Source organism: Lissotriton helveticus, chromosome 2_1 (assembly GCF_964261635.1).
Source record: "Lissotriton helveticus chromosome 2_1, aLisHel1.1, whole genome shotgun sequence".
Taxonomy (NCBI): domain Eukaryota; kingdom Metazoa; phylum Chordata; class Amphibia; order Caudata; family Salamandridae; genus Lissotriton; species Lissotriton helveticus.
The window spans coordinates 510,612,417-510,756,595 of NC_136059.1; positions in this window are offsets into that span (position 1 = coordinate 510,612,417).

Here is a 144,179-nt window from a genome sequence, read left to right on the forward strand (position 1 = left end):
ACTTAATACTTGTGATTGCAATTGAAAATAAATTCCTTGTCCGGCTGGACATGGAAAAATATATAGTAGCCTATTGTGTTCTATATATCATCTACTTATATCTTTGAATGTACTCAGGACCTTTGTTTTCTTTATTGGCTCTCTACAGGAGCATGGCCAATGTACTTGTGTCTTTCAATGCTTGCGTTTTGAAAGCTATTTTTTTCTTTTAGGTGAAGCGCTCATGAGAGTGCTTCTTTTTGCAAGCTGCCTCTCGTGTCAGTGTCTGTTCCCACTCTCTGTGTCATTTTCTCTGACCTGTGTGCTTCTTTCCCCCACCCCAACTCTCTCCTGTGGAGCTTCTGTGCGTGATGCACGGCTCTCTTTCACATGTGTGCTTGTAACCCCCACCCATGCTCATGTTGCCCTCTCTCACCTGTGTGCTTCTGTGCACCGCCATGTTGCTCTCGCTTACCCATGTGCTTCGGAGCCCTCAGGCTCTCCTCCATGTTGCTCTCCACTACCACCCGCTGCTTCACCTTTCTGTCCTGCCTGACCCACTATCCACACGTAAAAAGAAAAGCGCAATTATCTGGCCTCTGGGCTGCGTCATTTTGTAAGTGTGCACATGCATGTTTAATGCATGCATGCTCCTACAAAATAATACAGGCCAGGGACTGCATCATTATGCTTATTTGTAATTGCTATTTGCAATCTTTCCTTTATGTTGTACAGCAGCCTCTTTGACGCTTTAAATCAGGGTTCTCCAAAGTCGGTCCTGGAGGGCCAGATCCATTGCAGAATTTTAGTACATCCCCAATTAGATGAATTCAGTTATCTTAAAAGTCTGGCCTGGATCCGGCCAACTTTGGAGAACACTGCTTTAAAGCTTGATGAAAAGATATTGCCAGAGCCAATAGCTCTCTAAGGCGAAACCTTTTGACTTTGCTAAAGGTTGTTTATATAGCTGTAAACGTGGGACCAGAAGCCTCAAACTCTGGGCCATTTCTAAATCAGTGATTCAGGTCCATACAATTTTGTTACATTTTGCACACTTATCACTGTTTTCTATCTCATTCTAGTATAGGCTATAGAGAACGCTTTGTAATCTATATCCTGGAAAACATTATCTTCAATGTAAATTTAGAATTATTTTGAATTGGTTGAGGCCAAATGGAGATCTGGTTGCCATTCCAGTTTCATCTTAGCTTAGTCACTTCTAACGATTTCTGTAAGTATTTTGTATACATTAGTGCTTTGTGCCCACCATGGGGAGACTTGCAGAGTAGTACATAAGCAGTCAATATTGATGTTTTAATATACAGCAAATCATTTCAAAATTGAAAATATTTAAATTACTTTTAAATTGAATTTCACAGTTTTCTTGCACATCTGAAAAACTGGTAAATCCTTTCTTATCCAGCAGCTGTTCTTAACCTCAAACCCCCTTGTCATGCCACCATTAGACTGCTCTTGTGAGTTCTTCAGGGAAAACTACATTTCTCCAGAGTGGCAGATATCCGGTTTCCCCTATTTTCCGTTCAGTCAATCATACCACATACCCTCTTCATGATATGGTCATGGTCTTTATTCAAACCTTTTAAAATATTTTAGACCATAGACTTTGGATGCAAATGTGTCAGTTCGTATTCCTGTGCTATGGTAGACAGAATGACAGTGAAGAAGGCCTTGAGAGTGTGGGATACTAATCCGCTAGAGGGGGAATACAAAAGCCATCAGATAGTAACATTCGATCTACGGGTGTCCACCCACCTTTCTGTAGCAATGTGGATCATTTCCTGCTGGCCAGCACAGATAAAAGAGAGAATCAAGTTGTTAAATGATCAAAAATGTTTTTTCCAATACACATGGGAGATAGTGAAATCGAAATAATCAATTACTCAATAAGTGTGTTTTGGTTAGGATATAACAACAAAAACTAAAGGAATTGGACTAATGATCCAACATCTAGGTTCAAGGATCAAGATTTCATGGACCTGATAGCCTCTTTAATTCTTTGCCAACATACATCCTGCCCCACACATAGCAATAATGCGAACTTTGAATCTGATAGGGACTTACAATGTTAACTTATTAAATTTAAACATCTCTCATTTCCAGCACTGCTCCTTGCATAATTCTTGCATCATTGTCCCTTATATTGTCACTGCATAGAGCCACAATATGCCAGTATACTAGGAGGGATATCTTTCCCGCACAGTGGGCATGTTCGTGGGCATACTACCCCACTAAACACTTAGAGAGGGGGAACAGGGAGCGTTTAAAGAAAAAGTAGGTCCAGTACCAATGGTCCCAAGAACTAATATGTACTCACTGGTTGGTAACTGTTCCTAAAAGAAAGAACTGTAACCTACTTGGTTACATGGGACATATGTAAGAAAATGGTCTCTATATGTGCTTCTAGTCTGATGAAGATGGGGGAATTTCTCTTTTAGAAAATAGTGCCCTCACACACTCTTGCAAGTGTCATGCTTCATTATCGAGCGTTGCTCCTCGTGGGGGTAGTGCTGCGGTCCTCCATGGGCCCCGCGAGAGAGCTCTTTATCGGAGATCTTTTAGGAGATGCAGCAGTTGTGCATGTGGGTGTGTGGGCCTAAAAGAGGGGTGTGCAGGTGTGTTAAAATAACCCTACCGGTATATAGTCCTATGGTACCTCTATTACCGGTAGTCTCCAAGCGGCTGGGTAGGCACAAAGCCATTGCTAAGGGGTGCATCCAGACCCCTCCTCAAAACCGCTGAGATTAGCCGTTGAGGCACTCCATTCATACGAAGTTGTAAATAACAGGAACACCACTGAGTGTTCTGATGAGTACTTAAACTCACGCAGAGCATTAATAGAGGTGCCATAGGACTATAGGGGGATCTTTCAATGCTCCTATTTTTATTAATATTTGAATGCACTAATTCATATCACAAGGTCCTGGCGAAGGGCACCGGGATCCATTAGGGACCCCTTTTCTAACGCGAAACATGTCGACCAGGCTTCACTTTCACAAACACACACGGGTACTGAGAGCAGCAGAGTAATACTTCGACCTTCTACCATATTTGTTAAAAATAGGAGGCCTATTTTCCCGAAAACTTGTCTTTTACTCTTACCCCATGGACTAACAAATAAAATAATCTCAAGGTACTGGTAGGGTAATTTTAACACACTTGCACCACACCACTCTTTTAGGCCCACACACCCACAAGCACAACTGCGGCGTCTCCTAAAAGATCTCCGATAAGGAGCAATTTTGCAGGGCCCATGGAGGACAGCTGCGCCTCCCACACCAGGAGCAACGCCTGACATTGAAGAATGACACTCGCAAGAGTGTGTGAGGGCCCTAATTTCTAAAGGAGAAATTCCTCCATCTTCATAAGACTAGAAGCACATATAGAGGTCATTTTCTGTTCCATGTAACCAAGAAGGTTACAGCTCTTTCTCTCAGGAACAGTTACCAACCAGTGAATACATACTATCTCACTCTCAGGTAAGTGTTAAAAAAAATTATATTGTATAGCGTGCTTGTGGATCTCCCAGGCATTGGGTCACTTACAATTTATAGCAGAAACAAATCTCTGGTGTCTAGTGGGCTTTCCCCCCTTAGCCACAGATCAACAGCAAAACACCTCTCAATATGTTTTCAACGAGAAGACATGCATCCACCACTCAGGTTAAGACTTTACCTCGCTAAGGACTCTTCTAAATACTGCCCAATTCACCCTAAACCAGCTTTATTTCTAAGACTAGATCCTCAATTCTGGTGCTGTACTGATGGGTCTTGCAAAAGCCATTGTATTCACATTGGTGCTTGGAGTTCATAGTATTCTTAATCACGTTAGCTTTGGTTCACCTCTTGTACCACCACTGCAACAGTTATCCCTGTTCAATCAAAGAGGCTGTGATGCAGCTCCCAGCTGGTTAGCACGCTTTACAAAAACAAAGAAATTAAAAATAGATAAATAAACTCTATTTTTTCTTGGACAAAATGTGGGGTGTTTACAACGGTGCAGATGTTTCATTTCATGAATGGCAGGTTACCAGTTCCAGGGTGAGTGACGACTAAATCGCCTGTGATCTCTTAAAATAGGTCTGGTCCACAAAACTATTTAATTATACTAATTCATCTGACATGTTCAAATGGCTCGATTTCAGAGTGCAAGGAATTGACAAAAGGTGGATTTGCACGTACTCATAAATCCATTTACTTATGCACATATTACCCCATGATAGAGGGCCATTACACATGAGTAAATCCTACCGCAAAAGCAAGGAGTGTGCTTTCCAAGGAAGCTCTTCCCTCACATCTCGAGAATATTTTTTAAAAGAAAGTCTTTCTGATCCGTGCACGAGTAGGAGTTTCTCTGCTTGTGTGGAGTACTAGATGCTCGCATCCTCTGCACTGTGGAGGAAATTCGGAGGACATGAATGTCTCATCCTCTGCAGCCAAGCAATTAACATGGAGTATTGTGTGCATGTGGTGGAGGTCTTTGCGGCATTACCCATGGATGAGGTGTCTTCCCTCTGTCTTAATATGGTGTGTCTTGTGAATGTGATGGCAGGCTTTGCATGGGTATTACCCATGGATATGGAGCATTCTCAAAGTGCCTCCTAAGCTTGTTGTGATATGCTTTTCATGTTACCATATATGTGGTGTGTGATGGTGTATCTTGTGCATGTAGTGGCAGACTTTAAATCATTTCCCATGTGTGAGTTCTGGTCTGAGAGATGTTTTAGATTTTGTAAATTTTAGATGCAATTGTTTTCATTGCTTCCTTTTGTGCGCTTTTGTGATGACAGTGTGTATCAATAGAAGATTTTTCCATGGTGACTATAATACAAGGATGAAAGTTGATATAGTCCTGATGAAATAAAGTGACTATTTCAGACCTGTTTCATTTGGAAATAATACTTCTGCATAACGGTTGTAGGCCAGGAGGGCTAATGCTTTCTGGTTCAGAAAGTTAACTATTCAGAGAACAAACTCTCCTATTACTCTAACACACTCCATGGAATGTGGATTCTCACCTTGGTGTGAATAAAATTGTTTATCACAAGTTCATAAACACATTTTTATGTGATGGAATAGTCTCCGTGAAGGTAGGCATTAAGGGTACCAATAACACCACAAAGGTGATGAAATCATTTATGATGAAGTTTACAACACCTTATTAGAAGCAGATGGCAGGAAAGATCTGTGCCTGTGATACCTACAGTGCAAAGAGTTAGCATGCTACCACCAAGCACATCAGGGGTGCAAGCTATAGAGACAGAAGGATCGGAATGGAAGGGGACCACCTAAAGGGTCGTGCAGGGGCTTGCATTACACCCCTGGAGGCCGGTATAGGGCCCGGACCCCCCAGGATGCTCCCCTGCCCGCCAATTCAAGTGATACATACATCCCACAATCAGTTCAACACTACCAGAAAGTGGGTGTAAAACGGACATGTTTATTTTTCAACATTCATAAACATGACTAAAAACAGTACATATTAAAATTGATGCAGTTAATATCACAATTTTAACATCAACATTTAAAAATCATCATAACCATCTATTATGACTAATTACTTTTCCCCTCAGCCCTAAGGGGCCCTCTGGCTCGCATCTCCAAATCTGAGAACCCACGCAAGGTGCAACCCACCTGCGCCCTTGAGTGGTGGGCCCCAGCCCTCTGGTCCTTGTCCGCCATATTCGGGGCCCACCCCTCTACCACCAGGCTGACCAGGAACCCAGGAGGCTCGTAGGGAATACCAAGGGGGGCGCTGCCCCCTGCCCTAATTCGTGACCTGGCGCCCTTGCCTCCCCAGCCGGTGGCCCCATTCTCCCAGCGGAGAGCTTACCGTCTCTCCCCTCAGTACTGGCCTAGGGAGTACGTAAGGAGGACTCCCGTTAACCTTGTAAACAAATGTCAATGTTCTGTGGCCTCTTTTCCGCCACAAGGGTGACCAGGGCCCATAGGCCTTTCACCCTCCCCACCACAGGACAAATTCTGCACGAAAGACCATGTTCCCCCGATCCAAATGTCTGTGCCAATGTCTGATAATGCAGGCAATCATGATGGAACATCACATCTCCCGTGATCCTCTGGTACGGCTCCTGACACCAGTGGCCCTTCACTGAGCGTAACTTGGCCAATGCCTAATAAATGCATACAAACCGGATGGAACAGCATACCTCCCATGATCCTCTATTGCGGAATATGGCACAAGGGGCCCTTCACTGATCACAACTTGGCCAATTCCCCATTGAGCCGCCTATCTGACACCGTCAAGGCTCGTGATCCTACTCGATACCCCATGTCCGCCGTGGGGCCCTGCAAGACCAAGCCATCCGGGGCGGTGCCAACGCGTGCCCCGACACCCATGCCACCATTGCAGGCATACTAATGGACAGGAAAGAAATGGAAAAGTTAGGCATCGTCATGTCCAAACTTGCTAGCAACTCTTCATAATAATTCCGGCCGTGTGTAGCGCTTAACATACTCTGCTTACAAGCGCCCCACCCTTTCACTGATTCAGCTGGCAAGTCTGTTCCCCCTGCAAAAAATCGCAGCCCTAATTCTAACAGAGTGCGAGGAATAGACAGCAGAATTGAATCCCAGCTTAGCCAATGCCATTCAAAAATTGCCCTGACTTGAAACCGTGACCCACGATCTCCTTGGTCATGTATGACCAGCGCCTTCCCCCACCCTACTTGGGGAATGGACACATATGCCCGCCTCAGAACTACTGAGCAGCACATTATCCCTGGTACAGGGCAAAGATGGATTGTTGTACCCTATCCCCACTGGACCGTTTCCGATTTCCTATGGGTCACTACTAAACACCCCTGGTACCAACTTGGGTGTCGCGAAATTGAAGGCCCCCCCAGCTGATGCGCTCTGGATGTCCCTAACACTTTGCCCAATCGGAAGGCCTCCTACAAAGGTCAGGGAAAAACACTGCATCTAATAATGTGCGATCAAAATGATGAGCAGCAAACCATATGTAGTAACCCCAGGTTGTCGCCCAATGTCTTAATCCCTAAAGGCCCCAGGTACGCTTTGGACAGTAAGTTCAGCCCCCAGTAGGCCAACATCAAGTGTTTTCCTAACCTCAAAACCTGTTTTCATGTAGCTCCTTGCCCATTATTTGCCTCCACTACTACCATGTTGTCAGCCCAAATTATCACTGACTTGTTCCCTAAGAATCCACCCATACGGTCACTGCCACTATGATTGGAAATAACTCTGAGAAGGCTATGCTTCTAGCCAAACCACCCTCATGCCCCTCCGCTGGCCAATTGCCCCTGTACCATTGAGGCCCCAAATAGCCCCTAAACCCATGCTGCCACCTGTGAGTGAGCAAGCCCCGGTCCGCACTGGACACCCGTGGCACGGGCCACACCATTTATCCTTGTCCACTGGCCATAAGCCTTCTCCCGGCCCAGCGCCAGAAAGGATGCGTCCGTTGCATACTTCTAGATTTGCAGCATTTACCACATAATCCATCATTGACTGCTTACCAGGAGATTAGAACAAACCAATTTAGCTTCAAGCTCATAGGATTCAAAAGTTTCTAACATTGTAGCGACACCTGTTGCTGTACAGTACAAGGCCCTTTGCACAGGTTGCGTATTGCTATATTTGGGTGCCCAACTGGTACTATTGAAGTGCAACCAATTCTCTGACAGTATTAGCAAGCTTAAAATTGACCAAATGGTTAAGTAATACGTCACAATATAGGACGCAATACACTGCATAATTTGCCCTATCTTGCCAAATAATTTACCTGCTAACCTAACTGTCGGACCTGTCTGGTAAAGCTAACTACTCTCTTATGCTCGTAGGCATTCTGAGAGTTACACACTGTGTGATAATATAACAGTCAGGTATGCCTGGAATCACCAGCTTTTCTCTTGCGCACATAGGCATTCTGGGAGTAACATACTGTATTTTAGCTCTAACACCTGCGCCAGTCTGCTATCACGAGAGCCTCTCTTGTGCACACATGCATTCTAGGGGTTACTCACTCTATGATACCTGGGCCTTTGGGGTATCACTCGGCCTTCTTTTGTGGACATACATGGGAACTACACACCGTGTGATAACCCAACAGGAGGTCCCTTCTGATATCACCAACTCTTCTCTTGTGTACAAAGACATTCTGAGACTTACACATGTGAGATAAACCAACCCCAAGGCCTGTCTGGTGTGGTCAACCATTCTCTTGTGCACGGAGACAGTCTGGGAGTTACACACTCAGTGATAACCTAACCTGGGCTTGTCTGGTATCACCCGGCATTCTTTTGTGCACCTAGGTGGTAGTTACAAATTTTTTGTGACAACCTAACCCTCAGGCATGGCCGGTACCACCAGGTTCGATCTCGTGCACATAGGCCATCTGGAAATTGCAAACTGGGCCATAACTTATCACTCAGGTGCGCTAACCTAAAACCAGGGCCCTTCTGCTACTACAAGAACATCTTCTGAGCACACACCATTCCAGGAGTTACACACTCCTAACACCTGCGCCTGTCTGGTATCACCAGGCCCTCTCTTGTGCACATAGGCCATCACCAATTATGTAACTCCTACCTAACAGTCGTGCCTGTCTGGCATCACCAACACTTCTCTTGTGCTCATGGACATTCCGGGAGCTACACCTGTGTGGCCGAACACTTAGGCCTGTCTGATCCACCAGCATATCTTTTGAGCACATAGACATTCTGAGAGTCACACACTCTGTCACAACCTAACATCTAGGCCTATCTGGTAGACCCCATACCTCTTCTAGTGCACCCAGACTCGACTTCCTTCATTCCTTATTTCTCTTTCTAACACACACACCGCACCCTTAGGGTGCTATAAACTCAGTCACCTCCTATATCCCAAGTGTCCGTGTGGTCTCCGGAGTCTAGCTCACACCTCTCTAGGGGAACATACTGAACTCTGTGAGCTACAAATTAGCAGCCTAAGGCCACAAAAGTATTGTCACCAGGGCAGTCTGGGAAGAGCACATACCCAGGGGAACACCGAGCCTGATTGCAACAGGACTCATTAAAGGGTCTTAAGAGTTATGAAAGGATAAGTCTGTCCTGGTGGGATTTCCACATGTGAAGTGCAAGTTGCAACACAAGTTACGCTGCACTGTTTAATAACAACCTGTATGAACGAGAGGGTGTAATAGATCGGCAAATAGGAATGGAAACGCATTTAGATGTTTTTAACTATTGCATTTTCCTAGACCGATGCATGTGTAATTTGCAAAGAAAATGAAAGCTTTTATTGTTCTTGTGTAGACCATTGCATGTGCAATGCATGCATCGTTAAGGGCCATGGTAACGGCAATATCATCTTATGCGTGAGGCTCACTTAAAATGACACACTGCACAGCGAACAGGCTAAACTTGAGCATGTCTGTAAACGTAGTGCCCACGTTGTGTAATTTTGCTCACTGACTCAGCTACAGCATCTAGTTGCCATTTTTGAAGTTGTTCTGCGGGCTATTCTCGTCTAGGGACATTTCTATGCTACCTCACGAGTTACACGAGGTTGTTCTGGCTCGTGCTGAACCCTGGTACTGTTTTACGGCAGGGTGTTTCCTGCCTTTGCTGCGACGTGGGCCTCTATTTGTAGCTCATCTAGAATGGAGCGGCCGCCCTGGGCCGCGTTACCTGATTAACTGCACAGCGAGCCCGGGATGATCTGGTACGCGGGCATTTAAACCCCTTCGAAGAGGCTGGTACCTAAGCGCCTGCCTAGCCCAGAGTTATTTAGGCTGTGCAAATAACAAATCCCCACCCGGCTACGGCTGCTTCTTAAGTCCTGAAAAGTGAAGAACAAGAACGGACTATTGCAGTTTGTAACAGGGCCCCAACCTTCATTCTGTTACCTTCTGATGACTATCCATGTACCCTCTTGTTTTAATGTATGATGTAAATGAGAGGGAACCCTCCCAAACTATCCGAGCAGACTTTACATTTGCTCTAATGTTTAAACCAGACATTTATTAAAATAGACTCACTAGACGACTTTGTAAAATGTTATAAACATTTTTGGCATTTTAATCGACAGTACTTTGTGTGCTGGGGGCTCCGAGTATTCAGGTTAGTTCCCATGTTATTCTAGGCCTTGTGCAGTGTCCGAAAAGTCGCCGTCGGATGCAGCTGTAATTGCTCTAAAAAGCCTCGCGCTTTTCTCAAATCTATTCCGCCAACAAAGGCATTTGGGGTACAATTATGGCAGTAAGATCCCCCCCGTTTAACATCAACCATTTGCCAGACTGACTTTAGAGTGTTGCGAGGCTCAAGGAGCACGCCACCAGCCGCTTTTGTCCCCTGAGCTCCGGGTCGAGAGCCAAAGTGCCGGAGCCCCCCTGCGTGCCCAAAAAACTTGCGGGACAACCCCTGGCAGCCGCGGGCGGTAGGAGGTGCCCTTGCCACTGCGGCCTACTTCCTTGCCCCTCCCCGCCTCCCCGCCTCCCACGGCTGCCCGAGGCCCCTAGGGACACCCGACACCTCACCTCCCGAGCCAGCCGCTCGGTTCAAAACTCGAACTTAACACCGGCCATCGCAGATCAAATCCGCGCCGGCTGCCCCGAATCTGCTGCAAGTTCCAGACTTCGCCGTGCCGTTCCCGCCATAGATCCAGGAGTTAAAAGGAGTTAAAAGACACGAGGCGCAGTCCAGGGGTCAATCCGGTGCAGGCGAGGAAAAATACCCAACCTGGGATTCCGGAGGCCTAAATAGGCCGGGGTCTCCGCCTCCTCCCACACCGGACATATGTCACTGCTGCCCCGGAAGGAATTCCTGCGGCCGTTCGCCCACTGGGCGAACTCGGCCGCCCATAGTTGCTGGGGCGTGGCGAGGAGCCGGAAGGCCGGGCCCTAATGGCGCGCTCCTCGAGCCTCACGCTTTCCATTAGCTGTGGAGAACTTAGAGATGTGTCCCCTTTGACTGAATACTGACTTAAAGGAATGACATTCTGGCCTTGGAGCCCCAAGAGTCAGGAATCTTGGGAGCTGCAGCCTGTTGTGGTGATCCGGTGCAAGTTTATAAAAATGGAAAGGCAAGATCCAAAAAGGACGCAAACATAAGAGAATGTTGGCGATTACATCGTTTCTCTTGCCTTTGAAAGCCAGTCAGCTAGTGTTGAAGGGATATCTGGGGTCTGTCCAAGAGCTGCCTGAAAACGCTTCAGATCCATCAATTGAAGGTTCATTTATCATGGGCTATTTCAGGTTAAAGAGACACCACTGCTGCTGCTGGAACCCTTCACTAAAGGTTCCTATAAAGTAAAATGTTTTGTAAATGCGGAACAACGGCAGATATGTCCAGGTCTATCAAACTGTAGTGTCGGGTCTCAGGCCCACATGATAGCAATAACTGACACAGACACCATGAGATGTGGTTCAGTAAACTGTCGCGAGCACGTGCACCCGGGCCCTTTTATTGTCGGGGCCACGTCACTCCTGACACCCGTGATGGATGGGTCGAAGTGCAAGTGTGCCCAGCCCTCAAGGGAGTGGCTGGGAATACCATAGCCTGCCAAACACTAGAACTGTCCTGCAGGACACTACACAAATATCCAATTAATGTTCAAATTGTGCACTGCAAATTAGTAAGATTGAAATCAACTTCCCTCAATTACCTTAGTTACAATGTGGAATCGATGCAGCGTCCTCGGCATGCGATTTGTAAAACATATCAGATGCAGAGATCTCATATTCGAGTGGTCAGCCTCGCTCTAGTTTCCGAGCTCGCGCGCCTGTCTGTTTATTAGGCCGTGTTGTGGTCGGGCATCTGGCTGCGCTTATCCTGTCTGCTTCACTGCCTCGATTCGGCCCTTCTGTGCTGTGAGAACGCCTGCGTGCCGCGTGCTGGGTCTCTCTACGGGTGGATAGAGAAGTCCAAAGGTTTGAAAAATGACGCTTAATCTATCAGGAAACCCTGCTCGAGGGCGCGTGGTGTCACTAACAATTTACACCTCATTGATTATGCAATGAGGCAGCGGCTCCCTCCCTTGCCAACGATAAAGTCCCCCGCTGAGGCCTTCTTGGCATCCGTATCCCTGCTCATTAGAGAAAGGGGGATTTAAGGAAAGGCCCCTACGAGTTTCCATATTTTCTGAATAGCAGCAAACGTAATTCACGTTTAGCTTCTTGCATCCAAAGTTAAAGAGTCGCAGCAGACTGCTAGTGACCGGTTCAGCTGTACTGAAGGCCTCGAATGTCACTCTCGGAGGGTTTAGAATAGTGTTCTCATGTTGAATTATTTAATGTTGGTAGAATTACTTAATTTTTTTCTGTATAATACAATCAAAATGAAAGCAAGATGTTTGGAAGCACAACGGGTAGTTTAAAGATAGTGTTACTTGCCTCCTTTCATTCGCTATTAACATCAATGTGTCCGAACAAAGGACTTTGGCCCACATGCATCATTGAGACATTTTGCACTTCTTAATTTGCGAAAAATAAGGAATCGCAAATTAAGAATTGCAAAATGCTATGCATCATTATTTTCGGTATTCTTTTGTGATTCGATAAAAATCGCAATTTTTACCGAATCCCAAATAAATACCGAATTCTTAAGTTAATTTTCGCAATTCCCATTGATTCCTATGGGCCAAAAGGCCCATAGGAGTCAATGGGAAGGCATTAGCAAATTGCGAGTGGCCCTTTGAAAATTTCATGGGTGCAGGGGGGGGTCCAAAGGACCCCCCCATGCACCTCTGAAATGTATTTTTCGCATCATGTTTCACACACACATGTCCTAAGGACATGTGTGTGTGAAACATGAATGTTGAAAAAAAAACATTTCCAGCATTTTAAACACTTTTTCCAAATTTACCGAGTTGTTCAATCACTCGGTAAATTTGACACCCTAATTGCGAATTTGCACTTTTAAAAGTAATGATGCATTGCTTTTAAGAAATCGCACATCTGCGACTTCTTAAAAGCAATCGCAATTTTAGAACTCGCAAAAATGTTACGAATTCTAAAATTGCTTCATGCATCCTAAAAAGCACTTTTGGAATCGCAAACGGCCGATTTGAAGGAATCGTACCGTTTGCGACTCCAAAAATGCTTGATGCATGTGGGCCTTTATGTCTTTATTTAGAATTTGCGGGCAGGATAGTCCATCAGAAACATGGTGGATACCGCAAGTGAATTATAGCCTGTGGCACTTGTCACACGGCAGACTAGACAGCTGCCAATTTTGACAGAGTATTCTGTCTGCCAAACTCCAAATATGGCCCATAGTATAAAAGGATAAGTAGTACTCTGAATGGAATGAGGAGGGGGAGCTACTTTCTCACTGAAGTGCAGGCCAGCAAGTGAACTCTTTTTCGAGGACTAACGCTATTGTGAGATGGAAACTATTTAATCGATTAATGCATAACGCATGCTATTTAAATACCACTGTACTAATAAACCACTAACTGTGATATTATTTTTCAGTTATAGAGTCTCCTCTGTTGGTTACTAACTTATTACAGTCGAGCAGTTTCTCCGTGTGCTGCGCTTCACACAAAAGAGCTGGCGGCCTCTGTCCCGCAGAAACTGTGAGAGAACAATCATTTGTAAAGCCAATAGGTCTCGCCTATTCAAGAGCTATTTCTTTGCCAATGTGTTTTTTTAGTCATGTTGTATATCAGAGTGGCTGCTGTTCAGCACTGCTAAAAATTTGTGACGTTGAGGAGCGTGACGTGGATTGCCATAGAATGGAGTGCTGTGGAGTGGCGTAGAGGGAGTGTTGGTCACAGTAGAGTAGTGGTGTGGTGTAGAGTGGAGTAGATAGTCATAGAGTGGAGGGGCAGAGAGTGAAGTAGAGTATCATATAATGGAGTAACAAAGAGTGTAGTGGAATGGCACAGAGTGTCGTGGAGTGTCATGGAGCAGCTTGGAGTGGTGTGGAGTGTTGTAAAAATGACACAGAGTGGAGTGCTGAAGAGTGTCATGGAGTGCCATGGAGTGTCATGGAGGGAGTAGATTGGAAGGGCGTAAGAGGAGGAGTGCTGAGTGGAGTGGAGTGTCATACAAAGTAGTGGCGTAGAGTGGTGTAGAGTGGAGTGGAGTAAAGTGGCATTGGGTAGAGTGGAGTAAAGTGGCGTGGAGTAGCATAGAGGGAGTTGTGTACAGTGGAGTAGATTGTCATAAAGTGACGTGGCAAAGATTGGAGTACAGTGTCATACAATGGAGTGGTATAGAGAATCATGGAGTGTCGTAAAGTGTCATAGAGGAAGTAGAGCATCATAAAGTCAAGTATAGTGGAGAGAAGTAGAGTGTAGGGGTGTAGAGTGAAGTAGAGTGTCATAAAGTGGAATAGAATGACATAGAGAGGAATGGTGTAGAGTGGAGCAGAGTGTCAAAGAGTGGAGTAGAGTAGAGTGGAGTGGTGTAGAGTAAGGTGCCTATGGGTGGCAGAGAGGGAGGTGCATAGAGTGATGCAGAGTGTTGTAGAGTAGAGTGGAATAGAGTGGAGTAGATTGTGTAGAGTGGAGTGGCATAGTGTGAAGGGACATAGAGTGTTGTGGAGTGGAATAGAATGTCGTAGAGAGCAGTAAGAACAACAAATGCCCCAAACGTTCTTCCCTAGACAGGCCAAAGAAGATGTAACTTCTCTAATTTAATTTGCTTAGTCACTTAAAGTGTCTTCATATGGTAATTACACATAGAGAAATAAACACTCTTAAGTACGCACCAGAGAAAAAGAAAAAACAACGACTGCATTCTTAGGTGAGAACTTTGTTTTTATATGGTCTCTTATTATGAAGGTGACAGAGATGACAGTATATCAAATAGGAGGTTACTCTAGGGGAAAAGTGCAAAGGAAAAGTGCTTATGTGTGAAGTGAATAAAAAGAAAGAATTCAAATAAAGGCAATTTTGGAAAAACAGTTTCACAATTTAAAATAATCATTGGCTGAAAAGATGTTAGGAAAAATACACCAGTGTGGGTAGGCCTGTAGTGTAGAATGGAGTGTCATAGAGTGGAGTGTCATAGAGGAAGGTGGATTAGAGTGTTATGTTATGTTATGTTAGGGATTATTTGTATAGCGCCTATCACCGCCGGTCTCTAAGCGCTTAACAGAGAAAACATAACACGCTGGTATCCAAGAACCCTCAGTTGTTTCGCCGCCTAAACTGTTATAAAGGCCTTTTTAAATAGATGGGTCTTCAGTTTTTTTCTGAAGGGTAGTAGCTGGAATTCCTCCTTCAGGATAGACGGGAGCTCATTCCAGAGTTGCGGGAGAAGCACAGACAGGGCCCTGCCTCCTCTGGTTTTTAGTTTGAACCTAGGTTGAGTCAGATTGGAGGTTGTTCCTGAGCGCAAGGATCTTCCAGGAATGTACCTCTTCAGACGTTGCTTAATGTACTCTGGGGCTTTCCCAAAGAGTGCCTTATGGGCCACACAGAGACATTTAAATTGGACTCGAAGTTTCACTGGAAGCCAGTGCAGCTTTTGAAGCAGGGGGGTTACATGCGAGTTTCTGGGCAGGGAGTGGATCAGCCTAGCTGCATCATTTTGAACCACCTGCAGCTTCCTCAACAGCTTACATGGCAAGCCAAGATATAAGGCATTGCCATAGTCGAGTCTCGAGATAACTGTGGCAGATACGATCAATTGCAGGGTGGAGGCAGATAGGATGGGAACTAGCTTTCGCAGTTGCCTCAACACCCCTATGCAAGATCCAACGACTGCTGAGACTTGGGGGGCCATTGAGAGATCCGCATCGATCCTTAAACCCAGGCTTTTTACCACAGTACCAGGAGAAGGAGTAGTTCCTAGCTCAGGAGGCCAATACAGGTCATTCCAGGGATCCTCTCTATTGCTGATTACCAGCACCTTCGTTTTATCAGCATTCACTTTCAACAGATTGTTAGTCATCCAGTTGACCGTGAAGCTGAGCAAACTCCTTACTGATTCCTGGGCCTCTCTAGTGTCATCCAGCTGGACCAATAGCTGGGTATCGTCAGCGTAATTGAAAACTTCACAGTTCATACGCATGAGCTCCTCTACCAACGGTTGTAGATAGATATTAAGTGGAGTGGAGTGGCACAGAGTGGAGTAGAGCTTTGTAGAGTTGAGTGGAGTGTCATAAAGTGGTGTGGCGCAGAGTGTCGTAGAGTGGAGTGGCATTGAATGGTGTGTCATAGAGTGGAGTGTTGTAGAGTGGAATGTCATATAGTAAAGTGGAGCAGAGTGGAGTGGCATCGAGTGGAGTAGAACTTTGTAGAGTGGAGTGGAGTAGAGTGTTGTAGGGTAGAGTGCCATAAAGTGTTGCAGAGTGGCATGGGATAGAGTGGTGTAGAGTGGGGTGCTGTAGAGTGGAGAAGTGTGTCATAGAGCACAGTGGAGTAAAGTGGCAAGGAGTGGCATAGAGGGAGTTGCGCAGATTGTCACAGATTGTCGTAGAGGGTTGTAGTGTGGCATAGAGTGGAGTAGACTGTCAGAGTGGAGGGGTGTAAAGTGGAAAAGAGTGGAGCAGAATGGAGTGGTAGAAAGTGGAATGGTGTAGAGTGGAGTGGCATAGAGTGGAGTATGGTGTCGTGGAGTAGAGTGGCGTGGCATAGAGTAGAGTAGAGTGGAATAGTATGCAGTAGAATGGTGTGTTGTAGAGTAGAGGAGAGTGGAGTGGAGTAGAGTGGCATGTCGTAGAGTGGAGTAGCGTGTGATAGAATGGTATAGAGTGGAGTGGCGTAGAGATGAGTGGAATGATTTGGAGTGTTGTAGAGTGGAGTGCAGTGCAGTGTCGTAGAGTGGAGTGGAGTGGCATGTCATATAGTATAGTGGAGCGTCATAGAACGGAGGGGTGCGTAGCAAAGTAGTGTAGAGTGCTGGGACATAGAGTAGATTAGAGTATTGTACAGTGGAGTGGTGTAGATTGAAGTGGTGTAGTGGGGAATAAGCATCGTGTAGTAGCACACTGCCATTACAGACAACAGATTTTCAATTGAAATGACATTACATTTGAACAGACACAGTTTTACTGATAAAAGTATGCAGTGCACAAATGACGATGTGTGGAAATGTCGTCACCTATTAATACCATCATTTGATTTGTTTTGAAGGTATTAAAACATTTGCTTCCACCACACTTCAGCATTACAAAAAATGTGCTCCAATTGTGCTTTCCTAATTCTGATATATTCTGCAATATCTACACAATCAATTTACAGACATTTAAATGTTGTTGTGTACTAGAAAAAAATATTTTCTTTCACAGCAAGGGTGTCAAATAAATACTTAACTTTGATGTCAAAGAGAGGAAAGTAAATACCAAGCTCCCTCAGAAGACAGAGCCTGACATTTGTCGTCCATCTTAAATGCACAGTAAATCTTATAAGATAAGAACAAGATTTAAAGGCCTGTTTACAGAAAACGAGCGCTTGTGGAATAATACAGTAAATAGGTTATGCTTCACAGGAAGGAAGAATTGAAAGCTGGACAGACTAAATTAAATGATGCCAGGAAATAGAAAGCAAGCAGACATGAGTTGCAGACCACAAAGTCAGTGGTAAGCAATGGGCAGAATGCATGCCCAGGAAAAACTTTCCAAATGTCCTCCAAGAAATCATTCGCAAACCAGACAGTGCTTCGACCGAAAATGGTGTGTGGTTGTCTGAAGACACTCTCTGCACCAGATGTATAAATGTAAACTCGTACTTCTTCTGGCGTAGAGCGATTACTGTCGAGACACTCTACAGCTTTTCATCCTCACAAATGATAAAGCGAGGGGGCACACTTCTACTACATGGCCCAGAAAAGAGAGATCACTTTACTCTCAAAGAAGAGTATGACAGAGTATTACAGACATCTCGTATGAGGAAACTATAGCCCATATATGTGTCCTAACCCGCTTAAACCATGGATAAAATATCTCCTCTGTTTTAAAGGCCTCACACAAAAACCCATAGGCAGTATTATGAAATGCTTGGCTGCAGTGGAACGTACCATGAAAACAGCATTGAAACAAAACAGTGAAACGAGAGATGACACAGAAGCCTCTTTTTGAATGTATCAGCACATATGTTTTAACGGTACGTAAATAATATTTAATCTATATTTTGTCTCATTTATATTTTGCCTAATATATTGTTTTATTATAGTCTGTTTTTATCAAACATACACACACAAATTTACCACTACCCACTCCTAAAGTCCCAACAGTTTTCAGCTCTTTCTAAAGATGTGGTATGATTTGGAGGATTTACCCCCTATGCACCAGGGAAGTAGAAAGCCCTCTGAGTGCCAGGGATAGTTAAAAAAAAATTGGGTGGGAGACAGTGCTTCTTTGCATCAGAATGCAGCCCCACCCCAAATTTCGACCAGTCTTTTAGCCTCCCTGGAGCCAAGAACATCTCCATCCATATGATAAGCAAGAGGATATTCAGATTTTTCATGTTCAATTTTGACATATATACCAACAGAGAGGGGTTAACCCCCCTTATTCTGCCTCTCCCTGTAGGCAGAGACTGTCTGGTTCCCTGGTGGAGGAGGATGCAATGCAGTGCCAGGATGGGAAAAATCAGCAGCCCGTGCTGTTTCTCACTTTTTTGCCTCATGGTCTGGTGAGCTTCCTGACACACCCCCCCCCACACCCTCATCCGACCACCCAGTGGGGCTAAAAAGCCAACCTACTACAAGTGGAAAAATCGGGGTGAGGTGCAGGACCATTTGTCACCAGTCCCCACTCCATAGCACCAGACAGTATGCCTGCTCCTAGGGGGTGGCACCATGGGGGATTTACCCACTCTCTGAAAGCCTGTATGTCACACCTGGGCCCAAAGAAATCATAATTGTCTCTCACTTCCTTTGGGAAATGGCTACATTATTCAGGCACTGGGTTAGTCTGCAGCCAGGAACCTCTACCAAACCTGGACATTTCAGAAACCTAGAGGCCCAGGGGAATCCAGGGTGGAGTGACATGCATAAATCCCACCATCTTATCTTATCCAGAAAGTCTTGCGCACATCAAAGTATAGGTAAAAGCAGGCTACTGTCCCATATTTATGTGACATAAATCTTGGCCAATTCCAGTCAATAGTCAAAATGTTACTACCCTGCATTCCCAAACCTCTCCTGATTAAACACTGTCTCCCATGTGTGGATGGATCTAATGCACATCATTGAAACCGTCACAATTATAACCATGTGAAGACCTCAATGACACCACGTTGACTCATGGTTCAAGTTTTCAAGATATGCCCAGCCACACAAGTGGGGCACTTTTTTTATTAGGAGAAGGGTGGGATCGCTGGGTGTAGGAATTTTGTACCTCCCCATTGATTGTGGAAATTTCCTTCACAGAAATCTGAGGTAAATTGGTGATTTCAGTAACAGTTTGATGTTTTCAGGGCATTGGGGGTAACCAAAATTAGTTAGATGATTGCAAGTCACCCCTGCTTAGACTAGCCTGGCTTTCTAGTGTTCAGAAAATCTGGGTTTGTAGGTTTCCCTGGGTGGTGGCTGAGTCCGGGCCCAAATACAAAAGAACAAATGAACAATGTTTGCTGAACAATGCAAACATTAAACACCAGTCACAAAGATCTCAGTTTTCTCAATTTATTTTTGTTCACCACGCCAACCCAGTTGAGCGCAGCCATTTGCAAATCAGCCTTGACCCTGCTACTCATGGAAACAGTTCAGCCCAAACTGCCAAGCCATGTCATCCCTAGACCGGAATCTAGCATCCTGGACCGGTTTCCACTTAGGGCAACAAAAGCGGAAAAGAACAAATGATGGCTGATTGCTAAACAATGCAAACATTCACCCCCAGTTACAAAGATCATGGTTTAATCCATAATTTGTTGCTCACCACACCACCCCTGTTTGAACCCAGCTATATAAAAATCCGTATTAACCCTGCTCTTTATGGGAACAGTCTATCCCGAAATTCCAAGTCATCTGGGATTGGAAATGCCAAGCCATCCTGGGATCGAAACATGCATCCTCGGATCGGTTTCAGGGTATCACCTATCATCAGCCAGGCTAGCTTGAATCCAGAGGTGCAGCGAGCATGGGACCTATGTCTGGGCATACCCTGAGCACTTAGGGCAGCAAATACAGCAGCTACCCACATCTCCAGAGTGAATACATTAGCAAGTCTCTGCATGGCCTTTCCTGTGGCAGGCAATATGTCTAACTACTCCACTGACTACCATTTTTATTGGGAGAAGTGTGGGAACACAGAATAATAGAATATTTGTTATTATTCCTTTCCATTTCTGCTTCAAAACATAAGCCAGTGTGCAAAAAAGAGCACTTTTTGCAAAATGCCTCTGACTCGCATGATAGTATGGATAAATCCAATTTCAGAATTGCACACCAACCACTATTAATCAGCTCAGTGTCTTGGCACTTTTAAAAAATACATACATTTCTTTCATGTCCATTTTTCATTAATTTAACCCTACCATACGAATCGATTATTTGTTGGTACACAATGTAAGAACATAATAATTTGCAGCGCAGTGGTCAGCTCTAGATATTACATGTTTTTATACACCAAACAAAACACTATATATCTCTGCAACCAGAAGGTTCTTACCGACAGAACAATATATTACTTTTGTAAATTGACTATCAAGGCAAATATTAGAGATTAAAAAGTTGTTGTCCATTTCTATTTTTTCTTACTTTTTTTATTAGTTTTTTATTTCAACAATTATTTCTTTGGAAGAGCCATAAACAATTTATACAAATGAATTTCAAATTGTGTCTACTTTTGAGAAATGTATGCCCTTCTGGATTTACCCATGGGTTTCACACCTATTTCCACCACAAACTGAAAGTAGGGCGAAACAAGGACAAATCAACTGCCCAGTTTGATAAATGCAAAAACTATAGTGCACAGTATTCTTTTACAACTCTCTGTGCCTGAAAGCTGGGAAGAGGGTGAAATTGGACAACAAACTGCTATTTTTGATAGAATATACATGCTTTCTTGCACAGTACTTTTTTGCATTTTTCCAAAAACGTTCCAAATTTGGCAACAGTTTGGCTATTTTTCTTCTTTCTCTCCAGTGGAATCCACAAATCCTTGGTACATGTAGAGTTCCCAGTATGTGGGAAAAAGAATGCGAAAAGTATCTGGATATCTTCTGTAGTAAAAAAAGGCCCAATGGCTGTAGCACAACGTGCCCCAAACATCAAACAAAAGGTTCGACATGGGTGTGGTTGTCCTCAGCAGTTATGGGGTTTAGGGCCAGATGTAGGAAGCCTAATTCCGGTCGGGTAACGGCCGAAATTACTGAATTTCGGCCGTTACCGACCGGAATTAGGCTTTTCATATGTAGGGGCCTAAACGAAGGATTCGGTAATTTACCGAATCGGTAATTTAAGGAATCGGTAAATTACCGAATTCTTGAATCCGATTCGGTAAATTACCGAATCCTGATATGTAGGGAGCACTCAAATGAGTGATTTTCCCATTTTAGGATTCGTAATTTAACACCAACTACAAGTTGTTGGTAAATTTCGAAAACCCTATAAAATGCAAATGCATGCAAATATTAACAGTGTCATGTGGCAGACATACATGCCCTTAGGGCATGTATGTGTGCCACATGTGCACCCATACACAATTCAGGGGTGCAAAAAAGTACAACCTCAGATTTGGACCTATATTCCTTTTAACATTGAATAAATCTCTAAAGTATTTAGAAGCGGATGCCAAAGAGAGAAACTTCACAGTGTTATGAAAACATATATATTTATTGATTTTTTAGAAAATTATTTCTTTAAAAAAAACTTTTTTGCATCTGTACAAATCATCATTTTATCGTCAGTAAGAAATACATCACTTTTGCAAAAAAGATGCAAAAAAGTTTTTTTTAAAGAAATAATTTTCTAAAAAATCAATAAATATATATGTTTTCATAACACTGTGAAGTTTCTCTCTTTGGCATCCGCTTCTAAATACTTTAGAGATTTATTCAATGTTAAAAGGAATATAGGTCCAAATCTGAGGTTGTACTTTTTTGCTTGGTTCTTTTCTCCCCCCTCTGGACCTCAAATTAACTGGGAGTACTCTTTCTTGTTACAATTCAGGGGTGCAACAGGGTGTCAAAGTGACACCGTGCCACCCTTCGATGTTTCCCCCATTTTACCGAATCGGTATTTACCGATTCGGTAATTCCCATTCATTCCTATGGGCCTTAAGGCCCATAGGAATGAATGGGGAATACCGAATCGGTAAATACCGATTTGGTATTTACTGAATTTTACAGATTCGGTCAAATTTACCGATTGGATACCTACATAGCATTTACCGATTCTAAAATACCGAATCGGTGTGATTTGGTATTTTAGAATCTGTAAATGCTGATTATCTACATCTGGCCCTTAGACTTCCGGAACACAACACAGCCACCAGTAACATTAAAAGCCTGCCATCATCTGTGCATAGTACACCATATTAAGACTTCAGAGAACACCACATCCATAAGTAACAATGCAAAGCCTGTCATCTCATGCACAAGATACGCCATCTTAAATCTTCAGGAAGACACCACCTCTATGTTTAATGATGTAAAGCCCATCACTCAATCTTAAAACCTCAGGCAGACACCATATGTAGGGGCCTAAATGAAGGATTCGGTAATTTACCGAATCGGTAATTTAAGGAATCGGTAAATTACCGAATTCTTGAATCCGATTCGGTAATTTACCGAATCCTGATATGTAGGGAGCACTCAAATGAGTGATTTTCCCATTTTAGGATTCGTAATTTACCACCAACTACAAGTTGTTGGTAAATTTCGAAAACCCTAAAAAATGCAAATGCATGCAAATAATAACAGTGTCATGTGGCAGACATACATGTCCTTAGGGCATGTATGTGTGCCACATGTGCACCCATACATAATTCAGGGGTGCAACAGGGTGTCAAAGTGACACCCTGCCACCCTTCGATGTTTCCCCCCTTTTACCGAATCGGTATTTACCGATTCGGTAATTCCCATTCATTCCTATGGGCCTTAAGGCCCATAGGAATGAATGGGGAATACCGAATCGGTAAATACCGATTCGGTATTTACTGAATTTTACAGATTCGGTCAAATTTACCGGTTGGATACCTACATAGCATTTACCGATTCTAAAATACCGAATCGGTGTGATTTGGTATTTTAGAATCTGTAAATGCTGATTATCTACATCTGGCCCTTAGTCTTCAGGAACACAACACAGCCACCAGTAACATTAAAAGCCTGCCATCATCTGTGCATAGTACACCATATTAAGACTTCAGAGAACACCACATCCATGAGTAACAATGCAAAGCTTGTCACCACATGCACAAGATACGCCATCTTAAATCTTCAGGAAGACACCAACTCTATTTTTAATGATGTAAAGCCCATCACTCAATGTTAAAACCTCAGGCAGACACCACATCTATGGGTAGCCATTCAAAGCCCCCACTACATGCACAAAATGCACCATGTTAAGGCTTCAGGAAGACACCATATCGAGAGGTACATTGGAAAGCCAGCCAATGCATAAAGAAGATGTTAGACATGCCAGCCTTAGGGTGGTCTTCCCCCAAACCTTTTTCCTGTTTCTCTCCATTTCTTTTGCTGAAATATGTTTTGTTGGCCTTAGGATTCTGTAAACTTTACCACTGCTAACTAGTGCTAAAGTGCTTGTGCTCACTCCTCTATACATGGAAAAATTGGTTTACTAATGATTGGCACATTGAATTTAATTAGACGTCCCCTGTAGCATGTATACTATATACCAAGGGCCAGTAAATTAAATGCTACTATTGTGCCTGCTGACATATTGCGCGACCAACTTGAATAGCCCCTTAAACCGTGTCCACGGTCTGCCATTGCAGCCTGAATACAGTTTTAAACTGCAAATTAGATCTTGACAATATAACCCGTTTGCCAAGCCTTAATCCCCATTTTATAACATATACATATAAGTAGAACTCCCAGTTTTATAATATTTATTTTTTTAACACTTCTGTCTGTTTTTATCCATATTCATTTTTTGCCATCTTATTGGTATTTATCCATATTTGTTTTGTGATTTGGTAACAGATAAGGTGATAACTCGTATATATGAATATATTCACTGGCTAAGCGAGCACTCATTGATGCACGTAATGTTTTAGCACATTACACAGCCAAAAATAATAAAATAATAACCTCACATTAAATAAATTATATAATAGCACATATCAAAGTTGAGATATGAGGTAATTTAAACACATCTGATTGGGCTTTGTAACTCCACATGCTGCCAACATGTACAGCTATTGGCAATGCTGCCAATATGTACAGCTAGTAGCCTGAAAGTTCTTAATCTCAGTATGGTGAGTCACTCAAAAAAAGCCAAATTATCTGTATTTTTCTGGTTTTCAAAATAAATACAGACAGGAAAGACAATGTTTTCTGTCTGTATTTATCTGTACAAATCAGCAAAAATGGAAAACAGGGAGCTTTACATATACGTCACTCCTATGGTAAGCCCTAGGTAGCCCATAGAGCAGGGTGCATACAATTAAAAGGTTGGACATGTACATTTAAGGTTTTCATGTCCAGGTAGTGAAAAACTCCTAATCTAGTTTTTCACTAGACTGAGACCTACCTGTCCAATAGGATAACATTTGGGTACCTTATTACATTTAGGGCCTAATTACAAGTTAGGCAGTGTGACCGCCCGAACACCTCGACTGCCAGGAGACCCCAGTGCCAGCTGTTTTCCAACCACCATATCGCAAGTTTACAGCAGTGTCCGCATTGTGGCTGCAGAGATTTTGCAGCAGTGGTGATTGCTTTTCCATATGTATTGATGCCTGTGTGAGCATTTCGACTGCATATATGTCAGATGCACATATATGCATGATACATGTGGATATATACCACATACCCATTGATGGAGTCTGGCCCTTATGTGGGCAATCCAGGCATTGGGTATATGGTACAAAAAGGACTTACAGCTACATTGCCACAAACAAGGTCATAATCTTTGAGGTGAAGATGCTGCTGTGAAGGGAGGATCTGAAGAAAGGAATCCACATTGAACTCTCACCCAAAGAACAAGAAAGGGGTGAGTATGCACCCCAAATCCTTTGTTTCTGCCGACTTGAAGCTGGTGGTCTCACCGCTGTGATCAGCTCTTGGAATTGCAAATTGGTTATACCGACGGCGGTGAAAGTCCCTTCTACCACTCTATGGCAACTGCTTTTCTCCAACCGTGACCCAGTGGTTCTGGAGTGTGGTGGCAGTGACAGCAGTTCAGCCATGGTCTTTCCAATTGTAATCCTCACATCTCATAACATGGCGGTCTGGCAGGAGAGCTTGCAGCTTTCGGACCGCAGGTACATCGGTTCACGGACTGCCAAACTCATAATAAGCCCCTTAGTAGGTGCTAACTTTTGATTGAGGATAGATAGGCATTTCATTTTTGGTATCTATGGAATTGTAATTACAAATCCTCTTTAATGATAAAGCTGGATTTTAAATTACAATTTTGAAAATGCCACCTTTTTGTCATGCACTAACCTGAGTGTGCCCGCAGGGATGAATTAAAGTCCAAGCTGCTATGTCCCAACTATGCCACTGTGTTTAACCCTCCTGAAAATGTACAAATTCCAGGGAAGACCAAACCCAATAGGGGAAAGGGGAGAGGGGTGAGAGAGAGAGAGGACCTCTTTGATATGGTTTATAGATTGCTACGTGTAGCAGGGTGGGTTCAGCTATATCTGTTTCAATGGCCACGTGCGGCTGAAATGGAGTGGGATGTATCCAAAAATTAAGAAATTGGGCCTCCGCACACAGTGCGAAAAGATTGAAGTCGGGAGCACCTAAGCCACCCCCAGACAGCGGGCGCATCAGCAGTTCCGAGCTCACTCGGGGCTGCCTACTGGCCCAAACCAGGGCAATCACAATAGAGCGAAAAGAATTAAAAAAGGCCTTGGTCAAGGGTATGGGTATATTAATGAACAGGTATACAAATGTAGAGAGCCCTATCATAGCTATTCTGCTAGCTAGTGACAGAGGAAGGGCAGCCCATAGTTTGGACCTACGATCCAAGCAGTCCAGTAACCAACCAAAGTTAATTCGCCATATTTTCTGCACGTCTCTACTTAACCACACCCCTAGGTACTTAACAGCTCCATCAGCCCATTTAAGCGTGAATTCTAGGTTAGAGTCCAGTGGGGCATCAGTCAGCAGTAAGATTGAGTATTTCGACAAGTTAATTTGTATGCCAGGCATCCCGCCATATCGAAGGACCTCTCGCAACACAGAGCTGAGGTTTTCATCTGGTTTGCGGATGTATAATGTTATGTCATCTGTATACATTGATATTATGAGACTCCTGTTAGTGAACCCTAGACCACGTGTGGTGTGGTGTTGTTAAATTCTGGCCGCTAGAGGCTCCATTGCCACTGTGAACAGCAGCGACATCCCTGCCTGGTCTGTGAGGTAGTATGGGCGTAAAATCCGTTTCGCGGGCAAATTTGCGGATTTTTGCCAATTTTGCGGTCCGCGAATCGCATAAATTTGCCCAAAAATCCGCAAATTCGCAAGCTGCGAATTATTTTGCTAGGTCGCGCTTGAAAAATACAATATCGCGCATGCGGCGGTGACTTACCGTGATTCTAAGTCCTCTGAGTTGTTTTTCTCCCGGTTTGCGTGTGCTGCGCCATTTTGTTTCTTGCTGCGTGATCGCGCGTGAGTTTTTCGACCGCAATTACGTCATCGCGGTCTGCCATCTTGCACAGCGAGAGTTTGACAACACGAGTATGTCATAAGGGCCCGCGATCACGCATCGCGGGAGTAAACAATGCCGAACACGTAGATGCGGCGCGCAGCTGACATCCGGCGGGGGATTTGAACAGCTCGCTTTCCCGAAATTGCAATTCTGCCCAAGAAATCCACTGCAGGCAGCATAAACCTTCTGAAAATCATGATTTTGATCAGAATAACTCCTCAGATTGAGATTTGGCTGCACTTTTTTGTGGAAGGAGTCCATTTTTGGGGGGGGGGGGAAGGAAGTGCCCCAGAGTCTCCAACTTCCTGTTCCTGTCCAGCAGGCTCCTCCCAGTGCTTTGTCCATCTCCTGGTCACTTTTCATTTTGGATCTGGAGCTGGAAGGATTACTTTTTGTGGCTGCTGCTGGATATTTGTATTTGAGGACTTTTTGGACTTTGGAGCTTTTGGATCACTTTTGGATTTGACATTTTACAAGTAAGTTGGTGTTGTTTGTTTGGGGCATTGCAGTTGCTGCAAATACAATTGTAAAACTTTTTCACAACTTTAAAAAAAATATATTGTGGGTAGCCACAGTATCCAGTAGGCCCAGGGTTAGTCATGGGTTAATGATACAACTGTTTCTGTGAGTTTTGTTGAACTTAAATCTCATTTATGTCATTGAATTTTAGCTCGCTATATGTGGATTTTTTTATTTTATTTTGGGGTGCCTGTAAAGCCACACTAGCCAGTAGGCCCAAGTATAGTGAGTGGTGCATGGACCAAGTCTTTCAGTCGGGTTTCTTGAATTTAAACATCATTGAGGGCATTGATGGCATTGGATTGTGGTGATTTGTGTCTGTTTTTCGACTTTTTGGGGGTGGTGTTGGGGCCTGGCCATGTGTATGGGGGCCATTTTGATGCCTGGGCCAGGCAGGGCCTGGCCATGTAGCTGGGGGTCAAGGGCCCATTTTGAAGGCAGGCAGTGTGCTCAGGCCTGCACCCAGTTTGCCTTGCTTTCTTCCATTAGGCCCAGGGGTACTCACTGGTGCATGGACCAAGTCTTTCTGTGGGGTGTCTTGAATTTAAACATCATTGAGGGCATGGATGGCATTGGATTGTGGTGATTTGTGTGTGTTTTTCGACTTTTTGGGGTGGTGTTGGGGCCTGGCCATGTGTGCGGGGGCCATATGAGGCCTGGTCCAGGCAGGGCCTGACCATGCGGTGGGGGTCAAGGGGCCATTTTGAAGCCAGGCAGTATGCTCAGGCCTGCACCCAGGTTGCCTTGCTTTCATCCATTAGGCCCAGGGGTACTCAGTGGTGCATGGACCAAGTCTTTCTGTGGGGTGTCTTGAATTTAAACATCATTGAGGGCATGGATGGCATTGGATTGTGGTGATTTGTGTGTGTTTTTGGACTTTTTGGGGTGGTGTTGGAGACTGGCCATGTGTGTGGGGGCCATTTTGAGGCCTGGTCCAGGCAGGGCCTGGCCATGTGGTGGGGGTCAAGGGGCCATTTTGAAGCCAGGCAGTGTGCTCAGGCCTGCACCCAGGTTGCCTTGCTTTCATCCATTAGGCCCAGGGGTACTCAGTGGTGCATGGACCAAGTCTTTCTGTGGGGTGTCTTGAATTTAAACATCATTGAGGGCATGGATGGCATTGGATTGTGGTGATTTGTTTGTGTTTTCCGACTTTTTGGGGTGGGATTGGGGCCTGGCCATGTGTGTGGGGGCCATTTTAAGGCCTAGTTCAGGCAGGGCCTGGCCATGTGGTGGGGGTCAAGGGGCCATTTTGAAGCCAGGCAGTGTGCTCAGGCCTGCACCCAGGTTGCCTTGCTTTCATCCATTAGGCCCAGGGGTACTCAGTGGTGCATGGACCAAGTTTTTCTGTGGGGTGTCTTGAATTTAAACATTATTGAGGGCATGGATGGCATTGGATTGTGGTGATTTTTATTTGTTTTTTGACTTTTTGGGGTGGTGTTGGGGCCTGGCCATGTGGGTTGGGGCCATTTTGAGGCCTGGTCCAGGCAGCCCCTGGCCATGTAGCTCGGGGGCAAGGGCCCATTTTTAAGCCAGGCAGTGTGCTCAGGCCTGCACCCAGTTTGCCTTGCTTTCATCCATTAGGCCCAGGGGTACTCAGTGGTGCATGGACCAAGTCTTTCTGTGGGGTGTCTTGAATTTAAACATCATTGAGGGCATGGATGGCATTGAATTGTGGTGATTTGTGTGTGTTTTTGACTTTTTGGGGTGGTGTTGTGGCCTGGCTATGTGTGTGGGGGCCATTTTGAGGCCTGGTCCAGGCAGGGCCTGGCCATGTGGTGGGGGTCAAGGGGCCACTTTGAAACCAGGCAGTGTGCTCAGGCCTGCACCCAGGTTGCCTTGCTTCCATCCATTAGGCCCAGGGGTACTCAGTGGTGCATGGACCAAGTCTTTCTGTGGGGTGTCTTGAATGTAAACATCATTGAGGGCATGGATGGCATTGGATTGTGGTGATTTGTTTGTGTTTTCCGACTTTTTGGGGTGGTGTTGGGGCCTGGCCATGTGTGTGGGGGCCATTTTAAGGCCTAGTCCAGGCAGGGCCTGGCCATGTGGTGGGGGTCAAGGGGCCATTTTGAAGCCAGGCAGTGTGCTCATGCCTGCACCCAGGTTGCCTTGCTTTCATCCATTAGGCCCAGGGGTACTCAGTGGTGCATGGACCAAGTCTTTCTGTGGGGTGTCTTGAATTTAAACATTATTGAGGGCATGGATGGCATTGGACTGTGGTGATTTTTATTTGTTTTTCGACTTTTTGGGGTGGTGTTGGGGCCTGGCCATGTTGGTGGGGGCCATTTTGAGGTCTGGTCCAGGCAGCGCCTGGCCATGTAGCTCGGGGGTAAGGGCCCATTTTGAAGCCAGGCAGTGTGCTCAGGCCTGCACCCAGTTTGCCTTGCTTTCATCCATTAGGCCCAGGGGTACTCAGTGGTGCATGGACCAAGTCTTTCTGTGGGGTGTCTTCAATTTAAACATCCTTGAGGGCATGGATGGCATTGGATTGTGGTGATTTGTGTGTGTTTTTTGACTTTTTGGGGTGGTGTTGGGGACTGGCCATGTGTGTGGGGGTCATTTTGAGGCCTGGTCAAGGCAGGGCCTGGCCATGTGGTGGGGGTCAAGGGGCCAATTTGAAGCCAGGCACTGTGCTCAGGCCTGCACCCAGGTTGCCTTGCTTTCATCCATTGGGCCCAGGGGTACTCAGTGGTGCATGGACCAAGTCTTTCTGTGGGGTGTCTTGAATGTAAACATCATTGAGGGCATGGATGGCAATGGATTGTGGTGATTTGTGTGTGTTTTTTGACTTTTTGGGGTGGTGTTGGGGCCTGGCCATGTGGGTGCGGGCCATTTTGAGGCCTGGTCCAGGCAGGGCCTGGCCATGTAGCTGGGGGTCAAGGGCCCATTTTGAAGGCAGGCAGTGTGCTCAGGCCTGCACCCAGTTTGCCTTGCTTTCTTCCATTATGCCCATGGGTACTCAGTGGTGCATGGACCAAGTCTTTCTGTAGGGTGCCTTGAATTTAAACATCATAGAGGGCATGGATGGCATTGGATTGTGGTGATTTTCGTGTGTTTTTCGACTTTTTGCGGTGGTATTGGGGCCTGGCCATGTGGGCGGGGGCCATTTTGAGGCCTGGTCCAGGCAGGGCCTGGCCATGTGGTGGGGGTCAAGGGGCCATTTTGAAGCCAGGCAGTGTGCTCAGGCCTGCACCCAGGTTGCCTTGCTTTCATCCATTAGGTACAGGTGTACTCAGTGGTGCATTGACCAAGTCTTTCTGTGGGGTGTCTTGAATTTAAACATCATTGAGGGCATGAATGGCATTGGATTGTCGTGATTTGTGTGTGTTTTTTGACTTTTTGGGGTGGTATTGGGGCCTGGCCATGTGTGTGGGGGCCATTTTGAGGCCTGGTCCAGGCAGGGCCTGGCCATGTGTTGTGGGTCAAGGGGCCATTTTGAAGCCAGGCAGTGTGCTCAGGCCTGCACCCAGGTTGCCTTGCTTTCATCCATTAGTCCCAGGGGTACTCAGTGGTGCATGGACCAAGTCTTTCTGTGGGGTGCCTTGAATTTAAACATCATTGAGGGCATGGATGGCATTGGATTGTGGTGATTTGTGTGTGTTTTTCGACTTTTTGGGGTGTTTAACTGATGTTCCTCTGGGTTCCATTGTTTTTAGGTGCACAAGACAACCACCAGTGCCAGGAAGAAGTCCTGCAGCGGTGTGTGTGGCCACAGACAAGACAACTCTGCAACTCATGCAATTGCGGCCTGCTGTTCTGACATCTGAAGAAGATGGGCCCAAAGAAAGGTGGCCGTAGCGCCTCAGCGAAAAAAGTTGCCAGTGCCACTGCCGGTAAGAAGGAGCTGAAGAAGCAAGTGGCACCACCTACCAAGGAGACTGGTGTGCCCACCGCTACCTTTTTTGAGAGAAAAGAAACTACGCCTGCAGCAGCAGCGGTGTCCGCGGGGGACCAAGCTGGAAGCAGCACCTCCGCCTCATTGGGCTCAGTGCCACCACGCCAAGTTAGGTCCAAGACCATGAGTGTTGCTCAGGCAGCCACTTTACTTTCTCAATCACCATCGACCAGTGATGTTGGCTCATCACAAGAAAGTACCATCCAATCAACGCCGGGTGTAACTCAGCTGGCGAGTGTTCAACAATCACAGACGCAACGACAACCACAAGTGCAACTAGTACAAGCGCAAGTCCATGGGCAAGGAGAGGCGCAAGTACATGGGCAAGGAGAGGTGCAAGTACATGGGCAAGGAGAGGCGCAAGTACATGGCAAGGAGAGGCGCAAGTACATGGGCAAAGAGAGGCGCAAGTACATGCACAAGGAGAGGCGCAAGTAGAGGTGCATGGAGAGGTGCAACTAGAGGTTCATGGAGCGGCACAACTGCCTACAACGCTTGTTCCTCCAGAAGTAGGGGCTCATCAGGAAATTGATATTCAAGTGGAGGTATCATCCGAGGAAGCCACTCCTCCTGAGGATGATCCATTGTCTTCCAGATCCCCAGCAAGAAAAAGGTCAAGGAGGGCTGCTACTACTACTACTACAAGTTCTTCATCAAGCCCCCTTCATTCTGATGACCTTGATCTTGATTGGAACCCAGCAATGCAGTCTGACAGTGAGGCACGCCATGAGCTGACAAAGGTAGCTATGCCTAAAAGGAAGGTTCCCGCAAGGCTTCGACTTATGGGTGATGACGACGAACAAGAAGTGGTGTCTTCTGCTGATGATGAACAGTCTGACGACGACCCAGTCATCACAGATGTCACTCCAGCCCCAGCGGGCATGCAGCAGACAGACATTTTCACCCTATCCCGAGTGGCTGCTGAGCGGGATGTGGGCGGCGTGGCACTGGTACCACCACCAACGCAGTTAACTACAACATCAACACGACCTACAGCTTCCATATTTTTTAGTCAGAAGGGCCGGCAGGGACCTCCATCCAGCTTGACCTCAATTACCTCAAGTAGTGGTCCTGTAAGTGAACAACAGAAACAAATTCAGCCACACCCATCCTCCACTTCATCTGGTATTGAAAGTCAAAGAAGCACCTCCACCACCAGCAGACATTTCCAGTCCCCAGTTTGGGACTTCTTTACTGTTAGCCAAAGGGCGGAAAACATGGTCGTTTGTTTGATTCGTAAAGTATTAGTTAGTCGGGGTAAGCTTGGTACTAACTATGGTACCGGAGGCCAGAGAGGTCATCTCCAAAAACACCACGCTATCCGGTGGGAGGCTAACCTAAGGAAGATCCGGGAAAACCAAAGTAGAACTGATCCAAATGTATCCATTCACATTGCATCTGATGCTGACGAGGGGCTGATTGTGCAGGGGGGAAGTCAAGAACTGACCGACATTTTTTCTGGTACACCCAGTACCCCTGGCAGCAGCACTGCAGTGGTAGTGCCCACACCCTCTACCCCTGCAACATGTATGAGGCACACTAAGAGTCTGGAACAGACAGCAATGCAAAAAACTAAATCAATGAGCGTAACTGGTGTGAAGTCTGCATGATCATCATCATCATCATCATCATCACGTAAAACAGTCCAGCCCACCATTAGCAGCATGTTTTGGTCAGATGCGCCATTTGAACGCAACCACCCAACGGTACATCTGTATAACGCAAAGCTGGCTAAAATGCTAGCGCCGGACCTTCTCCCTTTCTCTTTCGTGGAAGGGGTGGGTTTTCTTGAATTTGAGGCAACAGTCTGCCCTAAATGGAAGGTTCCTAGCCGGTCCTATTTTGCCAGGGTTGCTGTTCAAGCACTACATCATGATGTGCTGGAGGTGATTGGCGCAGCTATTCTGAAGAGTGCTGTTCACACTATCCACATGACTACAAACTTATGGACCAGTTGCCAAGCCCTTGATTACATGTGCATCACTGCACACTGGGTCTCTTTTGCAGGGGTCACACAACAGTTAAAACAAGCAGGTGTTGACAAGGACACAGTTTTTCAAGCTACTCGCAAACATGCAACAGTATGCATGTTTGCCATGGAGAAATCTCACACTGCAGCTAACCTTTTGGAGGAGTTTAACAGGAAGGTCAATAAATGGCTGCATCCAAGAAATAGCATAGTTGGTTATGTTTCCACGGATAATGGCAGTAATATAGTTAGGGCCATGATTGATGGTGAATATTTCAGAGTGCCGTGTTTGGCGCACAGTATTAACATCGTGGTGCAAGAATTCTTGAGAAATGAAGACCCAGTCATCAAATTACTGACCATGTGCCGAAGAATCTGCACACATTTCAGCCATTCTTTTAAGGCCCGAAAGCAGCTGAGGAGCATTGAACATGAACGTAAACTGCCAGTCAAAGGACTAATCCAGGAGGTGGCAACACTTTGGAACTCAACCTTTTACATGCTTGAGCGTCTGTCTGAGCAGTGGGAGGTAATAAATGAGTATGTCTATAAACTGGGTTCTACTCAGAAAGAGATGAGGCTAGAGTTGGAGTAATGGAAGCTAATTGCAAGCCTGACAGACTTGCTTCGTCCTTTTGAGATCTTCACGCGTAAAGTCAGCAGGGAGGACTGTTCTTTGGGCAAAGCTATCCCATTGTTGCGCATGCTAGAGCACCAACTGAAGGACGTGTCTTCAACATTCAGAGATGATGATAAAAAGCGAGAAGCATATGATTTGGCGGAGAAGTTATTAAGGCGCCTACTTCACAATGAAAGGCTTAAAAACATACATACACAACAACATTACGTTTGTGCCACTATTCTGGATCCACGGTACAAAAAGGCAGTAGCTAGCAAAGCATTCATTCCTTTTGATGTAGCAGATGTTTCAAAGTACAAATATTGGCTAGCTGTGTCGCCACTCCGTTAGAAAAAGAGCGGCAGAACCTACAAGGAGGCAGCACAAGTACAACTGAATCAGCAGGCCACCCGGCGTCAAGTTCCACTTCTGAATCCGTGGCCGAAGGGAGTCACTTTCCCTCACAGCCGTTAACGACACCAGCAACCGTATCATCATCCTCACCTGCACCAGGCCCCTAAAAAATATTGTCGGAAGCGGATTGGCTAACTCAGCAAGGGTTTGCTCGGTCCACTGCTGCAAAGGCCACAGATGGTATGCAAAGTGGAGCAACCCTGGAGAACCTTGAGTCGGTGGTGCAGGCCTATCTGGATGACCCAACAGAGGTCTTTCTTAATGTGGAACCATTGGTGTATTGGTATAGGAAAAGCTCTGTATGGCGACTGATCACCAACCTGGCTCTAAATTATTTCTCTTGCCCACTCGCAAGTGTGTCTTCTGAACATGTTTTCAGTGCTGCTGGTGCCATTGTAACTTCAAAAAGGACCCGCCTCTCGGCCAAAAATGTGGAGAGGTTAACAATAATTAAGATGAATCAGCACTTCATACCACCTGATTACAAAATACGTGAATGCATGCAGGAAGAAGAGGACACCGACTTAGGTGACGCCGACGGAAGTTCTTCTCTGTCACGTGACCTACTCCCGTCTCAATTCATAGACTTTGAGGATGAGCTCTACTTCCCTGACACTGAGGCCTGAAAAGGACTTCCTTTTTTTTCGTCCTTATTCACTTTTATTCCTGTGTGTCTTTCTTTGTTTTGCAACATTTACCACAACAAAACTCTAATTACCTAATCACAACAAGTCCATCATCAGCACTGTCTTCATCTTATTTTCCTTATTGAGTTGAAGGTGCCGCAGTCTGCATTCCTGATGTTCACAAGTTCACAACTCAATCATGCTCCTCTATCCTCCTCCTCCAGACTCCCCCTATCCATTTCCCTCAAGGCAGATGGATGGATTATGGAGAATAAATAAACTTTGTCTTCGTAGACGAATCCCCTCAAGTGGGACTGAAATTACTGACTGACTACATGCTTGCTGATTGTTGACAGACTTACTTCTTAAATTGACAGGAGAGGCTGCCCTGTGGTCCCTCACTTTCCGAAGAAGAAACGGACAAAATGTAGAACAGGTAATGAATAATGATTGCTGTTTGTTTTTTGTGTTTTTTGTGAACAGCGCAATTTGCCATGTTTTGAATATACCAGTATTGCAGGTTTTTGGGGGTTTCTTTGGGGGTGTTCTAGATTTGCGGTGCTGGGTCGGGGCGTCTTGGAGCACTGCTGGGAAGGTCTCATTTTGATTGCAAGTGGTTTGAAGAAAATCCATGGTGGAAAAGGGGGGTTATGGCCTAGCTACAGAGCGCGTTTGGACAGAATTGAAAGAAGGCCGAAAATATTGTAAGTATGAGATTTTCCATTTTTGCTTTTTGCCTGTTTGGGGGGGTTCTGCTTTTTTGTGGGTGGGTTGGCGGGTCTTGGGGCATTGCTGGGAAGGTCTAAAATCGGAATCAAGTGGTTTGGACAAAATCCATGGTGAATTTTTTTCAGTTTTTGCTCACGTGCCTGATTTTGGGGGGCTGTTTGGGGGGTTCCTGGTGTTTGGGGGTGAGTTTTGGGGTCTGGGAGCACTGCTGGCACAGTCTAATTTTGGTTGCATTTGTTTTTCAGAAAATCCATGGTGGAAAAGGGGAGTTATGGCCTAGCTGCAGAGCGCGCTTGGAGTGATTTTGGAATGAGGCCTAAATTTTTCTGTGTGTGAGTTTTTCCGGTTTTGTTTTTGTGCTGTTTGGGGGTGTTACACTTGTTTTCACCTTGGTTGACGGGTCTGGGGGCATTGCTGGGAAGGTCTAATACCGGATAAAAGTGTTTTGGAGAAAATCCATGGTGAAAAAGGATTTCACTTTTCAGAGTTTTTGCTCACTTTCGTGTTTTTGGGGGCCTGCTTGGGGGGGTTCCTGGTGTTTGGGGGAGGGTTGGGGGGTCTTGGAGCAATGCTGGGTATGGATAGTTTTGATTGCAAGTGGTTTGAAAAAAATCCATGGTGGCAAAGGGGAGTTAGGGCCTAGCTGCAGAGCGTGCATGGAGTGATTTTGGAACTGGGCCTAAATATTTCTAAGTCCCCTTTTTTGTATTTTTGCTTTTTGCCTGTTTGGGGGTCTTCTACTTTTTTGCGGGTGGGTTGGCAGGTCTTGGCGCATTGCTGGGAAGGTCTAATATCGGAATCCAGTGGTTTGGACTAAATCCATGGTGAAAAAGGGGGGTTAGGGCCTAGGGTTCTAAAATCGCAGTTTACACTTTACACCTAGCTTGAGGGGATAGATCCGCAAATTTCGCCCACACTTATTCATCCTTGAAAAGGAGACTCAGAGTACGCACTTTCGAAATGATGCTTGTATGTTTTGTAATACTGTTGACTCTGAAACTGAAAGTGTTATTTTTGCACCACACAGCGTACCTTATATTTTTTTAACTGGTTCACTTACTGTTTTTTCCCATCAAAAATTACACAACGGCTTTTACTATGTGCCATGGAACAAACGCTGAACAAAGACGCAATCCGCAATAACTCATCAGGCAGCCAGTGGACAGTGTGTCTGGTCACCAATATTCATTGACGGAGCGTAAGATGGAATGGAGGAGTATATCGCCAATAAGAGGAATGGCAGAATGCATGCAACTTCACCAATTCAACAGGACAACCACAGCATAAAGTTACAGTATTCTCTCTTAACTTCTCCTTATCTTTTAAATGTTATTGTTGTAAAAATGTTTAACTTCTACGAATGTGACTAGGTGCGTTTCTTTGTTCTCTGCTTCTCCAGCTATTTCATACATTTCTTTGCTATTTTTATGCAGTAGTGCACTACCTTTATGTCCCGTAAAATATTTATGGATATCTTTGAATCCAAAAATCTGTTTCTCTTCATTTGTTGTTTGTCCATGCAGTGTTTTTTTTCTTCTCTCCACAAAACATTTCCCAAAAAAACCCATTCCCATCCAATCTTCAAAAACCCTAACCCTCTTCCCCCGGGCTGTGTGATTTTTCATTGAGGTATGACTATCACAACAAGAAATTCCACACACTTTCAGGGGAGGATAAGGTCTAAGCATCACCAGAAACATGTTGGGAAATGGACTTTCATGTGCGACATTGTGAATTGAGCATCAAACATCATGCTCGTACACATGACGAATCAAATGATTAATTCTTATGTTTAAGTATCCTTTGCCTTCATAATATTTGTTATAGTAGCCATAGTCCACGAAGCTAGTAAAGTTATATTTAGAATACTTCAGCACTGCTGAGGCTACAATTTATGGCACTGTTCTGTAGCTTACTATCTATCGTACTGTTTCTAATGCTACGCTCAGGCCACTCAATGTTTCATTTCCTTTTTTCTCATATGCTGCTACTGCCAGTGTGTACCACTACTACTACATGCACAACAATGATATTTCAACCGTCGAGGATACATGTCAACAACCAACCTTAATCAACATTTGCCATGCAGGCAGCCCTGTGGCTACCCCTATTCTGAAACACGAATCACAGGTAAGATAAGCATTTTGGAAAGGTAGAAAAATGGGCTAGGACTGGGAGGAGAGCAGAGACTGGCAGTACTACCTGTAAAGTACTAGTAGGGCTACTGATTTCACTAACTCGGTTACTGGCACTTTGGTACATTTCAGGACTAGATGTTTCATTCATGCTGGTAAGTTGGAAGAAACCAAACGTCCAGTAACCACCGCCCACCCCCACACAAAATAATATGAACGCGTATACTATGTTTTGGTTTGAAAAATAATTATTAAGAAATATATCTATGTAGTCATACAATAAAATAAATTAACCCAACTCACCCCCCTCCCTAACCCCAAGCAATGTCCAAAAGTCCAAAAGTCCCCTTTCCCAAACACCCAATTCCCACCCCCCAACAGTCTTTAAAAAAAGGGGCAAGGGACAGTCACTTCCTCCGGTGGCATAGTGTGGACAGCTGTTGCTGCACGTCCCGCAGCTCTTTGCGGAGGTCCCAGAGCTGGCACTGTTGTTTTTCGGCCATCCGCTCCAGGTACTCCACTCTCTTACGGAGGCGGTGTTGACGTACCATCCAGGATCTGGGGGGGGGGCAGCTGATCGTGTTGCTGCTGTGCGGCGGGAGACTGTCGTGCCACAGCTCCGTTTGGCTGGAGGCTTCTGGCTGGTGGACACGGGGGCACTGGAGGAGGATGCAGTGGTTGCTGTCTCCTCCTCCTGCTCCCAATCCCACAGCCACCGATACTCGGCACAAATAGCCTCCAGCTTACGGGCCCTGGCCCGGACAGCCATCTCCTTTCTGGTGAGCTTTGTTGGAGTAGCATCTATATGAAGAAAGAAAGAAAAATACTGTAGCCAATAGTCTTTAACATAAAGTCAAAATAATTTTACTGAAAGTTGACTCTCAGTAACACCAGCAAGTAGCAAACACAGTATAACATTTTGCCATGTATCTTTCCGCCGTCTTTGTAGGCCAGTGACATTAATGGGAGTTTCAGGAATTCCACTAGCAGGACTATGGATGGACTCACTAATACATTACATACATAGTCAGAGAGTACTAAAAAAAGTCTTCTGTTTTTTTCTCTTGATTTGCAAAAGAAATTAGTGGTACTTGAACTTGTGGTAGCCGGCATGGCAGCTCACTCAGCCATGAAGATGCAGACTCGCAGTACATGCAGGTGGGGATAGGAAGCTCTTACTTTTCTATAGGGGTGGCTCTGCCACTGGCCATACTCGGTTACATCAAGGGCTACTGCTCAATGTAATGATATCTTTCGCACTGCCCCCCCGGGCCTTTACTACAACAAAAGAAGAATGGAGATTATTCAATTCTGATCATATGTCATTATCCTGCCGATCACATGATCTTTGGTTATATGATTTTAGGTGCTTTGTTTTGATAGATTGAGTGAACTACAGCGATTGTCCACCCATGACACAGCTGAAATAAAATTAATACATAGGGAGTGAGTGTGGAACCCATAATTGGCGGAGGAAGGGACTTGACTTGATATAATGTTGTCAACTATACAATCCATACACAATAGATGCTGCGCTTGCAAAGTAAAGTACTGTACTGTTAGTCAAGGCAGGGAGTATTTGTGATCAATCACAAATTCTAGTATTTGGATTTCCTCAGCTTTGCTACTCTGGTACGGACATGCTGTTCAAAGTAACAATCTTTATCCACTCTGCGTCTGCTCTACTACATCATACACCTCTGCTATCGATGAGAAAAAAGAAGATAACATCCAGGCTTCCAAAGTACGTCTATCATTCTTCTTAATGTCTCAAATGTCCCAAGTTTTCTTTTTCTCAACAACCAACTAACACCCTTTTCATTATATTTTGGAAACCACCGTCTTCTTCTCTTGACTTGCATTCAAAAACACCATTCTTTACTGTCATAAATGTTAAGACTCGCTCGTCCTTCATTTCACTCTTCTTTCACTTTTCGTTCTTCACATCCCTAAAGTTCATCTGATATAACTTGGCTTCATGATAAATGTTTGCCAGCTGAGTTGAAGTCAAATAGAGGGGACCATTTCTTACCCAGGAAGTACCGCCTCTAATGCTATTACAAGTCAAGGTTGACTGTCTTCTCCGCGATAGCCAAAAAAGTAGTTCTAAATTAGTAACTGTTCTTAACAGTACAGTGTACTAGTACTAGTGTACTGTACAGTACATCATACACTACTTTGCGAGCCTACTCAAAAATGTCAATAAGTAAGGAGTATAATAACTGACCACCATCTGCCGCCGCTGAGCCTTCCCACCCATCTCCTCCTGGTGGCGCCGCCGCATCCGCCTCTAGAGGGGAGCCCTCCGCAGTGCTGGCCCCGGCACTGGTGGTCAGCTGTGCCGCATCAGATGTTGTGACGTCTAGAAAAAACATGTCATATTTTAGATGCCATACACAACCCCCTATTTCGTCTCGTAATGGAAGGAAATGTTACATAACACATTTTTTATTACTGAGATTGAAAAATAGTAACGGTTTAGGGGAGGGTGTTAACTTTTTATATGCTTATTCCATTAAATGCTACACTTTGTAGTACAACTGATGAATGCTTGCTTAACGTGCACCATTTTTCCAATTACAGAAAGAAGATTACATTGCCCTTTTCCCAACAGGACGATTCACCAACTACTAGTAAGTCATCACCAGCAGTACTTTAAGTACTTTAAAGAAGGTGGTAGCTCCCGCACAGGTTTTCTAATAATTTCATGTGTCTGTTAACTATTACGTAAAAGTAATTTGATTCATGGGAATGTTGTTTAAACTTTAACGTCATCTATCAGCAGTGCTCGCTCCGAATACTACGCTATTAAAAATAAAGACTTTTTTTTCATTTCTTACTTGAAAATAAAACTTTAAAAATAACAAACACTGTGTGGTTTTTGTTCACGAGTGAGTGAGCGAAAGGGTTTGAACTACTGCACTTGGAAGTCATGTTTCAGTGACTCAGATAGGCCGGTACTCGGCGGTAGTCTTCTTCTGACACACTACATAGTTGGTCAGGGGGTTGAGGGTTCAACTTCTGTTCTGGGTCAGAGTTTTGTTTAACACCGTTTGCCGACTGGGCAAGCTTAACTTCCTACACAGACCGACTCATAATCGTAAATAGTAGTAGCACAGAGAGTGATGGTAGAGGCAGGATAAGAATGTAGAAAGTAGTCTAGATTAGAAGAAGATCAAAGACTATTTTGTAAAAAATAGTATTAGGAAACAGTTTGTAATGAATAGGAGCTGTAAAAGTTAGGGAAGTATAAGTATTAATATAACAATAGAACAACTTACTGAGGCCAGCAGACGAGCCTGCAAGGGATTGCTGTGACTGTCCACCTTCTTCCACAAAGTCTTAATGGTGCTGCTAGTCACCTTGCCCCTGGGAGGTGCGGATGATCATGAAATAAAGACACACAACATGGATGATTGTTTTTATTGAAATATTTGATTTCTTTGACCACAATCTAAAGTTATCTCGGGGAAACAAATTAGCAACAATTGCACTACATGTATTAACCTATCTGATCTGGTCAACTAGGAGGATACTACTAGTACAGAATTGCTGGATTCGCAGGCCGTCTACTTGGAAAGTTATGTAAATCACCAGCTAAACCAACAACAAAAAGGTTCTACCACGACTACCAGCACTCAGCAGCACGCGACGTGACAGACACAGTCCGTCATCATGATTGCAGAGCACTAAAAAATGTCCTACTACTACTACTAATAACAAGTCATATTATACTCAACCTATCAATCCCTCACTATCTCTTCTTCTTAGTGGCAGCAGGAGTACAAAGGAAGGACTAGACTTGAGTCTCTAGTCTCTCTAGCATTACGCAGTTCTGCTCAAATGAGCACAAAGTTGCAAACAAGTAAGCATTGGAGCAACGCCACTGAGCAGGCGAGCACCTGCAATCACAGAAGCTATTTAAACATTAATTTACCTGCAATGTAATCAAATCTGCAGCATTCTTGCTCTTTGGGAAAAACATATATTAGCAATATAATACAGAGCAGAAGAAAACAAAGTAGTTGTTAAATAGCTATTCACAAAGGCCAGGGATCTCCACACCTAGCAGGTGGAGCAGGTCCTGCTCCCGGTCGAGGACGTCGGCCCACCGGTGCGTCGCTTGGTCGTAGGTGCACTGGACCCCCGACTCCCTCCGCATGGCCCGGCACACCTTATCCCACTGCTGGCGACCCTCCCGGAGGCCATACCCTTGACCGGGCCTGCCCCCTGCTGCCACGGTCTTAGGGAGGTGGCGCAGAACAAAAAATACCAGGGCGGCCACCTCCACCGCGGTGAAAACCTCCCTGGCCACTACATCAACACCCCTCAATCGCCCGCAAGGGAGCCAGCTACGGGGTGCGGGACCCTTCCCCTCTGATTTACCGGCTCCCTTTGCCATGGTCCTGGCCGAAAGAAGAAAAGAATAAGGGGAAGAAAGAAAAAAAAAATGAAAGAGAAAGCTAAACCAATATAAAGTAACAAAAAGTTGAAAAAAACACAAAATATAGATCTAGACAAATAGAGAGATGGATAATGAGCAAAAAAGAGCAAAAAAAAAAGTTCAAAGAAAGAATGGATGGAAACGATTCAAGCAGTATTCAAAAAGCATGCACAGGACCATAGCAATGAATGAACAACAAGATGGCAGCGCCCATTGAGGACCGCGTGGGTAAGTTTGCGCGATATTTCACCCGCGAGCACGCACAAACACATGCGAACTTATAATAGCGTGCCGCACACAACGCGACATTGCCAATAGTGCCCGGAAACGGAAATACGCAACGCGCACAAGATGGCCGCGCCCATGTACGACCGCATGGACAACCTCATGGTCGGTGTGCTGCAAGCGGTCCGCGAATAAGCAAAAAACCCCGCGAACACGCAAAAAAAAAGAATTAGCAAATTCGCACGAATTCGCAAATTCTGCAGATCGTGAATTCGCTTTCGTGCGATTTCGCGGACCGCAAATTCGCAAATTTCGCCCATACTCATCCGTGAGTGATGAAAAATGGTTCCGATATTAGATTATTTGCGTTAAGCCGGACTGTGGGTTTTGTATATAGTAGACTGATTCATTTGACAAAGTTGGGGCTAAATCTCAACCTGGGCAGAATAGTGAACAAAAAAGGCCACTCCAGGGAGTCAAACGCCTTTGCAGCATCAATAAAGACAGCAACAGTGGGTAATAGGGGGGTCAATCTGGTGCACCGTCAGAAAGAAAGTACACAAATTGTCGGTTGTTGACCTACCCGAGATGAATCCCGATTGATCAGGTCTGGCAATTAGCGGTAATAGCGGCTGATGTCTGTTTGCTATGAGTTTAGCTAGGATTTTTACGTCTACATTTACTAATGACAGTGGTCAGTATGAGTCACATAGATTAGCTGCCTTATCAGGTTTTAAAAGGGAAATGATGGCTTCCTCCCACATAGTCGGTGGAAGGATTCCCACCTCAAGCGATTTCTGGTATACATCTAGCATTCTAGGTGCCAGTTCCGCCACACAGGTCTTATAAAATGTGGTGGTCAGGCTGTCCAGTCCAGGCACTTTCTTGCCCGGTAGGCCGTTAATAACTTGTGTTATGTGTTCTATCGAAAATGGTTCCTACATATACTCTCTGTGGGAGTCACTTAATCAGAGCAGCTCAATTGATCCTAAGTATTCCCCAAGGTCTGGGTGTGGAGCATTGTGTGTTGCCGTGTATAAAGAGGAGTAGTATATTTGGAGATATTTATGTGTATCCTCTTGGCCTCTGATAGGGGAAGTGTCGTCATCTAACAATTCAGCTATAAATGAGGGGGAATTGCGTTATCTGAGTGCATTAACATGAGTTTTACCAGACCTGTTGCCTTTCCAATAGCACCCCGCTCTGGTATGTTTCCCTAAGAAACTGGCTTCCCTACCTGCCTCTTCCTCATATTCGGAGATTTTCCCCCTTATGGTGGCCAAATGTCTCTGTGCCCCAGACTGGAAAAACAGTTGTTCCGCTGCCTTAGTCTCTTCTTCTAGTTTTGTAATGGTAGACCGAATAGAATGTATTACCCCTGATTGCCTGGAAATGCACGCCCCTCGAATCACCACCTTGAACGCCTCCCACAAAGTCAAATCGGAGTCCACCAAACCATCATTGGTGGAAAAATAATGTACAATGTCAGTTCTAACCTCTTCTCTAAATGGGGTATCTAGGAGTGCATGCGGTGGTAGATGCTAACTGATTGCGCGAGGTAAAGCTTGAGGTACTTTCCAGTGCAGCAACACCGGGTCAGAGTGTTTGTGCGAGATGAAGTGTGTCCATGGTCCATGATGCAACATCGCTAGTCACTAACCAGTAGTCGATCCTGGACCATGCGTTATGATATGACGTGATGGAAGTCTCCTCCCTAAGGGATGGATTTCTGCTACGCCATATGTCCACCAGCCCTTGCTCAAGTATAATGGTATTTAACTGTGACGATGCCTTGAGGTGTGAGTTATGAGAAGCACCGACTTTGTCGTAGTTATTGTTGAGAGTGGCATTAAAGTCCCGCCAAAATTATTGTGTCTCCTCCCACTATTACTATCTTAGTCCATATAGTGAGAAAGAACTGTGAATCATCCACATTTGGGCCATACAGTGCCACCAGGCTGATTTTGGTTGTCATCAGGGAACCTGTGAGAATGATATATCTGCCCTCAGGGTCCAGTAGTACCTGTGTGGTCGACCAGCCCAGTCCGCGTCTGTTCAAAATCGAGACACCCCTGGCGTAGTTAGAGTAGGATGCTGAGTGTATTTCACCCTAGTATATATTCTTTAGCTCGGGCTCAGATTTGCGGTGTAAATGTGTTTCCTGAAGGAAACATACGTCTATGGGATGCCTACATAAATATGTGTGTATCAGCCGTGCCTTTTTAAAATCATTGAGTCCACAAACGTTCCAAGTGAGGAACTTTGTCTCAGTCATAGCTTAGTCGCGAAGGTATATGCAATGTGTACCAGTAGACTAGGTGTACTGTATACCATCCTGAAATTAAAAGCGTATTAAACTTATACTTTTCACATTTTGGAGAAGAGTAGAAGCATGAATGATCTAAAAAAGAAACCCAATACCATTTCACTTCACGTATATGCTATGTTCCCCCCCTCCCACCCTTCACCCTGAGCAACCTCAAAAAAAAGGTTGTGCCTTATAACCAACCTCCACCCATGAAGAACCCAATGAACAAAACAACACCACATGGGAGATCTCCTAGGGACGTCAGCTTTAACCTGCCATGTGGCAGGGTGACCAGGCGAGGACGAGTAGCGTGAAAACCCCCAAAGGAGAGGAGTGCACCATCATAGATACATGTGCATTTGAATTGCAATAGGGATAAACTAGGCAGCTTACTGCACTGTGATCCTTAACGCATCAATAACCTAACTTTCATAATACAATATAAAGCTACTCATCGACATATCAATCATTGTCACTCAAGTTCTGTTCTGAGGGAGCTGGTTGTGAAGAAAGCGAGGGTGTTTTCCTTGCACCTAAGTGCTTGGCGTATTTCAGGGCTGATTTGGCATCCGTAAAGAACTGCGAATTCCATTTAATTAAGCTTAGCTGGATAGAGCATAGCATAAGAGATGGAGGCAGATTGTAGGATGCACTTCGCGGGCATGAACTCCGTACGTGCTACCAGGACCATAGGCATATAGTAAGGGAAGAAGGAGAGGGAGTTGCCTTGGTAAGTTATGGGAATTTGGTCCCTTGCAGCTCTGAGAATGGCATCCCTGTCTCTGTAGTTCAGGAGGCGTTCAATTATTGGGCGAGCTGTGGCTCCAGGCAGAGGTCTAGGGCCCAAGGAGCAGTGTGCCCTTTCAACGCTCATAACTTGTGATAGTGCCAGCCCAAACAAAGTGCGTAAAAGGTCTTCGATAAATGGTTCCATTTTTGAGATGGCAGTCGATTCAGGCACCCCAAAAATGCTTAGGTTGTTTCACCGAGAGGGTGCCTCCAAGTCCTCATTCTTAGCTTTAATCACCTCAAATACCTTTTCCATGTTAAGGATTTGCATCCTTGATTCTGCATTAGTGTGTTGGGTGTCCGAAAACCTATTTTCCAAAATAACAAGCCTGCCCTCATGTGCATCTACATGTTTTTTTACGACATCCAGACAGGAGGCAAGAGTGTCTATCTTATTGTCAACTGTATTAATGCTGGAGCGCACGTCCAGCAGAATAGTACGGATGCCCTCCTCCTGGTTTTCGGGGAGTTCTCTGGAACCCCTGGCTGATTCCAGCTCGAGTGAGATGCTTATTCTCGAAGGGAAGTTTCACTTGTTTGGGGTCTGACTTCCCATTGTAGCAGTAGGCGCAGAACCACAAGACAGCAATGTATGGCCTTGATGATGTGGGGCAATACAGGTTATCTGAACCCCCTCATCTCTTATGTTGTTAAATGCGTGCCTGAACCCATGCTGCGCACTGCACCCACTGCATAACACAGGTAATCAGATGGGGTCCAACTCTCGGCAGCAAAACACACCACGTGCACTCCTTCTTGATGGGGGTTAATATCTTGAATCTGTGCCAGTAGATTGGAGGAAACTAGTGCCTAGTAACTCAAAAATGGGCTCAGAACGAGATGCACCCGTAATCACCAATCCGGGTCCCTGCGCCCGATATACGCGCACGAGAGGCCCAGAAGAGGAGACCGAGGCTCACCCAGCTCTCTCACCCACCTTAAAGCATAGTACAGCACTGCAGCCTCCCAGCGGCCCAGTGCGGGCAGGGGCTGCCACAGCAAGAATACCAATCGCGCTGCCGCCTACCACAGCACCACCTCTTCGTAATATACTGGGACCAGGCCCTTGCAGCAGGAGCAAGCGCAGGACTACGGCACCTTAAACCCCGACCCACACCTTCCGCATCTCATCACTGTGTCCGGGGTCCTTCCCATGCAGCTCGTCACGGTCAGCACTCCCCATAGGTACAGGGACCTGCTGTGCGCGGTCTTCTTTGCGCTCCACAACCGGCCCGTAGGTGCAGCTCTAGGCTGCTCCTGTGTATTCGCTGATGATCTCGGAGCGGTGTGCTGCTGAGTTTAAGGACACAGGAGCGGTTCCCCATCCCGATGACTGCCTCGGTCAGCCCGCACAGCATTTCAGCTCGGCAGTGTAGTCTTTTTCCACAGGGTTTCTCTGGGTTGCAGCAACTCTTTATTTCAGCAACGGTTCTCAGCTGAGCACGGCGGCCATATTACTCTGTTCTCCTGGCCGCATTCCTACAGGTCTTGTATCCCAGCTCCTGTGCAGCGCACAACAGTCAGATTTTACCAAGTTGGTGCGAGTCGATGTAGCCGCCTGTTAAGTTGAGCAGCATTGGCAGATCACAGTTTTAAACGGTGATGTCATAAGATGATGTCGCCTGGTCTGCGGAGCCCCTTCAGAAGGCAACCATTATGTAGCCACGCCCGACACTTTGCGTTCTTTATTTTATTCGGCACATGCCCTTACCTCTCTCTGAGTTCATGCAAGTGAATCTTTTAAGGAGGCATTGTTCCTTCAGCGTGCCTGACAACACAGGAATGAAGCATACTTCTAAAAGGGTGAGCTGGCTCTTCTCTCTCCATTCTCTAGGAGTAGGAGCGAGAAGATGCGTCAAAGGCGACATTCAAACATTCAGCTCGCGCCTCTGCCAGTACTAACAGTGAGGAATTGAACATGGGCTGCGGCTGATCTTGTGGGTATACTGCACAAGCATTGGTGGAAGTGTGTAGCACTGTATTTGGGCGCCTGGCGTCTGGTTGGGGACCTTGCAAATGCTGCCACCGCCTCACTGCTCTTTGCACTATGAAAGTGCTGGTGGTCTCATGTTTAAAGACTCTTACACTACTGAAACTTTATTACGCATCCCTCGGTTTGATCTTTCCAAATAAATATACAGTACGATGACTCCAAAGGATAAAATTGTGGTGAGTCGAGTACTGTTGGTTTGATTTGAGGGGCTATGTACTTGATTTACAGAGGGATGGACTTTTTATACCATATACTAGACAGTTCCCTTCATATTTCCTGATATCCGGCATCACCCTCGTCTATTACTCGATTATATGGATAAGCATTTGGAACAATATCCTGGTGGGTTACCAAGGGTTCCACTGCTTGCAATCTGTTATTTTAATTTTAAATCTTCCTCAAGAGTTTTCTCTCTTTTTTCTTCTTTAGGTCATGACCATTTTGAGCACCTGTTAGTTTTACAGTGTGGAATTAATGTGTACTACTAGTCGCAGTTTGGGGTTTGTCGCATCTCGTATTTCACTAGTCTCGGTAATATTAGGGAGACACCTGTGAGTTAGCTTATGTCACTACATCTAATTTTGGTCGGTATATTGACAAATACGAACTCGTTTCTGCACTTTATGATGCTATTTTTTGATCCCCTACAGATTATTACAATCTGATTGTTCTTTACCTCCTACCTGATTGGTACAGCAGGAATACTCCCCTTGGGACTTACTGACCTCCAATCTAGCGGTTACCAGATTTTGTGCCATTATAAACAGGTTAGTAAACACTTATATATACTACGATTTCCGCACTGGGCTATAAGGTTGATTATAGGCTCTAGTCCCTCGTCACTATTCTGTGCAATATTCTCTACTGCTTTCAACTATTCCTTCACGATAGTCATTAAGAAATGTGGTAAGCTAAAAAGGCACAACTGCACTTACCGATGGCTCTCTTAAGACCTGGACAACGCATTCAACTTCTCTAGCTCTTTGATCTTTAGGATATGTAATCACTGAAATGTCCCCCGATATGACCACTGTGTTGCACCCATGCATATATATACTGGTTATGCATATGCCAAGTATATATACAGAATAACCATTTTTCTCACAAGAGTTGGTAATGGTGAAGGTGTTTGCCTAAATGTATTAGGCTCTTGTTTTGGGAGATTCTCTATCCCTGAAATGTATTCTTTATTTGTTGTAGCCCTGACGAAGTCGCTAAACTGACAAAACACGTATTGGCTACTTGGACTGTGAACAAGATCTACAAATAAAAGATCTCTGTTGATGCCAAAGAATCGGATAATTGCATTATTCACATGAGAAAAGTATATATTTTAATTTTTTTCCTTTCTTATGCCAATGTGTAATTGAAAATAACTACTGTACAGTAACTAACCTTGGCATATGTAGTGTGTGCCCAGGGCTCGTCAATTTTTATACAAGCATAAGAACAAATTGCTGATACGCTCATGAATGAAATGCATAATTGGTGCACCAGGATTTATGATGTAACCCATGTTGTGCTGCTCTATTTGGATGACACATTAATGTAATCAATTGAACTGAGCACTTGGCCTCATGGTTATTGAGACTCTTGAATGAGTTCAGAAAAGTCTCAAATCTTAAAATCAACTCGACAAAGTCTATTTCCATTGAGCACTATGGGGTATACTTACAATGAAATGATGAAGCTTAACTCTGCAAACAAATCTGCTGCCCCAAGCTGCGTCATTTCAAAAATGCAGAGCCGATTTTAGAAGCATATGGGGCACCCCTGTGTTTCCCCCTGCAGGGATGATTTCCTGCAACACAGGAACGTTTGCACCAGAGTGCAAGGGTGTAGGAAGGTGGAATCTGACTATATGGTTACCCCCACTTTTTTCCTTGTGTTTTTCTGGTTTTCAACTTAGTTGGCCTGGGACCCTGCTATCCAGTGACCCAGTTTATCAGCTTTCAGTATAAAATGGACTCCATATACTTTAGGTACATACCAGATTGGTTACTGGGTCACCCTTGTGAGCCCCTGTATAGTGTACCATAAGTACCCAGGGCATAGGTGCACCCCAGGCCTAACAGGGGCTGCAGCATCTATTGTGCCACCCCTGGTTTGCCTTCCAATCTGACACCGCAGGTCTGTTCACACAGCCTGGGTAAGATGGTGTAATCACCCCTTACTTAGATATAGTATACCTATATCTATATATACATATAGGCACATATACACCTATAAGTCACTCCTATGGCAGGCCTTAACAATCCTGGAGGCAGAGTGCTTGGTTTTATGTGAGAGGGTGCCCTAGTATGAGCTGAGCCCCTGTGCAGCTTTTGGAACCATCTCCTTATAGCTGTTCTATGATATAGCCATACAATATACTCTTAAGTGCATTATAATCTTCGCGGTTAATGCTAACTTTGGTTTGGCTTTATCAAAACATGTAGTGTAAGGTGTCAAACACTTTGGAATACTACCCCGCCAGTCCTGGCGGTGGGGGTAGCATTCCACCCTTCTAGAGGGAGAAGACATGGAGTTACTGGTTTACCCGGTTAAAGTTAAACAGAGCCTCAGCATCACAAAATGGATGCTGCTGCCACAGACACGAGTCTGACCTCCTGCTGCTGGATGAAACCCCCCAGACAGGCTTTTGTGTATTGGGGCAGGGAGAGCTGCATTCAGCAAATGCTTTTCCAGACACTGCCTGGGGCACACAAGGTGCTCCATGCATAGCCCGGTTCAAACCAGTTGCTGGGGCACTCAGCCCCAGCTCTGGTGCGAAACTGGACAAAGGGAAAAGGGTCTCAGGTCCACCCATCGGAGGGACCTTAAAGATAGTCTAACCCCTAAACTTAATATAAGTATAGGACCGCAGTCCCTAGGACTTCAGATAACCCTGGACGAATCTTTGCAAGACATATCCTGGACCCTCGACATTCCATTTCGACTGGAAGATGGAAGAAATTTCCCTTGTGGTCAAGGAATGACCACCCTGTCAAACAGGCACCAACAGCAACTTTGATGGTCTTCATTTTCGATGCTTCTGCCGGATCCCGAAGAATCTGCAACACAGGACATAGACTTCCAGACATCTCTGACTACGAACCCACACCCACATCAAAGCTGAGACCCGTGGCGGACACGAGAGACATGGGACCAGAACTCCTGGACATCCTGCATTTTGCAAGCTGCACTCCTTTCTTGAGGTATCTTAAAGTTGTGCATTGGGGGTCTTGAAGCCCCAGACCCAAGCACCATTTGCACTGAAACTCAGGCCTCCACACTCCACGAGTGTCCGGTGGGGCCCGATCCTGCATTTCAGCTTCACGCGTCTTCCCGGTTCCTTGCCCATTGGCTAGTGAGCCCCCTAAAGATGCCCTTTTGAATCTAACTTGCTTTCCTGGTGTCTACAGGCTTGCTCCAGCTTGCCTGCAAAGGAGAAATTCCTCAGACCTTGCTGGTCTGCACGGAAGCCATTCTCAACATCCTGCATGGGTTGTGTTTGCCAAGGCTTGTTGGGTCCAATCCGGATACCGACACCGTAGTCAACTAGATCCTTTGTGGGACAGCTCGAATCCAGCTCCTGGTTGTCGTTGACACCTCCTGGTCCTCGTGGCTGAAGAGACAAACCTTACTTCTTCATCTGAAATCACCCGACATCGCCTGGTTCCTTTCTGGTTCCATCCTGGTCACTGGCTAGTGACTCAAACTCTGTCCCTTCTGCTTTCAGGTTCTTCAGATCTTCAATCCACCCTTGGATCCACCCGGACACTTTTCCTCTGGTCGCCTGCAGCACTTCTTTGTAGCTCTCCATTGAAAACGACGACGAAACCCGACACGAAAAGACACCTATTCACCCAGCTTCCCTGGGTGAGGTAACACGAGTAATCCGGTGCTCCCATGGGTCTTGACTCTCGAAGTGTCCTAGTTTAAAAGGGTTCCATCCTAGTCCATCCGGAAGTGTCCTTAAATTGTATATTTGTAACTTTTACGTTTCCCATAGAAAGTTAATGGCAACCCGCACCTGTGTTTAGACACTGCACGCGTCTCCCGTGGGCCTCCTACTTCCTAATCTTTGGTTGTTTAGAGTAGCCCCAGCGATTCCACAGGCCCCAGGCCTGCTTTCTAATTCTCTTGTGGTTCTTATACCACTCTTTTAGTATATGGTTTGTGAGGCCCCTAGGGCATAACGTATAATGTGCAACTTATCGTATATTAATTCAGTGACTTGTATAGTATTTTTACCTCTGACCTCATAAACAGTGCAGAGGGGTTGTGTTTAGAATAAATACATATATATATTTGACATATACCTTGTGTGGTGTCCTTTCATTTGGTACTCAAGGGATTATAATTGGTAAAACAACTTGCTTAATACGCTCTCTGAAGTCTAAGCCTGATGACTGCTGGTCCATGCTACCACTAGGATAGCTTTCTATAAGGTTGACTTTAGAACCACCATCAATAAGGGTCGATTAGACTGGTGCAAGGTGCCCACTAGAACTAGTGGACATCATATGCCAGGCTAACTTCTCACAAAGGGTATCTGCGTTGTGTGGAATGATTGGTTATGTGCAGGGAGAGGCACCTTCCTGCATATAAACAATCTTTAAAGGCGTTTTGCTCTTTCTATATGTGCCATAGAATGCAGCACACATAGAAAAAGCTAAAACGAGGCGAAATAAAAGTATTCCTCCTTGTTGCCCCAATCTAACACCTACTTTTGAATGACGTTAGTTTTTGGTGCCGCCTCAGGTTTACACATCCTTGTACATGCTGGGCAGCATCAAAAATCAATGGGACACCCATCGCACACCCCTTTCATGCAGATACCTTCATGAAAGGTACCATATTTGTGAAGCAGTCTTAAACCACGCAAAGTGGTTTAATGCCACTTTGTAAATATGGATCAGCGCATTTCGCAACAGGGATGTTGGTAAAAGTGACATTCCTGTGGCACAATCCCCTTGTAAATATGCCCCCCTGACTTAAGCAGGGGAGTCTGAATTGCCTGATCTAGGTACCTGGTGGCAGCCTTGTGCTCTGAACGATTTGGGAATCCAGGTTACACACACAGACCTTGAAGATGTGTCATTAAATATGGGTTCAGTAATGACAGGCTTATGGGAACCACATACTCTCGGTCTCTTCTATTGTTACCTTATATGTAAACTGACCTTTCATGTAAAATGGTCCTATTCTTCGTACATGATACGGCGTGATGTGCTTTTTGCTGTGAACTCTAGTCATGGAGCTTGATCATAGGATATCCTCACTGCTATGGGCCAGGTCATTGCCCATCATAAAGTTTTCTATCCTTCAAATAACCTTATAAGCAGGGCAAGGCGCATTACCAGATTTTTAATATTGCTAAACTGGGGCTCAGTTACAGTATCTGCTTTGGCTTTTGCGGAAGAGATCTGCTTCACTAAGTAAAGAAAGTCAGGTACTTCGTTTTTGGTGTCATTTTGGCACAAGTCTTGAAAAGAATAGCTTACAGTGTCACAAATGTACTCCTTTTTCTCTTGAAGCGAGGATATAGGATCTTCAATGTTTCCTTCCCCTAAAAACTGTGTTGCAGTGGATAGAGAGATACTGTGCAATTTATATTATTATGAATGAGCTCTGACATTTAATAAGGGCAAGTCAAGATTATGAGGTTTACCACACCAAATTGTTATCAATCCTGAAGTAGCTGGGGCTACACAAATTAATCTGGAAGGAATACCCTGGGAGACCTACTTAAATTGGTATGCCCACGAAACTGTATTCTCTAAGGGTGTGCGTAGGGTCATTACCCAAATTTACCAGGCACTCTTCAGAGACATGCCAGACCCTACTCTAAAATACTGACTTAATGTAAGGGTGACCACATAGTTCAGTTGCTGGATTACGAGTGGCAGAGGGTATTAGGTTGTGATAATATAGTCACAAGTAGTGGTGGGTGTAGATATATACACATTATAAATGTCTTAATATAGTCTATTGTATCCTGGTAATACTCAACAAATATATCCAAGCCATTCAAGTGGTTGCCCTAAGTACCCATCTGAGAATGCCGATTTTGTGGTATTTGGTTTTATGTTGTGTCGAGAAATGGTTGACACAACATAGAAACATTGTATATTAGGACTTCACCATAGAATTTCTGCCAGGGCTGCAATGGAGTATTGCTATTACTAGCAGGGAGACCATTTGTCATACATTGCCTGCAAGACGGCTCAGAGTAATGGATAATGGTGGAAGAATTGAGAATGGTGACTTTGCAGATAGAAGGAAAGGTGACTGAAGACTTAGGGGCTTATTTAAAAGACCCCTGCATCACATTTACACCACGTAAAGTAGTACAGACATGATGCAGGGCTCTCCTAAAGATTTATGAAGCCATGCAAAGCCACCTTGTGTGGCCTCATAAACCATAAATCATAAGTAAGGTGACACAGCGCAAATCGCTGCATCCCAATACTCTGCACACAGGAGCATTCCATGGGCATTGCAGTGGATTTTCCCACAAAACACCCATGGAATTGTAGTGTGTTTATCTAGGTACCTATATTGATACTCCTATTTCTGACCCTTGTCCGGTTATTAATTCACTAATGTCCATACAACGGCACAGAAACCCGTTTTCAGATTAGGTCATAGCGCATGCTGTCACATTAAGCAAGCACTATCCCTCCAGCCCCCTAGAAAGCACACCGAGTTCTCAAAACAAATCAAACCTCCAGCAGACCTGGGAAATCCCCCGCAGCTATTGTTTTGATTTCGCTCGAGAACTCCTGAAAAGAATGTAAGAACGACCAGTCCTTATGACATTCTTACTGACGTCTTATGTCCATCCTTACGTCAAACTCGGCACCTTTCAGGTATAAATATACCAACGCTGCCCTAAGCAAAGACACGGTGGTGACGAGCTTGGAGCAGCGCTACTTGCCGGAGAGCCCAGCTGATGCAGAAAGCCCACGGACGCTGCCCCTCCCTTTTGACGCGCTGAGAGAGACGCTGCCTTTTCTCCTGCCGAGAAATCCAGCCTCCGGCGTTTCCAGCCGCCCTCGCGGGTAACTGGGATATCGAGTCCTGAGACAGAGATACCAACCCTCCAGCCTTCTAAATCCCAGGTACTGAACTGACTAACCCCTTACAGAGAATTCTTGAGTCAGATCCTTGGCAAACCAAACTTAACTTAAACTGCTACTTATTCACTCCCGCCCACGTATTAGGCTTAGGTCAGGTACACCGGGGTAGGCGTAGTTAGAAGCACCAGTTGAGAACGATTAGTCAATGTATATATGTATGTATATCTTTTATCCATTTTAAGTATCATATGGCTAAGAAACCATATACATGCTTTTACAGTATTATTTTATAATCCTGCTTTTACTGTATGCACTTTACTTAACCTTAAGTATTGCAACTGTAGCGATTCATTTCTCTTGTATGAGAAAAAGAGACTGATCAATAAATAACACCTTTTATTGAACACGCCCATCTCTTCTTTCTCTACAATCTGGTGGAACTAAGTATGCACGTACTGACTGAGTAAAATAATTGTCTTTTGTTTTCACACGACTCTAGAGATATACTCTTGATTAGGGAGAGCAAAGTTGTCATGTTCTATGGTTGTCAGAAACTAAATCCCTTCTTGTCTATCCAGGGAGGTTAAACTCCTCCTTGCCTATTCGAGAAAGTTTCTAGTGAACTCTGAGCTAGCTGGCACACATAACTTTAAGTCTAATATCGTCATTAGAAGACCTAGTTAACCACAGTCCTACGTCTATACTATTGAAGATATTATTCCAATGTGCAGAGCCTATTGGGAAAATAGGAACTACACTACAGAATTTGCCGCTGCCCCAGATTTACAAAGTGATGTAAATCTAGGGATGCGCCAAATCCATATGCCTCCTGAGGTGATGCATAATGAGGAGAAATATCTTAATTCTTTACTCTTCCCAAGTGTGCTGCATTTTGGAGCACACATAGGAAGAGGATAGGAAGAGGAAAATGACTCATAGGATTGTTTTTGTGCAGGAAGGTGCCTGCCTGCAACAGAGGCACTCTTGCACCATGGTGCAAGGGTGCCTAAGTTGGTGCTAGGCTACAAGAAATGCGCCATTGCATGCATAAATGACAGGAATGCACTGTATTGCTTAAATACCGTGCATTCCTGTCTTTTCACTGTGGAATAGGGCAGCACAGCAAGGTGCCTTACTGCTCTGCCCTACACCAAAATGCTTATAATGAGGTCCTCAGGCTCTGGCTCATTTAAGAGAGCCCTGCATCAGTTTTGCACCACGTAAAGTAGTGCCTGCGTGACGCAGGGTTCACAATCTGATTTATGAAGCCATGTGAAGGCACCCTGCATGGGTTTGAGTGGCCTCATAAATCATGAGCAGGCGGATACAGCGCAAATCTCTGCATCGCCTTACTCACACCGGTGAGCAATTCCATGGGTGTTGTGTTCGGTTTTCCCATGCAACTACCATGGAATTTGACACTGCTCCAGATATACAAAGTGATGTAAACCAGGTGAAGCGCCAAATCCGAACACCTCCTGAGGCAAGGAGCAACAAGGACGAATATGCTAATTTTTCCTCTTTCCATGTGTGCTGCATGCCGCCTCATAGTATTGTTTTTATGCAGGAAGGTGCCTCTTCGTACACAAAAACAATCCTGTTTTTAAAGGAGGCACCCTTGCATCATAGTGCAAGGGTGCCTAAGTTGGCGCTAGGCCGCCAAAATAGCACCAGCGCAGGCAGAAAGGACAGGAATGCACCATATTGCTTAAATACTGTGCATTCCTGCCTGTTCACTTTGGTGTAGGGCAGCGCAGCAAGGCCCATGCTGCTCTGCCCTACGCCAAAATGCCATAAATGAGGCTCTAGGTGCTCAGAGAGACAGGTGATATTTATCGCACCACGAAAAATCCAACTCCCTGGACCTTCAAATGTATCTGTGTGTGATACATTTCGAACATTCCAAGGTTTTGGGGAATAACATGCATGTGTCTGTGCTTATTGCACCAAACCTGCATGTCATGGTAAAAGCTGTACTTTTTTCCACAATTAAATTCCAGGAGATTTAACTTGGAAAAAATTAACAAAGCTTGTATACTTTATTGTACTGGATTCAGTAAACCACGTACACGTTTGAATGTTATACTCCTATACAAACAGGGTCAGAAAATTCGGGTCCACTCATACTTAGGACCTTAAGAGGTTGGAGGATATATGAGAGATTGCTCGGGAAAGGAGATGGTGACCTGATGTCCCCTCCAATGCAATTAAGAACAATTGAGATATATTGTTAATCTCAACGAGTGATATAATTTTATACATTCATATAATGGATGCACTAATATTTATACCTTTCTTATGTACATCATACTCACTTTGCATGCTGGATAAAGCCAGTATGGTTGTTGTAACAATAATAAGAACTATTTAACCAAAATAAAAAAAAGTGAACAAGCAGAAGATTTTTGTCCTTGGGCATAACAAAGGTAAAGCTGACTGGTATTTGATGGGTAACAATCTGCAGATCTTTCGTGAATTTATCTTCGCAATTCAGATCTATTTTGAGGCTAACCTGAAAAAATCACCCTGAGGACGTAGTAGGCTCCCATAAATGGCCTGCTATTGTTCAATAATAAATGGATTACTTTTACTGTTCAATCCCTAATATAGCATTTGACTAATGCTGAGCTATAGTGTGGATGTGTGGCAGGATAGCATTCTCATGTGGGAAAATGTTGCCAGAACAGCAGTTTTGCACCTGAGATTTATCATGAAATAAAGGTGCTTCCCTACGATCATAAGGACGTGAAATACTCACTTCATTCTTGAAGCCAGAACTACATGGGAGACTTGTCAAGAGTTTTGTGACATAATGCAGTTAAAGAAATAAGGTTAGTCCACAGACCAAAGCTAGCAATTAACAAGAAGATTGCAAAGGTGTGAAGAAGCGACCTTCTCAACAAGAGTGCATCATCCTTCTGGCATCATGGAGCACACAACCTCTGCATACATTATTGCAAGGTTTTGGCACTGAGTGAAGTATTTTTGTTTTTAATACTATCAATATTTCATGTATAGGAAAGAAAATCTCTAGAAATTCTAGACTCTACCACCTTCGAGTTCAGTGGCGGCTGGTGGAATATGAAAGTTGTGGGGAGTAAGACCAATTAATTGAGTGCGTGAAAGACCAAACAAACAAGGACGGCTCCTTGAGGTGCTTTGTAGTGCGATCCCCACAAGAAAAGTTTTTTAATTTGCCAGCACAATATCTATAAAAATTGTACTGGTGTAACTTGTCATTAGAGGACACATTTAGCAACACCTGCGCTTTGCTTTCTGTTCAAAGCAGCAATCTGCCCTCCTTTTACTGAAGACTTATCCTGGCTGGAAGCTATCTGGAGCACAAATCCTGAACTCATGCATTTCAAGGTGGTCTCATATGTGCTAATGATTGAAGGTGGGTATTCATGTCTCTTGAAACAAGAGCTAAGAGTAGCCAACATCAGTCAGTAGTTATACAGGGCACATCCTGAGCTCAGGATGTACACTGTATACAATGAAATCCTTTTTGTACAGGGAACATCATGAGCTCATGGGCATATGCAGACTGCCAGTGGCAGGCAGGCAAGAGGACTTAACTCACCAGTAATCTTGCTAGTTAAACAAAGTGAAGGCGTGCTGCTGGGCAGCGCTAGCATATGGATTGTCTACCTCTTGTCTCCTCTGCTCCAACTGGGATGTCTGGTGAGTGCAGGCTAGTCAAAAGTTCTGAAAATTCTGAAAACAGACACATGCACCAGAGATAAAACATATATGCACAGTGTTTTATATGCACCCCCACATCACATTCATAAATTGTGAGGGTTATGACTCTGTGATATCATGTCAAATGCGTACAGACTGGCACCGCTCCTATTCCTTGTTTGCAGACCGCGTCCTGCTCCTGTGTAACACCACCTATTCTCAAGTACTCACAGGGTGGAATGGGGTCAGTGACCTTGTGACAGCGTGGGAAATGTGAAGGGTCATGAGTCAGCATCGTAGTCAGCACTGGGTGATTGACATGCCAATCCATATAGTACAGGGCTTATATCCTGAAGCCCAGGGCTGCCTTAAAATGTGACATTGCTGAGTTTCATCAGTTGGTGGTCACTGAAGACCCCATGAAATGCAGACAAGGGCTGCAAGCAGGAGCTGGCACAAGGTCAGCTCTTAGTCTGTTGTAGGGATTCTACACAAACACACAACTATGAGCAGGATTATGGGACCTTGGTGTATTGGGGCTGAGTCTTCCTACCACCTTAGTATCCACAAACCCAGGGCCTACTAGCTATAGTGTCTCACTTGTTCTCCTACTCACTCACAGAGAAACAAATGATTAGATACCCCAGAACACAACACTCCCAGATCTCGCAGGAATCGTGGTAACAAGACACACTCTTTCACTCTCACTCTTGTACTTGTTCACAATAAGATCTGACAGAGACCGAAATTTTTTAAAATCCTTATTTTAACTAATATGCCCTAATAAGGGTGAAATTTTATTCTCAAATTATTGTAAATTTGATACTGCAGCAAGCGGAGAATTTCCAACGTATAGGTATTGATATTCTCCCAATGTATAACCTTGGTAATACAAACCCTTCTCCTGGGGAGGTATGTAGTAGGGATGTGCAAAATGGGATCTCCTTTCCCCTTACAGACCTGAAGATTTGGGTCTCTAAGGGAAAACGCTCGGTCTCGCAAGTGAGGCCTCTCCCGCTGATTCAGAATTCGTCCCTAGAGGATAACAATCAGTGGAATTGGCTCCACAGCGCCTTAGTTACCAAAACTAAGGATAATCCCAGATTGTTTCATCATCTTTAACACCTCATTAAAAATCATTTCTTGGAACGCGGCAGGGATTCACAGCAGTCCGGAGAAATTTGAGCTCCTATTTTCATTAGGAGCGAATGTGATTTGTTTACAGGAAACTTGGTGTATTAGTATGCTGGATGTTTCTAAGGATTTTTATGTCCTGGAAGTGCCTGCTGCCTCTTCCAGGAAAGGTCATGCTAGGGGGGGAATTGCTTGTTTATTATCTAACAAATTGCAATGGAGATTCTCCCATTATATTGATCCTAGTAAACTTTTCCATGCGATAACCATTGAAAACCTGTTTAACAATGGCATCAAATCTCCTATCGTAATTTTAAATGTGTATATTCCTCCAGAAGAGCGTTTTAATGTGATATTGAAGCAGTTATTTGGTTATATTGATCAAATCAAAAATGTCTCATCGCCTCCGGAAATTATGCTTGTGGGAGATTTGAACTGTAAAATCTCCAACGCTAGCTTAAAACTCTTTAGGAATAAATCTAAAGAAGAGGCGCATTTTGTGCCTCAATCACTCTTCCCTGACAAGTTAGTGACAAACAAAAGAGGGAAGATCTTGTTAAAAGAATTAGCGGCCGTAGATGGTCTTATATTAAATGGGAGATTCCCTTCCGATGTGCCCGCTAAATTTACTCACAAATCTCCTTTTGGGTCTTCCATCTTGGACTATGCAATCGCTGACTATGGTCTGTTTCCTTTTATTCAGGATCTTAAGATCATATCTACTTCTATGAGTGACCACAGCATATTGCTTATAACTATTTCTTTAAACCCCATGTCCACTGCACCCTGGTCTCTTAATGGCAGTGATGTTGCCTTCCATACTTCTTCGGGAAGGTGTGTCTGGAATCCTTCCGCCATTAATGGGATACAGGATTTTTTATCCGATACTGTATCGGTATTAAATGAGTGGCGCGGGAATGAAATAGAATATTTTGAAGAATTTATGCGAAACATCATTTCTTATGCTAAAAAAACTTCCCGACCTAGTAAAAGGGTAGTGGTCCCTAGTACATTGCGTATCCTGAACAAGGAAATAAATAAATTAGTCCGACAACAATATGTAGATAGAGTCATGGAACGTGAAAATGAAATTTCCAGGCTAAAAAGAAAGAGATGTAGACTCAAGTTAAAAATAAAAAAGGCAAGGGAGGACGAGGTTTGGATTAATTTGAGGGAATCTGTTATTCAGGGTAGGATCAGAGAATTTTGGGCAATAATCGGTAAGGGATGTGGCTCCAGACTAAGTCCCTCCCCTATCCCTATAGCAGAAGAGGTATGGATTTCTTATATTCGGGATCTGTATGTTGGGAACGGGATCCCAGGTGATGATATTGTTTTAGATGCCACTATTGAAGACCTCATTCATTACCCCACAGAAGTAGAAATTGAGATGGCAATAAAAAAGATGCGTGTCTCTGGGGCAATGGGTCCTGACGAACTCCCCATGACGGTCCTGAAACAGGATCCCTCAAGGTGGAGTAAAATCCTGTATCCCCTGTATAGAGCCTGTTTTTTGTCTAAAAAGGTACCCGCCTCTTGGAGGGGAAGTATCTTGGTCCCTATTTTTAAGAAGGGAACTAGGGATAGCCCCAGCAATTATCGGTTGATTGCTCTCCTCGACTCTATCGGAAAGGTTTTTGCGAAATGTCTTTTACATTCCCTTTCCGCTTGGGTAGAGGAGCATAATATCCTGCCTCTTGAACAGACGGGCTTCCGTAGGGATCACGGTACGTTAGATAATCTCACCTCTCTGCATGTAGTGACAGATAAATATGTTCAGGTGAGAGGAGGGGTTGTGTACGCCGCCTTTATTGATTTCTCCACAGCGTTCGACAAAGTTGACCGTAGAACGCTGTGGAGAAAATTGGCTGCACTTGGTCTCCCATCCTATCTGTTGGAGCTGGTGCGGGCTCTGCATACAGAGACCTGGTGTAGGGTCCTGATGGGGGGCGAGAGGGGAATCTCTTCTGTAATTCCATCTATGAATGGCCTTAAGCAAGGCTGTTTACTGGCTCCCCTTTTGTTCTCCTTGTACACGGCAGACTTACCTACCGTTGTGTCCGCCAGCGAGGGCATCGCTCCGGTGGTGGGGGGGACCTCTATATCTTGTTTGATGTATGCCGATGATGTCCTCATTCTCGATCTGACCCCTAAAGGACTTGCAAATCGGTTACATGCTCTTCATGCTTTTGCTGTAGCCCATTGCATGAAGATCAATATTTCCAAAAGTAAGGTGATGTGTATAGCTGGTAAAAAGAAGTGCCGCTCCGTAGACTATGGTTGGCTCATTGGGGGCCAAAAACTGGAGGTTGTGAAGTCCTATACCTTCCTGGGAAAAATCATTATGGCTAATTTAAGTGAGAGGCTCCATATTGAGCATTGTACACGCAAAGCTCTAGCCCATGGTAAAGGTTTAAAGTCCCTATATTTGGCAACGGGGAAGCGACACTTCCTGAGTCTATTGGAAGTGTATAGATCAAAAATCCCCGCAACAATACTGTATGGTATTGAACTTATTGAAGTGAAAAACTGGGACTTTTGCCATAAGATTGAGGGGAAACTTCTTAGAGCTCTTTCTTCTCTTAACACTGCATGCTCTTTGGCCGCCTGCAGGCTTGATTTTGGTATTAGGAGTGGTTGGGTACAGGGATTATGTGCCCTTGTAAGATGGGTGGCCTGCCTTGCTAGAGCAAAAGAAGGGACAATAAGAGCTCTTCTCCGAAGTGAACTATTGGGCATTTTCAACGAGTTTTCCCAACTTGTATGTAATTTTAGAAAAGCTGTAGCCCTTCTAAAATTAGATGAAAACGTTTTGCTTTCGTATTCTCCCCTACAGTTAAAACTTGTTTTAAAAGCGGCCTCGTGGGATTTAAGTTTTCAGTCTGATAAAAAGTTAATCTGTGGTAAAAGGAAGGTAGATTTTCTCCTTGATTCATATGTGATGAAGCAACCTCAAACCTACGCCACATGGAACCTACCGCATGGTATTCGTAGATTTTGGTTTCTTTTACGTTATGATTTAATACCTTTAAATCTACTGCTATCCAAATGGTTTGGTTCCTCTGCTTTGTGCAATTTATGTAAATTGAATATTCAGGACTGCACGCATGTCTTACTGATTTGCCCTGTGCTTCGTAAATTGCGCGCCAGATGGTTAAAAGTTATTTGTCTCCGCCTTGGCATCATCACTTTAAATGGCTTTTTTCATGCACTTTACTGCCCTCCTAATGAAATGTTCTGCTTCCATATTTTTAACTTTTTTAAAGGTTTTTTAGCTATTTATTAATATGTCCCTGGTGATGTTTTGACTTTCCGATCTTCTGTAGTAGCGTTTGTATGTTAGTTTGGTATCTAATTCCTGTTATTGCAAGTTACATTTTTCTTTTTTTCTATGCAAATGTATTTGTTTTGATTTTGTTTTTATTCTGTATATTTTATGTGGCCCTCTTTTGAGAGCCAAAACATAATAAAATAATTGAATTGAATTGAATAATATGCCCTAACATGCAGTATACGTGCCACAACAAGCGGGAAAATGCATTTTTTTTTTTTGCAGAGTTTTATATAGCACGAACTAGACCCGACCCGAATCAGGTATCAGAGCGCTTTACATACCACCAGTTACGTTACATGAGGACACACATTCATTTTAGGCACAGGGAGATTAAGTGATTTGCCCAGAATCACAGGAGGTTTTGGCGTCGTAACCGAGACTCGAACCTAGAACCCCTGGTCCGAGGTCGAGCGCTCTAGCCGTTAGGCCAACTCCTCTCCCCATGCATATTACAAATACAGTCAGCATAGCAGCTAGTCCATAATCATGACGGAAGATGTTATCATGAGAAGACAACAGAGCCTAACCTTCCTCCCCTTGCTAAGAAGCAGTATTATTATATACATATTAGAAGATCTCTGGGCTTCGTCAGCAGAATACTTACTATACAACTCCAAAGCACTCTATACTCACTGTAATACTCAATATCAACTACTCGCTACTACTCACTCTACTAAATAGCATCTGATGTATAGTACTTACTGTAATACTGTACTACACACTCAGCTACACTCTCTACTACTCAACATTACTCACTCATAATTAGTCACTCTATACTACTCACTCTTTACTACTGAAACAAAAAATACACTTTGTATATGTAAGGGTGTGGTTGTGCATGTAAATGTGTGTGGCTCTCGGACTCCTTACTACTCACTCTCTCACTATTTAATACTCACTCTTTCCTACTCGCTCTCTAATACTCTCTTTACTGATAACTCTCTCCTACTCACTATCAAATACTCACTCTACTACTCTACTACGTACTCTGTGTGTGGGTGCTAATGCAATAGGTCTCGCATATGCAAGCGATTAAGCTATTGGCAATGTAAATAACAATGCCATTTATTTATGATTTCTTTTTTTGCAGAGTTTTATATAGCGCGAACTAGACCCGACCCAAATCAGGTATCAGAGCGCTTTACATATCACCAGTTACGCTACATGAGGACACACATTCATTTTAGGCACAGGGAGATTAAGTGATTTGCCCAGAATCACAGGAGGTTTTGGCGCCATTACCGAGACTCGAACCTAGAACCCCAGGTCCGAGGTCGAGCGCTCTAGCCGTTAGGCCAACTCCTCTCCCCATGCATATTATAAATACAGTCAGCATAGCAGCTAGTCCATAATCATGACGGAAGATGTTATCATGAGAAGACAACAGAGCCTAACCTTCCTCCCCTTGCTAAGAAGCAGTATTATTATATACATATTAGAAGATCTCTGGGCTTCTTCAGCAGACCCCATACCTTAGCCTATTGTTGGTAGATCTACATCATACGTGCTGTCTCGCTCTTCTCCCTGGAAAGGTCCCTCTTCAAGTGTGTGCTGCCTATTTGTGTATTCTAATAAAACTAAAGTGCGTTTGCCAAACAACAGCTGCATTGGTATGTTTTGTCTATTGGCTAAGGCTTGGCTAGAAAAAATAACAAGGGGCATTGTTGTTCGACCTTGCATATAATGTTCAGTCAAAATCCCAGGAAAATGCAGAGAGTGAACTAAGCAATGAGTTCTCATGTGAAAACAGCCCTAGAAAGTATTGCAAATAATAAAGACGTGTTGCAATGTGCGCAAAGCAGCAGGCAGGCTGCAGAGTGCTCATGCTAACTTAGTGAAAACAACAATGTCCCTATGGGACACGTGACACCCTCCCCTTGGCCAGGTCAGTAGCACAATGCCAAAACAAAGATCAGAGATAAGCAGAGGCAAAGCATCTCAGTTTCAGTCTAAATAGGAATTTGTGTGCACTATAAACAAAATATTTTCAAAAATAGAAAAATGGCCAATTGGGTACCCAAACACATACCCCTTCACAGTTACTCTTCAGATTCAGAAATGCCGCAGGAAAAGTGGAATGCCATAAACTCTAGTATGTTGTCTGAATCTTCCATAGTAAAGAGGTATGTCATCCTATTGAGCAAGTCAAACGAGCACACATGTTCCCCATTTCTAGAAGCTGTTTAGAGCATATCAGAGCAACCTGTGTTAACTTCTATGAAACTCAGCTCTATGAGGTGCTGAGCACAAGCACAGGTACTCAAGTCTGCCGTTGGTCAAAGTAGAGGATCGCACACCAGGCACCTACCCTCGGAACATTCCTGGTCGTGAGCCTTTAACGGACCCATTAACAGTTCGTAATCCAGGGCAGTGCGGGTTGTATTGGAGAATCAAACATCCAGGGCCCATTGGAAAGGGCATTGGAGGCAGTGCAACACAGGTTGCACGCAGGTGAACTAGGCATAGCAGAATGTCAGCCAATAGTCGATGTCAAGAGCTTGTAATGGCATTGCAGCAAAAAGCTGGTGCATCCGTTCATGATATAGCAGCAATGGGACCGGGTTTGGCAACTCCACAAATCGAGCAGCCATTGCGTAGTAATAATAGCAATACAAGCACACCGCAATTCAGCAGGAGCACCAGGTAAAACCCTTCGAAGGAGCTGGAAAAAATAGAATGAATAAAAGTGGATATTAGGCCAAAAATAGTCTGAAAGAAGAAGACAAGGCCGGATCCCACAAGTTTAAGAAAGTGGTCAAGGCCCTCTGTATCAGACACATAAAATATTTGGTGTATTAATTCTCTAAAATGGAGTGGTAGATTTGTGATTAGCACTGAGTGAATCTTAGTTGCGATTCTCGCGCATCATCCTTCTGGCATCATGGAGCACACAACTTCTGCATACATTATTGCAAGGTTTTGGCACAGAGTGAAGTATTTTTGTTTTTAATACTATCAATATTTCAGGTATAGGAAAGAAAATCTCTAGAAAATCTAGACTCTTCCACCTTAGAGTTCAGTGGCGGCTGGTGGAATATGAAATTCGTGAGGAGTAAGACCAATTAATTGAGTGCGTGAAAGACCAAACAAACAAGGACGGCTCCTTGAGGTGCTTTGTAGTGCGATCCCACAAGAAAAGTTTTTTAATTTGCCAGCACAATATCTATAAAAATTGTACTGGTGTAACTTGTCATTAGAGGACACATTTAGCAACACCTGCGCTTTGCTTTCTGTTCAAAGCAGCAATCTGCCCTCCTTTTACTGAAGACTTATCCTGGCTGGAAGCTATCTGGAGCACAAATCCTGAACTCATGCATTTCAAGGTGGTCTCATATGTGCTAATGATTGAAGGTGGGTATTCATGTCTCTTGAAACAAGAGCTAAGAGTAGCCAACATCAGTCAGTAGTTATACAGGGCACATCCTGAGCTCAGGATGTACACTGTATAAAATGAAATCCTTTTTGTACAGGGAACATCATGAGCTCATGGGCATATGCAGACTGCCAGTGGCAGGCAGGCAAGAGGACTTAACTCACCAGTAATCTTGCTAGTTAAACAAAGTGAAGGCGTGCTGCTGGGCAGCGCTAGCATATGGATTGTCTACCTCTTGTCTCCTCTGCTCCAACTGGGATGTCTGGTGAGTGCAGGCTAGTCAAAAGTTCTGAAAATTCTGAAAACAGACACATGCACCAGAGATAAACATATATGCACAGTGTTTTATATGCACCCCCACATCACATTCATAAATTGTGAGGGTTATGACTCTGTGATATCATGTCAAATGCGTACAGACTGGCCCGCTCCTATTCCTTGTTTGCAGACCGCGTCCTGCTCCTGTGTAACCCCACCCATTCTCAAGTACTCACAGGGTGGAATGGGGTCAGTGACCTTGTGACAGCGTGGGAAATGTGAAGGGTCATGAGTCAGCATCGAAGTCAGCACTGGGTGATTGACATGCCAATCCATATAGTACAGGGCTTATATCCTGAAGCCCAAGGCTGCTTTAAAATGTGACATTGCTGAGTTTCATCAGTTGGTGGTCACTTAAGACCCCATGAAATGCAGGTAAGGGCTGCAAGCAGGAGCTGGCACAAGGTCAGCTCTTAGTCTGTTGCAGGGATTCTACACAAACACACAACTATGAGCAGGATTATGGGACCTTGGTGTATTGGGGCTGAGTCTTCCTACCACCTTAGTACCCACAAGCCCAGGGCCTACTAGCTATAGTGTCTCACTTGTTCTCCTACTCACTCACAGAGAAACAAATGATTAGATACCCCCGAACACAACACTCCCAGATCTCGCAGGAATCGTGGTAACAAGACACACTCTTTCACTCTCACTCTTGTACTTGTTCACAATAAGATCTGACAGAGACCGAAATAGTTTAATAGCCTTATTTTAACTAATATGCCCTAACATGCAGTATACGTGCCACAACAAGCGGGAAAATGCATTTTTTTTAAATTTATTTTTTGCAGAGTTTTATATAGCGTGAACTAGACCCGAACCGAATCAGGTATCAGAGCGCTTTGCATATCACCAGTTACATTACATGAGGACACACATTCATTTTAGGCACAGGGAGATTAAGTGATTTGCCCAGAATCACAGGCGGTTTTGGCGTCGTTACCGAGACTCGAACCCAGAACCCCAGGTCCGAGGTCGAGAGCTCTAGCCGTTAGGCCAACTCCTCTCCCCATGCATATTACAAATACAGTCAGCATAGCAGCTAGTCCATAATTATGACGGAAGATGTTATCATGGGAAGACAACAGAGCCTAACCTTCCTCCCCTTGCTAAGAAGCAGTATTATTATATACATATTAGAAGATCTCTGGGCTTCTTCAGCAGACCCCATACCTTAGCCTATTGATGGTAGATCTACATCATACGTGCTGTTTCGCTCTTCTCCCTGGAAAGGTCCCTCTTCAAGTGTGTGCTACCTATTTGTGTATTCTAATAAAACTAAAGTGCGTTTGCCAAACAACAGCTGCATTGGTATGTTTTGTCTATGGGCTAAGGCTTGGCTAGAAAAAATAACAAGGGGCATTGTTGTTCGACCTTGCACATAATGTTCAGTCAAAATCCCAGGAAAATGCAGAGAGTGAACTCAGCAATGAGTTCTCATGTGAAAACAGCCCTAGAAAGTATTGCAAATAATAAAGACGTGTTGCAATGTGCGCAAAGTAGCAGGCAGGCTGCAGAGTGCTCATGCTAACTTAGTGAAAACAACAATGTCCCTATGGGACATGTGACACCCTCCCCTTGGCCAGATCAGTAGCACAATGCCAAAACAAAGATCAGAGATAAGCAGAGGCAATGCATCTCAGTTTCAGTCCAAATAGGAAATTTGTGTGCACTATAAACAAAATATTTTCAAAAATAAAAAAAATGGCCAATTGGGTACCCAAACACATACCCCTTCACAGTTACTCTTCAGATTCAGAAATGCGGCAGGAAAAGTGGAATGCCATAAACTCTAGTATGTTGTCTGAACCTTCCATAGTAAAGAGGTATGCCATCCAATTGAGCAAGTCAAACGAACACACATGTTCCCCATATCTAGAAGCTGTTTAGAGCATATCAGAGCAACCTGTGTTAACTTGTATGAAACTCAGCTCTATGAGGTGCTGAGCACAAGCACAGGTACTCAAGTCTCCCTTTCGTCAAAGTAGAGGATCGCACACCAGACACCTACCCTCGGAACATTCCTGGTCGTGAGCCTTTAACGGACCCATTAACAGTTCGTAATCCAGGGCAGTGCGGGTTGTATTGGAGAAGCAGACATCCAGGGCCCATTGGAAAGGGCATTGGAGGCAGTGCAACACTGCTTGCACGCAGGTGAACTAGGCATAGCGGAATGTCAGCCAATAGTCGATGTCAAGAGCTTGTAATGGCATTGCAGCAAAAAGCTGGTGCATCCGTTCATGATATAGCAGCAATGGGACCGGGTTTGGCAACTCCAATAATCGAGCAGCCATTACGTAGTAATAATAGCAATACAAGCACACCGCAATTCAGCAGGAGCACCAGGTAAAACCCTTCGAAGGCGCTGGAAAAAATAGAATGTATTAAAGCGGATATTAGGCCAAAAATAGTCTGAAAGAAGAAGACAAGGCCGGATCCCACAAGTTTAAGAAAGTGGTCAAGGCCCTCTGTATCAGACACATAAAATATTTGGTGTATTAATTCTCTAAAATGGAGTGGTAGATTTGTGTTTAGCACTGAGTGAATCTTATTTGCGATTCTCGCCACCTGCAATTCGAAGGTCTCATGAGCTGATGTGAGAGACACTTCTTGTTGAAACAATAGCGCTTTGAGTCTACTTAGCTTATTGAAATCTGTTTTCAAAATTGGAATGGAAGGCCAAAGCAAACTATCTAAAATCCCCTGCGAGGGTGGAAACAGGACATTGCTGAAACGTGTTACTCGTTGGGAAACTGTTACTATATATGGGATCCCAGCCCATAAGCCACAGCAGTTGTGGTTATTCAAAATAAGATAACTTCTGTTAGAAAGCAAAGTTAGCACAGGAATAATTGCTGGGAGAGGGTACCTTCTAGAAAACAAGCCAGATTAGGGGCTGAATTGTTACAGGCGCTGTGAAGTTTAACTTGTTTACAGACAAGGGAGTGTCCTACTGTGGACTCGCAATCCTCCCCTGTAAGGAAAACTTCCTTATCTCAGCGTTGACATCTAAGTGTGAAAGGCAATGCCCATAATTCATGTATATAAGTACTGCAGAGGGGCTCATGTCTACCAACTGGATAATGTTGCATACAGGCTGTACACTGAAAAAGTGAGATAGGCAGTGAAATAATCCCCTATATTAACCACACAGCTGAACCGGTCTCTGCAATAAAAATGGAAACTGTTGTAATTATTCAATATGTAATAGTGTGTATGTTGCATCTTTCATTGACATCAATTTCTGTTTATCTGTCAAATTAAATGGCAAAAACGGTGCAGAAGCACTCAGGTAATCCCACAGTCCTTTTCCATGTTTCAGCATTTGTAAGGTCCAAGCAAATAGCATCACAGAACGTAACTTAATTGGACTATAATACAAAATAGACACTTCATGTTGAACAATTTCAATGACCGTTGATACAATATTATCCAAAGTATATATATGAGAAGACAGTGTATTAATGCTGTACCGACAACAGCAAGAACATTTTCTAAATTAGGCACTGGCGAACCTCTGCTTCCATTTGCGATAGCTTCCAAAATTCATTATTGGCTGCATAAGCAAAACGTTTTGACCGAGGGGTCTTTGGACCTAAAAGAAAATTAGCGAGACCAATGTCACCTGACAAGAGAGAAAGGTGTTGTTTCACAGATGACAGCGTAAAATGTTCTAACCATTGATGAGACAATTTACCCACTGAATATGTACTGACTGTATGGGAAGGTGGGAAACATGGATCAGGTCTACTTTGTGTAAAAACTTTTGTGGCATTCATAACACGCAATTAACATGCATTGGAGCTCGTTGGCCACAGTAACCATCCTAAGTGATCAATAGTGGAAGAATTAAGTGTTCCATTCTGAAACATGACAGCTAAGTCTGCAATTGTATAGGTGGCATCTGTTTGACATTTTTCATAAGGGGCCAATGATGGAATTAAGGGAGTTTTTAAATCTTTGGCAGTGGCCAAACAAAAACAAGTACTCTGGTGTACCGTCTCATTTCAAAATATGAGCTGAGACGGTATCAGACATGCACAATGCAATGACTCAGTGCCCTTCACCTGCCAACTTTTGATACCCCAGAGAGATTTCAAATCAATCGTGTCCTTCAAATACTCATAACCTTTCACTGACAAATCATTTATGAAGGGCAATGAGTAATCTAAAGTTGTATGGGTCAGCATAAATTTAGTGCGGGACGGTATCTTAAGTTTGTAATAATAAGACCGAGGGTTAGAAAGATTATAACCAGAAAAATATATAAATTTACTCCATTCTTTGAACTACCCAAGAACGGTGTCAGGCAATGCTCTCATTTTATTTTGTAATAAAACATTTTTTAGTCCTCATCTCACCTTTCAAGCCTCTGCGAGTCTTACGAAGCCGCTCTTACAATCTGTGGACCTCCCGGCTTACTGTAGTCGCTTGGGTCACCCCGACCTATCCCTTTTGTGAGGGAGCTAGGTGTAATCATTGGACCAATTTATATTAATCTTAAATTACGGCCCCAACTCACAAACGGATGCCAGATGTTTCATGGCTTATCTTCCACACCCTCATATTCCAGTCGAGCCATAGCGAATGAAGCCTTGAGCCAGTCCTCCCTTTTTGGTGGCAGGGGATCTTTCCATTTCTTGCAGATTTCTCTCCGAGCTAATAGTATCAAATAGATTAATAAACCTCCGTTTATCTGTGAAGCCTTCTGACAGAATTAGCCATTGTCCCCAAAAAAGACCAATGACGAGTTGATAACAATATTGGTTTTAAAAATATCCCAGATAGAGTCCCCCACCTCTTTCCAAAAAGTTACCAATTCTGGACACTCTAAGAAGACATGTAAATCGTTGGCTAGGGGTAGTGAACATCTTGTACATTTAGGAGGTGGCGCTGGAGCAAACATGGCAATCTATATTATTCTTTTTCAAACAAGCGGGTTTGACATATTTATATAAAACCTTTAGTGAGGGCTCATATAGGGACTCTATTGAGGGCCCAAGGCGGGTTTGGTTCCACACGCCAATAACGAAGGGATCTCAAGATCTTCAGCTTCCATTAAATGGTTATACCACACTGAGATTTCCTGCTTTATTGGGAGGGTGGATTGACACAACCTTTCAGCTCCCCATTCCCTCTCACTTCCCTTTTTTCTGCATCATACCATGACACCAACTGTAGACATTTGTATCTAGAAAACCCCGGACCGATCCTTGCTCTCAAGTATTTCCATGGGTGAATTCCCTCAGTGTCCACCAACTCGGCCCAGGTAGTGATGCCCGCCCTCCTTATTGGCAACACCAGACTGTCTCTGAGGCAGCCCGGTGCTCCGGGTGCATCCCAGACGGGGGCATTGTCCGAATAATAACCTATGCCCCAACTGTGTCTAACCCTATGCCACAGCTCCAAGGCTGCCCTCAAAACCTTCAAACGTACCCGCTTACAAAACTTTGGAGACCCTAACTTATATAAAAACGCCTCACCGCCTCCCCTTCCTTCAGCTCTCACCCTTTCTCCTAACAACCTACCCCATGCTGACTCCTCTGGTTTCACAAGTAGCATCCAAATGCTTTTAAACTGGAATGGTACTGCGTATAGACTAACATCAGGGAGGGCCAGTCCGCCTTTTTTCAATCTGCGTCTGAGTTGCTTCCAAGCCAGTCGAACCCCTTTGTCCCCCCACACAAAACTCCCGATCTTACTCTGTACTTTACTTAGCCTTTTTTTTATAAAGGTTAAAGGTATAGCGGTAAATAGGTATGATAGCTTAGGGAGAATGACCATCTTTACCAAATTGGTTTTCCCGTAGATGGTTAAAGGGAAGTTCCTCCATCTACTAAAGAGGCAATCTATTTCTTTGATGACTCTGTTGAGATTGATCTGAGGGATTTTTTCCAAATCCTTAACAATGTAAATCCCCAGATATCTCAGCTCTGTGCTGACCCTTCCTACCCACTCCAGGTTCCAGCACATCACCTCTGTCTTTGATTTGAGACAATGACAATGACAATGAGAAAATAGAAAGGGAAAAGGGAGCTCACAGATAAGGCAAAGAGGACTAGTGCTACAATTGAAAGAGAGAAAGACACATCAACACACAAAAAAGACTGCTAATGTGGCGGACATCTTGAAAGTACTGTCTAAATCTGAATTGAAAAGGTGAGAAGGGCATACAGCTCTCAATCAATAAAAGATAACAGGTATCAATCTTGAAACAACCATCAATAAATAAATACAGATATCGGAAGACTGAAGGTCACTAAAAGGTCAACACAGGCTAAGTAATCAGACAAAATTAAATTGATATACATACATATTCAATCAAACATTCTCCATGCCAATAAAAAATATGATGGACCATTACTTAGAGCGGGAAGGCACGAACGCCCATATCATTAAATACCCATCCAATCTATCTAAGAACGCAGCCAAAAAGTTCAAACATAATCTACTAAGAAAAAAAACGGACACGCTAATCCTGGACCCATCCTATAGCAAAGATAAAGGTACTATTGTGAATGATTTGATATTCTTCACTAGAAGAACGGCGATATGGTGCAATACCATCACAGAAATGCTTAACATAAAAAGTATAAAGAACATCCCACATGGCACAAAACTTATGAGCCAACCATCATCAAGATGTAAAGCGGACCTATGCATAACGATATTTAAGAACGGTATAGTGCTCATACAAGCAGCTGACAGCGAATTAAACAAATTTGACAATCTGTTCTCAACCTTAAAAGGATGCGTAATAAAGGCAAGATCCCAAACACACCTGACCTCACAAGATAACACCATAGACCATCACAGAGCTACCAACTCAGACCGCATACCTGACACAAACCTTCAGGATCCACTACTTCCAACACATCAAGGTGACATAAGCGGAACAAGAGGATCCCAACCGAGGAATGACACAGTAAAAACCATATTGGACACAAAAGGTGCAAACATGGGGCGTGGCTAAGATGGCGGCTCGGTAAGACGTGTCTCGCAGAGGCTCCCCAGGCCTGATCCCCCGCCAGGGTACCCTGCGGACCTTCGCCCTCACCGAGCCGGCCAGCAGCAGCGGGCAAGAACCGGGAAGCAGTGCGGCACCGGAGGAGCCGGCGGCGAGGCTCGAAGCTGCCGCAGACCGCAGATGCATGGAGCTGCCTGACGGCGAGGGGCTAGTGCGGGCGGCAGCGACCCGAGCGCAGGGGCCGAGCGGCCCGGAGAGACCCCAAGCGACACCTGGGGCCGGCGTGTGGGAGAGTCGGGGATCCCGACAGCGATTCCAGAGCCCCGGAGGTACCACCCGGCATCACCAAGCGGCGACTGGCGCCGGCAGGGGAGAGGGATCGAGGCGCCGGGTCCGTCGGCCCCAGAATCTACGCGAGGCCCCGGCGTGGGCCTGGTGGAGGTGAGCGCCGAGGGCCGGAGACGCCTGACTGCGGCTGGAAGGCGCGACTGAGGGAAAGCGGCGCTGCTGCCGAGAGGTGGGTCGGTCCTAGCACGGCGCTTCAGGCGCGGGCCGTGCACCGGTGAGGACCCCCGCGGTGTCTGCGGGGGCCGAGGGGAGCAGGCCGGCAGCAGCCGTCCACGGCCCAGCGGCCTGAGTGGAGCCAGGTCCGTCGGCCTACGGGACAACGCGGGGCCCCGGCGTGGGCCCAGTCGAGGAAGCACGGCCCGGCTGTGCAGCGGGCCGGTGGGGCATATCGACCCCGGGCAGCAGAGGGGCTCGGCGCCCATACAGAGAAGGTGAGCGGCGCCCAGGAGGCGGCCGGGACGCAATTGCGGTCACAGCGGGGGATCCCCCCCCCCACCTGGAGGCACACCTGGCTGAAGCGCGACTAGGATCTGGGAAGGCCTGAGGTTGCGGAAGGCCCTGGGAAGGGGAGTACCGAGCGGGTGGCCTGCAGCCCAGGGATACCTGGCGGGAGCCAGCCCTATACCTCAAGCGAGGGAAAGCAGTGGGGTCGAGGCCTGTGGCCTAGGGAAGAGGCCCCTGGGACACGATACCGGCCTCTTCAGACGACGGCCAGAGCGCATCGGAGCACCCTGCCGAATCACACGGAGCCCTGACCAGGCTGAGGCCCACGGCTGGGATAGCCATGTCGAACCGGAAAGGGAACCGCAACATCTCGGAGATGCTGGTCAAGGGACCCCCCAAGCCCGATAAAAGCCCAGACAAACCGGCGCCGAGGCCCACCCCCGGGGGGAAAGATCTACCAGAGGGTGAGGCGCCAGCGACCAAGGCGTTCATGGAATCCCTCTTCGCCTCCCTAAAAGACGATATTCAAACTTTCCGGCAGGAAATGACCGGGGAGCACAAGGAACTCCGGCGGGACGTCGACGAACTGGGGGAGAGAGTGGCGGCCAATGAGCTCTCGGGCCAGGCCCGTAGTGAGGAAATAGAACTCCTTCGGCAGGAGATCGTCCGTCTTCATGATCAGCAGATAGATCTCCAGACCCACGCGGAGGATCTGGAGAATCGCTCCAGACGCAATAACATTCGAGTCCGGAATGTGCCGCTCAAGGCGGAGGGGGAAGACATGGCGGGATACCTGCAGGCACTCTTCCGGATGGTGCTGGGGGAAGGAGAGGACTTCGCGGTTCGGATCGACAGAGCCCACCGTGTGGGCCCGGCCCGCCGGACCCAGGGCCCCCCACCGGACATTTTGGCCTTTCTGCCGGACTATCCCTTGAAGGAGCGCATCCTGAGAGAGGCTCGTCACAAGCAACCCCTCCGCTTCCAAGATCACAATGTGGAACTTTTTCAGGACTTGGCTGCGTCCACCCTACAAAAGCGGAGGGCGTTTAGGGTTGCCACTACTTTCCTGCGTAAAGAGGGGGTCCCGTATTCCTGGGGACACCCGTTTCGCCTGGTCTTTAAGTGGAAGGGCGCCCTCCACCAGCTGCGTTCCCTACGAGACACATGTGAGGTGCTAGGCATCCCCTATGAGGACCCACAACAGGACGACATGGCGGACCGGCAGTCCTCTGGGGCCGGGACGGGCCCCCCCGGGAGGTCGAGGGACGGATGGCAGACAGTGCGGCGGGACAGGCAGCGGAAGAAGCCTCTCAAGCCCGATCCGGACACGGTGGCCTTGGAACAGGCTGCAGCAATCCAGGAAGTATCCAAAGACACAGGCGCAGCCCCCTAAATGGATTTTGGTGAAGGTCGACATCAGATAAGTTTTGGCTCCTGGATGGGGGGGGAGTCGGGGGGCCATGAGCCGCCACTGCCACACACCCACTCATTGACTCATTTACCGCAGGCCTAGACTGTCTCATGATTGGCCTGGGACAATGTTCACCAGTTGGGGGGGGAGGGGTGCGGGGGACTGTTGGGGGGGGAGTTGGGGCTTGGGGGGAGGGGAGGGGGGGAGCTCGGTGTGCTCACTATCGAGTGGTGTTTGGTACCAGGGGTTGGGCTGGTTGGAGGTCTAGGGCACGGCAGAAGGGACGCATGCGTACGCATGGCTGCTGACAGCATACGTATCCTCTCACTTAATGTCAAGGGACTCAATAACCCCATCAAAAGAAGGGCAGTCATCTCCTTCCTTGAGCGCTCGGAGGCTGAACTATGTCTGTTACAGGAAACGCACCTGTTGGTGAAAGATTGGCACCGCATGAAAGCTAGGGCCTTCCCCCACCAATTCTACTCCGCGACTGGCGAAAAGAAAGCGGGTGTCGCTATACTTGTGGCCAGACACTTCAAAGGGCGGGTTGGGGATAAGGTGGCCGAAATCAGGGGCAGGCTCCTAGCACACACGATACATGTGGGTACCTCCTCCTTCACGCTGGGCTCCATTTATGCACCCAACACCAAACAAGAGGTTTTCTTGAAAGGTGCGCTGTCTGAAGCGCTCTCGGGAGATCTGCGACTGGTACTAGTGGGAGGGGACTTGAACCTGGTCATGGACAATGAGAAGGATAGGTCTGGGAAGAGGTTTGGGGACTCCGGAGCGTTGTCAGTGACAGGGAAGCAGTGGTTAAGGGACAGGGGGCTCACTGACATTTGGCGGGACATACATCATACTGCCCCGGGATACACCTTCTACTCTCATGTGCACCACACGTATGCCAGACTAGACCACTTCCTGGGCTCGGATGACATACTTCCCATGGTTCGGGACATTGACATTACGCCGGCGGCACTTTCAGATCACGATGCGGAGACCCTCCAACTGACCGTCCCACGTGCCCCTCCACATAGGGGCAAGTGGCGACTCAGGGAAAATATACTGGCACGCAAGGGAGTTGTGCAGCAACTGTCCCAAAACATCACCACTTATCTAGATCAGAACGACACGGGAGAAGTAACCCAGGCGACACTGTGGGGGGCGCTGAAGGCGGTCATTAGGGGCGAAATCATGGCGATCGCCGCGGCGGAAAATAAGGAGCGAAAGGATCGGAGACGGGACCTGGAGACGCAGGTGCTAGATCTGGAGCGGGTCCACAGCCGGACGGGAGCCCCCCGGATTTGGCGCAAGCTGAAAGCGGTCAGGGCGCAACTGGCGAGTCTGGACCTGGACAGGGCGGAATATGCGGCACTCCGCCTCCGCCACACGTATTATGTGGGGGGAGACAAGACGGGCCGCCTGCTGGCCGGCAAACTCAAGGCCAAAACCGTCCGCTCGCAGATCCCTGTGATTCGCGGGGACGATGGTGGCGAGGTCCGAGAGGATGACCACATAGCGGAGGCATTCCGGACTTTCTATGAGCGGCTGTATGCCGCCGATCACACCGTGGGAGAGGAGGAGGGGAAGACCTACCTGGAGTCTATGGAGGTCACTGCCCTTAACGATGTGAACTCCGCAGCGCTAGATGCTCCCTTCCGCCTGGAGGAGGTCATAGCGGCCATTGCCCGTCTTAAACCCTTGAAGGCTCCGGGCCCAGACGGCTTCTCCGCGGGCTTTTATAAAACCTTCTGCTCCCTCCTGGCGCCTGTCCTTACAAAGCTATTCAACTCATTCGAGGGCCAGGGCTCCATCCCGAGGGAGATGTTGGAGGCAGAAGTCGTGGTCCTTCCAAAACCGGGCAAAGACCCCTCACGCTGCGCGGCGTATAGGCCGATTTCGCTCCTCAACGTGGACCTTAAGCTCTTCACAGGCATCCTGGCCTCCCGGCTGGGCCCGTGCCTGCCGGGCGTTATCGACCCTGACCAAGCGGGCTTCGTCCCCTCCAGGCAATGCGCGGATAACACAAAGCGCATTATGCATGTCATAGACAAAGCATACGCCAACGCCTCGGACGCAGCACTGCTCTCGGTGGACGCCGAGAAGGCGTTCGACAGGGTGGACTGGAGGTTCCTGGAACAGACGCTGGTCAAATTCGGAGTGGGTCCGCGATTCCGCTCCTGGGTGGCGGGATGCTACGCGTCCCCGAAGGCGACCATCAAAGTCAACGGGGTCAGCTCTAAGCCGTTCGACATCCGGAGAGGCACGCGGCAGGGCTGCCCACTCTCGCCGCTCCTGTTCGCCCTTTATATCGAGCCATTTGCCCAGCGGGTTCGGGACAACCGAGCCATAGCCGGGATCAAGTTTGGAGGAGTGGAGCAAACCATCAGCCTCTACGCGGACGACATTCTGGTGGCGGTGGATAACCCTCGGGTCTCTCTGCCGGCCTTCCTATCGGAAATGACCGCATTTGGGGCAGTGTCGGGCTTCAAAATGAATGTCCAGAAGTCCGTCGTCCTGCCGCTAGGTAGCAACACCCGACCAGCTAACAGGGCTTCGTTGCACATAGGGGGGCTTGAGGTCAGCACCACCGTGCAGTACCTGGGGATAGACCTGACGCCGTCAACCGTTCAAACGGTCGACCTTAACTATACCAAGCTGCTGTCGCGAGTCCAGGGGGACATTGCGAGGTGGAGGCAACAGCCGCTTTCGTGGCTGGGCCGGGTGGCGGCCATAAAAATGTCCCTGTTGCCCAAGATCCTTTATGTATTCCAGACCATCCCGGTCACTCCCCCATTGGGGATGCTGAAGAAACTACAGGATGCCCTACATCACTATGTATGGGCGAATAAAAGGTCCAGACTGCGACGCGACCTGGCCACGAGGACGACAGCGGAGGGGGGTCTGGAGGTTCCGGACCTCAGGCGCTACTTCCAAGCGGCTCAGCTTAGATTCCTACTGGAGTGGTCCCGACCGACTTCGGAGAAGCACTGGTTGTTCCAGGACAGGGCCATGGCGGGCATGCCCCTCTGGAAGGTTCCCTACCTGGCGCGCCCAGACAGACCACCGTACCTCAAAAGATCCCCTATCACCAGGACCCTTTTGCAAGTGTGGGATGCTACCGCGGTCCCAAGGGGCCTGACGACCTTTCCCTCCCCCATGACGCCTCTGCTGGACAATCCGGCGTTCCCCCCTGGCAGCCCCACGAGCTCATTCCCACAGTGGCGACAATCCGAGTGTCGCTCAGCGGGCCACCTCTTCGATACGGAGGGCTTCATGACATGGGACGCCATGACAGCACACTATTCACTGGATAAGCCACTCCGCTACCAGTACTTCCAGCTTAGGCACTGGCTGACGCACGCCGATGTGGCGCCATTGGTTGGACGCCCCCTCACCCCCTATGAGCGTTGGATAGTGACCAAGACATCGGACACAAGGTCCATCACGGAATTATATCAGATGCTGTCCCCTCCCCCCCCTTCGGAGAAATCTGCTGGGCAGAGGCGCTGGGAGAGGGAACTGGGGCGCGCTCTTTCAGCTAAAGAATGGCGAGACGTATACCACCGGGCTCATCATACGGCCAGGAATACCGCTAGCAGGGAGGCGGCGGTCAAGATCGCCTACTACTGGCACTTGACCCCTGAGCGTCTACACCAGGGGAATCCGAGCAAAGACCCTATATGTTGGAGAGGGTGCGGGCACACGGGGACCATGCTACACATCCTGTGGGACTGCACCGAGGTACAGGAATATTGGACAGCGGTACTCAAGGACATAGACACTCACTTTGACACCGACATTCCACGATTCCCAGCTTATGCTGTTCTCGGACTGCCGAACGACCTGACGTTCCCCCTCAAATCTATGAGGGGAAAACAGATGGGACTGGCAATGGGGGCAGCGACGCAGCACATCTTGTCACTCTGGGGGTCCACTAGGCAGCCCACACACACGGGGTGGTTACATCGGTTATGGTACATCATGGGGATGGAAAGGATACAAGCCTCGCTTACTCAGTCCTCCGAAACCTTCAGGGCAACCTGGCGTCCACTCATCTCTCTACTTTCCCAGGAATTTACGGAGCTCACATGCCCGAGGTATCTCCGGGTCCTGAAATTGGCGGAGGGGTTTAGAGATGAAAAGACCAGAGCGGAACACAAAGTCTAGCCTCTACACAGTACAACCAACATAGGCGCTACAAGGAACACACCGGGCGGGAGGGGGGAGGGTGGGGGGGCTTGGGGGTAGTTGAAGGGGTGGGATACAGTTGGGGTGGGGTGGGAGGGAGGGCCTGTTTGGGAGTTGGGTGAAAAGAGTTCGGATGGCCGCAGGGGGGCGTGCCCCTCCACCAAGCTAGCATACTCGGGCGCCCGGACTTGCCTCACCTCATGGACACTCAGAGGGGTGCGCTGCTGGGTCGGGGACGGGCGCCATGACATCGCTTTTTGTTTCTTCATATATTGTATGTATCACATTGCTTTGTGGAACTCAATAAAAATATATTTGATCAAAAAAAAAAAGGTGCAAACATAGCCCGGGAAATCTCTCAGATGGAAGATTCGACACAACTTCTCAAGACCAGAAAGGACACAGGAAGAATTGAATTGGATACACGATTTGCGAATGCCATCCTGAAACCCTATCAGAAGGAAGATTCAACATGTATCGTCATAGACAGGTCATCGCAGACGAGTAAGACACCAAATGAGAACACGGAAACTACTGAGATAGACGACAACATGGCTGTACACGACATGGACAGAGGCAGAGCAGACTACCAAACTAATGATGATATAGAAGACAACACGGCTGTACACGACATGGACAGAGGCGGAGCAGACAACCAAACTAATGATGTTATAGAAGACAACACGGCTGCCCACAACATGAACAGAGATGGAGCAGACTACCAAACTAATGATGATATAGGAGACAACACGGCTGTCCACGGCATGAACAGAGATGGAGCAGACTACCAAACTAGTGACAAAAAGGGAAGATGTCCGATGAAGAGGTCAAAGCTCAAAAGCGTGAACGCAAAACAAGGTTATAGAAGGAGGAAGAAGAACGCACTTAACACCTCATTCCAAACTCGAAGAATAATCAAAGAGCTTCAAACACAGGTGGTCAGTATTCTAAGCACAGTACAAGAAATGAAAAAGATGCTGGAAATCACAGTTAGCACCCACAACAAAGTCAAGCACATCCGAGAAGTTCTACTTAATTCTCAAAAAGAAGGAAATAAGATGGCATTACCCCTATCAAACAGGCAAAATCGACCTGACAGGAACCTCAACCATCTTGCGGAAGAAGAAACACTATCCTTACTTGGGGAATATGAGTCTACTGACCTCGCTAAAAGTGAGAAAATCAGAACAGTCCAGATCGATGCTAACAGAACATCAAGACAAAATGAAAGGAAAACCAATCATAACAACCTACAACAAGTACACCTAATCGCGGACTCACAAAACATGAACACAAGGATCGCAGGGAAACCTATAAAATGCCCACTCCTTAACTGTCGGTCGGCAGCAAAACATGCATCAGACATAGCTGATCTCATCTTGAACAAAGAAATTGATGTGACAATCCTGACGGAAACGTGGCTATCGGAATCCTCGTCTCCTTGTCTGGACCTACTAGTACCCCCACAGTATAGTATTGTGAGACTCGATAGACTAAAAAAGACAGGGGGTGGGGTTGCCTGCATCTACCGATCGGAACTAGGAGTCAAACAAATTCCATCAGAACCTCTCGAATTCTGTGAACACCTAAATCTCAAGATAAGATCAGCAGATAATCAAAAATGCAATCTACATGCACTTTACCACCCTCCAGGCAATAATACTACCTTTATAGACAAGTTAATGGAAATCATCACCACCGACTCCAATTCTGAAAATAACAACATTGTCCTGGGGGACTTTAACTTACACTGGAATGACAACTACGACAAACAAGTCAACGCTCTGAAAGACCTTCTAACGGAGTTAAATCTTAACCAAGCATGCACAGAGCCAACACACGAAAAAGGAGCCACGTTAGACTGGATAATATCAAAAACCAACAATACCTCAATTATATCAATTGAGCTGTGCGACTGGTCAGATCACCATGCCATAGCCTTCCTGATAAACAATATGAAAAAGAACAAGACAATACAACCTAGCAGACACAAGAAATGGATGCGAGATACTAGAGATCCGAATATAGCATTATTAGTGGAAAGCTGTGAGAAGAAACTGATTCCACCGAACAACTTGCAGAGTGTGGAGGAACTTACAGATCATTACACTAAAACAGTAACGAATATAGTCAACAATACAATGCCACTAAAACTGAAAAGAGTCACAGAGAAGATGAAAAACCCATGGTTCAGTGAAACTCTGAATGAAGAAAGGAGGAAACTAAGACTAGCGGAAAGAAAATGGAGACAACACCCATCATCACCTGAACTGAAATCACTCAGAAGAATCAGAAGCGAATATAACAAAAAGATACTAAACTCCAAAAAAGAATTTATCAGATCTGAGCTAGATAATGCCAAAAATAGACCTCGGAAATTATTCGAGATTATTCGAGATTCTAAAACAACAATCCAATAATTTAGCTAAAACCAGCCAAGAAACCACAAAAACGCAAATAAGCTGTGAAGAATTCTCAACATTCTTCACAGATAAGGCCAACAAGTTGGAAAGAGAGCTCGGGAAAGAGGCGGATAACATTGGCAATACGGACAGACAAAACCCCAATAGCACCGTAGAAAACACCCACAATAAGACAAAAAACAAGGCAAATGGGTTAACTTCAAACTACTTGATCAAAATACCATAGCCAAAACACTATCAGACATCAAACCTAACAACCACTATAGTGATCCTCTACCCTCAAAATGCGTTAGAGAAATAAACCATTTTGTGATTCCCATTTGGACGAAAATAATAAACGTATCTCTATGACAAGGGATCCTTCCAGATTGCCTACAAACAGGTCAAGTCGTCCCCATCATCAAAAAACCGACAGCGGACCCAGCAGATCCAAATAACTTTCGCCCAGTGACCAATATCCCTATACGTGCCAAACTAATAGAGAAATGCGTACAAAAGCAACTAAGCCAACACATTGCGAATTTCTCGCTACTAGACGACTGCCAATCAGGATTCAGGACAGGACATAGCACAGAAACAGCAATCCTACATATTGTCGATGATGCACTACAGGCACTAGACCATAATCAAACATGTCTACTTATCCTCCTGGACCTCATCAGCATTCGACACGGTAAATCATGAAAAATTACTGAACAGGCATCATGATAGGATGGGAATAGCTGGAAATGTGCTAAAATGGTTTGAATCTTTCCTGCAGAATAGAACACAAAGATTCCTGGTCAATCAATCACTCGCACCAGCATGCCCTAATTCAATTGGAGTCCCTCAAGGCTCTACATTATCACCATCACTGTTCAACCTTTACATCGAACCTCTCACTGAAATCCTTCGAAAATCAAATATTTCCTACCACATGTACGCGGATGATTCCCAGATTTATATCAAGATCACAACCAGGGAAGACATCATGAGAATGAATGAGACCTTAAAATTGACATTACAATGGCTATCTGTCAACCATCTGCAACTAAACGCACAAAAAACTGAATTCTTACTAATATCTCCACCAAAGAAACACACAGAAGTGAAGGAATGGTCCAATATGATCACAGCATTAAATTGCACCCCTACCCTAGTTGGATCAGCGAAATCACTAGGAATCACTCTAGATGAGAAACTAAACATGAAAGCCCATATCAACGCAATGGCAAAAAGCGCCCGCTACCATCTGAACTACATCAGAAAAGTGAAACCATTCATATCCAAAGCAGACCTCAAACTGGCAGTTCAGTCTCTAGTTATCGCGAGGATTGAATATGGATGCACGACACTAGCAGGTCTACCAAAAATGTCAACAGCACCTCTGAAGGCATGTCTCAATGCAGCCGCAAGACTGATCACCGGATCAAGGAAATTTGACCATATATCGCCACATTTGAAGGCATTAAACTGGCTACTGTACGAAGCCAGAATCCAGCTAAAAATGGCATGCATAACCCACAAGGCGCTCCACGACAATACACCCAACTACCTTGCTCAGAAAATTAAGCTATCTGGAAGTAACAGACCAGCCAGGAGCACAAAAGAGCTAATGCTGAGACCAGCCATCTTCCGGAAGAAGAAAACTTACGACAGGGCTTTCTCAGGAGCAGCCCCTAGAATCTGGAATTCACTTCCTTCAAACATTAGAAAGATTGAAGACACAGCATCCTTTAAGAGGGAAACTAAGATCTTCCTAATGAGTAAATTCCTTCCATAGACGAGGCACGGGAAGTCAGAATTCATGTTTAATGACTGGAGCTGAAACATACACAGGAAATAGACCCTTAGGATTGATTGATTCTGTTACACATTATATTTTATTATATACTAAAACCTGTGTCATACTATATGTTGATATTCTTTGTAGAAATTTTATTGATACCTTCACTTTATGTACCATATATGTACCTACCTCATAATATTGTGAAAGTTACGATAACAATGCAGGACTATAACTACCTCATGTAATGTGAAGCGCTCTGATACCCAAGGGTCTTGTTCGAGCTATACAAAACTCTTAATAAATAAATAAATAAATAAATACATTTATTAACTGAATAGCCAGACAGAGACCCAAATTCCGCCATAAGCTCCTCTACCCGCGGTATCACCACCTCAGGATCGCTCGTATATAATATTAAGTTATATGCATAGAGAGCTGTTTTCGAGCTATATTGTTCAGACCTAAAGGGATAAATTGAATCATCCAATCTCATGGCCTGTGCCAATGGTTCTATATAGATAGTAAATAAAAGGGGCGAGATCGGACAGCCCTGCCTGGTCCCTCTCTGGATATCGAAGCTCGAGGTTAAAAGACCATTAAGAAGGATTCAGGCGGAGGCACCCTGGCAACAATTCTGCAAGGTTTGGATAAAAATGGGACCGTATCCCATTACCTTCAAAACTTCCCAAAGGTACACCCAACAGACACTATCAAAAGCCTTGGCCACATCCAGAGCGACTACGGCCAAGGGGTCAGATCTTTGAATGGCCAGATCAATATTGCCTATTAAAAGCTGCGTCTGCTCCTGAATGTGCTTTCCTGCAACAAACCCTTTCTGATCCGTGTGTACCAACCTCGGAACCAATTTTGCCAATCTCCCTGCCAATATGCCCATAAAGATCTTATAGTCGGCATTCAGCAGGGAGATTGGACGGTATGAATCCACCTTTTTAGGCTCCTTAACGGGTTTTAAGATCAGAACGATTGTTGCCTCCTTCCATGACTTGGAGACCCTTCCAGTAGGGGAGTAGACCGAGTTAAAAGTAATACCAATAGCAGGGATGAGCTCCTCTGCAAGAAGTTTATAAACTTCACTCTGGAGTGAATCTGAGCCAGCAGCTTTTTTATTCTTAGATTTTTTAATTTGCTCTGATATCTCCTCCCGAGCAAAAGGAGCATCTAGTTCATTTCTGCTTTCTTCCGACAGGATGGGCAGATGTTTATTACTCAAGAATGACTGAATAGAGCTCGGGGAAGGTGCCAGATCGTCTCTGTAAAGATCTGAAAAAAGGGAGAGAAGACAGGATTGCATATCCTCCATCCTACTTGAAATCTCCCCATTGTTGTTTGATGTTATTCCTGGCAAGATCAGTTCTAGCTTTCCAGGCCAATAGGGCTCCGGCTTTCTCTCCATATTCAAAGTTTTGCATATTTCTGCTATTCCATTGCGCTCTACATTTTGCGTCCAACTTCCCTCTATATTCCAGTCTTACCTCGTCTAAGTCCTTCAGGACTTGAGAGAGACGCTCAGAATCCCCACTACTTAATCCGTTCCTCTCACTCTCCAACTTGCTTATCTTTCCCTCAAAACTCTTTAGTGCCGCCGCCTCCACCTTATTCTTAAAACAAATAATGCCATGGAGCTTCCCCCTTAAACAAGCTTTATACGCATCCCAAATAAAATCCATAGTCGTAGAACCCATGTTTAAAGAAAAAAATTCAAAAGAGGAAGCCTGCACTACCTCAATAACTTCAGGGTCAAGAAGCTTGGCCCTATTCAGTGTCCATCTCGGCGGCTGCAGCGGCAACCCTTTGTTCTGATATGTAAATTGTACAGGTGCATGGTCAGAGAGGTAGCTTGGCTTGACAGAAATCCCCTCTAGGCTGTCCAAAGATGACCTATCTGAAAATATATAATCAATTCTTGAGGAATGACTGTATTTTTTACTATAAAATGTAAAACCCTGTTGTTCTCCTCTTTGGGCCCTCCATAGATCAGCCAGATCCAAATCATGTATCATATTCAATACGGCTCGACGTATCTTTATGTCTCTTACATAGTGACTCAAATTGGATCTGTCTTTTGACGGATCCAACAAAACATTAAAATCCCCGCCAATAACATAAGGTGGTGATTCCAAAGTCAATATTTACTATAATTTATATATGTAGGTCGGGTCATCTACGTTTGGTGCGGTAGAATGAGGCACACACTAAGTCTACGTTCTCAAATGTTAATTGAGCCACCAACCACGTCACAGAAGAATCTGATTGTTTTTTTTTTTATAGAACAGAGGACGCCATGTTTGTCCAGGATCGCCACAACTCTACTCTGAGACGTCTGATGCGACACGCTAAAACATTTTATCCAAGGGACCTTGGAGAAAATTGAACTACTTTCTATGAAGCTTAGGTGCGTTTCTTGTAATCTACAAACTTGGGCGGCGGAAAGCTCCAGATACTTAAGAATTAACCTCTGCCTTCGAGGGCACCTCAACCCATTTACATTCCATGAAATAAAAACGGTCTTTTATCCCCTAGGCCTTGATGTCCTACCATTCCCTTGCTCTACCTGTAGAACTAACTCCACTACATGGCGTGATATTCCATACCTGCGGTTGAGGTGAGGTTGATTTTTTTTCTTTTTTCCCACTGCTCCCCACGCTCTTGCCCCCTCCCGCTCCCCAAACCCCCAGTTCCCCAGTACCCCCTCTTCCCATGAGGAACCCTCCCTTCCAATAGGCTGAGCCTATTCGTCCCTCTCTCCCCCGTGGGAAAAATAAGAACTTCTAAGCTAACTAGACTCCTACTAGACGCGTAATTTACTGTGCAAACTAGGAACTTCCCTCCCGCTCGTCCCTGATCTTTACTATAAGGTCGTCCGCCTCCTCGCCAGTTTTAATCTGGTACATATGGTTATTCCACATCACCCGAAGCAGCGCTGGAAACATCAACTGTGCCTTGGCCCCGATGCTGTTCAGCTCTTCCAACCTTTTCCCCAATTCCACTGCCTGGTTGCGGGCGTGTGACAGACATCTGATCTTATTTGAAAGGAGAAAGGGTTAGAGCTATGAAAAAGTATGGAACCTACTTTCAGGGCGGAGGACAGGATCTGCTCCTTAACAGAATATGTTAAAAAATTAACCAGGATCTTTCTGGGTTTCTGTTTGGTGGGATTCCTTCTAAATGGATCGTGTGCACCCTTTGAATTTCATGTACAAGATCTACTTCTGGCGATCCCTTTAGCACTGTCCCCATCAAAAGGGATATTACAAACCCCTTGATGTCAGACCCCTGCAGAGCTTCCGGAACGTTCAGGATTCTTAAATTGTTCCGGCGTGAATAATTTTCTAGACGTTCAAGATCGTCTTTAAGTTCTTTATTCTGAGTAGACAATTTAACAAGCTCTACTTCAGTAGGACACATAGAGTTCTTAATTTTAGGAATTTCCGTCTCGAATGCCTCAGTCCTTAAAGTAACATCATCCAATCTCTTAGATAGCGCTTCACAGGAGGCTTGAATTGCTGCCTGATTGGCCTCAGAAGTTAAAAATCTATTGGTCATCTCCGCTTGATTAGCCTCAGACATCGTGAATCTGCAGGTGATTTCATCCTTTATAGCAAGAAGTATGAATGAATGTGAGGTTGTACCGGATTTACCTGCTATATCTTCTGAATCTGCATTCTTAGTAGTAACAGAGTTGTGTGCTATATCCGGTTGTGCTACGTTAGAAACATTGGGGTCATTAGTTGGTTCCATAGAGATATTTTCTACTTCTGCTTCATTGCCCACCAGTACTGAATATTTATTTGACAGACTGACTTCTGGATGCATCACGACCTCGACTGTATCTGATGACGTATCTGAACTCCCTTTCTTAGCAGGATTCGACATACTGAGGGCCCCCGAGGAGCTCCCCTGATTCAATATTCCCGCGGGATTCACTGCAGGGATGAGCTGAGAACAGCAAGTGGTGAATGCAGTAGTGGAAATAACTTTATAAAAGGTTTTGAGCGAAGGAGTTACTTTTATTTTAGGGAGATCTCCTTTTTTACCTTTGCCCTTACCTTTACCGGTGTCCCCCTTTTTAATTTTAGTACCTATACCCTCGTCAGAGATACTCCCCTTAATTTAACCCCGTCTTGCACGAGCCCTTACTTCAGAGACCGGGGGGGAAACCCGCGGAGGATATACAGGCTTCTCTTTGCTTGAATCAAAAACAGCCCTAGTGCATAATGTGTATCTATTTATCTTGGGGGCTGGGGTCTCTTCTGACACTAATACTGCTTCCGCACTACTGGTACTAATCACACTGCCAGCACTGAGTATTCCTTCTGTATCCATACACTTAGTTAGTGCCCTATTAGTCGTTGCCATTACTCTTTGTTGCCGGGTCAAACCCCCATACTCAGGAGTATGCACGATATGGTGGGTTTGCTCACCCTTGTTATATTCCCTGAAGCTGATGTCCTCAATAAGTGAGAGAGATAGAGACTGCTGACTCCCTACCTTTATGGCAGCGTCTGTTTTCAAAACTGCACCACACTCACTCGTCCTCGCAACTCCCCTTGCTGGCTGGAACGAGCTGCCGCTGCCGCTGCCGCAGGCTCTCCCTCCTGCGACCCGGAACAGGAGCAGAGCCGAGTCGCGTCTCTTCCGCGTTCGGTCTGCTTCCTCCCAGCGCCAGCATTTGCAACAATGCGCGCAGTCGCGGTCACTCCTCACAACACCTGCTCCTGAGGTCCGCGGGGGTCGAAAGCGAACTCGGTCAGCATCCGGACTCATACCCGGCGGTGATCCAATTGGGGGGGTCTAAGTAAGGTGCACCGTCGTGTTATTTTTAACAGAATAAACGGCAGGGAATCTTCATTTCATCGTCCCATGGGGGTGGGAGCTGAGCCGCGGCCGTTTAGCTGGCGGCCGCCATGTTCCTCCTCCTTCAGTCCATGAGTGGGCAATGCTCCCATTGTGTGTATATTGCTTGTGATACTGAAGATTTGTAGTTGAGTTCTGCAAATTATGCTGATTTGTTCTGTTATCAACATTATGGCCATCATTTGTTGCACAAAAATACTCAGAGACCATTTTCTAATTACGGGCAATGCTCCCATTGTGTGTAATTAGAAAATGGTCTCTGAGTATTTTTGTGCAAAAAATGATGGACATAATGTTGATAACAGAACAAATCGGCATAATTTGCAGAACTCAACTACAAATCTTCAGTATCAAAAGCAATATAATCTTTCAAATCAGAGAACAATTAATGAACAGCATGAATATCCCAGTCATCAGAGTGTATGCCAGGCAAAACCACATCTCCTAAGGAAACGCGGTAAACGTATGGAATGTTCAAAACTTCTGTTGGGCAATGGATATTGAATGCTACCTTATCCCAAACAATGCCAACAACAACTGGGAATGCTGAAATATTACCTAGTTAACAAAAATACTTGCCAATGCTGATAATTATTGCAAACAATGAATTTAAATCAGAATGTCCAATTAATTAACATCCGAAGGCTTCTAAATTGCTTTTTATTTGCTTTTTACTTGTTTTCATATAACAACCAACACGATTACCACATAATTTTAACATCAAAAGATACCATTATAGGGGATTAAAGGGACAAACACAAATATAATGAATAAATATTCATGCAATCAACCATTCGTACCATCAAGCGTCCGCATTTATTCCCATCCTTCCACCATACTGTACAGAAATATATATATACTCCAACTGTATAGCTGAACCTGTGGCGTGAAATAGGTCTGCCAATTAAATTTGTCACAATATTAGGAAATGTATTATATCAGTACATACAAATTGAACATCTGATATATTTTAACAAATTGTTCCTAAACCAATTATTAATCCAGGAGTTCTTTTTAGTATAGATCTTTTATGGCAGCACCAGAAGTCTATGCGTTTCGAGTCCCAAGGTTTGGAGGGACTCTCGTCAGGGCCATAGATCTCTGAAATGATCAGGGAGAATTGGTACTTTCCTATTTAAAGCATCACTACTTGCAACAATACTAAGTGACTACCACTATTCTCAAGCTTCAACTTACCACTTTAATTAAACACCACAAGGTGTAAACGTGTGCTTATCTATCCCCACAGAAGAACTGCAAGAAAAACAGAAAAAAGAAGAAATCCAATGTAATCACATCCATAACACATATTCAAGTTTGTTACTACTCAATTCGACCAAACATCTGTCACCTATCTTACCTATGTGGCCTCTTGATCAGTAACACCCACGCAATGCAATCTCCTCGCCTGGTGACCGTCTATTCATAGAAAAGATAATAAAGGAGAGTATGGAGGTCCTTAATGATCGGTCCTCGTAAGACTTCCACAATTATATAACTGAATCCTATCCATATATCTTACCTCCTGTCGCTCGTTGGCGCGGAGTGTTGGTCATGTGAACATCTTGTTCTTACAATGGTTAATTTTGCCGTACGATCCTTCTGTAACAAATGCCAAAGTGATGACATTTAGAGTGGGTAACAGAATTCTATACAGCAGCGTACTACTAACAATAACTCGTGATTTCCTTGTTGGTGATCTGAGCACCGGAGTCCATATAACTGCGTTCTAGCAACCTTTAATTAGCGCTTACCGATTTTGTAAGATGTTCTATCCTCCGAAAAGCCTTCCGGTCGTGTCTGTTGCTGAAATTCCAAAGCGCGCCTTTTAATGACATGTTATGCTGGTGACTCGGGACGCTGGGAAATGTAGTATTGTCCAAGTTTCGCGCATGCGCGATAAACGCTCCGATGTACAGAGCCGTCCCATTTAGTATTAAATGCCTATTTATACGGTTAAAACGGATTTAATGATTTGACTGGTATATGGAATTGTTAAGAAATCATTTTCCCGTTGTCAAACATGTTGATGTCCTATCATATTCATGTTGTTATTCCGGGTATGTTGATGTCTTCATTACCAAAGGATGAGATGGATGACAGACTCATGCTAATGGGATATTGGATAGTTGATAATTGTAGATGTCTTATCAGTCCTAACGGCGGTGTTTACTGTATCTGCCATGCTGGAATTTCTGGCTTGACGCCCGTGGTTGGTTACTGCAATCACGGTAAACAGGTGGTGTATTTCTTGTCACGGAGGTGTGGCCTGTTTGTTATGGGACATATCTGTTAGCAACATACCGTGAGGGTTCATATATCACAGCTTATATATTTCTGATAGCTCATTTAGACCTGACACAGCCGTGTCAAATTTGACAATTAGTAATGCTTCCCTTTTGGCAAGTCTGAGGTCCCAGTCACCTCCTCTAGGGTCCTTGTCCACTTTAGAAATCACTGTCCATTTCAGATCATTGATATTATGATTTTGCTTTTTCCAATGATTTATCAGAGGGGCCGTTGTCTCATTTGTTTTTATTCGAGACTTATGTTGGGCAATTCTCTGACGGACCTCTTGATTAGTTTTACCAACATACAGTAGCCCACACGGGCATACTACCCCGTAGACGACGTATTTGGTCTTGCAATTACTGAATGAGTTCTGTCTCCATGATGTTCCATGATGTTGAAACAACGCGCCTTCCATTGTAAGTTCGCAGCAAACACATGTACCACATTTGTGGTGGCCTACTAGAGGTGTTAGTCCCATCATTTGCCTCAACGTGGGTTTTGAAGTTGCTGGTAACGCTGACCGTACTACGTGGTTGGCAACACTGCTTTCTTTTTTAAAAGCAAACAAAGGCTGTTGTGCAAATCTGGTGTCCAAGTATTTTATAAGGTGCCAGTTCTGAGAAATTACTTTTTTTACTTTGTTTGGATTTGGACAGAAAGTCGTCACGCAAACTTGGAGCTCATTCATAGTTTTTTCCCTCCGTTCTAAAAGAGACTCTCTTGGGGTCCAACGGGCCCGCTTCATCGCATTCTCCACTAGTTTGCGCGGATATCCACGATTTCCTAGCTTATCCGACAGTTTGGTGGCATGGAAGATAAAGTCCTTATTCTCACAACGATTTCTCCTTATTCTTAAAAACTGTCCGTAAGGCAGGTTATCCCGTAAGCTTCTCGGGTGGTTACTTGTGTACAGCAATGCTTTATTCCTGTCTGTTGTCTTGGTGTATAATGTTGTTTTTAATCCACCTTCCTTTGGGTACACTTCAACATCCAGGAATGGAAGCTTACTTGCAGAGTGTTGGATACTGAACTTGCTATCAGCAGTTCTCGCATTTAGCCATTCATGGAAGAGTAATAGTTGTTCCTCTCCTCCCGTCCACACCATGAACACGTCATCAATAAATCGTAGCCAGGTGGAAATGAACTGTGCAAAAGGATTATTGTTATATACAAAGGATTCCTCATACATTGCCATAAAGAGCACTGCCAATTCAGGGGCGAAAGGACAGCCCATAGCGACTCCTTTTATTTGGAAAAAGAAGTCGCTGCCAAATGTGAAATAGTTTTTCTTTAAGGCGAATGTTGCTAGGTCCACAATGAATTCTGTTGGTACCTGGACTGGTCTTGATCTTTTGTCTAGAAAATATGTGAGGACTGCTACTGCCTCCTCCTGTGGAATTTGGGTGTACAACGAAGTTACATCCAGTGTAACTAAAACGTCTTTCCCTTGAACAAATTCCACTGTCTCCAATTTGATAATGAAATCTGTGGTGTCTTGCAAATACGACTTGACATCCACCATAAATTCTTTCAAGAAAAAATCGACGTATCTCGAGATTGGCTCTAGGAGAGAGTCACAACCAGAGACTATTGGTCTCCCTGGCGGTTTTTTATCACACTTGTGCACCTTAGGTAGCACATAGAATACAGGTATTCTTGGGTGCTTTTTTTGTAGATAGTTGGACTCCTTTGGTCCGATGAAGCCAAGGTCCACGCCATTAACATTAACTCTTTAAATATTCTGAAGCAACTGTTGCTCTTACCACATCCATTGCCTCTTGCTTTTTTTTGAAACATTTGTTACTCTTTCCACATGCTCTGCCTCTTATACTATGCATAAGTAGATGTGGTTCTTTCTACATGCATTACCCCTTGGAATATTCAGGCTCGGTGGATCTTTGTCTTTCTGTTGCCTCTTTTATGATCAGGATTAGCTGTGGCTCTTTCCACATTCATTGCCCTTGTATTATGCAGATGTGGATGTGTCTCTTTCTATATGTGTTATGGACCCTCAAGGTAATTGAGCCTTCTTGGTCCGCAATTGATGTGATGAACCGCTATGGTCATAATGTCCTTTGTGCATGTAATTTTCTAATGAGCTGTCCAAGCAGACTTTGCTGCTATGGCTTACTAGGGATCTTTTATAGACCTTGATCCCTGACTCCGTTTCTCCCATTCTCTTTTTAACCCTAGGAGGTTCGCCCACTGCTCCTCACTGTCCTGAAGAAGACCCGCGTTGTAAGGGCAAGCTTCCCTACGCACAATTGGGTCGAAACGTAGACCTTTCTCCTTCTCATTTACCAACTCCCAGGGCCAGCACGATTTATACAGCTATATGGGTTGTTTGGTTGAAAATGTTTCTGTAATGACTTGCGCCATTTTCTCATGTGGCCCTGATCTCAGGGGACCATTTTTTTGATTGTATTGAAAAGTAATGACTAACGAATCTTTTCTATTTGACGAATGAGAATTTTGTTACTGTTCACTCCTGTCACTGAATTCCCTCACGGCACTTCCCTCCCTCACTTTTGCAATATATGTGGGCATAAGCTATTTGAAAAAGTGCATAACTATTGATGATACATATCCAAAACAGAGTATAAGGTTATCTGTGAGTACTCTGTGAATAAAAACATGCTACTCTGAATTTATTTCGTTCTATTTTTAATGTTTAACATCTTTATGTCCCCTTTGGCGGCCTTGGTGGAGGCATATGGGGCCCAGATCGTCTCTTATGCCGACGATACGCAACTCCTCTTCACATGCGGGAAAGACCAAGAGTTTGATGGAGAGAGAATTCGGGACTGCCTTGTATTGGTCTTCGACTGGTTCCAGCGGAGCAGTCTGAGGGCCAACTCAGGCAAGTCTGAGGTTCTATTCTTTGGTTGCGTCGCCGATCCGGAGTGGCAGCAATGGTGGCCGTCCGACATGAGCCCTCCGGCACAGTCCTCCTTGGTGGCTAAAAATCTGGGTGTCAAGCTAGACAACTAGCTGTCGCTGAGAACTCACATCCTTGGTCTGGCTGGCACCTGCTACGGAATCTTGAAAATGCTCCGTAAATTCCTGCCTCTGTTGTCTGAGGAGCACAGGAGGATTACTGTGCAGGCTCTTGTCGGTTCAAGGCTAGACTATGCTAATGCTCTCTTTCTCGGCCTCCCTGACTACCTGGTTCAGCGCCTACAGGTGGTGCAGAACTCTGCCGCCCGGGCTATTTTTGGCCTGCGCAGACGAGCTCGAGCTTCCGGGCTGTTACAGGCACTACACTGGCTGCCTATCCGGAAGTGGATCCAGTTTAAATCCCTGACCTTGATGCATAAAGCCCTGTTTGGATCAGGGGCTGGATATCTGCGGCGGAGACTGGCCTTCTATCGACCGGTCCGCTCCCTGCGTTCGGAATCCCTCTATAAAGCGGTGGTACCGCGGGTGAGGAAGGCCCGTGTGGGAGGGCGTTCTTTTAGCTGCAGAGCTCCCCAGCTGTGGAATTCGCTCCCTCTTTCGCTTCGTAGCACTGCCAGTCTGCTCCAGTTCAGGAAAAGCCTGAAGACCTGGCTTTTTAATTTGTAGTTTGTTTTTACTGCTTATTCTTTCTATTGCTCTCCTTCTTTGTTTTTTTTCTTATTTTTGCTGTGTTGTGTTATTTTTACTCTGAGCTGCAGGTGGAAAGCGCCGGGACACTCATATCGAGTAGCCGTGCGCTATATAAAAGGCACATAACATAACATAACATAACATAACATTTTTGATTTTTTACTGTAATATTCTCTACTGAAGATAATTTGTTCCTCTTTAGTCCGGGACCCCCTGTCCATAACACTAACTACCCAGGTCCCTGTGACTTTCTCTGGGTCAACCCTGTTTAATGTAACACACGGGTCTCTTTCTATAAGCATTATCTATTTGTACATTCTGAAGCAGCTATGGTTCTTACCATGTTCATTGCCTCTTTTATATTCTGGAGTAGCGCAGGCGCTTTCAACATTTTCTTTTGTTGCAGTTTTATATAACACAAACTCTCTCAACCAGAAGGTATTGGAGCGGTTTACATGAGCACCAGTTACATTACACATGAACACATTCCTTTTGTTTATAATTTTTTGAGGTGGGGAGATTAAGTGATTTGCCCAGAATCACGTGATATTGAGCTGAGGCTGAGACTCAAACCTAGGGCAAGATGCACAAATATGAAGAATCGTGAATTTTCAGATAGCGATTTTTGCTGAATCCCTATTCAGTAATCGCTATTCTTAATGTACGAATATGTAAATTTTAAAATGGCGATTCCTAGCGAGTCCCAAATCGGCCTACTTCATGCATACTAATGAGGTAGGTTGCTGTTTGCGACTCATTAGGAAATTATAGCCATTACAGGGATGGTGGCCTGCGGGGGTCAGTAGACCACCATGTCTGTGATTGCTTCAGAAACACATTCCGTTTTCCTTAAAGGAAAATGGGATGCATTAAAAAAAAATGAAGTATTTAATTTTTATTTTTAAGAATAGGTAATGGTTCGTGTGACCACTGCCTGCTATTAAAAAAATTTTGGGGCACATTCTCAAAAGTGGAAGGGGTCCCATGGGGTCACCTCACCATGCGTAATTGGTCACCACTACCTTTCAGTAGTCAGTAAATAATTAATGTTTTGTAACTGTAACTCATCTGCTAAACATTAATACACATCATATCAATTCTCTATTTGGAAGGGATGCCCTAAACACACCCCTTCCAACTACCAAATCAGATTTGTTTCGCAAATACAAATTGCAATTCAGTAATGAGTTCCCAAAGCGCAATTTGCTGTTTGTCAATTTAAAAAAGCATTATCATGATCACAAATGACGCTATTGTAGCCTTTTTCAAGCGCAAAAATGCTTTGTACTTCTTGCCCCTCAGTTCCAAAGTCGGCATCTCTGGCCTTTACACCACATCCTCTCCTCTTGCAGGGGCATATTTGTGATCCCTTTGCGCCGCTGTAACATCACTTTTTGCAACACTCCAGTGGGGCAAACCACCTAATCATATTTATAAGATCACACAAGGTCACTTTGCGTGGCTTTGAATGGCCTTATAGATATGGAGTAAGGCAAGGCAGCCCAAATCTCTGCGTTGCCTTACTCTGCGCTCGGGAGGCGTTCCATGGGCATTGTGGTGGGTGTTCCCATGTAACACCCATGAATTTTGACATTTCCCCAGATTTACAAGACCATGTATACCTGGGGATGTGACAAAACCTTACGCCTCCCCAGGGGAGGCGCTAGGAAGAAAAATAACTTTCTTTCTCCTCGTTTCTTCTTCTTTCTATGTATGCTGCATTTTGCAGCACATGTAGAAAGCGGAAAATGCCTCTCAGGATTGTTTTTGTGCGTGAAAGCACCACTTCCTGCATAAAAACAAACCTGTATGTAACACAGGCAGGCACCCTTGCACCGTGGTGCAAGGGTGATGGTGCAAGGGTGACTGCATTGGTGCTAGGCTGCCGAAAAGGTGCCCGCACAGGGGGAAAGGACAGCATTACACCATATGCCATAGATAAGGCATATTTCTGCCCTTTCACTTTGACGCAGGTCAGCACAGCACGGTGACTTCCTACGCTAAATCCCCATAAATATGCCCCATAGTATTCAGGAGGAGCGTCGGTCCTTTCAACATACATTGACTTCTTGGCATCCAGAAGCAGCTGAGGCCCAGTTCGGGGGTTTAAGGCGTGCAGTGGTTTTACACCCAAGAGGGAGGAAAGGTGTAATCACAATCAGTTAGCACTGCCCTGTGTGCAGTAAAGTAACATCTGCCTACAACAACACAGTCCCATCCTACAATTAGCTTCTAGCTATCACAACCACACCGAAACAATTCACATTTCTTAGAGGTGGTAAAGCAAATTGGTGTTTACGTTTCTGTTTAATTATATGAAGCAGCCAATAAAATTACAAGCATCGGTAAACATAGGAATTTATTAGCCCTCATAAAACTTGCTTCCAGTTGCAGGGAAACGACGCCGAGCACACCTGCCTCAGGATACCTCACGGCCAGGCTGCAGGATGTCTAGCCATGGCCTTGTTTTTAGTGTTGACAAAGCAGTTTTTTTCCCAAAAGGGAATTCCATTAGGCCAGTGACACATTGTTCCCCATACGTTTTCTTGAGCTATAGAGTTTTCTGGAAGAAAAAATCGACTAAAATTCAAAATGCTACTGGACTGCTCTTCAAATCGATATGGACACACCTAAAACACAGTATGGGCCCAGAATATGGCATTTTAAATATGGACATGTAAAAATATAGTGACCAGAATTTTGGCTACCAGGTTAAAGATAGTATCTTTATGTAAATTCAGGTTTGCTACACTTAAATCTATTTATATATACCTTGGCAACGAGGTTAAGAATAATAAATCTATACTTCACGATATTCGGACCTGTTTTGGCCACGATATTCTAAACACCGATATGACAATATTGGTGATGGTAGAAACCATTTGTTACCTTTAACGCGTTAGTGCTGCAATGGAATATTTAACGTAAAGCATATTCTGGTTGAAAAAAGACGCTACATTACATGCCTGTAAACCGTGACATTTCTCCGACGTTATTTAAGTACTGAAGCCCTTCAGTCACTCGTTCATTGCACATTACTCGAATAATGGAAATTTGATAATCCCTGAACAGGATCGGTCATGAAATTGCTGTCAGCTACAAGGATACTCATTCATCTATTAAAAGGTGACGTGTCAACTCACTTTTTAGGGACTTTCTGAAAACCAGATACATCTTGAGTTGGAATCAAGCACTGCGACCAGAACAAAACTAGCTCCATTTTGTTTCTATGTGCTTAATGTCGCCCTCCACAAGCCACACGCATTTCAGGGGTCCACGAATAAATGATGTGAGTTTATGAAGTACCACAAATAAGTGACCGTGACTCTAAGAGAAAACTAGAAGCATTACTGACCAGGTGCAACCAAGAGACAAGCAGTAACCTTTTGTCTCTTGCACATTAATCACTCTCACAGCCCTAGGGCTATGTCAGTCAGTCATGTCGGCCACACAGGCAGGCCACACAGGTCGCATTCTACACAATGCCAGCCAGGAACTGCATTTACATGTAATATTACAGAAAACGTGAAATGAGAAGCAACAATTCATGGATGTTTGAAAAAATCTCTAGTGTATTTACTGATGTTTCTTACATTTTCTTAAATCCTTTTTTTCATAGTTTTAAAGACGCTTTTGTGGTTTATTAGTGTCTGTAGCAGAGTGACAACGTAGAGGCAAGTTCTATGTCAGAAAAAACGATGATGAAAATAACAAATACCATTTTAAAAGTATTGAGTTGCAAGAATATCATGTCGAAAATATCATAAAGTCAAAAATAATTAGGAATAGAAAATGGAAGGCAATTACATTGTTCTTTATGCATATTATATCGTTTTTTAAAAATATTGCTGTATATAATATTGTTTACTTTAATATAATTGTATTAAATATCGTTTTAAATTATGGTAATTATTTTACATTTTGTGTACTATAGTTTGTAAGATTTAATGCCTAATTAAAATGTTTTTAAATGTAGTCATCAAGTTATAATTTATAGTGTGTTGTTGAGTTTAATGGGAACGTTATTAAATGATAAACTATTGTTTAAAAAAATAACGTTAATTAAACATTGAATAGGAAATTGATTATGTAAATTATTTAATTTATTAATTGTTATTTCAATTATTTAATCATATTTAGTCATTTGTAACGAGTAATTTTAATTTTCTGTAGTTTAATTATCAATTTATAATTCAGCAACCGGTTGTTGGGTTAGTAGGAGAATAGGGTAGTAAGGTATTTAAATTGTGCATTTTTGTTCTTCAATTAATTTTTTATGTTAATTAAATATTTAATTGGTTATTCATGATGTAATTTATTCGAATGCGGTGAGCAGGCTGGGGCCACATACGGTCGGAGGAATCGTCTCAAAACGTTCCAACAAATAAAAGCAAATCCACCTCAGGTCCTTTTCAGGAACATTTCAAGCTGATCCATTAGGTGGGGGCTGAGAAAAATGGGGGTCACAAAACCAAATTTCCAAATACATTTTTTATAGAATTTGTTAAGATGTCCTAAAACAAAAATGCTGATCAGAACTACAAGAAATATGGCATGAAGCTAGATGTTGGTTCAGAAAGTGGGCTTTTTCTGTTTTGATGTGAATCCATTCAGTAGTGTTTAAGAAATTAAGGTCCAGACTATTTGTATATCTGAACAGTTGGGTTCGCGGGACTCTCGTGTTTGATATTTTGAACTTGCTATTTGCACGCCTCGATATACTGGATTCCCTACTCAGTGTGCCTATTTTGGAAAGAGAATGTTAAGTCTAACCTTTCCATAGTCTAACACTTTCCCTGGCTGTTATTTTTCTAATGTTTATATAATTTATTTTAAAAACTGCAATTTCTTATTTTTTTTAAATTAAATTAAATATATTTCTTGTTTTTTAATTGTGATATTTATTTTTGGCAATGATTTTTATAGTGGATATTGTTGTAACCATTCAATGAATAAAGTTCCATTTGAATTATTTTATTTTATTTAGGGATTAAGAAGTGTGTTTATTAATGTAGTTTAGTTATGCCACATTTCTGCAATAACACCATTTCAATTAAAAAATGGATGATGTTTTCGGCATTCTATTCATCTTGCTCCTAATCATTATCTCTCCCAATCAATAACCCTCTGCATGTTTTCACTCCCACAGTCTTCACAGTGCACAGGACACAATTGCTTATTTTCTTTAGAGAGCGTGTATTGTGAATGAAACTTTCTTTATGCTCCCAAAGTATCATTCTGAAGGATGCTTCTGATGGAAGTTCTAAGATAGGTTTGTAAGAACACTAATGTATGAGTCTTTGTTTGAAAATGTTTCATATTGAGTTGGACTATGCTGTTGCAGCTAATAGAATATTTCCTCTGTCTTAGAAATGGGTTAGGGCTATAATAGTTTTAATGATGATTCTGATTCTGATTTGTCCAATATGTGTTATTACTTGTCATGTCATGCTGAATTTGCATTTTATGCTTATTATTTATATATAAAAAAGTGTGTAAAAAGCCCTTGGATATCGGGGCGAAAGAGAGAAACGTTTTGTTTTCCTCACAGGACTCTCTCAATTTTTAGAGAGATTTCCCTTTTACTCTAGAGATGCTGTCAGTGTTCCTTGTAAATCTGAATTTGAGATTTCCTTTCTAACAGAGAGCTGTGTTTATGACTTTTTGCTGCTTATTGGGGCCTAGAATAAATCTGAATTCTTACTAGGTACTCTGTATCTGTGCCTTCATGGCATTGCATTCTTATTTTCTGACTTGCCTACTTTGAGATGTTGTATTAAAACCCTTTAACCTTTCATCAGACTATAACTGAATTATTGAGTAGACCCACTCATTTATTAAATTGCTCTGTCAATTTTTGGGTCCGATGTTAAAAAGGGTGATGACTCTTAACGCTAGATCAATGGTGCTGGAGCCGAGCCACCTGAGGTAAATTTGGGGTGACCGAAATATGAGGTTGCAGGTAAATATTGAGATTCAGGTCCCACAGCAACAAGGTGGTAGTGTGCAAAATGAATGCCCTTAACAGACAGTGTGAATATTGTATGCAAACAAGTATGCAATATACACAAACAAAGCACCAAGCTTTAGAGACATTTGGGGCTCAAACATGTTGTCTTTAATTGGAATAGGCTTATAATTGAAATAGAGGTAATGTGAAGCATGGAAAATGTATCCAGGTGTGATAATAGTTACAATATGGGCCGGGCTGAATGTGCCAAGAATGGCTAAATGGAGCCCTGCATACAGGCTTTGATACATGAACTTGGTCTTGAGAATCTATCACTAGAATTTATGTTGGCAGATGCCCTGGTTATATTAACACACTTTTGAAATATAATCAACTTCCTAGTTGCAGCCAGGGAGGTAGAAGACAATAGTTACCCTGGTAACAGTCTTTCATTATGCCCCAAAAAACAAGCAGACACTCGAATTGATGGTGATGTCAACAAACAATTGGAGATTCTTGAGGTCAAGTACACAATTCTATAGCTGGCTTGTTTTAGGTTAGGCTTTATAAGTGGAGAGAAATACGTTGATGGGACAATGCAAGCCCAATTTGAATTCAATGTTGAAAACATTGCCGGATTGAGAATTGAATGGCAAGGTGGGTGGGGTTGGTCCGCCCCGGGCAGCACAAGTTTTGAGAGCGGCAGGCCCCCCTCACCTGCGGCCGTGTGGGTGGCAAACGCTGGAACTGTTCTTACAGCTGCTGCAGGGCTACAAAGACTGGAACCACCACGTGCGGCAGAAGGCCTACCTACACCACTGCCCTGCAATACCTTGTGGACGAGAGCTACACACTCCTGCATACACCAATGGTGTGTTTTCTATCCTGCTTCTTGCATATAATATTAGGAGACTGTGTTGCTGATTTGTGGATGGTTTTATGGTTTGGATTTGTTGTGGCCTAATTGAGGTTAGAAACAAGGGGAAAGTCGGTTGCACTGACAGTACAATTGTGGAAAGACAGGTCAGAGAGGGATGGACAACACTGCATCCACCCTGATGCAGCGGAAAACTTGGCAAATTTCAACTCACTACAATTATTTCAAACCACCATCATCACTGGGTCCATAACATAACACTTCAAGCTATGGTCCTCCCATGGATCTTTTTGTTGAGCTAACAGGGACTTGGATATTTAGAGAACGTAAAGCAATTTCCTTATGAGGACCTGGAATAAAGAAATGCTAACTGCTGCCTATTTCATCACCAATTTACCATTGCATCAATGTACATTACTCAAGATAAAAATTCTTTAAGCCCAAAAATGAAACAAATACAATAATAATTGTTTAAGGAAAACATTTATATAAAGCCTCAATTTGAATGGTCAGAACATAAAATTGCATTTCATTAATCAGACTTAATAGCAGTTAATTATAACAAACTGCCACACAATATAACATGGATGCAATAAAAACATTTGCTGGATTGCCTAGAAAGAGAGAAAACACATGAGAAAAATCAAGACCCAGTGTTTAAATCATACAAACCAAATGTTTTTGAGATATTGTCCAATTTCAACAGAGATCTGATCAAGTCAGTACTGAAGCACATAGTGTCTCAGAAATGAGTCAGTTAACCCTTCAGCTGAAAGGTTATTTCCTGCTCAACTCTACCAGCAGGTAAAGTGCAGGTTCCAGAGCAGTCAGGAAAGTTCAGTTCAAAGGCTTGGCATTAAGAAAAAGTCAGAGGTCAGTCCGACAGCATGACAGGCAGGGAAAATGGAAAATGACAGCCAGCCCAACTCCTCCCCCAAGGGGCAATTATATTTCTAAATGTTTACTGTTTATGTTCACGGTAGGCTGCTCATGGTGTGAGCAGTACCTCACAAAAAATCTGGAAGCATTAAGTAATCCTTTGTAAATTTGTTAAGTTCCAATTTTATTTTATTACCACCCATTCCTCGGAAGTAAGAAACTTCACTTTGATCATTGTCTGTCTGTTCCCAGGTGCTCTCTCTGGGTTTGCAATAGTATTGCTACATTTCTGTCAAATGTGTTGCATTGTTGTAAAATACAGAACAGAAACTTCACATAAAGTTCTCACAGCATCTAAAGTGACTACTTCAGCTAAATGCTGCCTTTGGAACAAACAAAAGAGAAAAGCATCTGATGCCAACATGAAATGTTCGCTGAATCATTACTACGTTATGATTTATACAGAACACACATCAATATAAGTATTTTCGATTTTCTTAATTAATTAAATTATAATTTCTTTAAAGGTTATTATATGTCAATATTAGACACTACCAGTGCTTAATTTGAGCCAGTGGTTTTCAGTGCTTGGCACTCGCACTTAATTGGTTTCCGGTGCGCGGTACCAGCACTTAATTGTCATCACCACACTTATGATGCTCTGTATCCCTAGTTAAATGCTGCAGGTCAAACCTGCTGGAATTTAAAGATAAAAAGATGCCTAGTGATAACAGAACAAGTGGATTTTAGTGTAGTAAGCACCATAATTCATAGGTTATGCCTAATTTTAGGGCTAAACGTGTAGGTGATGATTATCACAACTGACAAATTCCGTACCTATCATAACAAACACACGACCATTCATAATAAGGGCCGTAATGTGATGATTTTCTCTTTTTTTTTTTCCCCCCCAAACCCCCATGTGTGGCGGACAGGTAAACATACGCACATTAACATCATGAGCATTACATTGTTTTTCTTTTTTTGTTTAACACAACATAACATAAACCAAACTATTAACAAAATCCTATATACATTGCAGCTTTACTAGTATATTTTAAATTAACTTTGTGAGTCCCGCCATTGTGTAAAAGGGGTTCAGATTTTCATACCCCTTTTGCGACGCTGTCTGCCTTTCCGTTTGTAAACGGCTGTCTCGATGTTATGCACCGCTAATAGCCTAGCTAGCCACTGTTGGAAAGAGGGCGCTAGAGGATCGAGCCAAGCGGAGGCTAGGCATAGCCGCAAGACAGCCATCGCTACAAATATGAACTCATGGCCAATTCCCAGGTTGTCAGGATCGTCTGCCCCAAGTACTATTGCCTCATTTGACAGAGTAACCTCTCTATGGAGAACAGATGATAAGAACCTCTCTATGTATAGTTTTAAGGGAATTAACCCAGGGCACGAGGCAAAGATATGTATGGAATCGGCTTCAAGTAAGTTGCACCTCGGGCAGCGGGTCCCTTTGCCGGTTCCCCATTTTGCAATCTTGTCAGGTGTGTAGTAGAGAAAGAAACAGGTTTTATAAAATTGTGCCGGGAGTTTAGTGGAGATAAGGATAGTTTGAGCTAACTGACAGGTATATAAAAAGCCTTCGTTTGAAATCTCAAGTTTACTTTGCCACTTTAATGATGTTTTATCTAGGTCATCCGGGAATATGGCCAGCAATAGCGCGTAAACTCCTCCTATAGTGTGATTTTTAGAGTGTATGATCATATCTACTAGGGTAGATTCTTCCCCCAGTGTTCTCGCCCCCGGCTTATGAGTTAAGAAATCCCTGATTTGGAGATATTTAAAGAAATCCCGCCAGTCTAAACTGTATTCATCCTTCAGAGGTTCAAAATATTTATTCCCCTGTATTGTAAACATATCCCCTAATTGTGTTATTCCTAATCTGTGCCATTTATTTACACAACTATCCTTAAAGACCATTGGTGGAAAAATTGGATTGTTCAATATTGGAGTGCACTGTGTAATTTGTCCTATTCGGAATGTTTTCCTTACGGCCTTCCATACTTTAAAACAACTATAGAGAGTCTTAAATTTGACCTTCTTATGATAGCTGTCATGTATATGCCTCCACAGATAGCCGTAACTAGAATTTCCCACAAGTAATTGGAAAATCGATACTATATGTTCCTCTGTGTTACCCCCCTCTTGTAATAATTCTTTACTGTAAAGTAATACACATGACCAATAGTATCTTCTTAGGTTAGGAAGAGCTAGCCCGCCTCTATCTTTAGGAAGGGTAAGATATTTATATGCCCGCCGAGGTTGTGCATATGCCCATATAAAACTTGAAAATGTACGATCCATTGCGGTAAGCCACTGATTAGAAAATTCCAGGCAGATTGCCCTAAATAGGTATAGTATTTTTGGAAAAAACACAATTTTTATTGCGTTTGCCCTCCCAATGATGGATAGATGCAGATTATCTAGGCGTCGTAAGTCCTTATGCATTGAGTTCAGCATTGGCTTGACATTAATATCCACAACTTCCTCCAGATTTGAGGAAATGGTGAACCCCAGGTATGTCTCTCCCTTCACAACTCTGGTGTCATTCATCACAATTTTTTGATTTAAAACAATTTGTGTCTTCCCCTGATTAAGTGTGTAACCAGAGACCAGTCCAAATTTCACTGTCTCGGCCTCAATGGTCAATATTGCACCTGCCGGATCTGGGGTAACTATAGCAATATCGTCAGCATATACTAATGTTTTTGTAGCGTGCCCCTGTAATATAATAGGTGATATGTTGTTGTTTTTCCCCAAGTAACGAATAAAAGAATCTATGTATATTGCAAAGAGCAATGGTGAGCAAGGGCAACCCTGGCGAGTTCCTCTGGATATTGGAATTTCCTTAGTTAAACTTCCATTAACTGACACTACGGCCTTAGGATTAACATACATTTTTTGTGTAGCCTGTATAAACCCAGTTCGAAATCCAATCTTTGCCATCGCTTTCCAGAGAAACTGCCAGGAGACCCTATCAAAAGCCTTCTCTGCATCCAGAAGGATTAGGACCATAGGGCCTCCTGCAGTTCCTGTTCAATCAAAAAGCGTAATAACCCTCTGGATATGATCTATTGTTGACCTCTCGGGGACAAAACCATGTTGACTACTGGCAACTACTTTATGTATTATTGGTGCTACTCGGTTTGCCAAAATTTTTGAGTATATTTTGCAGTCGGCTATTATAAGAGTTATAGGGCGGTATGACCCCAGGAGTTCAGGGGGCTTCCCTTTTTTGGCGAAGATCACGATTTTAGCCCTGGACCAGGAGCTAGGTGGTTGGCCCCCAGAGAAAATATGAATAATCAGGTCATTTAATACATGCTTGATTTGGTCTAAAAATGTGCTATAAAACTCTGAGGGGATACTATCAAGTCCGGTTGCCTTCCCTTTCGGGAGGTTCTTAACCGCCGTTAGCATCTCCTCCATACTAGGAGTTTCCTCCAACGCCTGCTGCTACTTTTCCTCCAAGCTACCGCCTTCGCAGTTCTTTAGGTACCTTTCGATTTCAGCTATATCCCTACTGCCATCTTCAGAGTATAGTTCTGTATAAAACCTCAAAAGGCTTCCCTAATTGATTCAGGATATTTTAACTGTCCTGCCGTTGGATCTATAATCTCCCTAATTAGGTTAACAGTAGTCTGTTGCCGCATTCGCACCGCCAGTTGGTGACCCACTTGTTCACTAACTTCATAAACTAATTTCTTTTGTGCAGAGGCTTTCCGTATTGCTCTATCGGTGAAAATATTAGTGATTTCTGCTTTAGCAACTGCTACCTGGGCTAAGATACCCGAGATATCCCCATTTGAGTCCCCCTTACTGGTGACGCTAACAAGATCTACTTCTGCTATCATGAGCGCATCCTGTAACCTCCGTATCTTCTCCTTCTCCTGCTTATTTGATCTAAGTGAAAATAGCATGGTCTCCCCCCGGATCCCAGCTTTTAAAGTGTCCCACACAATTTATATTGAGGTGCTGTTAATATTCTCTGCTAGAAATTTGGTGATCCAATCTTTCATATGAAGACAATATTGGGAGTCATTCAATAGGGCTTTTTCAAATGTCCAAGATGTTGGTTCTATTATAGCCAAACTAATAGTTAGCGTACAGAAAAGGGGATTATGATCAGATAGTACACGGGCATTTTCACAATTTGACAGTCCTTAATAAGTGAGTTTGACAGAAAAATATAATCTATTCTGGCGTGTGTACGGGGTGGATTTGAGTAATAAGTGTAGCCTAAATCACTGTTATTAGTGTTAGAGGTCTGCCAGCCGTCCACAAGCCCATGTGCAAGATACAGATTCTTGAGAGCACGAAATACCTTTGGTTTTCGTCCTTTGTAAACCCAATCATCCTTCAAAGACCAATCGGTCGGGAGATTTATGTTGAAATCTCCACAGACGAGGAGCGGAAGAGGCCAGTATGAAAGTTCATTAGAAATCTCATTAATGACCCTTGGATCGTCTAAATTACTCCCATATATAGCACAGATTGTCATTTTTTGGCCTGTTTGATAGTTGCATTCGGTGATAGCCCAGCGGCCAAGTCAGTTTTGGATTTACTAAAAACATACCTACTCCCTTTAGCCAAGATGGCAACCCCCCGTGTCTTAACCCCTTGGGAGGTAGCACACACCAATTTATACCCCAGTGTATTTAATATCTGGCTCTATGAACCTTCAATATGCGTCTCTTGAATACATACAATATTTGCTCCCCAATTTTGTAAGCCAATTGCGACTGTTTGTCTCTTTTTAAGATCGTTCAGGCCACATATATTTAAAGATAATATTTTTATCCCGGCCATACTGATAATGAGAGAGTACCAAAGCTGTTGACCCATTCCTTCAAGTTTCCTACAACCCCTGCGTGTGTTTCCCTATTCTTTTTTGGCATAGATTTTGACGACCTGTCCGTCACCCCCATTCCCCACCCCACGTCCCAGAACCCACACTCCACCCCCACCAACATCCCACCCCCCTTACCATCCAATGAGGCTTCCCAGGTGCCGGAGTACCCAGGTGTGGGCGTCCGTGTGATCTGAGCGCCTCAGCAAACCCCGTGACCTGCCCCTGTATGCATGAGTTGTGCGAGTAGGGTTAGTTATATGATTAAAAATTCCACGTACTTTTATACATACTCTAATATGATATCAAGATGCAGATTGCAGCTTTTGATATTCTTCCCCCCTTTTATCCCTACTCAGTATCCCCAATATGATCAAACTATTAGACTGCTAGATTTGTTACTATTTTGCATTGCTTAATGCAATCTTTTTCTTGCTTTATTTTCTGACTATATTTTTGACAATTTTTCCCCCAGAGTTTCTTGTCCCAGATTCTGATATTTCTCTTAGATAATCCTCAGCCTGGGCTTCACTAGTGAAGCTTCTTGTTGTGCCCTTATAAACAATTTTCAGTCATGCCGGGTTTTGCAGGAAGACTGTCGCTCCAATTTTTTCAAAGGGCATGAACAATTGTCACATCTTCCATCTTCTTTCAACGGTGGAATGGGCAAAGTCTGGTCTAACAAAGAATTTAAACCCTTTATATTCCCTCTGACTTGTAGGCCTTCCAAGATCGTAAATAGTTTCTCGAAGGCGGAAGTTTCCAAAGTTAATCAGCATAGCCCTGGGATATTGGCGTGGTTTCTGAGAGAATTTAGGTAGTATTAAAGGGAATCGATGGGCCCGCTGTATTTCCCTATCCATGCCACAGGCCTCAAGTTCCGGAAAGGCTGATTTTATAAGATTGATCATGGATCCTCTAGCATCGTTTCCCTCGAAACCTTCGGGAATTCCGAGAAACCTCAAATTGTTTCTTCTTGATCTGTTTTCGTTATCTTCCACCTTTAGCATGAGGTCTTTTATGATCCCGTCATGCTCCTTTTCTATTTTTTGCAGCTCGGTGACATCCGTTTCCAAATTTTGCGTCCGAACTTCTAATGAGGCCATTCTATCCGAGATCTCAGTACATATATTGCCAACTTTCTTGATTGCGCCTTGTAGCTTTTCAATAGCAGCATGATTTCTTTGGCTATCTTTTTTAACATCCTTATGAACATTTTTGATGGAGCTCAAAACTTCGCTCAGCGAAGGTTCTACTGTCAATCCTGAGCCACATTTATTTACCTTTAGTTTTAGACTACCCCCGTCTGTCTCATCTAAACAGCGGTGATGATGTGCTGTTTCTCCCCCTGTTCTTGAGAATGGACTTTTCCGTGTGACATTCGCTCTTGCTTTGAGTTGATCAGTATTAGTGCCTGGATCGGTAGTCTCTTCATTTGTAAAAATACTTTGCCTTTTACGTCTTGACCTCTATTTTCCCCCCCCGTTTTTGTCCTGGAGTTAGTACCTTGTCCGGTTTCGCTAAATTTCCGGGAGTCGTTGGAGCCTAAGCCCTCCAGGGTTGCTTCGTCAAGTAAGTCTGCACTTGTTTCCGTTATTTCACTTGACTCACTTGAGATGCACATTCCGGTTTCATATACGTCCGAATCAGATTCCTCCTCGGAAACTGCGTTGTTTACTGACTGCCGTTTTTTCTCCAGTAAAAGTGTTTCCCTACAAGAAGAGGAGGAAGTATGCTCATGACTTGAAACTCCCCGTAAAACTCCCCGAAACTCCAGGTATGACTTGAATCTTCGATGTGTTCATTTTGCTCAATTACTGTCGTATTTAGAGTTGAGATAGCCCTTATCCCTTCTTTTCTCAGGATGGTGTCTTCTGTCTGGCTTCCCAGGTCCGGATTTTCCTCCTCCATATAGCTTTGCTCAATACGCACAGCAGACACCACAGGGCAGTCCTCGCAAGTTCTACTCATATCATTTAGCTGGTTGCAGAGTGGATTTGCATTTCTTTCAGGATTGCTCAGACCTTCTTTGGGCAACGGGCTAAAAATATTGGAGATTCCAGGCTGAGAAGTTATCGATAGTCCTGTGTTTTTTCCAGCAGCTTTCAGGTTTTTAATGGTTTGTAACCTTTGTGCTTTCTTAGCCATTAAATCTGTATTGGCATCATCCTCCGGATCTCTCCCCTTCTCATCCACGTTCTCCTGCCGCTTCACTTTTTCCTTTTCTTTTCCCTTTTCCTTTTCTTTTTCCTTTTCCTTTTGCTTTTGCGGGTTTTTTCCCCCCACATTTTTATTTTTGTCTTTAGTCTTGTCATAACCTTCATTTCTCTCCATATTATTTTCCTTTGCTTTGGATCCTCTAGTTTCAGGTCCTTTTTGTCTGACCTTGATTCTCTGTTGGGTAGGCACAGTTTGTATGTTTTGAGTGCTTTGAGTGCTTTGAGTGCCTTGTGTGCCTTGTATATCTTCCAAGCTCACCAGACTCTCTATGCATTCTGGGCTGACAAGGGACTGTGCAGAGGTCTGTGCATCCATCTCATGTGCACCTTGTAGATCTGCTGCTTCCACGCTCCCCTCTTCTTGGGTGAGTGCTGTAGGGATCTGCTCCTCTGCTTGCATCCCTCTTCCAGCATTTCCATCAGCACCTGCCATGTCTTGTGTCTGTGTCTGTATCAGAATTTGTATCGATGCTGGTAATCGCATACGATTTGGCTGGTTTTTCCCCTTTTGACCTTTTGCTATCCTAGCGGGTTCTGGTGCCCTTCCTGCTGTGTTTTGATTAGTTGGCCCTTTTGTCGCTTTCACCGCTTTCACCGCTTTCACTGCTTTTACCGTTACCATTTTTAAAATACTTTAATAGCTGTCCCGGCACTTTTTTTACTCTCACTACTTAGGTGCCTTTGCATTTGCTTTTCTAGGAGGCATATATCTGGCAAGCCAACGGTATATCGGACTATGTTAGTTGCATGAATTGTAATTGGAGATGTAGCAGCTTCTGCCCACTTCCACTTCCACTTTTCTGTTTTCTCGGCTCCCACCGTTTTCACCTTCCTTCGCTGAGTAATACTTTGCTGCTTCCTTTGATTTATTGCACCTTTGCCTTGCATTCGCCGCTTTAAACTAGCACCACTAGTTTCACCACTAGACACACAGACAGCTGACTCTGCCGAGACTCTGCGTGCACACCCCGGTGTCTCCCTGACAACGAGGCACACGAAGCACGCAGTGCGCGTGAGATTTAAGGCGCCCGCTATGTGTCAGCTGATGACGTGATGAAGAGTGTCCAGTACTTTGTGACAGGCGAGGGTGATGGTGAAGCGATACAGTCCCAGGAAGCCGGCAAAGTAAGGGTAAACACTGACGAGCAATCAGGCAGAGCTGGACAGGTATAAATTGACTTGGCCGTATACACGAGGGGGAGAGCCAGGAGAGCCGTACGCTGCTGTTTACCACACCTATGAGTGCCAATGGATCCAAGTCCCGTTCTTCGGGTCGACCGCTCGAGTCAAGGCGCTCTCTCCCTGACTATACGGGCAGTGCAGGCAGTGCGGGCGGCAATGATGAAAACGGGGTAATTTGTCAGAATGGTAGATGGTAGATGATAGAAATGGTAGGAATGGTGTAGAAGCCCAGAACCCCCAATACCCCCACCGTGTTGCCAATAATAAATAAACCCTACAGTTTAGCAGCTTAGCTTAGCGGCATTGCAGTATTACAATATTGTAATATTGTGAGGAGAAACATACAGCTGCCGGCTTCTCAGGGTTTTCAGGGTGCTCAGGCTTCTCAGCTTCTCAGGATTCGTGATAGGGCTTACGGAGAGGCACAACACACAGAGCACAGAGCAGCATCGATCCGCTGTAATTATATCCGCTGTAATTATAGCTGTGATTAAATCCTCATGTCCTCATATCATCATGTTTGCCAAGAGCTTAGGGTCGCAGAAGGGCACAGAATACCTTACGCAACCTCATGAAGCCTTGTGGTGCGACGAGGTGCTGGATAAGTTGGTATGAAGCCCGACACTCGGCACTCGCGGTTAACCATAACGCGCATATTTCGGTTTTCCCCACTCCAGTTCAGGGCTCTAGCAGACGAGTCCAAGAGCTGCTTTCATTCTTTCTGGTCTCACATAGCATCTTCTCGCATAGAAAAAACCCTCTAGAGCTTGATCCAGGGCACAGGACTCACAAGGCAAAGCAGCTGCGACCTCTCACTCAGACGCCATCTTGCCTCCAACCCCAAAATAATGTGATAATTTTCAATGGATAAAATAAAATAGGCAGATAAAATAGATAAAAGGCAATGCCTTTTTGTAATGTGTTCTGCTGAGTGGAACATATATTTTATTTATACATTTCTAATAAAATACATTATTTACCATACTACTTTTCTGTACATTGTGAACTGCATATACAATACACGCAGCAAGCCAGAATGACATTTCAGTACAGAAACCCTTCATTGCCAATTTAACAGTAGGTGAAAACTGATTTCAATTTAACTATTCATATGCATGGAAGATGGTCTGATACTTGCAAAGTTGTGAATTCTCCCAAGTTTCTTGTCCCATGGTGAACGTGACAATTTAAATACGTGCTGACACTTGTTCACTTAATAAAAAAGAGATTGCTCAATCTACCTGCTATGGGTTCCTTACTTCACTTTCTCGAGGTGGCATGACTAACACATGTTGTAGCTCTATAACAAAGCAGTGCATCAACTCCTTACTAGCACTGACACTTTATACTTTATAAACACAAGGAGATGATGGACGGAGCGTTGAAACTTTTCAGACATTCACCCCCAGTCACAGATCTAGGTTTAATCCATCAACATTCTTTAGCTCACTTCGCCACCCCAGTTCAGACATGGCCATATGCAAATCTGTCTGACCCTGTGCCTCATGGGAACAGTCCAGCCCGTACTGCCAAGCCATGTCTAAACTCCAAAATTCCAAGACTTTTTCAAATGGCACAGGTTTGGAGTGCAAATAGTAAATCTGACCTCCCCAAAGTCAGGTTTGGAGCGGGAATAGTAAATATGACATCACTAAAGTCCAAAACTTTCCCCAATGTGGTTAACTTTAGAGTGGGAATAGTAAGTTTGACCTCCCAAATTCCAAGACTTTCCCCGATGAGGCTAAACATGAGAATGAGTATTAAATCTAACCTCCCCAAAATACCACACTTTCCTCACTCCATAAAGTGTTACAGTTTGCCAATATTTGTATTATTGTAGTTGGGTGCTTATATCAATTTTTGATGGTATTTTTTAATTTGCTTACATTTGTAATTGTTGTTAGTTTATTTTTTATATATACACATTTTGTAAATACATCTTTTATTGAATACAATGATTTAAACAATAATGTAAAATATTCATAACAACTATTTTGTAGCAACTTTTATATTATTACAAATAATGTTTTCTTTTCAATACAATTTTTTTTACATTTTACATTTAATAGAATATTAGTGTGCATACATTTTTACATGTGTTATACAGTATAGTTGAACATGGCTTACAGTAATTTTTAACATGAAATTCATTTTAGCACTTTATTTATATTTTTGATATCTTTTTATATATTAATAAGTACTGTTAACATTTAGTTTTTAGTATTTTCTAATATATATTAACTTTACATTTTGTACATTTGGACACATAAAATACATAGTATTTTCATGTTTCATATTATTTTACAAATGTACAGTAAATGTACATTAATTTGTTCTATTATTTTCTTTGTGATGTCTTTTTTATCTAAATTTTTCTGCCTATTTTTACCGCTTGCTTGATTTTGTGGTCTGCCTTCATTATTTTGCACTGTTTGTGGACTTTGTGTTAATGGTTTCCCATTTCTGCTCTCTGGTACAGGCAAGAGTAATTTACGGCTATTTTCTAAGGGTTTAGGGCTTGGGGAGGTGTTACAGGTTAGTTAGGGTAGTATTTGTCAGTTAATATTGTGTTAGTATGTAATTTGTTAGTGTTCTTTATGTTAGCTTTATTAGGACAGTACAGTAAGCATTATTGTGATTGAAATTAACTTTATGTATGTTGTCTGTGTTTCATATGAGTTTGTAAGTGTGTTTAATGAATTTTAATTGTACTGGTCTTCATATGTAGGCTGTCGATGTTGTCCAGGTGGTTTAAGTATAGGATACGCAAGATTATGGTTAATCTAAATGTGTTTATTTTATATTTTGTAAGGAATAATGGTCAATTATCTTTTAACTAGAATCTTTTTTCTTTTCCCTTAAAGTGTCAGATTTCTTGGAGCATTCATCCATTTCTAAATATTCTGGGGGGTTTTGGATGGTTTCCCTGGATTATTAAAGTCGTACTTGATGTTTTATTTTTGAGTGTTTAATTGTAACCCTGGGCGTAGTTCGCAAAGTAGCGCTACGCATGGCTACGCGAAGTGCACTTCGCACTACATGAGCTACGCAAACTGCGTAGTGCACTGTGCAAAATGCTGTTCGCACTGATTGCACAGTACCGGATGCTTGTCTGCACTGATTGCATCAGTGCAAACTGCATCTTGCACAGTGCAAGCGGTCATTTTCTGCAGCTCGAGAAGATTTCTACTCGAGCAGCAGTTTTCTCATTGCGAGCATACTCGACCACTCGCAATGAGAACCCTGACCTCCACGCGTTGATAATCTCACTGGGAGGTTTATTTTCCACGTTCGCGATCGGCAACTTGATGTTGCTGATCGCGAACGAGGAAAAAGTCTCGCCGGGATGTCATTTTGCTTGCTCGCAGTCATCAACTTGATGTTGATGACCACGAGCAAGCAAAAAATGACCGCTGTGCTATGCTACACGTGTTTGCACTGTGCTACGTGCAATTCACGTAGTGTGAAGTAGCGAAAACTTCACAAACTACGTGAGCATAGCGTCGTGATTTGCCCAGATTAGTTAATTGTTGCATTTTATTTGGGATCTTTTTCATGTAATCTTCTTGTAATAGGTTTTTTGGGTCATTGTTTTATTTTTAAGTACAATTATAAGTGTAATTGTAATTTACATAACTCTCAGCCAGATTCATCATTGAAAAATGGGCTCGCAAAGGGCCAGATTCTGAGAATCTGGCCCTTTGCAAGCGCAATTTTTGCATTTGGGATTCATCATCCCAAATGCAAATATCGCTAATTGCGAAATCGCATATTTGGGAGGAATTGCATTTTAGGAATCTCTATTTGAGATTCCTTAAATGCAATTCATTAACCATTTATTATTTGCGAATTCACTATTTCTGGCCGCTATTTACCGCGAAGTCTGACTTCGTGGTAAATAGCGAAAACTTAGAAAAATGCACTTTAGTGCATTTTTCTAAGTGGTATGTTACACACACACATGTCCTTTGGACATGTGTGTGCGCAACATCAGGCTAAATTTACATTTCAGGGGTGCTACAGGGTGTCCTTTGGACGCCCCTGGCACCCTTGAAATCGCATCCTTATTTGCGATTAGCAAATTGCTAATCGCAAATAAGGAATAACTCCCCATTCATTCCTATGGGCCTTTAGGCCTTTAGGCCCATAGGAATGAATGGGGAGTTATTCCTTATTTGCGATTAGCAATTTGCTAATCGCAAATAAGGAACATGTAGAAATCGCAATTATTTTTGCGATTTCTACATGAATCCCGCTTTGCGAGTCTTTAATAGCGATTCCTTAATAATCGCTATTAAGGACTCGCAAAACGGGACATTGATGAATCTAGGTGTTAATGATGGAGTGGGAAATGATAATTATTTGTTATTTTTTTATATTATGTGATGATGGTGTCCTATGTTTCTTCATTATGTTATATGGAATTATTTGGTTGATTAAATCTAACAAGGTTTTGCTGTTTTTATGTTCATGTATTCATAAATATTTACTATTGCAATATTTACTTATTCTAAATAATTTGGTAGTGCACATTTATTTTAGTTTTCAGATTGGTATTTAAAATTGTTTTAATACTATTTATAAATAAATATATAGACACTTTTTATTTGGGAAGGTTTAAAGTGTGTTGTTGTTTAGTGTGGTGATTTTAAAGTAGATTTTTTGCTATTGAATCTAGATATGGGTGGCTTTGTTTGTCAGCAAACAAAACTTTGCTTAGCAAAATGTATTGCATTTCGTAGATTTGGTTACATATTTTTGGCTTGATTTGGGTTAGGAATTTGTGCCACTGTTAGTTACTTTTAACTCTGGTCTTTTTTTGAGTGTTTCTAAAAATTAGTATTGGGGGGGTGGTTTCTTGCAATTGTTCCTTTGGAGAAACTATGCAACCATTCCCCTGTGGTATTTGTCTTTGCTTTTTCTGACAAGATGCTGTCATCGATCTTCCACCATGAAATATGATACTATAGTTCTGCCTGTGTCTTGAAAGTATCTTCAAAGTAACCCACAACTGGGGCTAATTTTGTTTCATGCTTTTGATAATTGGGGATTCAGTTATATTATAATAATGTTGCATATTTCCTCTCGGGTGGATTGTTGTTGGTCCCTCCATATGCTCTCGTTAAAACTATAATAGCACTCCTGAATTGTGGTGTGTAGGCAAGTTTTCAATATAGTGGAAATCATTTTGTGTTCAAATTCAATGGTGATTTTATAACGGTTACTGTTGTTAGTTCACTGTTTTGTATGTGCTAGAATTTCATTGTAAGTTTCAGTTTGTTAGGTAACAGAGCATGCACCAATGAGATGATTGTATTTTGATATTGATCATCTACTGTGTACACTAGCTTTAAATTGATTAAATGTTTCATTCATCATTAATTTCATAGATTAATAAATTGTTGTTAGTAACATACAATATAATTGTGTCATTATTGTGGTTTTCATATATAATAAAAAGGTGTCAGTTTTATGTGTGATTTGTAAGTGTTGGGATATATCTATTTCATCATATATTGTAGATGCTACTCCTGTTTCCCTAGATGTGTTCTGGCAATTCTTCGTTTTAGGTTTGGCATGCTAGTGAGGTGGCCTGCTCACTGCTGAGGAAAGTTCGGAATAATATTTTTCAGTATGGTTCCTGATGGTTCTTGTGCATTTGTAGGGGCCTCTTTCAAGTCCTGTAGGATATTCCTCACTTCTATTTCAGTATATTTGGGAGGTGCTTATGGCCTCTAATGTTTCTATGAGGACATCTTTAGTAGTAGCCCTGACATACTATGCTTTTGAGTATGTTTTGGTGCATTTGCAGTGTGATTTTGTTTTAATGGTGTTGCTCTTCTGACTATACATATATCCCCTATAACTTAATAAAAGATTCCCTTTGTTACATTTGATGTATGTTTTAGTTTGATAACATTTTATCTATGGGTTCTAGAATATAAAAAGTATACATTCATTTTATTATATGCATTTTAAAGTTATATCTGCAGGATTTTATTTACATTTTAGGTTTTTTAGAGCTGATTGCTTCTCATTTTGATGTCAGTGGACATTTGTGGCAGTCAGTTGAGATGAATAGGTCTATTAGTTTTGTCCATTCTTAGTATAGTAATATTTTGTATTTGGATTGAATTAGTCTTAATTTCAACAATAGTTTTGAGCTGAGTTAAAGTACTTACTTTGAGTTTGTCTTTCTTGGGCTTGTAATTTTCAAAGTCTGATTTTTGATTTTCTTTTTTCTTTTCGTGCTTTTGCCTACTTGTGAAATAGATATCAGTGTTTTGAAGATCAACATGTATAATATAGTTTTAGTTATCGTTTTACCCCTCTTATTTTTTTAATTCCTATAAGGTTACTTTTTTTATAACTTAATTTTGTGTGTTGAAGTTAGTATTTTTTTTGTAGTCTAGCTATCTTTTTTGTGGATTTTTAATTGAGGTTGCCGTTTTGTTGTACTTTGTTATGTGCTTTCATTATCCTTTCATATTGTTTTTAATTGGGAAAGTGTTTTGATGTGTTCAATGTTTGTAAGATTAATTTCATTGGTTATTTGGAGACTATGTATACATCTTTATACACACACACACTCACCCACAACACACACACATATATTTGTTTTAGTGGTTATTGTTCTGTTTCATTCTTTTTTTGTGTGTCTTTGTTTTTGTTTTTTAATAGTGTTTTATTTAACATTTGTTTTCCACAATATTTTTTTGTGGATCACCTAAGTGTTTTTGTTGTGTGAGCAAAGGATTGTAATGTTAAGGCTGCTGGCATTTTTTAGGTGATATTTTTATATTTCAATATTAATATTCTCGATGTAGTGTCATATACCAATTCTGGCGTTTATTAACCTTAACAAACAAGTAACAGAGAAAATGTGTGGGTCATATAATTTAGTCTACTCATTTCTAGTTAACACTTTTGTTCTTCAGAATTTAATACTTTAAGTCTTATGATTTCATGTGTAACACCACTACAGACTCATCCTGTAATTAGCTCTATCTGAGTTAAGATAAAAATAAATGCTACCTCCTCAAATCTACCTCACAAATACCATAGTGAGACCAAAATACTCTGAATCTACTACTTAATTTCCCCTTTTACTTATTAGTGAATATTTTATGGAACTCTTTCTGCAAGCAGGTTTCGATTTAACATGTTCTATATTTTCCAAATGTTCATGTCTTTCAGTCTTACAATGGATATTCTACCCGATACTGAAAGTGGGTCCCTCATCCTGGTCCTGATATACCGACCTCCCCAATATATGGCCAAGTATCCATCTCTTCTGGCGGAGCAGCTGGCTTCATACGTAGTCAGCTACTCTAAAATCATCCTTATTGGGGACCTAAACTATTGGTTCGACAGCACAGACATTGACACTCAAGCTGCTGAACTAAAAGACCTGCTTACAGATCTCAATTTAAATCAGCATATTCATGCACCTACCCACCAGAAAGGCCACAGCCTGGACCAGATCTGGACGTACAACTTATCTCTACCCAACCCTGTAATCAGTCCATGTATATGGTCGGATCATTTTATCATCTGCTTCACATTAGAAATACGAGGAAATATTAAGCCCAGACCATGCAAGAGCAAAGAATTCCGCAAATGGAAATCTATGGACCTTCCGGGATTCATTGATGTCTTAAGTAAAACCGTACCACCACCGCACGATGACCTGGACACTGGCGAGAGAGCGCTGTCTAATTGGCTACGCAACGCAGCTGGCCTCTCAGCCCCCCTGGTACTGGTCCCTAATATTAGAGCGAATGAAGCCCACAAATGGTTTTCTCAAGAACTGAAAGAACTTAAACTGGGTGTTCGACAAAAGGAACGGAAATGGAGACAAAGTTATTCCCCTCAAGCCAGGAAAGTGTACTGTATCGCAAGAAAGGAGTTCCAAAAAATCTTGCTCCTACATAAAACCAACTATTTTTCCCAAAATTTTTTAACCTCTTCCAACAAAACTAAAGATGTTTTTAACATAGTCAATGAGCTCTGTGACGATGATAGGACAGCTCCCTCAATAGCCCCCACCCAGAAGTTGTGTAACTCTCTGAATGAATTCTTCAGAGAGAAAATTGTAACCATAAAACGCAACATTGCTAGCTTTCCCAATTCGTCTCCTTTGGATGATATTTTTAACAACCCTACTACATTAGATACCCTTCCTGCTATAGACCCTAAAACCTTCTCCACTCTCCTGGCACGGGTCAAGTCTGGCTCACCCGACGACATCTGCCCACCCCACATTTTTACAGAGATAGGGCATTCCATCCCTCATGGGATCCTTTCTCTGCTTAATGACTCACTTGATCAGGGAAAGGTACCCGCAGGGTTTAAACATGCTTTACTGATTCCCTTGATCAAAAAACCCGGTCTTGATCCTCACGATCCATCTAACTATCGCCCGATATCCCTGTTGCCATTCCTTTCAAAAATTCTGGAGGCACACGTTGCTAGTTGTCTCTCTAACTTCGTTGAAACCACTGGATACCTGGAGCCCAATCAAGCAGGGTTTCGACCGGGGCATTCTACGGAGATGGTGACACTGGCGGTCCAGAATGTACTAAGATGCAATGCAGACAAGGACATTCACCAAGCATTGGTACTTCTTGACCTGTCGGCCGCATTCGACACGGTCGACCATACCATCTTGGTCGACCGTGTCGAACAGGCAGGCCTGAGAGGCTCGGCACTTAGATGGCTGAAGTCATTTATCTCGGAACGCACCCAGGCAGTGAGATTAGGAACCTTTACAGCCCCCAAAATCAAAAACGAATGTGGAGTCCCTCAGGGCTCGTCCCTGTCCCCACTTTTATTTAATTTGTACTTACGACCCCTGTTATTTTCATTAAAAAAGTTTAGAGCCTTAATTTTTAATTATGCAGATGATCTGCAACTGATCTTCTGTCTGAACTCCCCTGGTGCGGCCACCGAATTTCGGGAGGCCATGGTCCACATTCAGAGATGGATGGGCCTAAATCACTTGAAACTCAACCCAGGCAAAACTGAATTGATTTTGCCTGGGAAGAGTGAACTGTACTGGGGGCCACACTTTTGGCCTCCAGAAATGGGAAACCCTCCAGCTAAGTCCCAAACAGTTAAAAGTCTAGGAATCACTTTCAACCAAGATCTCTTGCTCAAAAGTCAGGTAGGGACTGTGGTATCTGCAAGTTTCTTCCAACTTCGCAAGATTAAGAAGATCGCCCACCTTTTAACCCACCCTGCTCTGACTCAGGTCATCATTGCTCTTGTGCTGTCCCGTTTGGACTATTCCAATAGCTTGTATCTGGGTCTTCCAGCGGGGCAGCTCAAGAGACTTCAACTGGTCCAGAACCAAGCGGCCAGGTTGATCTGTAAGATTCCTAAGTGGCAGTCCATCAGACCGGGGCTAGCCAGTCTCCACTGGCTGCCAGTAGCGCAGAGAGCAGCATTCAAAGCGGGATGCATTATCTTCAGGGCTCTACAAGGTAAGGGTCCTAGATTCATTAGCAGCCTGCTTGTCAGTTACACCCCCTCTCGCGCTCTCCGCTCAGGTCAAAAGAACTTGTTAGTGGTACCTCGGATCAGAAAACAACGCCAGGGAGGCGGATCTTTCCACTTCTTGGCCTCCTCCCTGTGGAATTCTCTGCCACTGACGCTAAGGCTTCATGAAGATCTGTTAGCCTTTAGACAGGCTTTTAAAACTTGGCTCTTTAAGCAAGCTTATCCTTAGTCAACCTCGTTTCTTTCTGTTACATGTTATGTTTTGCCAGTTTTCCACAGCGCCATGAAGCCTACGGGCGTACGTGCGCTTAATAAGTTTAATTTAACATAACATAACATAACCCTGACCAATGCAATCACAGTGGGTGCCCCATCCCTAACTCATGGAGAGGGGCCTAAATAATCCCTATGTATAAAAAGGGTTCAAGATAATAACCTGGTAATTACCACCCCATATCCTTGATCAATAACATCCAAAAAATACCAACTTCATCTCAAAACAAGCACTGTGGACCATATTGTTTGGTTTTTGAACTTAAAATAGAAAGTTGTTGACCTGGATCGGAGGAGGGGGACGCATTTTGTCTCCTTTGTTGATCATGTGCTGCATTCGATCTTGTACCAATACTCAATCTTTGGGAAGTCCTCATGAAAATCGTCGTTCCCACAGGGTTACTGATTCAAAATGTGTACACTGAACACTTTGCCAGAGTCAGATGAGGCCCGAGAAAGGGGGGTGGGGGCACAGAGAGCTTTCCAATTGGATGTGATTTTCGTCAAGGGTGCGTCCTTCATCCTACATTATTTCTTTATTCATCAACAAATGTATGCCCTGCCTATTGAACTTCCTAAATGATGCTCCCAAAATTGATGACACACTTCTCTTATTTAAAATAGCTGCGGGGCTCATCAGCCGCTTCCCATGCAGTTAAGAGCGGTGGGGTGGTGGGGCCGGGTAGTGGGGTATTTCGACAGACGACGAGGGAAAATAAATTATTTATTTAATTTTCCCTCATGGTTGTCGGTCTAATCCCCTCAACCTGGCCCCACTGCCTCTTTAATTATTTATTTAATCTTCCCTTGTGGTCATCTGTCGAATCCCCCCCAACCCGGCACAACCTGCATGGGCCACAGCTAGGTCTCAACACCCTTTAGGGGAAGTTCAATGATTTTTGCAAAGACCACAGCCTAGAAATAAGCAAGTCTAAAATAAAATATATGGTATTCACACATGGTAGGAAAACAAAAGGGAAAATGGCTCCAGATGAAGCCAACTTGGATCGGATGACAGAATGTTACTACTTTGTTTACAACAGTCATACACTGTATCATCAATTTATCTGTCAAAGATGCTTTTCTACCCAAGATCCTTAAAGAAAGTTTGGTTACCCCCTAATTCAACAACCCACCCTCTTTGCAATTGCTCCTGCTTAATTTCCCCCATCAGTTCTAGCCAAAACTCTAGAAAAGCGAGTGAGAAGTCAATGCTGATCGCTTTTTGGATTGAAATAATATCCCATCAACTACACAATCCAGATTTAGGGGATTGCATCAGACAGCATCAGCATCTCTGGGATTCTGAAATGATAGTCTGCTTTACATGGATGAAGAATTTGTCTCTTTGTTGGTTATGCTATACCCCTTTGATGCCCTACGGGGCACATCCAATTATACCTCCACACTTTGGGAGGCATACAATACTGTGCTCTATAATAAAGTGAAAAATGAAGTGGGCAGTCGAAAGAGAAATAGGGAAAATGAGGTTCAAGAGATGGAGCAATGGCTCCCTCACTTAGTGGCGGAGTGGGTGCGAGGATCATATATACCTCCAGTTGGAGACGCCAAGAGAGCAGTACTATAATCTTGCTTGCAGTGTGGCTCAGGCTCAACATCTTGCAAAACAGCAGAATCTATACGTGACGGAAGATAAGGCAGCTCACCTCTTGGTGAGGTTGGATAGGAGAGAGGAGGGGACGAGGAGGGTGGCATAGGTATTCTATGAGGGCGGGTGAGGTGTTCCACATTGATAAGGACAAAGCAGAGATATTTGCTTGTTATTACAAACAGCACTACTCAGCTAGGTGTGATAGCTCGGACCCAGATATTGAGGCATTCATAGGGGAAGTACCACTACCGGTACTGAATGTGAACTACATTGTGGCCTTGGAAGGTGACCCCACTATCGAGGAAATGGGGGAGAATTGCTGGTGATGACTTCGGGGAAGGTACCTGGACCCAATGGCCTACTAGTGCAACAGTTTAAACGCCTCGTCCCACTTCTCAAAGTGCACCTTCTGAATATGTATCAGGCAGCCAAGAGAGTTGGCCGACTCCAACCAGATTTAAATCAGGCTATCTTGGTGGCGATACCAAAGCCAGATCAATCCAAAGATCAATTTGCATAGTATAGACCTATCTCTCTCCTGAATACAGAGAGTGAGGTGTTTGCTATGATGTTAGCTATCAAACTAGCTAGGGTTATCACTAATTCAAAGCATGAAGATCAGAAGGGCTTCAAGCCAGATCGCTCAACCCGCCTAAATCTTCAGGTGTGGTTGGATATAATGAAGGGGTGTTGAGAGCCCAGAGCCATACTTTCTTTAGATGCAGAAAAGACCTTTGATTCTAAAGACTGGTCCTATTTCCACTGACATTGCAGTGCTTTGGGTTCGGGCCTAAGCTCTGTGAATGGGTTGCCATGCCCTACCTAGTCCTTTGGTGGCCGTGAGACCAATGTGGTGCGGTCTGAGCCATTTCAGCAGGAAAGGAGAACAAGACAAGGAAGCCCCCTTCCTGGAGCCACTGGCAAGCTGGGTATGATGTCAAGCAGATGTAGTTTAGTTTGCGAAACTGACGGGAAAGCCCAGAAAAATCTCACTATACACAGATGACATACTACTCTATTTCAGAAAACCAGCAGTGTAGATAACTGCAGTCCTCTCAATATTTGGTAGCTTTGAGCTGTACTCTGGTACATTAACTAGGATAAATAGACCCTATATAAAATGGGAGACTGGGGGGCCAAGATTTGGGTGGTTGGACGGATTCAAACCTCTTGTGAGGGATTTAAATATCTGGGCATTGAAATCTTCACGAATAAGGATAGCTTCAAGAAAGAAACCTAGAGAGAGTTGTGAACAAATTTAGTGTAGAAGCAAAAAGATGAGGTACATTACCTTGAACGATCCTGGAAAGAGGCTCACTATATAAAATGATAACTCTACCAAAACTGCTGTATATGCTGCAGTACACACCCTTTGAGATACTGGATGCTTACTTCTACAAACTTGACAAAATAGTGAGAGGGTTCCTATGGGGCAGAAACTCCCCGATATAGCTCTATGGACCTTGTATTGGTTCTAGTACAATAGGGGAATAGCCTTGCTAATGCAAAAACATCACGATGATGACTGGAATGCTTGAATTAATCTCAGCCACTGGGAACTGCTCAGGCCACATACCAATCCTTCATTTTTTTGCCCACCATGTCACCCCCAGTTTGTACCCAGCTATATGCAAATCAGTTTTGACCTTGCACCCCATGGGAACAGGCCAGCCTGAACTGACAGGCCAGGTCCTCCCTGGACTGGGAAGAAGCATCCTGGGACCGGCTTTGGAGTATCATCCCTCATCAGCCCAGCTAGCTTTAATCGAGTTGCATAGTGAGCCAGTGACCCACGTCTGGGCATACCCACCGCACTTAAACCAGCAAATACAAACAAATACAACAAGGTGATGGATGGAACGCCTAAATTATTCTCAACCACTGGCAAGCAATTGGGCAGCATCCCAATCCATTGTTTTTCTGCCCACCATGCCACCCCAGTTTGGACCCACCCATATGCAAATCAGTCTTGACCCTGCTCTCCATGAGAACAGTCAAGCCCGAACCGCCAAGCCAGGTTTTCCCTGAACCGGAAACAGGCATCCTGGGACTGGTTTCTGGGTAACACCCTTCATCAGCCAGGCTAGCTTGAATCCAGTGGCAAAGCGAGCAAGGGACCCACGTCTGGGCATACCCTGCCAACTTAGGGCGAACAAAGCAAACACAGGTGATGATGGATAGAGCACTGCAACTTATCAGACACTCACCCCTAGTCCCGGACAGGAAACAAGCATTCTGGGACCGGTTTCAGGGTTTCACCCCTTATCAGCCTGGCTAGCTTAAATCTAGTGGCACAGTGAGTCCAGAACCCACTCCTAGGTATACCTAGCGTGCTTAGGGCAGCAAATGCAAAAACATCAAGGTGATGGATGGAATGCTTGAATTAATTTAAGCCACTGGCAACTGTTCTGGCCATATCCCAATGTATAGTTTTTTTGCCCATCCTTCCACCCCAGTTTGGATCCAACCATATGGTAATCAGTCTTGAACCTGCTCCCTGTGGAAACAGTCCAGCTCAAGCTCCAGTCCAGGTTCTCCCTGGACCGGAAACAAGTATTCTGGGACTGGTTTTGGGGTATCATCCCTTATCAGACTGGCTAGCTTGCATCTTGTAGCACAGTGAGCCCGGGACCCACACATGGGCATACCCAGTGCACTTAGAACAGCAGATGCAAAAACATCAAGGTGATGGATGGAATGCTTGAATTAGTCTCAGCCACTGGCAGTCGCTCAGGCCGCTTCCCAATCTATAGTTTTTTTGACCACCATGCCACCCCAGTTTGGATCCAGCCATATACACATCAGTCTTGACCCTGCTCGGTATGGGAAAAAGTCCATCCTGAATGGGCAGGCCAGGTCCTCTTAGGACTAAAAACAAGCATCCTGGGACCGGTTTTGCTGTATCACTTCTCATTAGCCTGGCTAGCTTAAATCCAGTGGCGCAGTGAGCACAGGACTCACGTCTGTGCATACCCAGCACACTTAGAGCAGCGAATGCAAATACATCAAGGTGATTGATGGAATGCTTGCATTAATTTCAACCACTGGCAATTGCTCGGGGCCCCATCTCAACCTGTAGTTTTTCTGCACATCATGCCACCCCAGTTTGGACTCAGCCATATGCAAATCAGTCTTGACCCTGCTCCCCATGGGAACAGTCCAGCTTGAACTGCCAGGCAAGGTCCTCCCTGGACCAGTGATGGCTGGTGACATTTGAAAGTGGTAGGGCGTAAAATAATTGCCGTACTGCACTGTACCGAGCGAGCGCAACAAGCTAGCCCGAACAACCTACGGGGGTTCGCCCCCGAGAAAATTTTGAAAAAAGAGTAGACAAATGGTGCATTTTCAAGCACATTTGAGGTCACATAAACCCCTCTTGACTAATTTACAAATGTCCACTTTCACCTCGCCAATGTTAATACCAATTGTGGAAACTTGGCAGAGATCACTGTTATCATTTTGTTTGTGGCATCCATTTTAGTTAGCTATGTGTTTGCCATGTGCTTCCCCGTCTTCTCTGTTGCCTGCGTCTCTATTTTGCCTGAGTCATCAACTATAATTAACTCTTTCAGCACTGAGCCTGAGCCTTGCGCATGCTCAGAAATACTTGTAGCTGTTGGAATGCAGCTGTTACAAACTTAACTGTCAATCTATTTTAACTAATGTCAGCAAATTGTAACTCCTCCAACTCTGTTGACTAAGTGATTCTCATGTGTGAATAGTTATTTGTGTGTACACTTGTAATGCCTCTTTTTGAACCTCCATGCTTACACTGCAACTATCACAGTGTAAAAGCAACATGGTTTCTGTACTCCATGTGCTGCCTCATACATTGCCTGAGTGTTATGTATCGATGTAGTTCCACTCATGAGTCCTAATAAACTTTTTTTTATATCACAGCTTCCGTACCAATCTCTCCTTTGTCAGTCTAAAGGACCAGTGTGCAAAAGGGTGAATCCCTGCACTGGTGGGCCCCTGAAAAGGCTCACCCCCACAAATTGACGCCGTTACGTGGGGCTCATCGGCGACTCGGATGCCCGACGGAGTGGTCTTGATGGAGGTTTGGAATCTCGCTAAGGATTTACACTGCATGAGGCGGCCCTTGTCTTTGCAGGCCGAACTACTTTTTCGATTTTCCCTATTTGACCCTCCAGGTGGTGCTGGTCTCCGACTGAGATCCCTGTTGGCGTTCGTCTTACAGTGAAAATGTGGTCAATTCAGAACTTGGCAGTTAGAGGCTGGAGACTTTTTGGTAAGGTCGTTGGATGTGACACTTCTTGATTTGTTTGGCCAAAGATTCTGGTCTGATTTGGGTTTGTATAAATTGCAATTTATATAGGCAGGCAATGTGGAGATTTTTCTCTAATTTTTGAATTCTTGAACGGTACAATATTTGTGTTAAGTACTACTTTGTTCTAATATTATATTTACTATAATATTTTTGACATGCCTGATTCAAGCATGCTCCGAAGGATGTGTTGCTTTCTTGGAGGTACCAATATGGATTTAGAACAAAATCAGCCGGCTCCCCCGAAGGGGACACCAAATAAGGATATGTATATTAAACGCGATATTTCTTCCATAATGTATAGTGCACTATGGAAGAAATATACTAGGAAGGATGCTGATTTACGATGGCCAATACATGGGTCATCCGATATTCGAAAAATTCAGTATGTGGAACAGTGTGTGTTTAAGTGCAAAAGTAGACAAGATATTTGACTGTGTGCGAATGTGGGAGTAAGAAGCGCATGAGAGAGTGAAGAGAGAACAAGCACTACTAGAAAAAGAACAGCTCAGAAATATTTATGCAAAATCACAGGAAATTAAAAATAAAGAAATATAGGAAATAAGGGAGAAAGAGGATAGGGAGCGTCCTCTACAGGTAAATGGCCAATACCCTGTCCGGCGCCCCCTTTATTCTCTACTTAATCAACCTCAGGATGATTCAATTTTATTAGATCAATCTCCGCCACCATATGCTTTTCCCTCTGCCCCCGAGGATGATTCTGATGATGATAAATCTTCCCCAGGCCAGAAAGGGACAGAGTTAGACCGTGCAGAACTCTCAGATCTGCTGCTCGTAAAGCAGCTCGTGGTGATACCTCTGCTCCAGACATTATAGCAAATGTTCAGCAAAGGCCAGAGTCAGAGCAGTTATATTTTACCGAGTCGTTCAAGTAATTGCAAATTTTAGGAAACATTCCACAGACTTAGAGCCTGTTGATATAAAAACTGATTGTAAACAATTGAGTGACGGTCTTTTTCTCCCTTCCCAGGTGGCTGATTTAATTAGACGTGTGGTTAAACTACGAACTGATGCTTTTCATTTGAGAGAGGAGAAAAGGGCAGCTGTTGCAGTTGAACAAACAGTTCAGACCCCGTACCACAGGGGGAAGTTCCAGGGACAGATAAGGATATTGTAGTTTATGGGAAACCAATGCGTGAAGCTGCACCTTTATATGTACCCCCAGGGGTGCGGGAACGAGTGACATTAAAGATTCAGCAGATGCAAAGGAATTTTTTGTTTACAATTGGGTTTATACTCTTTGGAGTAGAGCGGAAGTCATGGCGCTTAAGGCTGCTTTGCCTGACCCCTGGAAAAATCTGGCTGCTTTTAATGAAGAAATTGAAGGAGCTATTAGTTCTTGCACTATGACTTTGCCTGACATTGACATGTTTTTTGGGCTTATCTTACCCCCTGATATGTGGAGATTGATTCAGAAAATAGATAATCATACAACGTTTGGCAATACTTGGACAGAAATAGAGAGAAAAGATGCAGAAAGGGCACCCGCGGAGAAACCCTCATAAGAGCTATTAGACTTCCCAAAAGCTATCATAATTAAGTTTAAAACCCTTATGCCTCCTAAAAAGATAGATTGGACTATGTTAGCATCTTGTAAGCAAAAGGCGAATGAGTCAGTTTCTGATTTCTTTACACGTTTTGAGGAGACATTCCATGATTTTAGTGGGCAGTCGTTGACAGATGACATCGGCAAGCATCTGTTTGTTGACAAATTTGTCGCGAACATGTTGCCAGGAATATCTTGTCGCCTAAAGGCCAGCGAGAGTTCATGGACTACTTCTTCCCACATTTCTCTTTTCACAATGGCTCCATACGATGAGCGAAGAAGCCTTCCACCGAGGAAGGGCTAACTCTGAGCACTGTAGTTCTGAAAATTCTGGACTCATGAATAAAACTTCGTCATAGCATGACGATTTTTATATCAAAATACAGAGAATGGCTAGTACACTATGTACAAGCATTTTCGTCATATTCGAGTGACGATTTCACCTCGAAATCGCCATTTTCGTCTTGAACCCTTGGCTTCCATTTTGTGTACGGCAGCCATTTTGTGGGATACAGCTAAATTCGATTCCAAAGGACATGTACTCCTTAATTGACTTTTCTCTGACCTGGGCAGGTTGAAACCATTGCCCCAGGCCGAACCTGTTTGGTCAGTTCCTCTCCCAGTGGCCGAACAAGATAGCATCAAGGCACAACAGGCCATAAACCCTTTTCATCGCACACACTCCCTGCCGAATCTTGCTCACACCTGTCCCTGCTCTTTTCTCTCTCACTTGCTTTATGATGGGGAGGTGCCCGTTTTATTGGGGGTCCACCGATATCTGATGAAACTGTTGGGCCTTGCCGGGTGATTTATTGTGGCCTGGACAAACTGAAATGTGGGCTTGTCATCATGACTCTGCTTTTCCTTTGTAGTGAAAATATGCGAATGGTATACTGTAAATCCAAGAATGTTTGCCTAAAGCACAATATTTTGTATAAAAAGAGAAGCCTGGTTTTGTAAGATTGAGCAGTCTCCTGAGAATATACATCCCGTGCTGTTGTACTTATAGGATGCTTGTTTCTTGGTTGCAGCCAATAAAATCGATCCTTGACTTCACCTAGAAGACTCTGAGTTTCTGTGGTCCGAATCAGGAAAGTACTCGAGGTCTTAGGGTGTACCCTGACACCACTGGGTTACCGGTTCGGTACCGGTTCTGAAAAACCCAGTACCTCAGCTGGCGCCCAACGTGGGGCGATACCAGCGGTACCGGTCCAGCCAGAGGTTCGTGAGGAGCTTCGTGTGAAAATTCTGGAGGAAGGCCAACCACTTCATCGACCCCTGCATGTCGACGTGGTCCGAAAGTCTTTGCTGCGAGGTTCCCCGCTTCCAGACGGCTACAAAGGACTGCTGCCCTGGCTATCGCCCTGATTTGGACCCTTGAAGTTTGGTAGAGCGAAACGATAAGACGAGTCTTCTGGTGACGTCATCGATATCTCAGTTAAGTATAAGTGGAGCGTCTCCCAGTCCTTAGTTGGTCTTAGTTTGGGTATCCCCTTTTGGGATCACTTTTTTTTGGAACTTGCAAGTGCCAAAGCCAAAGGACTCGTGTATTCACGAGAAATATCGTAATCGATAATCCTTTGAAGTTTGAAGCTCGACTAGAGAGCGAAGATGCCTGGTCTTAGCAGACTTGGGAATTTGTTTTGTCTTGGTTGTAATAATAGGGACTCCCGATTGGAGGACTCGTGTCTGGTTCCTCCGATTGGAACTCCAACTTATGAATTATATGTAAAACATGGAGTAGGTCCCATCACATATAATGAAGTGTGGATCAGATACACCAGAAAAGATGGTGTTTTAAAATGGCCCCAATATGGTAGCTTTGACACGGAAATCCTAGATAACCTCGAAGTTAAACTTTTTAAGAAGAAAGCCCGGCCGGCGATGTTTAACTCTTTCCGCCTATGGCGTAAGGAAGCCAAACAGAAGGAAATTAAATTATCAAAGAAAAATAAGAGAGAAAGGGGTATTTCGATAATGCAAGCTGCCATGCAGTTTAAAGACAATGAAGAACAGATGAGTGAGCAGTTGCACAGGCAACGTAAAATGGTGATAGATAAATGCTATCCAGTTTTGCCGCCTCCTCAGCAAGATGCAGCAAAAGAGCTTGAAAAAGATCCGTTATTGGCGCATTTATTAAGTTCGCCACCCCCCTATGCGCAAAATGCCTCGGCACCTCCGCAACCATTAGTTGCGCAACCTGTGATTGCATTGCCTCCTGCTCCTCCACAGCACCCACCAGCTGTTCTTCAGCTGGCTCCTGCTCCTTCGGTGCAGCCTCCTCAAGGCCCACTGATCACATCTGCTTCACCTGTGCTTTCTACGACTTTGCTTAGTGCACCTTCTATTTCTCCTAATGCTCCCTCTGCTATTGCCTCTGCTCCTGCCTTATCTCACCCTGTTTTTCTGCCCGTTCTTCAGTCAGTTTCTCCTTCCATTCGACAGAGAATGGCCAACACTGTTACTAATCTTCTCTCACCCTTCTTCGGGTCGCCTAATATGACCCCTAACACGGAACGAAGACAGTTGCGGAGTCAACTGCCTGACTATCGAGAGAGAGATTTACTGAATCGTTTAGCGCATAAATGGGTTATCGACGCTGTAAGGTATGATGTAGAGTCTGTCATGGAAGTCTTCCGTCAATGGGAAGCACCGAAGCAGAGATATGTTTTTGAACAAATGTGTGTTTTTCTCTGTGAAGATTTGGAAGACAATGATCTGGAATACAACCCGCCCGAGTTGTGTCGTGTGCGGCGCGAGTTCGCAGAGGGCATGATCGTAGGTCCCGATGTCGAGAGAGCGGTTGAGACATTGTTGTCGTATCGGAGTAAGGGGGGCACTTCTCGATCACTATTTGAGCGTGACGCATCCGGTAGGAAAAAGGCGCGACAGTACCCCATGAGAGAAGTTCCTCCAGTATGGAAGGAAGAAGTAGCAGCTGGTCCTGGTAATGTTCCACCACTTGTGCCAGCACATTTTCAGCGTGTGTGGGTACATATTCCTTGGAAGCGAGCTGAAGTTTTGGCCCTTAAACATACATTGCCTGATCCCCGTAAAAATCCCGCAGGGTATTACAAAGAGTTGTCACAAACTGCTGGGTCATGTATCATGAATTTAGCAGACATAGACATGTTGTTTGGGAACGTTGTTCCACAGCCTTTGTGGGGAAAGATTCGTCATGCAGATCATGATCAGGAGTTAGGTGACACATGGGCTAATATTACTGCTGCAGATGACCGACAAGTTGGTGGTGCTAAACCCGAGCCTTTAGTAGCAGACCTCCCTGGTAGGATTATTAATTACATGAAGACTTTAATGCCTGCCATGCGAGTAAATTGGGATAAATTGTCTGCATGTAAGCAGAAGAAAGATGAAACGGTTTCAGATTTCTTCACCAGGTTTGAAGAGACTTTTGTCGACCACAGTGCTCAAGATATGAGCACAGAAGGTGGTCAGCGACTGTTCGTCGATAAATTCGTGCACAATCTGCTTCCAGAGTTGTGTAAGAAGTTAAAAGATTCAGAGAGTTCTTGGGCAGTTTCCTCTTCAGCACAGATATTGGCTACTGCACAGTACTATGAAAATCGAGATAAAGATGAGAAAGATAGAGCAGAGAAGAAAACTAAAGAGTTGAAAACGAAGGTTTTGTTACAGCAAGCATATCCACCACGTGGTGGTCAAAATAGTGGTGCTCAGAGTAACTATCAGAATAATTATCAGCAGCCTCAACAGTATCAGAGGAACTCGCAAAGAGTCGAGTATACTCAACCATGTGTCCCTGTAGGCCCCAATCAGTGTTCATATTGTAAGGAAGAGGGTCATTTCAAGTATAGTTGTCCTATTTTATTACAGCGTGCAAATGGTGCTTCTGGTGTAAGAGGTCGAGGTTTTCAACAAGCATCTAGAGGTAGAGGACGTGTAAATTTCCCCCAGAACACACAGTCTCTTCCACCTCAAAATTCGATGAATAGATTTGATCAGCAGAATAACGCATCTGGTAGGACAGCTCAGTACTATGCTGATGATTACTATGCAGAAGATGAGAATATGGACGGTAATGATTGCTAGGACAGCCATAGACAAAGAGAGGGAGTTGTTTCAGTTCCAGGAGATCAGAGCGGACCATACGTTGAGGTGATTACATCAGGTGTGTCAGAGCCTTTTCTGTTGGATACTGGTGCTACAAAGAGTTCTATTATGCACTCAAAACTCCCTGGCGCACCTTTGTCTGGCGAAACGAATGTGTCAGTAGGTTTTTCTGGCGCTCCAGTTAGAAATCCGATTTCTGACCCTTTGTCCCTTACTGTTGGACCTTGTGAATTCGAAGCACCCCTTATTCTGACAACAGGTTGTGGTGAAAACTTGCTAGGATTAGATTTGCTGAAAAGACTGTATACGACTTTGTACTGTTCTCCTTCTGGAGTACAACTTACACTGGGTAAGAAAGTGGTTTCTCCAATGTATTTGTCAAGGGATAAACTTCCAACAGAATTGTCATTTCTCCCTAATATTCTTTGGGCTACTAGTCCTAATGATGTGGGTCTTTTAGAAATACCACCATATGTTGTAACATTGAAAGCCAATGTTAAAATGCCACGATTTCCCCAATACAAAATCTCTAGTGAAGGTGAAAAAGCTTTACTAGCGATCGTTTATGATCTGATTGAAAAAGATGCGATTGGAGAGACAAGAGGCAACGTTTGCAATAGTCCTGTTCTGCCTGTTTTGAAGCGAACTGACCCTTCCCAGCCACCTGTTTACAGATTTGTGATTGATCTTAGAGAGGTGAATAAAATAGTTGTGCCACAGTTTCCAGTTGTTCCTGACATTACTGCCCTATTGACTATGATTCCAGCTTCTGCCACCTGGTTTTCGGTGATTGACTTGAAGAATGCTTTCTTCAGCATCCCGATTGCTGAGGAGAGTAGGGATATTTTTGGTTTCAGTTTAGGAGGTCGCAGCTTCCGCTTTAAATGCGCTCCCCAGGGCTACTGTGAAAGTCCATCAATATATAGTCAAGCTTTAAAAACACAGCTTGATACGATTGTTTTACCTGATGGCGCTACCCTCATTCAGTATGTAGATGATTTGCTTGTTGCTGCAGATACTGAGTAAATCTGTAAAGAAGCCACGTTGTCATTGTTGCGTCATTTGTGTGATTTGCATCACAAAGTGTCTCTCTCAAAATTGCAATATTGTCGACAAGAAGTGACCTACTTAGGTCATCTCTTATCGAAGGAGGGAAGGAAACTGACCCCAGAAAGAATTCAGGCAATAGCGAAATTGAGTATGCCAAGAACACAGAGAGAAGTGCGTGCTTTCTTGGGCATTACATCATATTGCAGGCAATGGATACCAAATGTTTCGTTATTAGCCAAACCTTTGGTGGCATTAACGTGTAAAGATACACCCAATCCCATTCCTTGGTCTGAAGAGTGTCAGGAAAGTTTTTCTGAATTGCGCACAGCATTATGTTCGGCTCCTGTGTTGGGTACCCCCAACTACAGTAAGCCCTTTACATTGTATGTCCATGAGAAACAAGGTTGTGCATTATCAGTGTTGACTCAGTTGTTTGGGGACAAGCAGCGTCCATGTGCATATTTTCGTCGACTTTGGATCCGGTAGCTAAAGCATTGTCGAGTTGTTTAGGAGCAACAGCGGCAGCAGCTGTTTCTATTCGACATTCTGCTGGTCTAGTGATGAATAATATGCTAGTTGTGATGGTTCCACATGCAGTGGGCACGTTGTTAAACAGAACCAAGACACAGCTCTTAACTAGTGCTCGATTGTCAGGTTACGAATTAACCTTGTTAGCAAGTCATGTGCACATAAAAAGATGCAACACACTCAACCCAGCTACGTTGTTGCCAATTGTAACAGAGTTAGATGATTCAGAACAGCATGATTGTTTTCTTAGAACAGAAGAAACGAAAGGGAGAATAGACTTGCACTTACAAGAGCATGTGTGTTGTCTAAAGGAATGAAAGTGACTAGCTATACTGATAGTCAGTATGCGTTTGGTGTGGCTCACAGTTTTGGACGATTGTGGAAAGAACGTGGGTTCCTGACTTCGCATGGAGCTAAGATTCAGCATGGTCAGTTGGTGAATGAGCTCCTTGAATCACTGACCTTGCCTCTGCAAGTGACGATTGTGAAATGTAGTGCTCACAAGAAGGTGACTGATGATGTTGGTCGTGGAAATGCATTTGCTGACGAAATCGCGAAAGAAACTGCAAGGAATGTAATGAGCCGAATGTATGTTGCAGGCCCTGCAAGATGGGTTGGTGATGTTGGAATGTGTGAAGACACGATAGAGAGTGTGAAGTCTATTCAAGCTGAGGCTACAGAGAAAGAGTTGAACATGTGGAGAGAAAGTACAGGTAGAATGGATGCAAATGGTTGTTGGGTTGAATTGTCAGAGCATCAGAGATGGTTGTTACCCGATGCATATGTGCTTGCAGTGGTTACAATGGCTCATGGAATGGCTCATATCAGCGTGAAAGGGATTTGCAAGTTGTTGGCTCCAGTATGGCAAAATTCAGGAATTCCCAAGTGTGCAGAGAATGTCGTCAAGAATTGCATGGTGTGTCTGAAACACAATCCTGGTAGGGGAACCCCAACTCCAGCTGGTCATTTTGCACCTCCTACGTATCCGTTCGAGGTTTTGCAGCTAGATTTCATCCACATGGAAAGGTGCAACAATTTAAAATACATACTCGTTGTTGTTTGTGCCTTTTCAAGATGGGTGGAAGCCTATCCCCTAAAAGACAACACTGCCTTATCCACAGCTAAAGCCCTTGTGAAAGAGTTCTTCCCCAGGTTTGGAATGCCTAGAATGGTCTGGAGTGACAATGGGAGTGAATTTGTGGGTCGTGTGATGAAGACAGTATGTGAAGGGCTAGGCATTCAGCAAAAGTTTCACGCTGCAAATCACCCCCAATCAGCTGGATTAGTAGAATGCTACAACGGCACTTTAAAACTTAAATTAGCCAAAATTCAAGCGAGCACTGGTCTTAAATGGCCTGATGCTCTACCCCTAGCACTCCTATCCACCAGAATGACTGTGCATTCGCGAGTGGGACTTAGTCCCTACGAAATAGTTTTTGGCCGCCCGGCCAACATATGGGGAGTGCCAAGGCCCACAAAGTTCAGCAAAGCTGAACACCCTGTTTTGCTTGATTATTTGTACGAATTGACGGCTAAATTGCGTGTTTTGCATCAACAGGTCCATGACACCCTGCCTCCGGTCTCTGAAACTCCAGGTCACCAGATCGACCCTGGATCCCGGATTCTCTTGAAGAATTTCCAGCGAACCAAGAACGACCAGCCAAGGTGGACCGGACCGCACCTCGTTCTTCTTTCCACAAGATCAGCTGTTCGAGTGGAGGGGAAGAAAAACTGGATCCACGGGATCCACTGCAAGCGGATCCCTCTGCCTCTGCCATATGACCGGTGGGTCCAGGAGGGTGTCGCCGACTCAGAGACTGAAACCGTGCCACGTTTTCTGCCTTTCAGTGATGCACGAGTAAAAGGAACACTTACTGAACAAGAGAGTGATAACATTTTGCAACCAGCTGTATCACCATCAGTTCGATTGGACACTACAGAACCTGAACTCCTTTTCCAAGATAATACAATACCAGGAAAACAACGGTATAATCTGAGGCCAAGAAATACGAACTAATAAAAGTTTTTTTCCTCCAAGTACTATTTTTGAAAGCGCAGCTCTCCCATCTGAGAAACTTGCTTATTTTTGTTTTTCGAACCGCCATCCGGGTTCCGCTGCTAGGGCCGCGATTGCCCAAAGTCTTTGGGGTGCAGCTGACGACGTTAGGTCGACAGTTCTGGTTGGTCTTAGGGAGTTGCCCTGGATTGACAGAAGCATTCCTTAGCAGAAACAACCTCCCATCGCGGGCAGCACTTTAGAGAGGATGGAGTTTTTCGAGGTGGAGAGACCTGCCAAAACTTTAGAAACCGAATATGTAAAATAATGACAAAGAGAAGCTTTTTGATATTGTGTATTTTCATGTTATTCAGTGTGATGATATTTTTAATAAGTTATGTGTTATTCTCTTTTCGAGTAACATTTGCACCCACTACATCGCCTATACCTCCTCCTTCTACTGTTTCCCCACACTCTTTTCAACCCCTTCCTGAACACAAATCCGCTAGGAGATTAGAGTTTATTAACAACTCCTTTGTTCAGCTTTTGCACCAACACCAACTAGTAAGGAACACAACTAACTGTTGGGTGTGTGGTCTTATGCCTCACACAACGGATAAAGGTATCCCTTATCTGGTCCTGCCTTTCAGCCACAATGGTTCTGTGTGGGCATACAGAACCATGTTCATATATGCACATGAAATCTACCCCCTACGTTCTGTAACAGACAATCCTAAGAATAGTGCTCTAGTTAAGGGTATAGTAGACATGATTAAGGAAGATATTTCTTATGAGACTATCCCGAGAGATGAAACACTAGTATACATAGGATGGAACGTAACCGGATATGGAGCTACTCTGAGTGAGAAACAGCAAGCTAAGAGATCTTCCCCGATTTGGATTGTACCCCATCAGGGCCACCTGTGTCTGCAAGGTACTGGCAGGAATCCCAGAGCTCAGCTAGGGAAAAGCATCTGCACTGAAACATATGTTTTTGCATCTCAGACTTCCCCTTTGTTTTTAGCAGCTAAGGGTACCTATTTCATCTGCCTTGATAGAGCCTATACATGGTTGCCCCCTGACTTTTCGGGCACATGTTTTGTTTCGTTCCTGTTGCCCCCCACCTACACAGCAGTGGCAGATTACCACAAGACAAGGATAGTTAGAGGTGTCTTGAGTAAAGAGGACTCTGCAGGACAAGAATTTGGGGACTTCGCAAAGGGTTTTCTGCCGTTCTGGGGACCCATGGTTAACAGCAGGAACAAAAGGCAATTGACAAGGGTGGTTGAGTCCACCATAATTGAAACTGCTGGTGCCCTTAGTAACTTGACGGCTGAGCTCCAGTCGGATCGTCTTATGACCCTTCAGAACAGGGTCGCATTAGATGTCATACTTGCAGACCGAGGTGGGGTATGTAGATTGATCCAATCGAGTTGCTGTGTTTTCATTCCAGATAACGCTCCAACAGTGTACCAGGCCATCTCCAAACTACATAAGATTTCTGTACTTGCCACTCAGCTAGTTTGCTAGAGAGACTCTGACACACGCCGAAGCCCTCTGTGGAGCACATCACCGGGATTGGAACCAGCACGCCGGCAGGGGACGGGACTGCGAGACCCAGAAGGCAACGCGCTTCGACAACCTAGCGCACCTGGTGTCTCTTCCCGCCCGCAGCGCCAGGCTATTTACGGCTCGCGGCCCCCGCTCCCCGGGAGCCGCTCGCAGCCATTTGCTGTACTTGCCACTCAGCTAGTTTGCTAGAGAGACTCTGACACACGCCGAAGCCCTCTGTGGAGCACATCACCGGGATTGGAACCAGCACGCCGGCAGGGGACGGGACTGCGAGACCCAGGAGGCAACGCGCTTCGACAACCCAGCGCACCTGGTGTCTCTTCCCGCCCACTCTCATACCTACTTTAACACGCAACATTACGCGCATGCGGGACGCGCGCGGGACGAAGGCCGGGGCTAAGCCCGGGCAAAGGGCGGGCCGTTTGAGGCCGTTCGAGGACGGGAGAAGCCGGGACCGGGCTACCCACCTTGGCCCCATACATTGCCATCCCTAGTACAAGTGACTCAAAATGTGTACCAGAGAAACAAGGAGCAAATCAACATTGGCTGTGCCAGGACAAACTAAAGGTACACTCGACAAATACTTTGTCAAAGCGGGTTCTCTCTGACTGGGTACGGAGATCATCGCTGGGCCCATTGGCCCTGGCCAAAACACCAGAGGGGGGGCCCATGGCTAATGACTCCAATAATGGGGCTATGGGGGTTAACCTTTCAATGGAAATTTCAGAACTTGATGACATGAGTTTGCTGACCCTTCCAGCGGGCCAAACACAACAAATTGCAATCCCAACCCCTTGCCCTGATTCGGTCAAACTGCCTACCGCCGACAAGGCTCCAACCTCCATGAGGGGGGCTAAGGAAGGAGCTATCCCAAAAAAGAAGATTGTAGAGCACACCAAGGGAACTAAGAGAGGGAAAAATGTAAAGACGCCAAAATCGACTCCTGCTAGGAATACTCCAAGAACTGGGGATAGGAATGCGGGAAACAGATGCGAGGGTAGACCAGAGGCTGTACCCACTAATATCGTCCACTTAGACCAATCCCCCAACCTTAACAATACCACACTGCAATCCTCCTCGGAGGACATTACACTTGCAGATATAGGCGCCCTTATAAGGTCTCTCCTAAGCCCCCTAGAAGCCCGCCTGATTAAAATTGAATCCAGGCTGGTTAATATTGAAAAGTCCACAGTTCAGCTGGCGGACAGCCTTAAACTTGAAACTAAGAGAGCTAAGGGGGGGCCAGAATCAATTCTGATCCGTTCTCAGGACCCAACTACTACAAACACTACAAAGGGTAAAACCACACTGTCTAGGCAAAACACGAAACAAAAAACGAGCGAAATTAAGACTCCCCAGCCCGTGCCCAACGGAAAACCGACCAGCCAGCCAACAAACACCCAATCGCCCCCGCCCCCTGCATCAGATATAACTATCCAACCTAAAAATAATCCCAACCCCTCAAAAAATCATCAGAGTGTCCAACAACCCCCAGACAATAGGAAAAACAATACACATAGAACTGTGAATTTACCACCAGAGGCGTCCCCTTACACACTAATCCTTGCGGGGGTACCTGAACTAAAACCTACTACCACTGAGACGATGTCTCCTCTTAAAAACAAGGTTATTGATTGGCTATCTAAACATAGACCCCTGCCACCTGGCACAACTAGGGAAATCTTAACGGTGAGAAGGTGAGAAGGGTCACTTGGGTAGGCAACCAGAGGAAAACGATTGGCGGGGACTGTGTACTGGCCACTTTCCGAGATTCGTTCTCAGCCCGATACATCTGCAGTTAGCCTCACCACGAACAAGAGAATATCATCCAGCCCCTTCCCCTGTCATTTTTCTATCCTTCAAACGCATACGCCATTGATGAACAGAGATGGGGACATGAACAGGAAATGGGGGGGGAATGGGAGATCACAAACAGAGGTAGGAGGGCCCCGTATTATAATAGGAGAAGGGGGCACGATTTCCCATCTGACTATGATGAGGAAGAAGGCTGGGAATTCCCTTATGAAAGGGGGAGCAGATGGAGGGGAGTAGTGAGAGAAGTTCACAGGCCACACTGTAATTATTATCCACCCTACTTGCCTATCTTCAATAGGTATAGCAGCCTCGAGTCAGTCGATTGACAATCCATACCAAATAACACAGATGAATTGCAATCTCAATCCGTAGAGGCCAGTGAGGAGGGAATTAATAGCCCAAGGCACTTCACGTTGCCGCGGAAAACTCCCCCCCCACTGAATGATCCTGTACATCCACAAGTCCATGTAGATCCTATAGAAGACCGGATTGATAGCAATATGATTCCTGAGACAGGCGAGGGGGAGGCACTAGATCATACCATGGCAAATCTGACAATAGATGGGATAAATAATACCTCCCAAAGATCGAAAACGCCAACGCCATTTTCTTTGATTTCATGGAATATCGCAGGGCTGGCTAACAAATTGGACTGTGACGAGTGGGTCTCCTTTATTCATACAAAAAACATCTGCCTGTTCCAGGAAACCTGGGCCAGAGAGGAGCACACTTGCCAGGGGTATGCTGCATTCTCAAAACCTGCAAAATGGGGTGGCAGAGGCCGACCATCTGGAGGACTGGCTATATGGGTAGCATCCCATTTAGGATGCAAGGCCAGCTCCCTAACCGTGGATTCGGACGATATATTGGCGGTCCAGTTGGAATGGCCCAATGCCCCTAACATGGTAATAATAAATGTTTACCCGAGACCAGTACCTATAATGAGGGAATCCACCACGATTGAGGAACTCTCCACTTTTTTGAGCCATTTGCCAAGGGATTCACATTACTTGGTAGGAGGGGACCTGAACTCCCACTATGCCTGGCCTACTTGATGGACCCTCCCTAGAGGAGGATTCAAGATGGTTGGTACCGGTTCCGAATTCACCCCCAACGAGGGCATGGAGTCCCCTTGCCCTACAGATAACCGTCCTTACACTTAACCATGGCCTTAGGGCGTGCAATGGGCGCACTAAATCGGATAATCCAAGTAAATGTACTTACAACAAGGCAGGAAGCGAATCTCAACTGGATTATGTGCTTGTCCAATTGTCATCATGGTCACGCGTCATTGATTTTAGTGTGATAGATAGAACGGACAGTGACCATAATGCCCTGGACCTAGAATACGCTGTACAGGGCGTTGCCATCACAGGAAGGGAAGTACAAAGGGCAAAGTCTGGGCTACTACTCGAGAATAATCGAAGGAGAGTGAAGTGGGGAAATTTGCTCTCAAGTGGTAATAAGCTACCGAGGCTCTACGCTACAATAATACCGGTGCTGGAAAAGGCCTTTGCCATTGGTGAAGAACCCAGCAACGCAGTAAATAGGAAACAACTGGGGCAAACACATGAAGCTCTAATACACACCTTGGAATCAGAGCTTTTTTCCAAGGAAACAGCCAGAGCCAACAGTAAGCATAAAAAGTCGTGGTATAATGCAACATGCCGAAACTCCAAACAAAATCTTTTGCTCTCTGTCAAGGAGGGCCGTAGCAAGGAGGAAATTCAGGCCAGGAGAGGGGCATATAAGAAACTCCTGGCAAATGCGAAGGTGGAATGGGACCAAGATTATTGGGAGAAACTCATGGCTGCATTATCGACCAGAGACTCCCGTAAATTCTGGCGCATTGCCAATTATGGTTCGGAAGATCTTCCCACGGCAATTGAACCTAATATCGCCCCGAGCGTGTGGCAAAACCACTTCGAAACTTTATATGCACCTGAGGACGAGGCTCTGGGATATATCTCTTCTACCCCACTGAACGCCCCGGAAGCCGAACCCCTCACAGAAAAAGAAGTCCGAGCAGCTATCGGAGGGCTGGCGACAGGCAAGGCCCCTGGCCTCGATGGGGTACCAGGTGACCTTTACAAGCAGGAGCCTGGGATATGGGCCCCCTATCTCACGCTCGTGTTTAATGCGCTCCTGGCTGGAATGGAGGTCCCGGATACTTGGTTGGGAGCGGAGGTGGTCCCAATATTTAAAAAGGGATCCCCTCTGCTTCCAGCCAACTATCGCCCCATCAGCCTCATCGACGTTTCTCAGAAGCTGTTCGGTAGGCTGATGCTGGACCGGTTACAGAACTGGCTTGAGGACACGGACACCCTGAGCCCGTATCAGGCGGGATTCAGGAGAGGGGTCTCCACGGTGGACCAGATATTCAGATTGAATCTTATATATTGGAGGACCGCACTGGTCAAGGGCGGCGCGCTGTACACGGTCTTTGTGGACTTGCGCGCCGCCTTCGACCTAGTTCCCAGACAAAAACTGTGGAGGGTCATGGCAGAGATGGGCGTTCCAGAGGATATTCTGGCAGTCCTGATGAAACTACACCACAATAACTACGCTCGCTCGAGTCAGGTGCGGAAGAAGCGGAAATTTAACGGAAAGATTCCCCGTTCGCAGGGGGGTGAGGCAGGGCTGTGTGCTTGCACCGACCCTGTTCTGCCTCTTTGTGAACGGGGTGATCGACCACCTGACAGGGATAGCTAACATCGACGCCCCGAAACTGTGCGGCAGCAGGGTGCTCGCAATAATGTTTGCGGACGACGCCCTGCTGCTGTCCAGATCACCAATGGGCATTCAGCGAGTGTTAGATGGGTTTTTGGACTTTTGTCTAGTAAGGGGTCTCGAGGTAAACCCCCAGAAAACTAAGTTTATGATTTTAAATCCCCTGCCCTCTAACCGCCCCAATTCTATGCTGGGTTCATCAAGCTTGGAAAGGGTGCACACATTCAAGTACCTGGGGATGACATTGAACCAACATTTGACATGGGGGGTACACGAAACAAAAGCAAACATGAAATTATCCCAGAAGGCGGGGCCATTCTAAGAATGGCCAGCAAATCATCTTATCGTCCGCCAGGCCCTGCTCTGCAGATTTACAAAGCCCAAGCAAGGGGAGCAGTCACTTATGGGGCTGAGCTTTGGGGCCATCTACAATCACAAAGCCTCCAAACCACAGAAAACAAATTTATAAGGCAGTTGAAAGCCCTCCCCCAGGGCACGCCAATATTACCCCTGAGATTGGACCTGGGCGTTAGGCCCATCACCGAGGAGCTTGGCCTCAAACCACTAACTTTCTGGCGTCGTCTCTGGAGCAGCCAAGATCTTACCATCTACAGAACTGAGCTCCAGGAATTTCTATCAACATCTAATGTGGCCAATTTGCCCTGGCTAAAATACATCAGGAGGACTTGTGAAGCTCTCAGAATGCCAGAACTGTGGTCAGACCCGGAAAATGCATGTCCTAGAATCTCAAGGAAAATGCTGTCCAGTGCATACTATGACCATATGCTTGCACGGGCTTTGGAGGGCATCCAAGAGGGATCCTTAACAGCACAGTTCATCAAACATAAGGATTCCTATAACTTCGAAGCTGTCCTGAACGATATTGCTCCACCACATACAAGAAAGCTATTCCTAAAGTGGAGGTATGGGACCCTCCCCCTCAGGTCCTTCACAAAATCATGGGTCGGTGATGTGGGAAAGGGGCTATGCCCGATATGTGCCCAGTCTGAGGAGAATGATGTTCATGTAGTATTTGTCTGAGAAGCGTATAGAAAAAGCAGAAAATATTGGCTTGTTCCTCTCCTCAAAAACTTGGGTTTCAGAACACTATTACCCGCATATAGAGTCTTAAAAACTGACCTATCCCCTCTGATTGTCTTTTCCATGGCCACATTTTTAACTGCAATGTGGCATGTTCGTACTAAATCGCTAAAGGGAGGGGGTGTGTCCTGATTATCCTTCTAGCACCATGATCAACCAGTATTGTTCTTAAAGTTGAATTTTATAACCAATGTTTTTAGTAAAATGTCCTTGAGTTTTAACCATTGTGTAATAATATGTATATCTTTTATGATCAACCGATCGAAATAAAGATTTCAAACAAACATAAGATTTCCGAATCTATTAATGTGGATAAAGGAGATTGGTCTTTAATGGGATGGTTCTGGGAACTGATATCCGCCTGGGGATGGAAAATTCTGATGGTCATTGGGATGGTCTTGGCCACTCTTTTCCTGTTCTGTCTGTGCGTGCAGTGTGCTTCTGCAATATGTGGCCTCTGTGTTACATCATGTGTAAGGAAACCTGTATCAAGAGACGAGCTACGTACTAGAATGATGTTACAGCAACATCTCAATGACTTTAGGAATATAGACCTGGACTCAGATTAGCATGAGATTAGGTTAAATTGCCTATGTAAGGGCAAAAGGAGGGTTTGTAAGTCTGAAAATTCTGGACTCATGAATAAAACTTCGTCATAGCATGACGATTTTTATATCAAAATACAGAGAATGGCTAGTACACTATGTACAATCATTTTCGTCATATTCGAGTGACGATTTCACCTCAAAATCGCCATTTTCGTCTTGAACCCTTGGCTTCCATTTTGTGTACGGCAGCCATTCTGTGGGTTGCCCTGACATAGGCTTATAATACAGCTAAATTCGATTCCAAAGGACACGTACACCTTAATTGACTTTTCTCTGACCTGGGAAGGTTGAAACCATTGCCCCAGGCCGAACCTGTTTGGTCAGTTCCTCTCCCAGTGGCCGAACAAGATAGCATCAAGGCACAACAGGCCATAAACCTTCATGGCACACACTCCCTGCCGAATCTTGCTCACACCTGTCCCTGCTCTTTTCTCTCTCACTTGCTTTATGATGGGGAGGTGCCCGTTTTATTGGGGGTCCACCGATATCTGATGAAACTGTTGGGACTTGCCGGGTGATTTATTGTGGGCTGGACAAACTGAAATGTGGGCTTGTCATCATGACTCTGCTTTTCCTTTGTAGTGAAAATATGCAAATGGTATACTGTAAATCCAAGAATGTTTGCCTGAAGCACAATATTTTGTATAAAAAGAGAAGCCTGGTTTTGTAAGATTGAGCGGTCCCCTGAGAATATACATCCCGTGCTGTTGTACTTTTAGGACGCTTGTTTCTTGGTTGTAGCCATTAAAATCGATCCTTGACTTCACCTAGAAGACTCTGAGTTTCTGTGGTCCGAATCAGGAAAGTACTCAAGGTCTTAGGGTGTACCCTGACACCACTGGGTTACCGGTTCGGTACCGGTTCTGAAAAACCCAGTACCTCAGCACTCTTCGAGC